Here is a 144,179-nt window from a genome sequence, read left to right on the forward strand (position 1 = left end):
AATTTTAAATTCAAAATTCATTTATTTCGAGTCGATCAACTTGCCATAACTTTTGAAACGTCAAACCCTCTGTTGTATTAGATTCTCCCTACGTGTCAATAATAACGACTTTTTGTTCACATGAAGCTATAATTTGTATTGTACGCAGTAATTAGCACGTATCGTTAATGAATGGACACACATTTACGTTGCTGTTCAGGTGTGAAACTATAGTTTTTGTAAAGTAGCTAATTGCTCTCGTCACGAGTTTTGGAAATACATATACTAAATGCTACTCGTATATTATGTCTGGCAGCGGCATGCATACATACGGGAAGGATGATATAAAATGAAATAAATCTTCAGTACGAGTTATTAAAAACTTAGGGATAGGTATTGAAAGAGTCTACCTTTTTCTTTTATAGCTCTTACTGATGATTTTCTCCATTTTATATAATCTGCATACTCTGTGCATACCCTCTATGCACGCCACAGATGTCAGGTGGGAAGCTTCGGCAGCTTCGTTGCTAGTTTTCACCGTACCAACCAACCAACCAACCAACTTGCCGCTAATCAATTCCGCTCCGGTACGATGTCGCCTAGAAACCGATTGCGAGTAAAGATTAAAATAACTGCCAGACCCCTAACAGACTAGCCCGTTGCCTTCTCAGACTGAATCATTAGGTATCGTCAATTACCATCAGGTGGGATTGCAGTCAAGTAGTGACCTGTAGTGGAATGGCGACCAAATCGTCGTAAACGCAGCCGATTAACGTCCAACCGCTCGGCAGAGGCGTCCTCTTTCATCTTAGATTTTAGAGCCGCCCACCACGCTGCTCCTATGCGGGTTGGCAGGCTTAAATCTGTCTGTTTATTTTTTATCTTATTTTTCTGATTACCGGGGCCATTTGGGAATTTATTATTTCCGAATTTTCTCTAGTATGGTCTAGTGGAGGGCTCTGGCCGTGGCTAGTTACCACCCTACCGACAAAGACGTGCCGCTAAGCGATTTAGCGTTCCGGTATGATGTTGCGCAGAAACCGATTAAGTTAGTAAAGATTAAGTGTACCTATGGGTTAAATAACTGCCATACTTCCTACAGGTTACTAGTTAGCCCACTACCAACTTAGACTGCAGTGTCACTTACCACCAGGTGAGATAGCAGTCGAGGGCTAACTTGTATTGTAATAAAAAAATAATATACCCACGGACGCTGTAGCAAGCCTTATGGTGATTATCAAACATAAATAGTCCAAAAAAAACCTAAGATACAGCTTGACCTGAATGCACTATTCAATTATAAAAAAAACGTTCTACACCCATTAAAAATAACTAGTCAATAAACAAAGTTAATCCAGGTAGATTTCAAGTAGTTTTCACAATCCCAGGCAAGAGTTAAAATGTCGAGTTTGTTTCTATAACGCAACATGTATTAAAAGTTTATGACGAAACTGTAATAGTAGGAATATAGCACCTTTGGTATAAAGACCTCGAAATCTTGGGAAATACGTGAAATGAAGTAAATTAGTGGGCACCTACCTTGTTTATCATTAAGTTGATCAACGGTTGAAAGTTAAAAAAAAGGAAATTAAACTCTATTTAACAGTACTAAGGTTGTATTTGAAATGGAAAGGTGTGAAGGCAAGCAGGCTTTAGTCGCAGACGCTTCGCAAGACCCCAAGTTCAGTGTTAGCGTGCGACGTGCGCGCGCAAGTCGGTCATATTTGTTACGTTCGATTTTTAAATTTCGCGCTGTGCAGTGTTCGTGTTTGTTTCGATTAAAATAAAACAGAAAAAAAATTGTTTATGGTTTAAAAAGAAATTTAGTGTACTTTTTTAACTGCCGACTTATATAAGGTAATTGTTTTTTTTTTTGTTAAACGAAGGTTTTTAATATGTCGTATTTGGAGTCATAATTAATTTTTGTAGGTTCCTATTAGATATGTCTGCTTGTTTTTCTAGATTTATTCAAGGTGAATTTGAGAATTTAAGTAAGAAGTTGTTATTAGAGCGTTGATTCATGTAATTTTTATTGTGAAATGGCTCTGCGTGCAACGTTGAGGCTAGAAAGACCTTCAGCGTCATCGGAAGATTACTTTTTGTTCTATGAAGTTGCATTAAGTTGCTAAAATTACTTAGGAAAAAATGTACCTATGTTTGTAACTAAACCACTTCAAAATCGTAAAAACCGCCACGCTGTTCCAATGTGTGTTTGCGAGCTTTTACGATTATGATAACAAGTAAGTTATAGTAAAAATCTAATATGTAACAATTTAAGATCCGACCCAGTAACCGAACCTTCGTGATTCGTATTCGACCATGCTAACCACTAAACCAACGAGGCAGGTACAAATTAATAAAATATAACTTAATAACGAAATCAACATAATTACCAACCAGTAGGCAGTAACACCCAACTACAGGGCACAGGTCCCCTCTCAGAATGTCTCCTCTTCTCAGTAGTTTAGTCCACCACGCTGGCCAAGTATGGTATGGTGGGCTTCACACTTCCGTGAGAGCATTGTGATAATTAATTTCTAAAATTAAAAACATAAGTTAAGAGATACTTACAGGGGATTGAACTTGCTTCCACCAAAGAAAGGCCTAGGTGCTAATCACAATGTTATCATAGCTCTAAAATAAAAAAAAAAAAAAAAAAAAAATTCGTCACAATAGATCGTAGCCGGTCGACGTGACACCAAGGACCAGGCGAACCTGAGCCGCAAGCAGATGAAGAACATAAAAAAAAAAATAATGTCTCTGATTACTGATTAAGTAAACTGGCTCATATTAAAGCTTCATATACCGACGCCTTATCGACTTGTCAATTTAATTAAGGATTAGTGAGCACCGATCAACAGTACAATTAAATTGGCACAATTAATATTTGCTTCGTCAAACCAAACTTTGATTACGATCAGTCAACTAGAAACCAAGGTATCATTTCACTCGATTATCGATTGGCTGATTGAAGAAACTAATAAATTGTGTTTATATTCTCAAAGGCCTTTGTAGTATATCAATCCGCAATTAGCCTGTGTGGTGGATTACGGCTTAAATCTTTGATAGAAGCAGGCGTTATTTCGCGAAATCCCGTGATATATTATGATAATAAAGCTTTATTTGCTATATTCCGCGAAAAGCTGTTATTTATAATTTCTTCAATCTTTATACCCCTCGCGAAACAGATCGTCAGCATGGACTAATTGTTAAATGATAAACCATTGTGAAGTAAACATCTCCTGAGGATAACGTGCGTAAAGAGTACATTCCGAACATCTGTTTGGTGATGAGTATAAAGATTGAAGAAATTATAAATTACACCATACAGATTCCCCTGCTTTTCGCGGAGTATAGCAAATTTAGCTTAATTTTCATAATACGTTTTAAAACCTTTTTAAGAGGAGACCTTTGCCTTCTTTTGGGCCTTTATTTTGGGAGAAGACCATTGTCTTGTCTCTGGCCGGCAGTGATAATGATTGTCTTTGCATATTCAGCTTTAGTCACGGAGTGTACAACGCCAATTTTCTATTCTAATATTGACGATCTCAAGTTTGTATTAAACATTAGCTTATAAAACGCCTATTTTTTTTTACGTCAATACACACATCGCCTTCTAGCTCCAAAGTAAGTGTAGCTTGTGTCATGGGTACTAAGGTGACTGATGAATATTTTCATGAAAAATATACATAAATACTTATAGTATACATATAAACACGACAGACACTGAAAAACATACATGTTAATTACACAAACGTTTTCCAGGCTCGTTGCCCACGTAGTGTTTTATGAAAAATACCGCAAGGAGTATGTAATCTAGGCTTTTTATCATAACTGGTAAAGAATAAACCGATTTTGACCAAACTTCTCATTTACGTACTCGTATCTAAGTCAAGTTTTTCAAGTAGCATAGTTTTTTATATTGTGTAAATGGGGATTATTAAGTATAAATAAAGCAGCGGTGTATACAGAGTTTTATCTTTTTTTCTGAAAGACTTAAAAAAACAACTTATTGAATTTTTTTTGGTATTTAGGTGTGTGAACGATTTATTAAATAACGCAGGCATCTTCCTTCCTTGTCCACCGTTGGACATTGATCTTTTGTAGGCAGTTAAAAGTCTACGGTCTTATGCTGCTTGCGACTACCGCTCTGCTTTGTTGTCGACTGCCCATCTAGTCGGGGATCGACTGCTCTGAATTTACCTCTCGCTAGCTTAGAGTCATATGAACAAAAACCTTTATCTGTTATTCAATATACCCTGACTCACCGCGTCGCATCACCCGCCCGCGTGTGACTTCGTTTGCTCGGGTCGGCTCGGCTCTTAAGGGGTCAGCGTAATGTTAAATAAACTATAACCTTCCTCAACAATTAATCCTTCATATCCAACAATCTTTTTCAAAGACGTCCAGATGTTACGCGTTCGAGATTTTTTTTTTAATAAAGTTTTTTGGCTTTAAAAGAAAAAAAACTAAGCCAAAAAAAATCAATTCTTCTATTTGGCTTTATTAGTAGTAGGTATGTAGACGAATATAAATAGATTGTTATTTTTTAAATCGATGTAAATAGCGTAAAAAGGATTTTGCGAATACGCTAGGTTACTTTAAAACCGGTAAACGGAAATTCTCGGTACAAAGTCTCGGTTAATAATGTAATACGATTCACGCTTTAGCAACCTGCGATGTTGTTATGAAATATCTTTGAGTCGGCCGATGTCGGCCTTGCCCGAATTAACGCAGAACTTTGGTTAACCAAAACATGTACCTATCTGTCCACTCGCTCACAGGTCAGTCACGCATGCGTGATGATAGTAATAAAGATACGTTTTATGTCGTCTGTCAGTATCGTTGGTGGTCGACCAACGCTGCGTTTACCTGGCGGGGTCGCCATTACAACGCCTTGGGGACTCCCACGTCCATCGGTTCTCAGAGCTATATGCCCTGCCCATTGCCACTTCAGCTTTGCGACTCGTTGAGCCCTGTTGGTAACTCTAGTTCTTCTATATATCTCCTTTGCACAGAGCTAGCACGGGCAGGAGATAAAAATTATATCCCCCGATTATATCTCCTGACAAGGGATAAAACTAACGTGTCAACCTCCAAGCACGGGAATAGAGAATAGGAGAAATTTACCCCCGTTTATTATTACACATACATTATTTGGATATTATTTCCACTTGTGCGCCAGTGCTCTCAGAGTTGATAAAACTGTGGGAGAAGATAAGTTTTTATTCTTTCCCCGGGGATATAATTGTCTACTGCCTATGCTAGACGTGCATATTGGATTACGTAGAGATAATCCAAACATAGCTCTTTCTATCGCCCGCTGAGTGACTCAGAGCCATAGTAACTATGGGCCTCATAAGTAGATTGTATTAATACATAATTAAATATACCAATATTCCGATATTGATGTTAATGATTGATAATGACGGAGTTAATATTAAATAATTATCCGATTTGATCACCTTCTGCTTTTTGAAGGAAGTCGGTTAAACAGATAAACTCTTCTGAACCGTCATATTTTTTGTGATATTATAAGCTATTAAAGTCTCACTGATGAATGGACAACTAAAATAAACGGCCTGTGGAATGTATATAAATATTCAAAACCTCTTAAAACCGGCAAACATGCATGCGAACGAAGAATTAAAAAAGCTTGTTTCAAATTAGAATCACTTTAACAGCAAAAATGCTGTTTTGGTTCGCACAAAGTCCCTTTTACCGGATTCGTGTATAAAATATGTGATTTTAAAATCACGCGTTGTTTGTCGGGATATTCCCAACAAACAAACAGTTATATTTTTTTTGGAAACGTATGTTTTCGTTTCGTTTATTTTATTATTAACGGATTCGAAATTCGAAATCGATTATATCTTTTTTTGTTTCAGGCAGTTATATTGTCTAATGTGTATTATGTTTGCTTCTTATTTATTTATTTATTTAAATCCTTAGTATACTTCCAGCTAGCCAAAACATATACTAAGTCTGTTACAGATGTACATTACAGAAAATATTAGCTAATTTTTATGAATATAATATTTTATGAACTTAGCTAAACTTTTATTAAATATGCCAATTTGTTGGTGCTGAGAAATCAATTTTTTAAAAAACGAGAGTGCGCGAAATATTGGAGTATTTCGAGCATAATGCGTACGTAATGAATCGAGTGAAAATAGTGGTAATCTTCCCCTGCCAGTTGGGTTAAGTAGATAAAGTTGTATAGGTTTAATCCGCTCGTTGATTTACCTTTGCCTTTTCCCTACCGGAAAGAATAAAGAAAAAATAATAGAAAGGTACCCCACTCTTTGACAATTGTTGTTGTTCTCATTTACAGGTTCAGTTAAATTGAAACGTCTGGTTAAATCAAATTAATTGCAAATGGATTATATCATAATAGATAAAATGGGTTCCCGGAAACAGACTATTTAATTATTATGACTGTTAAGAAATAAATTTGGACTAATCGTTCACTTCATTAATTAATTACACAAGGCAATATAACCTGTACCTGTAACCATGTACTCGTATACTTAGGCCACCACTAATAAAAAAAAAACCTTTGTTTTACTTAATATTTGACGTCGAGCGATTTATTCCAATAGGAGTGTAATAAAAGGGTTGAAATTTCACAGCGAGGTAACTGGATCAAGTCGAGAAACTGTTTTAAATCTTAGACACCGCATTGGGCACCTCGGGCTTCCCGGGTAAGAATCCCGGGTCGGGGAAAAAAATCTTTAGGTATTGTGAGTTTTATGTTAAAGTACGAGTATTTACAGCACCAGGCCGAAGTTAGGAAATTGGCGGTGCTAACCCCCGTGCCTTAGAGAGCAAGTTAAGCCATCGGTCCCGGTTTATAATAGTCGTTGAAGCCCACCAAGCCACATTGGAGCAGCGCGGTAGGTCTATGCTTTAAAAATGTCTCTTCTATGAGAGCGAGGCCTGAGCCCAGCCGTATGATGTTACTAGGTTAAAAATATTTTCCTTCGTCCGTAGACGGGTTACAGTTTTTTTTATCTGTCTCTTATTTATATTTTTTTATATTTCCCAGTGCATAATGTTGCGACTCGCGAGACGTAATCAGTATTTTATTGCTACATGTTGGTCTGTACTTTGTTGTAACAATTTTTCCACTGATGATCAATTGTGTATGTATGCGAACGTCATTCTTTATATTATGTATCTACCTACGCTTTTAGGGTTCTGTAACCAGAAGCAAACCAACACACAGTTACTAATGCCCGTTTTCACTAAACCTAGGAAACGCTTAAATCTAATGATTTAGGTGATGCGTAGTGAATCAATCGTTTCACCAATTTTTTTTAAAAAGGAATTTTTATTTTTATCCTCTTTCAAATGTCAGTTTACGAGTCCCTAAACTTTACGAGCCGCCGAAACTGTGTCATAACTGTAGACGGCGCCTAACGTTGGACATCACATGAGAGTTCATGTGATGTCCAACGAGAGGTATCCGATTAAGGCGATTCCTAGTTTTAGTGGAAACGGGAATCAATCTCGTAAGGTTACTGTGGGAGAGATTTGTTTGTGTTTTCACAGAGCAAACCATCATCATGTTTTTGCCCGTTTATAATTTCCACGCGTACGTAGTTGCGGGAAAGAACTAGTAATAAGTACATAAACGTATCAACAGCAGGCCTTCGAATTTTTAGTCTCCTTGAGGCTAATCTTCACATTTATTTTGTAAGTCTCGTAACAAAGAGCAAAAGAAGTGAAAATTTTCCGTTCCTTTTAATATTCCCTTGAACATAATTGATACCGATAAAGGCGGGGAAATCCTCATAAAAGCTTTCTTTGTTTTATTCCGCGTTAAATTACGTCCATTTGGACGTCATCGAACCAGTTACGACCTCTTGTGGACTTCGTAGATCACTATAGAACCTTTTATTACGAGCAAGTTAATTTAAACTATTATTACTAGACATCAAGTTTATTGTAGCTTACATAACAACTACAGTAATATTCCATTTTCAAAACAGGTTTTTTTTTTTGTATTTATCGTTGTAGTATCAGAATAAGCTGTCAAAACTCAAACAGTATTTTTTATTTTAACTTCGTTGAGTTCTTTTTATGTAGTTTTTTTACGTACAATTTATTGCATATTTTTTCGTCGACTAAATCTGAATGGTTATTTATAGTTTTTCCTTTAAATAGTGTATTAAAAATAAATGTTATATTATTAAATACATCGTTGGTCTAGTGGTTTGGATGTTTTACAACGGATCGATTTTAAACATCTGATTAAGGATAGTGCGGGCTTGACCGTGTAACATGAAAGATGTGTCGGGAGCCTGGATTCTAATAACCTGACAAGATCCCGTGGCCACCAGTCAGTTTTATTCACTCTGCCAGAAGAGTCTGTACTTCGCAAGTTGAGAGATCTCAGGTGTCGGGCTTCAAGACTTCATTCAAATAACCTGACTTGAACCGGTTATCATCAGACAGTTTTATTAACTCTTCCAGGAGAATGTAGACTTAAAATGTAGAAGCACTGGCATTCCTGATCACCTGAGTTAGTTTTAATCGCTCGTCCAGAAATGTATGCAACTGACTTAACTTCTTTAAAACTTGGTTAGACCTTTAAAGTACTTTTTTTTTCATTGCAAATAATACAATAGGTAGGCAGGTATCATCATCATCATATCAACCCATTGCCGGCCCACTACAGGGCACGGGTCTCCCCCCCACAATAGGAAGGCCGTAGTCCACCACCCTGGCCCAGTGCGTGTCTGTGGACTCTACACACCTTTGAGCACATTATGTAGAACTCTCAGGCATGCAGGTTTCCTCACGATGTTTTCCTTCACCGTTGAAGCAAGTGATATTTTAATAACCTAAGGCAGGTATATTGGTAGCATAATCAGGACGGTTCGGAAATTTGGCGGGCATTGACCGTATGCTAATAATAAAAGATCGTCGGCCATCTTTGACCTTTAGTTTAGAGTTAATATTCATAAGTTGGGTAGTTATAGTAGAGGTTTTTGTTATAGAGCACGTCCGGGTAAGTACTATCGCCATGCTTATTTCTGCCGCTTAGCGGCAGTGATAAAGGCACTTGAGGCTTAACACCTATGGCTCAAATTGATGGACAGAGGGCGGCGTGTTGCACACCCTGTGAAGTGTTGCTTTTTGTATAGACGATGGTTTGCACTCATCTGCTTGGTCCTTCGCTTGTTTCCATAAAACATGACGTCAGTGTATAAAACCCAAGCATTAAGCATGCCAGTTTTCACAAAACTCGTAGAGTTGTCAATGGATTGACTTGAAATTTTTATTGCACTGCATTTAAAATTTGTTTTATGGGTCAAATTTAGCTCCCATATACTTAACAATTTTTTTTTATCTTATTTATGTTTACAGACGAGCGCTTGACTGCAATCACATCTAATGGTAAGCGATGATGCAGCCTAAGGTGGAGCGCGCTTGCCTAGAAGATGCCTATTCACTCTTGATTTGAAGGTACACATATTGTAGGTACTGGTCATAATGGAAGCTGGTAGGGCATTCCAGATCCTAGCGGTGTCAATCGATCAAGTATTAACAGCTTGTAATGTCATAAATCAAGCGGTGATAGCGCATTGGTTGGAGAAGGAGAGGTAGGAGCTCGACTTCATTTTCGGGGTTCGAATCTCCTGACTTTTAAGTTATGCGCGTTCTAAGTAATTAGAATATCACTTGTTTCAACGGTGAAGAAAAACATCGTGAGGAAACCTGCATGCCTGAGAGTTCTACATAATGTTCTCAAAGGTGTGTGGAGACCAACAATCCGCACTGGGCCAGCGTGGTGGACTACGGCCTTAACCACTTCTCATCGTAGGAGGAGACCCGCGCTCTGTAGTGATGATTGTAATAAAAAAAAAAAGCCTGTGATCAAAATTATAAAATCCCAAATCGCCGCTGCCGTTGATCGAACTACGAGTAAGTCCCAAGGACCTAACTATGCATACAATTTGTAATCATTTATAATGGTTTCCACAGTTTTTGCTCAGCTTCGTCAGCGATCCGTGCGTCGTGATAATATGTAAGTTATGTGACGTCACGAAATTAAGTATATTGACATTTAACTCAGTCCGACGCGGACATGAGCGGCAAAAATATGCAAAGAAAAATTTCCGTAGAGACTAATCATTCGAACGAAATGTACAGTGAAAGGCTATTTAAATTAGTATTCATTATACACTTTAATTTAAAAGTCGTTTATAGGTTTCCGTTATCAAAATGGGGAGGGTTTTCCCGTCTATCACAACATCACGTTTCGGTAATACCGATTCACATGGATCGATTTTAATTGATCAACCTCTAAATCGCTTAAGATTTGAACCGTATGAACAGTCTTTAAATCAAATTGTGGCAACAAGAATCGATTCAATTAAAGTTCAACCTTTCAAATGTTGTTAATTCGAGTCGCCAGTTAGTCTACAATTTACTGCTTTTAAGGTGAATTAAAGCGTAGCAGCTGCCCAAAGTTATGAAAAAAAAAACCAATTTAACATTTCTTGGTAGCAGCCATCTTGGATTAGAATACAGAATTCTTATAGTCAAGAGGTTTCATTTGATATCCATATTGAGGGAGTTGTGAACAAATATGTAAACCGCCATTTTGTGATGGCGGTAATCTTGGACCGATTTTCATCAAACATAGCTACGAACACGCCTAATTTACCTATCAAACAAAAGAAACTAAATCAAAATCGGTTTACCTATGCGGGAAATACGATGAAAAATCGACACGTCAAACTTATAACATCCATCGTTTTTGCGGGGGATGAAAGGGATAATACGTAGTAATTAGAAACATTTTTTTTTGCTTTTTGTGTTTAGTAATTTTTTTTATAAAGTAATTTTTAATTCGTAAAATAAACGGTTCTCGCAGGATTTTAAGAACACCGAAACAATTTTTACGCTGTGCAAAAGCTAGTTTTCAGATAAGTATTTGAGATGATATTAGACCCCGGATAGTACTTAGTGGTAACTTACAATCACGATTACTTTATATTTGTAAAACTCATCTACTGCTATTATGTAAGGCTCAACTCGTTATACTGTTTAGTGAGCGTAGTGTACCAAATTCACGAAGTAAGCAATTCATTTTCCTGCTTTGTGGGGAAATATTATTCGTCTAGTCATAAAGGTTGGGAAACGCATCTTCTGCGGAAATAGACACTATTGGCACAGATATTTCCATTCACGGTCTCCATTCACAGGCAATCAGTTGCAGCGATAGATTGCACGAGGATAGCAGCGATCCATCTTTTTAGCCTTCGACATAGTCGGAGACTGTGAGGTCGGTACGATGACTTGGTATTGCAAATCCTTACTTAATATTATAAATGCGAAAGTGTGTTTGTTTGTCCTTCCTTCACGCCCTAACTGAACGCAACCAATGAAATTGATTTTTAGCAAGTTAATTGAAAAGACGCAAAGTAGCTTAAGCTACTTCTTATGTCAAAAAAGGAAACGGTTCCCACAGGTTCTGTAAGAACGTAATAAACACGGACGAAGACAACAGGCAACAGTTAGTAGTAATATATATTCTACCCTCACAGAAATGACCATTCAAGTTCCCCATTCACATGTCGTTGCAGCGATCAATTGCACGCAGACTGCAGCAATCCATCGCCTCAATTTTTTTTTTGTGTTCCTTCCTTTTTCCCTCCGACATGGTCGGACGCTGTTTTAGGTCGGCACTATGATTGGCTTGTTTGCCTTTTTATTGCAAATATTCAAAACACTAGCTGTTGTCCTGTTCTCCGTTATATTCCCTTAGTCGCCTCGTACGACACCCGCGGGAACAGGAGGGGTGGTGAGAACTGCATTCTGATCTGCTTTCACCATACGGCACTCGGTTTAAGATACCGCGCTCATAATACGTGAAAACTTCAATAGCGCGATGTAGATTTTTGTGACGCTATCTAGTTTTTTTTAACGTGGAGACATACTCGAGGTATATGCAGTGGGATGCATAGAGGGTATGCACAGGATATGCAGATGATACCAAATAAAGAAAATCTCCAGTACGAGTTATAAAAACTTAAGGGTAGGCTTTTTATAACTCTTACAATGCCTATCTTTAAGTTTTTTTTTACTCTTACTACAGATTTATTTAATTCACTTAACCGTCAGAGAACTCAACACACCTTTGTAAAGTTTCCTTTGTTAACGTGCACTATATATTATCTCGATGATTGAATCAATGTTTGGGAAAACACTGGTCCCTAAGATACGGGATTTCCTAGTTTAGGGATCAGGATTCCAAAGATGTTTCAGGATTCCAGGATTTCTATTTTATATCATGTGCATACCCTGTGCATACCCTCTATGCACACTACTGGTTATATGAACATACACAATATGCAATCCGTCGATGTAGCACGCGACGGGTTGCCGAGCGACAGATTGCCTCACGCGATTGTATCATGCAATTCACCTTTTTATTTTCGCGTTTAATTCTTTTGTATTTGTGCTTGTTTTTGCAACCATTTTTTTTTACTTCATATGGTATGTTATAACAGTTTCTTGTTAGAGTATGTACTACTACTACTACAGTACTACTGTAATTACTATCTATCTTATGAATAGTTATTACTTATCGTATTCACGTAATAAAGCGTTGATTACCTGCGCTATTTAATTATGATAACTTCATGTCCTACGGCTGGCCAAAGACATTTTGCAACATGGGTGAGATATAGAGATGTTGTGCTAACACCCACCACGATGCCCCAATAGGGTATAACGATTACACGTGATTTAGTATAATAATTTTATTTAATGGAATAAAACATCATAATAGGTAATTAATAATGTACAATTAATAATGTACAACTGCTGGACCGTAGTCCAACTCCCTAGTAAGAGCAATTATTATCACATAGTTTTTGATAATACAACTTTGGAGTGCGGTTGAAATGTCGCTATTTTTCTATTTCCTGGTAGAAAATCCCAATTTGTAACAATTTTTGATTCAGCAGTAAATACAAAAACTCGTGACTCCATAGTTTACTAACTTGACGTCTGATGTCCATTGCTGGACTGTGTCGCACTGGTTTACTGTCAATAATTTACTTTTAAATGCAAAAAAACAAAGTGTGTGGAATTTATGTTCCTAGGCTCCGCTTTCATCTCTCACAAGATAGAAAAATGAATTTTAAAATGTAAAATGTAAATTGTTGATATTGGAAAAGAGCAACTGCTGAGTTTCTTGCCGGGTTCTTCTCGGTAGAGACTGCATTCACTACACACAGACAGACTTGACGTTTCAAAAGTGCTTATATTAGGCCTACTTGAAATAAATGAATTTTTTGAATTTTGAACTTTGGACTAAAAGCGTCTCCTATCGGGAGGGTTTTCCAATAATCGCCACGCTGGCCAATTTGCAGTGCATGGTAGTAGTAGCATAGAGGACGCTGCTACCCGATCTCCGTTGTATTCCCTATTTTTTCTTATACTTGGTATGTTTGCGCTTGACAAATATCATGCCTGATGTAAACCAATGATGCGGTCTAAGTTGGGTTTGGTCACTCTTGCTTTGAATGCATTCAAGTTTTATGAATAAGGAAACACCGAAGCCGGAAGAGCGTTCCAAACCTTAGTCACCCCGTACGACACCGGCGCGAAGTTTAATAAATAAATAATAATAAATAAATATACTACGACAATACATAAACCGCCAGATAGTCCCCAAAGTAAGCGTAGCTTGTGCTATGGGTACTAAGATAACTGATGAATAATTTTATGAACAATATACAAAAATAATTATAATATACAAACACCAAGACACTGAAAAACATTCATGTTCATCTCAAAAACATTTTCCAGTTATGGGAATCGAACCCACGGGCTTGGACAAAGAAAGCAGGGTCGCTGCCCACTGCGCCAATCGGCCGTCTAAAAGAGTATCGATGGTGACAACTGTATTCTGAGATGCCGTCATTGCACAGCATGATATTCTAATATACATTACTAATTGATGACAGTCGTGTCATGAAGTTCCGATTTATATTACTGTCACGTGCGAAATAAACGTAGAGAGGTCAAATCTGAGGGCACATACGGATCGTTAGTACTATATCATGTATTGTGCGTTGTGTATGCCGCACAAAAAGATTCGCTGAAGGTTAATTTATACGTCTGCAATTACATGTGAAGGTGTGCGTTTTAAATAATTTATTTATCGCAATGAATTTATCTCTTGAGCACATGTAATAAAGGAATCCTCTTCGCAATAATATTAATATTATAAATGCGAAAGTGTATTTTTTCTAACTAAGCGAACAATAAACTTGGCATATGTTAGTTGAAAGGACGGAGAGTTACATAAGCTAGGTAACTTTTAGTCCCGGAATAACATCAACGACGTTATAATTTACGCACGAAATATGAAACTCCTTTACTTCGTCTCTGAAATGATAAATAATGCTCGTAATAAATGGTTATCCCAAGAAAACACACGTTCCCCACGGGATTTGTAGAAAAACCTTAATAAACGCAGACAAAGAACGTGGGCAACCGTTAGTTCTTAATTATTAAAAGCGGTGATAGATAGTGGGTAAGGAATCGATTTTTGGAGGACAGAGTTCGGCAAGTACCTCTTACTTTTCGAAGCAGTTAAAATATCAATTGCTTTAACTTTGATGGAAAACATCGTGAGGAATCCTACACGCCTGAGTCTTCTCCATAATGTTCTCAAGAGCATGTGATCTACCCATTGGCGTGCATAGGGTTTTTGAGCAGGGTATGCATAAAGCAGGTACATGGCATAAAATTGAAAAATTCCCCTCCAATACGAGTGATATAAAATAATTTGGGTATGCATTGCTTTTGTGCATGTATGAAGTGCACGCCACTGGATCTACCAATCTTCTACCAATTCGCACTGAGCCAGCGTGCGTCATTCTGAGAACCATAGGGCATGAGTCTCCTCCCACAACGAGAAGGGGCTAAAGCCACACTCTGGCCCATTGGACCAAATCCAATGTTAAAATAAAATATGTCATATAGGTATCTTATTTACCCACGTGGCGTATTATCAGTGGAAACTGGCATTCGCAACTAAAATGAATAGTCTGCGAACCGACATAAAACTTGTTACTTTGCAATGCAAATTATCGAAGGACTATTTGCTTAACACAAAGCGGAAGTAACTATGAACAAACAATTTATTAAAATTAGAATTAATAGTTGTTTTATTTTTCCTCCAATGCAACATTATGCAACTTATTTCCTAGAGCATGCGATCTGAATATGCGCATTGGTAGAGGTACAGATTAGTAGAATTACAGATAAGTAGAAGAGATAACTTTATTTTTAGTAATTTGATGGAATCATAGGCTTAAAAATGATATATTAAACATTATTTTGTATGGTTAATAAAATAGATAATTTAATAGTTATTTATGCAACTTTTGTGCAATAAGGGTTATTAAAACACGAATGTATTAAAATTCAAATTAAAAAATTCTGTATTCATGTTGGTCACACTATCACAGTCACTTATGAAGCGTTCATACATACCTGTATGTTTACATAATTGTAAGGGGTGATAACTTCGTTCGCCAACTTAAACCTAAAGCTACGAGGTTCCAAACGCGCCCGGTGCCCACAACTTACTTAGCCGGGTTTTTTTTTTGTTTTCACCATCTTAGAGTAAACTTAGAGTAAACTAATATTAAGCTAATTATTAAGTATATGTTAGAGCAATTCACAAGCTTTTTTGTCATTTAAGGTAATCCTTAACATTAAAATAGGAGTTTTCTGTAAGCTTACGTTTTAATTAAACTTTGAACTTATTGAGAGACAATTTAAGGATTTAATGTGGTATTTTTTGTTTACTATAAAATAAATAACTAGTTTTATGCAGCCTAGTAAACCGCAATACAAGTTGTGTATTATACATTCTTTATTCGAATAACATAAAATTAATTATGATTCATTTATTTATTTGGAACGTGTATACAACCTATCTTAATATATGGATACATTTAACAATTGTTTTATTATGTTGTACACTCCACTTAAAACAAAAGACACTCTTTGTTTACAACAAAATTTGTGATATTTAGCCGCTAAACAAAAGAAAAAAAAATTAAAAAAAAATTTAATACATAACAAAGAAAAAGAAAATAAGTAAAAAAAAATTTTTTTAAAGCACGGGGCGATGATGTCTTTAATAAAGTATAATAACCGTAATAATTCATACAATAATGGAAGTTTTTGCAGCGACGAGATCTGTCAGGCGTCAGCGACCGTATGTGCTAGCCATTTATGTCGCAATTCGAAAACGGATTTCCACTATTTTTAAGCAATACCTACACAATTATTATCTCGTTACAACATGCAGTCGTTAAACGAGCGTCAAGAAACATTGGTCAGTCATTATGAGTCAGCATGTCTGCCGATCGTCTTGAGATCATGGAGTTGTTTTAATACGCGATAGAACAGTATCGTTTTATCATCATTGTTGACGACCTCCGTGGCGCAGCGGTGAGAGCTGGGCTTTTGAGTTGGAGGTCCCAGGTTCAATCCCCGCAAGTGCAATTTGAATTTTCTCTGATCTGGTCTGGTGGCTCAGTCCATGGCTAGTTACCATTTACCACGAAGACGCACCGCTAAGCGATTAAGCGTTAATTATTTACTATTCTACTACAAGTTAGCCCTTGACTGCAATCTCACCTGGTAGTATGTGAACTCGAACCAGAACACTAGATCGTTGCTAGTGGCAACCTTTCAATACCTGACTATACCAATAATAAAAGGTACGTATTCTCGGTAATAAACAATAACTTGTTTGTAAATACTTTAAAGCCTCTTAAAGGTTAGGGTCGAGACAGAACTTTTTTCATCGAGAATTTCACTAAACCTTGATCGATGTGCGACGTCCTTTAACTTCCTTATTGGATAAAAATAAATGCTTTATTCTTAGGCACACAAAACTTAAAATATTATTTACGAATAAGTACATGTTCGTATATTTTTCTTTCCGATTTATTTATTATTAAATTCTTTACCTAAAAATGTTAGTATACAGCAATAACAACAGTTCATTTTTACACGCTTATTGTTAGTATACAGCAATAATAAATATGTTCATTTTTATTAGCTTCACCTGTATGTTTGTAACAGACTCCTTTGGTCTTGATTTTGACCCTCTTCGAACAGTCTGATTTCGTTTAAACTTTGAACAATATACTAATTTGATTCCATTTTACAATTTTCAAAATTAGATTTTTGTTAATTTATAAAATTTTCATCTATAGTCCATAAGACAGGAATAATGATTTCGCTAATATGAAGAAATTTGATGGTGAATGGGTTACCGATTAATTTTGAACTAATAAATAAAATAGTTTAATAAAACACGCTTTTATAAATAATCTATAAAATAATGTATAGAAACTATGGTTTTTTATACGAAGCGTGATTTTTAGTTATTTTGAACTATTCGTTTATTTTTTTATTAATACTATGAACACCTTGGAAGAAATATCAAATAAAATGTGTAGGTATATAAATTTCGGATCTGACAGGAGTTGAAACCGTATTTCTCCGGCAAATGCTTTGCTAGCCAAACCACTTCTCATTACTCATACCACCGATGCCGAAACTATCAAATTATGCATTTTCATAAGTCGAGTCGGTTTAAGGCTGCTAAAAATTTTAGTAATAAACCAGTCTCATATCTCCAACATTCAGTGTAAAATAAAGTGCCAAAGTTTTTAACCAAATTCGTAAATGTCTTACACAATATGAAACTCTTCGCAAACTTTGTCTGTAAGAGGAAGTGGGCATGGGCGTACCCAGCTATAGGCCTAGGGGGGGTCAAGTCAGATTTTTTTTTAGTTTAGTTCGTCCGCGGCAGTTTTTTCATGCACACTACACCTCTGTGATAAAAATTATATATAGTGAAGTGTGTAGTGCAAACAGCCGCAAATGTTCCTGCTTTATAGGTAAGGTAGATGAATAAATAAAAGTAAATTTGATTTGACCATCGTGGCCACGGCGGCGGCTGGTGACTTTAGCGCTTGCTCACTGCGTGTTTTATATTATGACAATAGCTCCGTGCATTTTGCCAGTGTCAACTGAATGGTTTATTCGAAAGTTAGCACATAAGGCCCCTTTAAAACTTCGATTAGTGATTAGGCGAGTTTGTACTTTTGATGTGAAACATCTATAGGCGGAGGGTAAACCTGATTTTTGGCGTGGCGACATAGGCCGCTGTATGATAGAATATATGTACTATACGTTGATGAAAATACTTGAGTTGTCACCTTTTTAAAGGAATTTTTGAATGAAAACATTTTGTATAAGAAGAAAATAAATGTATATTAAACATACAGTCATCATTTTCTGCAGAAAATTCGTAATATTGTATTTTTTTATCATGTCATATTTAATTCCTGTCATAATCTGTACTTTTGTGCGTATTACTTGTACAAAATAATTTCGATGTTTCGCATCTGCCAGGCTCACAATTTTTGTTCTTCGAGATTTTCAGGGGGGGCTGCTGCCCACCCCTTCCCCCGCCTGGGTGGAAGTAGGTATACTTAATTCGGATTTCTCAAGTTCTCAACCTAATTAGGATTTACCCTTGCTTCATGCCCTTGGCTCGTAGTTTACCTAAGCTGTGACCACAGCCTAGCATCGTAAAACATAATTCCGGGTAAACTTAGTCATTTGTGTTAAGGGCATCGAGTTTTTCCACATTTGTTTTGTATGACTCCGATGTTTGGAGTTTGCTTAGCTAATGCACTTTGAAAGATTTATTTATACGTCTATACTTAGTTTTTATATTTCTTACTAAAGTTTTTTTACCTACTACACTTGGAGGAAATAATTTTTTTTATAAATTTCAAAATGAATAGGTATATAAATTTGCTGTCGGTTACGAAATTTTCATATGTACAATTTATAAAATTAAAATTTATAAAAACTCTATACGTAAGTACAATACCGTTTTTTTTTATTCAGCTACAAGTTAACTTCACATCACTGCAATCTTATGGTATGTGATTATGCAGTCTAAGATTTCAGAAGATCAGTGTTTGTGGTGTAGTACCCCAATCGGTTGCTACGCAGCATCGTACTAGAACGCTAAATCACTTAGCGGCAGGTTGTTCTATGTAGGGTGGTAGATAGCAACGGCCATAGCCTCCCACCGGACCAGACCAGATAAATGACGACAATCAAGCCCGTTAGAAAGAAATGATGAGGTCCAGGTTGGAACACGCTTGCCTAGAAAAAGCCTATTCACTCTAGCCTTGAAGGTACTCAAATTATACGTGGCAGGAAACACAGTTGCCGGGAGGGCATTCCACATCTTAGCACGTATCAGAAACGTGGATAAAAACATTTCGTGCATGTTCATGGAATATCAACCACATAAGGATGCCACCGTTCACGGTGTCTCGCTGTTCTGTTGTAGAACGTGGAAGGAGGAATAAGATTGTGAAGTTCCTGAGCACACTCACCGAAGTATATCCGGTAAAAAACCATTGAATCGGTGCTGTAGACGATGTAGTTTCGCCTGTGTTATCGATTTGTCACATATAATTCTCCTGGCGCGACCATCCACCGATTCTAACATACCTTTTCTCTATCCCTTTATGACTAGTTAATATAGTTTTAGCTGTCGCTCGAAGAAAAGCGGGACGTAAGATAATCCGTCTTCCGGGTAACATAAAATAATTTATACAAAAGAAACGTGTCTCATAACGACAAAAAAGGCCTCGCATGCATATAATATTATGTAAATTACCACGCATTCGATCACGACTGAGTGTAATTCGCGTAATGCCATGATACCGGTTGTTTACAAAGACGAATCAGGTTGTTTGTTGGTCTTTTGTCACGTTTTAATAGAACAAGAATCACCTACAGAATCACTATGAAATAAACACTGTATTCCATCACTATAAACCTCTTACCAGCCCACTACGGGGCACGGGATCCTTAGTTTGGTCCTTGCAGAATGAGAGTGTTGATAATGGACATTGTTTAAGACTTCATTATAATAAGAAATTTATCAGGTTGTTTTTTCTGAGCCACACCGACCCACACACTAAATAAAAAGAAAAAAATACGGTTTTTTACACGCTTTATATGAGCTTCTTAGCTTCACTTGTATGTTTGTTTGTAACCGACTTCTTTGGGCGCGATTTTGACCCACTTTAAACGGTCAGATTTCTTTCAAACTTTGTAGACATATCGAGGACCGATGACAATACACTAATCTGAAAAGATTATTCCAATTTTCACTATAAAAAATAAGATTTTTTACTAATTACTACAGCGCCATCTAGACCCAAATGTAAAAAACCTATGGCGTTCGCGTACCTAACAAATTCCACAGAAAACATTAAGCTACTAGATGGTAGAGGGCGTTAGCTATTACTTTTTAATGGCCTGTTTTAAATAATAATTAGAACTTGCATTTAGAGAGACGGGCACACTGAATAAAAAAAATATATTTTATCTCTTTAATGGTGGATGGGTTACCGATTAATCTTGCTCTAATAAAAATAATAGATCAAGAAAAACTAAAAAAAATCGCTATTGTGAATAAACTAAAAGAAAGAAATTAGTTTAGTTTTTTATAACAAGCGTGTTTTTTTAGTTTGTTTGAACTATTTGATTATTATTATAAGCAATTGACGAACCAAGTAGATGGCACACGTTTTAGACTTTATATTAATAAATTTATCAAGTTGTTTTTTCTGACACACATAAATTACCCCCACAACATAAATCTATATATCTTAATATATATAAATCTCCTGTCACGATGTTTGTCCGCGATGGACTCCTAAACTACTTAACCGATTTTGAATTAAATGGGCACACCGTGAGCAGTCAGGTCCAACTTAAGAGATAGGATAGCTTAGATCTTTAATTATAGGCGCAATTTTATTTTATTGCAAATTATTTGTCTATAATTAATTGACAGTCACGTGTTATATATATATAGATATATATACTACTATACTCATTTAAGGCTTAGCGATACTGAATACTTTAAAAACAAAATCAAACGCAGACGAAGTCGCGGGCAACAGCTAGTATATATATAAGGCAATGGATCAACGCACAGCTCTAACCACTAGAGGGATCGGGCTGAAATTTTGCACACAGGTAGTTATTACAACGTAGGCATCCGCTAAGAGGATATTTGAAAATTCTAACCCTAAGAGGGTTAAATGGGGGATGAAAGTTTGTACAAAATCCTTCATTTATCAATTTATTTTTCAAGTTGCATCCATTTGATTTTAGGTTTTCGATTTAAAATAAAGAAATACGTGTTTCACAAATTTTAAAAATTCCCACTCCAAAGGCTTCAAATTGGGAATGAAAACCTATATGAAAGATTCTGATTTTTTAATTAATTTACGTTCATATTTTTCTGTTAGCAGCAAGACGTTTTTTAAACCTTTTTAGTTAAAATTTACCAAATCCAAAATTAAACTAAACGTGAGCGAAGTCGCGGGCAAAAGCTACAAGGGCAATAAAGGTTTTTTATAAGTAATTGACGAACTACGCAGATGACTAACTGCCTGTTCTGTTATGAAAAATGCTTAATTTGCTATACTCCACGAAAAGCAAGAGAATCTTTACGGTGTAATTTATAATTTCTTTAATAGTTATACTCCACACCAAACAGATTTTCGGCAATGTACCTTCCCTCTAAGCACGTTTCGCCCCGAAACCGGAGCATCCTCAGGATATTTTGACTTTACAATTGTTTATAATTGTTAAGTCAACATCTCCAAGATCTGTTTGGTGTGGAGTATAAGGATTGAAGAAATTATAAATTACACCATACAGATTCTCCTACTTTTCGCTTTTATAGCAAATTAAGCTATTTGTCATAATATATCATGGATTTCCGCAAAGTAACGCATGCTTCTATCCAACCGCCTGTTCGTTTAACATTACTTAAGTGGAATGGTTTTTGATGCTTCAATATTATTCGTGTACACGATTTCTGTATGCTCTTAATTCTGAGCTTGTCACATTTAAAAAATTATGCACTTAACGAGAAATGACCAAACCTGTACCTGTAATAATCTTTAATAAAGAATCGATTTGGCAATGAATCGATGGTCGACCTTGGCACACTCTGGGAGCCACTCGACAAGGTGTACACCCAAAACTGCATGCTAAAGATGTGCAGAAATTATAATCGTACTTCCTTAATGGATGGTTATAAAATATTATGGTAGCACAAGGTCACTTATTTTAAGGTCTTTCCAGATATTTCAGTTTCACACGACAGGTCAGTTTTTCATCAGACCTTGACAAACTTATTGAAGCGGTCATAGGCCAATAGGTAGGACTTCGAGATCGCTTTCCGGAGGCCAGGTTCGAGTTCAACTCAGTTTTCTAAGTTTTGTGCGTTTTAAAATATGTCACTTGCTTCAAAGGTGAAGGAAAACATTATGAGGTAACCTGCCTGCTGAGAGATCTACATAATATTCTCTAAGATGTGTGGAATCCATGAATTCGCACTATGCCAGCGTGGAGGACTACGGGTCTCCTACCACAACGAGAAGGGGTTATCGTTTTGGTGGGAGACCCGTGCGTAGTGGGCCGGTAATGCGCTTATATGATGGTGATGATTAAAAAAATATATCAAGGTAATAAACCAAATTTTCTGAGTTTTTCTGACTAAAGTGTATCTGACAAAATTTTATGAAGTTGTACAAATATTGACCTGCAAACTTCTAGTTCAACGCTAATTTGTCCATGATGTCACTTTAGTAAGAAAAATTGTATTAGAATATTATGGGTGTGAATAGTGAGACCTGTGAGCTGTTTTTAGACCTCTTGTAGCTTTAGTTTTGTAGTTATCGCATAAACTTTATTTAGAAACACTGCACGAATTTTCTGATTTCAAAATGGCGCCGTACTGACGTCATAATGATGTATTTATTTTTATAATCCTTGATACTTACGATCATAAAGATTCAAACGATAACCAATAAATAAGTCCTCATCACTTAACTAGGAATCGTTATTAGAAAAAACATCTCCAAGAACAGCTGTTTTATTATTGACGGCCAATTGGCACAGTGGGCAGCGACCCTGCTTTCTGAGCCAAGGCCGTGGGTTCGATTCCCACAACTGGACAATGTTTGGGTGTTTATCTATATATTATAATTATTTATGTATATTATTCATATAATTATTCATCAGTCATCTTAGTACCCATAACACAAGCTATGCTTACTTTGGGGCTAGATGGCGATGTGTGTATTGTCGTAGTATTTTATTTATTTATTTATTTATATCATCAAAGTCAAAGTCAAATATTTCTTTATTTTGAATTTATTCAAATAGGCACATAGATGGCACTTTTGATGCGTACATTACATGTAAATTATGACATAGATGTGAGTTGATGGCGATAACTAAATTCGTCAACTTAAAACTAAAGCTACGAGGGTTTCAAATGCGCCCTGGTCTAAGAAGAAGCCCACAACAAACTTAGCCGGTTGTTATATTTTTTTTGTTATCAGCATCTCACTTTGACATTTAAATCATATACCTGTCTATAGTGTTAAAAATCAAAATAATTTTTTTTCTGTTACTGAAGACATGGGTTGGGTTTCATTCCTCTAGTAGTTTTAAATAACTAATATGGTAAGAGAGTCTTTTTTGTGCCTCTTAAAAACTCTGGTAATTTAACTTGCTCTGCATTGTTGGGTAGGGCATAAAGACATACACACAAACACACAGGTACATTACCCAGAAAATATAACAATTTTTTGGCAGTTCAGTAAAACATTGATTTCATAGATTTGGATTGGCGTTGATTACTTAACTACTTAACGCAAGAGCGACTTTTGCTAGACCGGTTAACTAATTCGATCAGTTATCAGAGTCTTAGAAACCGGCACAGCAATACACCATACTTAAGCCGGTGAGAAATAACACGTTTGGAAACAAATCAGGATTTTTTGGCGGCTATATTTATGAGCTGACGTCATTTGGAAGGAAATCAAGTATATTTAGCAAAGCACCACATTTGATTTCGTATCAGTTTGTCTTATATTCATTTAAACCTGTAACGTTAACCCTGAGTTATGAAAATTGCCAATTCCAAATGACGAGTTTCGGAGAGAAAGCGAACATGTGATGGAAGAATTTATAATTTATAAATCATCTCTAGTTTAGTCTGGCTTTAGCCATGGCTAATTCTCAAATTTCTCTAGCCGGGTATTGAACCTAGGACCTCCCACTCAGTGGCGTGCACTAAAAACATGCGCAAAAGCACTGCATACTTTAAAATTTATATATAGCCTGTGTAATGTTGCTTGGAAGCATCCGGCTCCGCTTTCAGCTCTCACAAGATAGAAAAATGAATGTTAAAATGTAAAATGTAAATTGTTGATGTTGGAAAAGAGCAATTGCTGAGTTTCTTGCCGGCTTTTTCTCGGTAGAATCTGCCTTCCGAACCGGTGGTAGAGTCACTACAAACGGACAGACTTGACGTTTCAAAAGTGCTTATATTGGGCCTACTTGAAATAAATGAATTTTGAATTAAAGAGGAGGATTTTTGCCATTTTATGCATGTTTTCCGCTATATGCATACCCTGATAAGAAGCATAGTGAACGCCACTGCTCCCTTATGAAACCTCAGTTAACTCACCTCAAATAAATGTGAAAATTTTCTGTTTTATAGTTTTAATACTTAGTTTCTTGGTAAAATTAAAACTAAGTACATATAACACGATCATAAATTAGATAGACAAACAATCGTACTAACATTATAAATGTGAAGGTGTGGATGTCTGTTACTCAATCACGCAAGAACAGCTGAACGGATTTGGATGAAATTTGGCATGCACGTAGCCCTTTTACATGGAAAAGAACATAGACTTCCTTTTATCCAGATTCCTTAAGTAGTTCCCGAGAGAAGATTGGAATTTTTTACGAGCTAAGCCTCGGTGTGCATGTGTTACAGTTATTTTATAAAGCGGGTTAATAAATAACCAATGTTCATGACATGGAATTGGTGGGTATTTTGATATAAAAACGACTGCATTATCGATATACTTACTCCAGTCCTACATAGACTCGAACGATGCAAAGATGTCATGAATAACCTATGCTATGGAAAAGGACGTTTCCATAGCATAGGTGACCCGTGATTTACTTTCTATACATATATAGGTATCTCAAATAGTTCCAGTGGTAAGAATAAAAAATGTTGACGGGCAAAGTTTTAGACCCAATTCTGACGTCCACGCAGACGACGTCCTGGGCTCTGCCCAGGACGTCGTATAGCTTCTGAGCTAGTAATATATAATATATTCAATACATATAAAGATACAGAAATGTGGAGATTCGTAGAAGAACCAGAGTTACCGACATAGCTCAACGAGTCGCGAAGCTGAAGTGGCAATGGGCCGGGCACATAGTTCGGAAAAAGGATGGACGTTGGGGTCCCAAGGTGCTGGAATGGCAGCCCCGAACTGGTAAGCGCAGCGTTGGTCGACCTCCAACGAGGACAGACGACATTAAGCACGTCGCAGGTAGCCGCTGGATCCAAGCGGCTCGGAACCGTGGAATTTGGAACTCCCTACAAAAGACCTATGTCCAGCAGTGGAAGTCTATCGGATGATGTGATTATGATGATGATGATAAAGATACAAATCATCATCATATCAAACCATCACCGGCCCACTACGGTCTCCTTCCGCAATGAGAAGGGGTTAGGCCGTAATCCACCACGGCCCAGTGCGGATTGACCCTTTTGAGAACATTATAGAGAACTCTCAGGCATGCAGGTATCCTAACAATATATTTTTTCACCATTGAAGCAAGCGACATTTTAATTGCTTAAAACGCACATAACTTAGAAAAGTTAGAGGTGCGTTCTGGGTTTCGGATTTCGCCGCCTGAAAGTGAAGTCGAAGTCCTACCCACTGAGCTATCACCACTCAGATACAAATACAATACTATAAAAATAAAAATCTATGAAATTTACAATAGCATTACATACTTACAATTATTGCGAATACAATAAAATAAGGGGGGGAGTAGGTAGGTATATCAAATTATGAATACTAAAATCTTTATTGTGTAACATGGAATTCCGCAAAGTATCATCTGCTTCTATCCAAAGACTGCAATATTTATTTCGTAAACATAAACTTAGGTATTTATTTTCAACAACTCTGATTGCGTCCGTAATTAGCACTTCTATTTTTTTGTCGTCGAGGTTTTACTGCCACGTACATAACTCATCTTATATTGCTAACACGAAATAAAATTATAATTATGACTATCCATTTTCAAGGGCGTAATTATTTGCAAAAAGCGGATTTTTCCAATCACGGTATTATCTACAGATAATCTCGGGATCCCGGGATAGTCCCGCGATAGTATTGGTAATAGAGAGTGGTAACAAAAATAAGTTAAACATATCGTGTGTCACAATACCGTGAATTTTGTACACACTTACGCATAATTAGGTACGTTGGTCGTTAGCAAAAACAAATGAAATCAGCATCACCAGTAGGTATACCTAAACAAGATGGCTGTAAAAACGTAAAACTTTTTACGTTAGTGATAATAGCTTTTTATGGAGGCATCAATTGAATGGCAAAGAGGATTTTAAATTTTTTTTATTGCAAATATAGATAATTATAATCTGTTTCCACCTGTTCTCACTAGAAAATATATATTATGAGACGAACCATTGGTTTGCCATCCCTGCCGCAGTACTAAATAGAAAACACACAAAACATGGCAAGTTTTAGTGGTTTTTTATTGGAAATCAATTAAATGTCAAAAATTAGGATTTGTTTCTTACTGCAAATATGAAAGAAATTATAATATTTGTTTCCACTATTATCACGAGCAGAGATGATGAGAGTCGTTGGAATGTTGCAAGATCGTTTTTTTTTTAAATATGCTTGATTCCCAGACACTTATAACTTGTGTATATTCGTGATTTTCTATGGCAGGCGTACCAATGGTTGGCCATCCCTGCCGCAGTACAAAATAGGAAACCAACAAAACATGGCAATTTGCGTACTCATCACAAAAAGGTTCAAGTGTCAAGTACAAACGGCAGCGGAAGAAAAATATTCCCATTGTCATTGTTGTCGGCCTGAGATCACAAAAACTCGTGGTGTCTTATTATTACGACACTTTTATGAAGGCATTGTGTGAAGATGACTTTGTTGCTTGATTGAGTAATAGTTATTATCAGCTGTGCTTATGTGATGGTTATAAAAAAAGTATACCTACTTCATTTCTAATTAGGGAATAAAATCCATTGTTATTAAAGTTTAATTATTTGCAAAGAAAACCGTACCTTCCTCAAACTTTCATTAGAGGTAACTTTGTATTTTTTTCTATCGTCAACATTTTAGTGAATCGTTTAAAGCGGTCAGCCATATTTACTCAGAAATATGACCAAAAAACATATATTTTTTTTGTTTCGAAGAACTAAAAAGTTTATTAATAGTTTAAGTGTTTCCATAGACATTTAACAGCAATAAGAACCTTTAGTTGCATATAGTTTAACGTTATAAATTAAGAAATTAACTTTGTTAGTAATAATAATAAGTTGGTTAAAAAAAAGTACTAAGGCACCATGAGTGATGAGATAAGCTTGCATCGTTTGAGAATCATAGAAGACTGAACTTTATCGAAAATGCACCTGTATTTATATCAAAATACCCACCGGCACAATGTTATGAGCATTATTTATTTATATATTTATATTTATTATTTCATAAATTATCTATTAAGTAAGTAAACTATTGCCATAGTTTTTACTGAAAGAAATCAGTTACAGACCTATAACTTCACATGCAAAAGTAAATTCAAGTGGCTCCTGTCACTTTATTTGGTATGTCTCATGTAGCGTATGTACTATGCACGTGTCGGTCTTTTATCTTTAATAGAGTTGTCATAAGTAAACACTTATGTTTTGAATTAGTTTGCCTGGAAAAATAAATATGCTGCATTTGATTTAATATTTTTACAGGGTGATGACTTCTTATACACATTTTAACAGAATTTCGTAATACCGTTACACGTTGCGTATAATAATCCAAAGTTTATATTATAATTTTAAATTCTATTTACCCACTTAATTACTATAAGCTTTGAAGAACTCTATAAATTATTATAAAGGTTTTAGCTAATTCTACCAGATTAAGCAGTACATATAAGATACTTACTTGTTAATTTCTTATTGTTGCAGTAAAACAAAATGCCGGCGTACGACAATGAAGGTGCGACCATATCGATGGAAGACGTCCGGGACCCGGACGACAGTACACTACGAATAGGTACAATAGAAGAAGAGCTAGCTGCTAGAAGGAACCGGATGTTCAAGACACAACAGTCCACAGTAGCTTCTAGAAGGCAGCAAGCCGTATGTGTCAGAAGGGCCCATAAGAAATACGGGACAACCAAAAATCCTAACGTAATTTTGGACGGATTAAATATGACAGTTCCTAAGGGTGCCATGTGAGTAATCATTCATTTATTTGAAACAGTACGGTTCCGTTTGTCGATGAGACCCTGGGGTCCGTTTGCCGTGGATACATTCGGGTCCGTTTGGAGACCCTGGGGCCACGGAGTCTAAGTCCAACAAAATTCTTGCGAGACATTACATCGCGGATGATTGCCTCATCTGTTGACATAAAAGCTGGCCCTTTTTTTGCGCATAGAATTAGCCTGGCTGTGAAACATAAGTCGTATTAAGTACTTCTGATTAGTATTTATCTATACTTTTTATAAAACTGTAACTGGAAGTTTTTGAAAATTTTGACCGGGAGATGCTATATAATCGATACTGAGTTCAAAACATATTTTTTTTAAATTTTTGTCTGTCTCTCTGTCTGTCAGTCTGTCTGCCTGTCTGTCCGCCCATCACGTGAAAACTACTGAACGGATTTAAATAAAATTTGGAATAGTGGTGGTTGATATTCCGGGTCAACATATAGGCTACTTTTTGTACTGAAAAAACTGAACCCCTTAGGTGGTGCTGCGATTAGGTTTAAGATATTAAAACCGATAACAACCATTTAGATGCAGACGAAGTTGCGCAGTTCAGCTATAATTAAATAAATATACTACGACAATACACGCATCGCCATCTAATCCCAAAGTAAGCGTAGCTTGTGTTATGGTTACTAAGATAACTGATGAATATTTTTACGAATATAATACACATAAATACTTATAATATACAGATAAACACCCAGACACTGATAAACATTCATGCTCATCGAACAAACATTTTTCCAGTTTTGGGAGTCGAACCCACGGCTTTGGACTCAGAAAACAGGGTCGCTGCACACTGCGCAAACCGGCTGTCTAGTATTTATTCCAATACACACTTTTATTAAATATTCGACACAATATACCCCGACCCGCCGCCTCACGTCGTCGAGTTATTCCTTTGTCCCTTGGCACATACATCTTCAGAATAAACGGCATCTGGCTATATAGAAAAGTTATTAACCTCCCTTAAGAGTTGGGTTATCAAATGCAAGAAAGATTTTTCGATAGCATATTGTTCAACTACGATTTATAGGGATTAATTTTCCATTTCAAGAGAAATACTAGTAGTTTGAATTTCGCTTAAAATTTCAATGAAAGAGTTTACTCATCAGTTTTATTTCCTTGCAATCGAAATGAATAGAGGAGTTAAAGATCTGGCCATAAACCAAAATCATAATTGATTTGACTTAAATATCTGTCTCATATTTAGGCACTTATGAAGCGCTCATACATGTAATATGTCACCATTAATATTGGGTGAGCGTGATAAGGATATACGGTAACTTAAAACTAAAGCCAAACGCGCGCTGGTCTAAGAAGAGACCACAAAAACTTAGCTGGTTTTTTTTTGTTATCACCATCTCACAGTCGAATTAATATTTAGCTATGAAGTTAGAGTAATTCATACCGAAGCATTTTTATCATTAGTGTAATCGTTAATATTATACGCTGGCACGTTGGAGAATAACCTGCGTAATATTTTGTGACTGTATTTTTTTTCATTTATTTCTTCGTCTCGGGTGAATAATTGTTTTGGATATAATAACTGGTGTTATGCACTTGTTACACAATCTTTATTATTATGATAAGCCTAGTGAGACCCCTTTTAAAATTTCAGGCAAATACCTCTGTGCCATAAACGGTCTGCATGCTCTACAATATCGTCTCTTCATCTACACCTTGGTCTTACGCTCTTCTTGTAACCTTCCCCTTTTGTCCCTTCTTCCTCTTCTATAACGTGTCAAGCCCATTCCATTTTTATTTAAAACTATTAAAAAACTAAAATTTAAACCTCCCGACACAAACTCTAAAATATACTTCCAAAATAATTGGAGAAACACGATACCAAAATTTGAATCGATATGACACCCGAAAGGTAGTCAGATGCTGATAGTTTAATGAAACATGGCTAAGAACACTCTGAATAAAATTGTCTATGACACAAAAAAAAACTAAACGAAAACCGTTTTGGAGCTACTATTCCACACAGCAGACACGTTAAACTTATAAAACACCTCTCTTTCGTAGGGAGTCAAAAGGATTTTTATAATAATATATTTTAAAGTGTGCAGAAGTAAAATCATTTCGACATAAACCCTCGTTCAATCGCAAACAGGAACTCATCAAAGTTATGTCTTAATCGTTTAAAAGTTAAAGGAAAAACCATTATAGTTTTTTGATTTAAGTATACTTCTTTACAACGGTGATAGCCTAGTAGTCTGAAGGCCTCAACTTATCGAACCTAAACCCTTCTCATTCTGAGAGGAGACTATGATGATGACGTGAAACTTCTTTACAGATACGGGCTTCTTGGAGCATCAGGATGTGGTAAAACAACACTTCTTTCCTGCATAGTTGGAAGGCGTAGACTGAACTCTGGTGAAATATGGGTGCTTGGTGGCAGGCCTGGTGGACCTGGTAGCGGAGTTCCAGGACCCAGGATAGGATATATGCCACAGGTAGGAAAACGTGTCTGACTCTGTGGGCCTTATGGTATAACGTTGGATAAGCTAATCAGTGTTTTTTAACGCTCCGTCATTTGTAAAGTGTCGGTTTATGAGTGTCACTGCGTTACTATTCCTTAGTTCTGTCACGTGTATAATTAAGACATTGATTGTTCATTGTTTCTTACTCGTCTTATAAAATGTATTTCGATATAAGAACTCTCAGGTGCAATGTTGTGTGCTGTGGTCTTATAAGTGAATGGTACCGGATACAGGTCAATTTGGGAATAGACAATTTCTGATTTTTTTTTACTAACCAATTGAGGCATAGATAAAGGTACAGACCGATAGACAATAATTATGTAGAGGCTTGTAATCGATATTTTGAAATATTATACGATGCACTGAAGCGTATTTCATTACATAACCTTAACCTTGAAGTATTGATTGCCGTTAATCTAAATTAAATAAATTGTTTAACCGATTGCTGAAAAGGAAGAGATTGAGTTTGTCAGATTTTTCTTATTATTTATGCTTATGTAATTATCGATATATATATCGCGTTTTGTTGTGGAAGTCTAGTGGCGTGTTTAGGCCTTGCATCTTGGATATTGCCGTGGTAGGCACAAAATAATATGTAAATAAATGAAAATTAAAATTTTAAGGTAGTGTTTGTAGTGTAGTAAATGGGAAAATACACGGAAGACTTAATAAAAGTAAAAGAAAGTGACGAAAGAGAGGGAAGGTAAAAAGACACCGAAGTTAGTGGTTGGCTAAAAGGCAGGTACACTTACGTGTAGAAGGCAGTAGGGGTTTTAACTTTTTAGTCGACACTATCCGTGGGGATGTCCATAAGGATTTTCCCCTCCTAATTACAAAAAAGAAATAGGAAGTGTTGTTAATAATATTACCTAACGAAAGTTATATTTCTGATTGATTCACTACTATGCTATACTTATTTAATAATTTAGTGTCAAAGATGTACACCAATCAGCATTTAGCAGCTCTTTAGTTAACTGATGATTTGAATAATTATTTCGGGATCTTGGTGTGCCATGTGAACATTTTACCATGTGTCTGCTGATACAAAAATCACTTAAAGTATGTCCAAAGCACACTTAAAGTATGTCTCTTATTTAACTCTTATTTAAAGTTATAAGGATAAGGATTAAATGTCTCTTGTTTTAAGTTATAAGGATAGGAATCAAAGCTGTCACTATTGTAACTACTTTTTCCAGGCGCATTATACCGACGAGTGGGAAGAAGACAGCGGCAATTTGCTGCTCGTCAGCTTCTCTTAGGAAGGTAGCTATTGGGCTAGCTACCCGTCACTACACTAGCCTCTCTACGGTCTGAGGGGGGGTTCAAGCTGTCCCGAAGCCCTCCTCGTTAGCGCAGGAGCCCCAACAATCGGTTGGGGTGGTTCGTAGAAACCCTGGAGGTATACACCGGGTTCCCTGGGCGTCTAACAAAGCCAGCAAGAGGGACATGACTTGGTGGGTTTTAGTTTGGGTATACCCCTTTAAAGAGGGAGTCCCACATAACCTCCGTCCTGCCCAAGGGTCGGAGGTAGCAACAAAGATTTTCCACCACGCCAAAAAAAAAATGGCGCATTTTACAGAGATTTTAAAATGAATTGATAAAATGAATGAATTAATAAAGTTTGTATTAACCTTAACACATTAAACAAATAGTAAATAAACAAACTCTTAAAAGTTACAAAATTTTACTGTATTTGGGTGAGTTTGGGTAAACAAAAATGGCGATTTATTCGGAACGAGATTGAAAATATTGAAATCAAAATCAATCGAAATATGTCTTTAATTTTTTTGTAAGTGCACGAAAAATACTATATTTTGTTACGTGAAGAATAAATAAAAACAATGATACTTCATCAGTTTCCAATGACAACTAGGTAAACTAAAATGAATGTGTGCAGAGGCCCTTATTACTCATTGTCCTAACAATCCATGCTTTGAAGAAAATGCATAATGTGTGTACTTACATATTTTATTGCCAATACTTACGAGTAGCTTCCATTATAACTTATTGTAGGTAATCATATAATCACCATCGATTTTACGGTCCACTGCTTCGCCTAAGTTGAGTTGAGGTCGAACTTTGAGTATATGAATGAATGAATGTATAAACTTTTATTGTATACCCAAGAGAAAATTTACAGAGATACATATACAATAGAAAAAGAAACTGTTTGCTTTGTTTTAATAGAGGTAATGGCCAGCTACGTCAGGTGTATTATTCACTTGAACTTAAATTAACTTGAAAAAAATTGTCTGCGCCTGTCACTGACAGTGTCTGGGCCACAAAACAAGTTGACTCTTTTCTTAGTGAGGGCGTAAAGTAACGACAAACACAATTTCGCATTTATAATATTAAAATTATGGATTATTTCTTGAAAACAATTCAATAAATCACACAAGTTTCTAATAATTTTAAATGACAATGTGAGATGGTGATAAAAAAAAAACACCCGGCTAAGATTGTTGTGGGCTTCTTCTTAGACCAGGACGGTAGCTTTAGTTTTAAGTTTACGAATAAAGTTATCGCCATCATCAGTGAGATGATGGCGATAACTTTATTCGTAAACTTAAAACCATGTAATTCTCATGTTATGTGCGCATCAAAAGTGCCACCTATGGGCCTACTTGAATAAAGATATTTTGACTTTGACTTTGATTAAAATGCTAATCAATTTAATGAAATATCTGAAGCAAAAGAAGAAGAAGGAATATCTGACACATCAGTGCAAGATTTTTTATTGAATATTTAGCTATAAAAAAGTTAATTATTTACCCACTTTACAAAACCACTGTAACATACATTATAATATCGCTTAGCAACAAAATAATCATCAGAAGCATGCCAATCAACGTACATTTTTTACATACTCAATTTACGTCACAAAACTGCCATATCTACTCGTAAGATCTTTTATATGAGCAAAAAAAAATAATGGCGTCAAATGTGCGGTACAAGCGCTAATAATGTTGACTCTTGGGTTATTATCATTAAACCCAGATAAAAATATGGGGCTTAATGTATTTTTTATGTGCTCGTGGCCCCATGCCGGATATAGAGTATTAAATTAATGTTTAAATTTCTCTTATATGTCCTGAATTTAAGGGTAATTGAAAAGAAAAAAAAGATTTTTTATTTTTCTGTTTTTTCATGAGGGTTATAAAGTTAAAATCAAATCAAATATTTTATTTCAAAGTAGATACCTAACTGTAGACTTTTTGAATGTCATACAAATCTGTCATATATATTTTTTTTATTATTACGTGAATTCAACCATTTGTAAGTTAAGTTTAAAAAAAAAAAAACTTTACGATGTTACAAAAATAATACATCACTAAAGTTTATAATTATTAAAATAAATTACCGAGTAAATTATACACAAATACCTAATAATAATTATAATTTAAATGTAGCAATTAAAACATTTTTAGAAATACCAACTATATAGGTACTTTAATTTAGAAATGTGTTTTAGAAATAATAACCATCCAAGCGTTCCTGTCACAACGGCAGTGGCGTGCACTCCATACATGCTTAAAAGCACTGCTTACCCTGGTCAGAAACTCAGTGCACGCCACTGCACATCCTCTACGGTTTAGTAACCTTTTTTACATAAACCCTCCTTTACATATGATTTGAACCTCGCCTCTGGTAAATTTTGAGTTTCTGGTGGAATGTTATACAAACATACGCCATTGCCCATAAATGACTCGCTAAAATACGGTTACTATCCCCGCGGGTGTCGTACGATGCGACTGAAGGGATATGTATAACGGAGAAGAAGCAGATTGCGATCACCAATCCGTCTGTCCATAGTGATGATTAAATTCAAATATTTATTCATGTAGGCCTATCTCTTAGGCACTTATGGAGCTTTCATACATACATGTTTACATAAATTGTGAGGTAATTGTGGTAATTAAGTGTGCCAACTTAAACCTAAAGACGGCCGATTGGCTCAGTTTGCAGCGACCCTGCTTTCTAAGTCCAAGGCCGTGGGTTTGATTCCCACAACTGGAAAATGTTTGTGTGATGAGCATGAATGTTTTTCAGTGTCTGGGTGTTTATATGTTTATTATAAGTATTTATATATTATATTCATAACAATATTCAACAGCTATCTTTGTACCCATAACACAAGCTACGTTTAGTTTGGGGCTAGGTGGCGATGTGTGTATTGTCGTAGTATGTTTATTTAAAGCTACGAGGGTTACAACCGAGCCCTGGTCTGTAAAGAGCCCACAACAAACTTCGTCGACTTTTTTTATTATCATTACCTACCCACTACAAACGGGTCTACTCCCACAATGAGAAGGGGACAAAGCCGAATTCTACCACGCTGGCCCAGCTTGAATTTGTGGATTCCTCAAAATTTTGAGAACATTATCGAAAACTCTTTAGATTTACTAACGATGTTTTCTTTACCGTTGTAGCAAGTGATTTTTAAATTGCTTAAAACCCACATAACTTAGAAACGTTGGCGGTGCGTGCTGGGATTCGAACTCGTCGTCGAAAGTCGAGCTCCTATGCCTATTTGTAGTAAATCGATTGTATAAATCCACTTTCTGTTTATCGTCATTTTTTACGTAATTGGTGGTTACTAAAGTTTTTATCGATTGTTTTTTAGGAGACAGCGCTATTCGGGGAGTTTTCGATTCGGGAGACGATGATCTACTTCGGCTGGATAGCTGGAATGACAACAAAGGAAGTCGATGAAAGAATAGATTTCCTAGTAACGTTGCTTCAGTTACCAAATCCTACGAGGTGTGTATCGAATATGTTTTGTTTTATCCAATTCAAAATTCATTTATTTCAAGTAGGCCTAATATAAGCACTTTTAAAACGTCAAGTCTGTCTGTTTGTAGTGACTCTACCACCGGTTCGGAAGGCAGATTCTACCGAGAAGAAGCCGGCAAGAAACTCACTACATTTTACATTTTAGCATTCTTTTTTCTATCTTGTGAGAGCTGAAACTGGAGCCGGATGCTTCCAAGCAACCTTGTCATTAAGAAATTCATCAATTGTATAGTAACCTCGCTGTAATAAATGTGTTTTAACAAATTCTTTAAACTTATGCATTGGCCAAAATAACTTTAGGAATCATATTATAAAAGCGTATACTCAATCCCACAAATGACTTCTGTACCTTTCGCAGACGATATGCAGATGACACTAATTAATTGTTAAATCTGTGCTGGAAAGAAGGTGCCTAAATAAATTTTTTTTCAGCTATTTTTATTATGAAACATTTGAAGGTCTGACATGCTTTTAGTGTGGCATGACATACTCCAGTGGTCGTTAAATCGAGTTTTTCTTGCGATCTTATCCAGGAAAGGACATTTTTCTGGTGGGAGGACTACCTTACCGACAAAGAGGTGCCAACAAGTGATTCAGCCTTTCGGGTGTTATAACTCTAACCCGGGATTAATATAACTGCAATATCTCGCAAAAAATTCGATGAATTCATAATTCATTTATTTCGAGTCTGCTTAGTTTATAAGCACTTTTGATACGTCAAGTCAGTCTGTTTGAAGTGACTCTACCACCGGTGGATACTACCAAGAATAGGCGGCAAGAAACTCAGCAGATTGCTCTTTCTAACATCGTTTTACAGGGTACGATCTTTAGAACTTTCTGTCTTGTTAGAGATGGGAGCGTACCGGCCGGATTCCGAGCAGCCTTGTTGTTAGAATGATCATCAATTGTATAGTATCATCGACTTACTAAATGTGTTTTTTTAAGCTTATGCCCAAAGCATCAACCTGCTAGCATCTTAGACTACATACCTTACTACCAGGTGAGATTGCAGTCTCTTGCTAACCTGTAGTTGTATTAAAAAAAAAGGTAATTAGCGCACATTGTTTCCGCCAAGGCTTTTGAGTTGATATTTGTGCACAGACCAACCGTGCTTGTCATAAAAAGGTGACTGACGTATGCATGACATCCTAGGGATCTACGTATCTTAAGTGGAAACAACTAGTATTACTTATACTATTTGTTCCTACGTAAGATACTCTCCGTTTGCAGACAAACACATAAAGATATTGCGACTATAAACACATCGCCATCAAGCCCCAAAGTAAACGTAGCTTGTCTTATGTGTACTGCGACAAGTGATGAATATTTTTAAGATTAATAAAAATAAATGATAATAAAATAAAAAAAAGCCTTTTATTATTCCTTGATAGAGAATATAAACAAAAAAAAACTTAATAAATATAAAAATAGATAAGAAACTAATAAGCATTTGCAAATTTGTTACGTTAAATAAAAAAAAATTTTTTTCTTGACAAATTGAGTTATGAAACCAAGGACCCCTTGTGGGTAAAGGCCTCCTCTATTTTCTGCCACTCAGTTCTGTTTAGAGCTCTTTCAAGCCAGTTCTCGCCAGCCACACTCTCTAATTCATCTGCCCATCGTACCTTTGGTTGACCCCGTTTTCTAATGCCCTTTGGACCTTTGGAATTTTTAAGATTAATATACATAAATACTTATTTTATAGACTTTGACTTTAACAGAATGTCAAAAGGCAAGGCAGATCTATCCGAGGTATACATTAACTCATTAACCATTACTGTTGCAGACAAGTCAAAGTGCTTTCCGGAGGGCAGCAGCGTCGAGTGTCTCTGGCAGCAGCACTTCTTCATGACCCGGAACTGCTCATCCTGGATGAACCTACTGTGGGAGTAGACCCCGTTTTGAGGCAAAGGTGAGGTTCTTTTATTTAGGATTAATTTTTAATTTGTTACAGCCTGTTACCGAGAAAGACTTGACACCAAGCTATTTAGCTTACGGTACGATGTCATGTAGAAATCAATTAAGGGTTTTAATATAACTGCTGTACCCCTAAAAGGTTAGGCCTCTATGATTTACGTCCTCCCTGCTGCGACGGTTAGCGCTGTGAAATTAAGGAGGATTTGTTAAGTCGGTCCCGGGTTCGAATCCAAGCAGGGGCAATTAGAGAATTATATTTTCTGACTTTTGTCTGGTCTGGTCTGATGAGAGGCTTTGGCCGTAGATAACGACAAGCGCTAACGCTAAGCGATTTAGTGTTCCTGTGCGATGTCGCGTAGTAACCGATTAGGGGTATGACTGCGATACGCCTGGACTGTTTAGCCCGCTTCCATCTTAGACTGCATCATTACTAACCAACAGGTGAGTTTGCAGTCAAGGGCTACTTGTAGTGGAATAAAAAAATACACTTTTAATGTTGAAGACCCAGTTACCCAGTGTTTTGTGGCGCTCTTTTATTTGAGAGGTGATCTCAGCCGAAGTGTGACAAAACACTGCGTAAAAATGCCAATGGTACACCACGTTTATTAATAAGTTATTGAAAAATCCATATAGAAGTAGGAGAGCCGTAGTTTTGTGGTCAAAGCGCCCAGGCCGCGATAGCTAGAGAGTTGTAGATTCAAATCCTGTCGGCTCCGAGAATCGTCGGTGCCGTCTCTTTACGAAGGTCGGCAATCATTAGGGCTATCTCTATTTGGACACCGCTGCTGTAAATAAGGATTTGGTGCTCATTCCAAACCATTGTCGTAGGTTTTTGAGCCATGATATTCTTCTCCGGCCAGGCCTTCTTCTGCCTGCCTATTTACCTTGTATGATAAGTTGAAGAAGTTCATACTTTTTAGTGTTCCGTACATATAACCAAAATTTTCTAGTTTCCTTCTTTTAATTGTTATGAGTATCTCTGGAACCTTACCCATACTTACAACCTTACACATTGACGGCCGATTGGCGCAGTTTGCAGCGACCCTGCTTTCTGAGTCCAAGGCTGTGGGTTCGATTCCCACAACTGGATAATGTTTGTGTGATGAGCACAATTGTTTTTCAGTGTCTGGGTGTTTATATATATATTCTAAAGTATTTATGTATATTATTCATAAAAATATTCATCAGTCGTCTAACACAAACTACGCTTACTTTGGGGCTAGGTGGCGATATGTGTATTGTCGTAGTATATTTATTTATTTATTCATTTTAAATTTATAAAAATCCAATACCTTTCTTACATGTAGCCCGACCCGGAAATCGAACCTAATCCCTCTTGGTCTATTAATCCATCACGCTAACTACATAACCAGTTAGTTAAAAATTCAATTATAACTAACGCAACACAAAAACAAATTGTAAATAGCAGTTGATCTGTCAAATGATTTTAGCCAGGAAATGGAAGTCAGGTATTATTTTTATGTAACCATTACTTTTGACTTTTAACTACTTATTCATACAAAGAGGTCAAGGTGTTGAACCTAACACCTTTGCCATCTATTATTGTGCCTTTTTGCCGTGACTTCATCCGCCTTGGTGCTTAGTTTTTATACAGACTTTAAAAAAGGAAGTCTTTGACCTCCCTGGCTTTATTGCGAGTGCATATTTTTAGTGATGTTTGAATTGAAGTGTTTTTATTGCATTCACGAAATCTTCTATCTATATATATAAAAGAGCAAGTGTGTGGGTATGTTCGTATAGGCTCCGAAACGGCTGGACCGATTCCAATGAAACTTTCAGGGGATCTCCGGATTGACCTGACGAGTAATCCTGTAAAGTTTGGTGACGATCGGAGCACTCCTATTTTTGAACTGTCAAACTGTCAAATACAGCTTCTATTTACTATGATGATATCCTATTGTTGGGTGTACATGGGTGTAGATAGTGATCTTCACCCGCTCGAGAAGAGAATAGAAGAGAATGAATACGGAGAGAAATTAATGATTTAATATATTATGAGACTTAAATTAAAAATTCAATGAGGTAAGTTTATTGTTTAAATAAAATAAAGCGAAATCTAGCCCGGCGAAGCGGGCTGGGTACGCTAGTATAAGATAAATAGAAGAGATACTATAACAAATAAATAGAAAATTCTTCTTGAGGCCATCCTCAACTGGTGGAGTTTTAATAAGGTAACGTGCCGGGGCTCGAACTCGATCTCCAGGAAACCAAATCCGATGCCGTACCCACTTGGCTATCACCGCTTCATTCGGAAATACATGCCATATAAATAAATAACAAATAAATAAATATACCAAGACAATACACACATCGCCATCTAGCCCCAAAGTAAGCGAAGCTTGTGTTATAAGTACTAAGATAGCTGATAAATATTTATATGAATATAATACACATAAATACTTATAATATACAGATAAACATCCAGGCACTGAAAAACATCCATTTTCATCATACAACCACTTTCCAGTTGTGGGAATCGAACCCACGGCCTTGGACTCAGAAAGTAGGGTCGCTGCCCACGGCGCCAACCGGCTGTCTAAATAAAATTTGTATATAGTAGTATATATTAAAATTAGTATAATATTTTTAAGAGCTTTAAGTCTTTCTTATAAGTGTACTGTTTGATCTTTTGGAGAACAGGGTATTTAACCCTGCATGTAATCTATCTTTTTTATTTATTTCAGCATATGGGACCATTTAGTGGAAATCACCAAGGGTGGTAGAACGACTGTCATCATCACCACGCACTACATCGATGAAACTAAACAAGCCAATATTGTAAGTAATACGTGACTACCCCAAAAAAGGGGGTAATTCTTACAAGGTTTGTTAAATTTAACTTGGCGGCACGTCTTTGTCGGTAGCCTCCCACGAGCCCAAACCAGAGGAAGTTCGAGACCTCTAACTTAAAATTACAGCGCTCACCGCTGCGCCAAGGAGTTCGTCAAACAACGGAATATAACGGAGAACGGGCAAAAGCGTTCTCTATGATACTACTACCATATACTTGGTTGCATGGTACAGATTGTTTGCAGCGATAAGGCCACCTTTGCATGTTTATATTGTTTACTGCATACTCCTTACTATTTCTTTCCTGTATGTTTTACGTGCAACAAAGAGTTTCTTCTTCTCCTTCTACTGCCATCAACAACCTATCTGCCCAGCGTGCTGAATAAATGAATGACTGAAACACAAATACAATAGAGCATTAAGGTAGAAGGTCCAATTAGGCGGCCTTATCGCTATATGAATACAGAAAGAGGTTATTTAGCCTAGTGGGTAAGGCTTCGGTTTTCCATTCGTGGCGACCAAGTTCGAGCCCCGGTACGCTCCACTGACTTTTCGGATTTACGTGCTTTTTTAATTGAAACAATTTAAATATCATTTGTTTTAACGGTGAAGGAAAACATTGTGAGGAAACCTGTATGCCTGAGAGTTCTCCAGAATATATATTCTCATTTAGGAAGTCGTTTATTTTATAATAAGCTTTCTCCAGCAAATAATGTTTTAAGGATTTTGAAAAAGAAAGTATAAACTTATTTACAAAATCCTTAAAACATTACTTGCTGGAGAAAGCTTATTATAAAATAAACGACTTCCTAAATGAGAATATTTAATATTGACAATAATAAGTCCGCCTCTCAATCTGGTTACAGCGCCCACACAGGGTTCCATTTCAAATGTAAACATTAGAATGACATTCTTTTTGAAAAATATAATGATTATTTAATCTATATGACATTGTAATGGACTTGTAATTGAATAAATAAATAAATATTCTCAACGACGTGGGTAGTCCACTAATCCGCACTGGGCCAGCGTGGCCCAGCTACTGCCTAAGCTCTTCTCATTCTGAGACCCGGGCCCTGGAGCGGTGATCGCTATATAAATGCGATCATTTATTATGGCTTAACCCTTTTTTTTTTTAAACGATAGTCCAACGCTTGACGACAATCATTCCCGTTAGAAAGAAAAGATGAGGTCTAGGTAGGAGCACGCTTGCCTAGAAAAAGTCTATTCACTCTAGCCTTGAAGGTACTCAAATTAAAAGTGGCAGAAACACAGTTGTGGGCGTTCCACATCTTAGCGGTACGTATCAGAAACGCGGATAAGAAACGTTTCGTGCGTGTTGATGGAATATCAACCACATAAGGATGCCACCGCTCACGGTGTCTCGCTGTTCTGTGGTAGAACGAACCCTCCTATCAGAGGAGGCCTTCAGTTCATTCAATTCAGAAGTGGACCAAAGTCCTCTAATAGGCTTTTGATGATGTCTATTTATTTATTTATTTATTTAATGGACAATCAACAGGTTACAAAAACTCTTAAAACACTAAACAAAAAATGAAAAAAACATATAAATGTAATATCGTAGACTTACTGAGAGATTGCCACAACTTGCGAATAAAAATAAAAAATAAAAAACTAGATTGTCAGTTAGAAGGAGAAAAAACAATTAAGAGAGACATGAGAGTATAAGCTGTAAGATCCATCAGGCTGTAACATTAACTTGACGAATCTAGCGCCACGAAAAATATTCATTTTAGAATAAATAAAAAAAAAAACAAATACTTAAATTATATATAAAATAATAATAAAAATGTTGCCAATATATACTATTCCCACTTTTCCACTACACCATTACAACACACTACAACACTTTGTCTATTACCACTTTTCCTATACCTGTACATACATTTATCGTAAGGAAATCGGAGTGTTCATTATTTCTAGCTGAAAAGTCCTCGATGGGTTAATGTGTTCGTAATCCATTCATATCGTTTTCAGATCGGTCTTATGCGTGGAGGCAGATTCCTAGCTGAAGAGTCCCCGATGGAACTAATAAGGCGGTACAATGGGGAGAGCCTGGAAGACGTGTTCCTCAAGTTATCAGTTCTGCAGAACAGGGGCAAGAGACGACGTTCGAGCATTCTCGCAGATGTGGTAGAACGAGTTGAGATCCCAGCTATACCTGTAAGTGTAAATGCTTATTTCTGCCGCTAAGCAGCATAGCAAGGCTGTGTTACAGTCTGAAGGGCGTGGTTGCTAGTGTATATTTTTGACGTGACAACGTCTTATAATTCGATGGAGCCGGCTGCACGCACGAAAAAACGCCTCAGAGCGAGGTAACGGTATGCGGCGTTACCTCGCTCTGAGGCGTTCCATTCAAGGCTTGTAGTGCAAGCGAGAGCGCGGAACGAGCGACAAAGAGGCACAGTCGGACTCCGTGTTTGGCATCTGTCTCTCTCCTACTTGAGTGAGCGATGCGTCCGCGTGGACAGCTTCTATACAATAATACACCTTAACTTGACTTAATTGACCTTGAGAGAAAGGTGCTTGACATTGCGGAAGTATTGTAGGCAAATACTTTATGACGTTTTATTGTACGGAAGTAATGTAGCCCTCAAGGCGCGACGCTTTCTCCAAACTCCTCGATACTGTATCATCACTTTTCCGGTCTTTATGTCAGTAATTCTTAGTCATACCTAGTCTTTCTTTACCATAAAAATTATCTTAAAGACTCAATTTGTTATTCACTTTGATATTTATATTTATTATTAGATATAGTTCAATTAATTAAAATACAATAAATTTTAAACTTAAAGGTACTAAATTGCTTAAAACGCACATAACTTATTAAAGTTAGAGATACTGGGATTCGAACCCTGTCCCCCGAAAGTTAAGTCGAAGTCCTACCCACTGGTCTACTCGCTTAGGCAATATATAAACTAAAATTGGAACGATAGTGGTATATAGAAATTTAATTAATTTAATAGCCATTATTTCAATATAACGGTTAGCATTTCTTCTTACCTTAAATTTTACAAGTGTATTTAAACAAAGTTTACAACAGCAATAAATATTCAAATTCTACGATGGCAAGAGATTTACAATTAAAACAAGTCTTATAAGGATTATTCAAATTCTTAAGAGCATTGTTTCAGAAATATGATAATTCTATTTTAATTATGGATGCGTTCATTTTACTTAGAATTTCACGGATAGCTAGATTTACTTTGCAAATTCTGACCAGTGGTTTTTTATGCCACTATAAGGTAGCCCCTGATTGCAAATTGCAATCTTACACGGTAGCGGGCTTGTCCATTTAATAAGGAAGTTATACCATGAAAATCAAGCTTAATTTGCTATACTCCGCGTAAAGCAGGAGGATCTGTATGGTGGAATTTATAATTTCTTCAATCCTTATACAAAACAGATCTACGGCAATGTACCCTCTACGTTTCGCTCCGAAACCGGAGCATCCTCAGGATGATGACTTTACATTGAATAATTTTTAAGTCCAATATTTAAAAAGTATCATAATATGCCTATTTCCAAGATATACATCATAGATTTTTTCCAAAATTATTTTGTATTTAATTACCTTCATTCTAGTGTACAGTGGCTATTCTGGCTAAAACCTTGTACGGGCCTTTTACAAACGTCTCGCGCCCTTTTAATTCACACACTTTCATCCTAGTGTACTTTTTGAGTATAGAAAAACTGTAATCTGACATCTTTGTCGGTTGGATGGTATTTGTTATTTATCACAGTCATCATCATCATCATGTCAATCAATCGACGTCCACTGCTGGACATAGGTCTTTTGTAGGGAGTTCCACAATACACGGTCCTGGGCCGCTTGCCTCCAGCGGCTCCCAGCGACTCGCCTGATGTCATCTGTCCACCTCGTTGGGGGCGGACAGGGGGGGGGGTAAATTTTTCACACTATGAATCATTTAATGTCTTTATAAATTATTCTGAATTTGATCAGATCTGCATTCCAAACCAAAGGTACAATCAGACAAAATTGGTTTGACTTTTTGACTATGTTTTGGCGCAGCGATCAGCGTTATTGTTTTAACAAGGATGTCCTTGGTTCGATTACCGGTAGAGAAGATTTGTGTATTTATAATTTCTAATTTTTAGTTGTCTGCTCTGGTGTGAAATCCGGGCGTGGCTAGCTACTACCCTACCGACAAAGGCGTGCCGCGCCGAGACCGATTTGGGGTATTGGTTTAATATAGCTGACATACCCCTAACAGGTTATCCTGCTAACATCTTAGGCTGCATCATCACTTGTAGTGGAATAAAAAAAAAACGTTATAAGAGTGCTTTTATAAAGAAGGCCTTGATTTCGAATTCTTATCATTTTAAATTCAGTAAAATTTGCAATGACTAAAAATAATGTGCAATTTATTTCTCTACAGGACCCTACAGTCGATACCGAAGATCCTGAAGTGGGAGAGATCTCGGGAGAGTTTGGAGACAACGTCTCCATGTCCAGTAAAGGGAGGGGTGTAGTCGCTGAACCGACTGTGGTAGAAGCTCTACCCCCAGAAGAGAAACATCCGAGGGGTATACTTGAGAGGATACAGCCTATGAAGATGCATCACATGCAGGCGCTAGTTTGGAAGAACTTTTGGAGTCTGTTCAGGAATTTTGGGTAAATCTGGTTTAGAATCTGTAGTGCGGTTGAGATGATGATAAAGAAATAAAACTCCACCAAGCTCATCAGACACGAACTAAATATTACTAAAGTCACTAAAGTAATTTTTTTTATTTTTTTTCGACAATACACTCACCGCCATCTAGTCCCAAAGTAAGCGTTGCTTGTGTTATGGGTACTAAGATAACTGATGAATATTTTTACGAGTAATATACATAAATACTTATAATATACATATAAACACCCAGACACTGAAAAACATTAATGTGCATCACACAAACGTTTTCCAGTTGTGGGAATCGAACCCACGGCCTCGGACTCAGAAAGCGGGGTCGCTGCCCGCTGATCGGCCGTCAAGGATGATGACGATATGTTTTGTATATATATTTATAGAAGGTAGTAGTGGAGTTTTTTGTGACAGAGCTCGTCCGTGACGTGACAGGTCGGCTCGTTGCAGGACGTGTTCCTGGCATGCCGTGCGAAGTGTTTCTCTGTTTAAAGCCGAAGGTTTTCCACTATCCATCAGGGCCATCTTGTTTAGCCTCTCTACGGTCCGAGGGGGGGGTTTCAAGAGCTGTCCTGGTCCCCTCATCGTTAGCGTGGGGGCTCCAGCAATCGGTTGGTAGAAGTCCGGGTGTCTAAAAATGCCAACAAGAGGGACATTGTTCAATTTGGGTAGACCCACATAACCTTCGTCCTGCTCAAGAGTCGGAGGTAGCAAAAAAGCTTTTGCATAACCCTATAAAAAAGGGCCATCTTGTTTGTTTTTTTAGGTATTAATTTATGGCCTAAGCAGATAGCACACGTGGTAAGTGGAAACCATCGCCTACAAATACTTCGCAGGATATCTGCTTCAATTATTAGGTAGGCTTTATTTAAATAAATAAACTCAAACGCTCTTTCTTTCATAGTTTACTGGCGTTCATCATTGGCCTGCCGATATCACAAATGTTCCTGTTCTGCCTTGCCATTGGCCACTACCCGGTTGGCCTGCCAATAGCAGTGGTCAACTACGAAGCTGGTGCCAACAACACAGACGTGCTATGCCAGTACAACAAAAACGAATGCCCTCAAGACCCGGACACGTGGGAGTGGAATTTGACAAGATTCAGCTGTCGATATTTGGACTTTTTGTCGCAAAGACAGAATAATTTGGTAAGGGTTTTTTATATTATTTATTACTTTATTTTATTACTTTTTTCAGGTTCTTGGCTTTTATAAATCTGTTTCACCCATTATCTCAGCATACTGTGTAGCAAGCGAGGCATTTTTTACATGTTTCTTTTGATTTTTACCAGAAGCAACAATATTTGAATGTTGTACATGTTTCATGCAACCATATCCGACACATCTTACATTAAATCCAATCTGATTTTGATTTAGTTAAATTTTATCAATTAAAACTTTGTTAGTTGTATTTACTATTTAATTAGCATATTATACTTTTAATATCATCTTTCGAGTGTCTCTTATAGATTACTCGTCTTTTGAATTAAAAAATTTTCTTCATTTCCACTACTGTTAGAACTGTCAGAACTGTAAATTTATAATATCCACTATCTAAGTTAGCCCTTGACTGCTATTTCACCTGCTGATTAGTGATGATGCACTCTCAGACATTAGCGGGCTAACCTGTTAGGGGTAATGTAGTTTATGTTGAATCCTTAACCCTAATCGGTTTCTACGTGACATCGTACAAGAACGCTAAATAACTTGGCGAAAAGTGATCGTCGGTAGGGTTTCAAATAGCCATTGCCAAAACTCCCACCGGAGCACACCGGGAAGTAAATTCAGAATAAATAAAATCAGGATTTCCCTCTGCCGGGAATCGAACCCAGTACCTACAGCTTAAATCGCTCACCACTGCGCCAGGGAGTTCGTCAAAAATGATTTTGAACACAAGTAATACGGTAGAATTGATCGAGGTATTCGCCAGATTCAATACTAAATTAGTTTCGCAGAAATTACTGAATTTACGTTAAGTTCAGTACAAACAGATGGCTTCCACTAATAAAATTCGCCATAACATTCAGTCTTATGCTGCCGAAATGCTTTTCTTACAGACAAATAAAAATAACATTTAGAATAGCGAGCTGTATATTAAATGGGAATGCCCGACCAACATATCTATAACTAAAATGTTTACCAGTATCTAAATACTAGTTGTGATAGCATAGTTGATGGCCTAGTGGCGCAGTGGGCAGCGACCCTGCCTTACGAGTCCAAGGCCGTGGGTTTGATTCCCACCAGTGGAAAATGTTTGTGTGGTGAACATGAATGTTTTTAAGTGTCTAGGTGTGGGTATCTGTATATTATAAGTATTTATGTATATTATTCATTAAAATATTCAACAATCTTAGAACCCATAACACGCTGCGCTTACTTTGGGGCTAGATGGCGATGTGTGCTTTGTCGCAGTATAATTATTTATTTATTTTATTTATCGTGTGCGGCCGAGTTTAAAACCCGGCACGCACTTCTAACTTTTCTTAGTAATGTGCGTTTTAAGAATTGCTTGCTTTAACGGTGATACAGAACATCGTAAGGAAACCTGCGTGACTGAGAGTTGTCCATAACTTTCAGAGACATGCGAAGTCCACCGATCCGCACTTAAACTGCGTGGCTACTACGGCCTAAACTCTTGTCATTTTAAGAGAAGACCCCTAACCTGTAGTGGGACAGTAACGGGTTAATGATGCCGATGATACCAGTATTTCATAACAACAACGTTAAAACAGGTCGCTGGCATTTTAATTGAAGGGCCACGGTTCTCAGCGAATGATACAAGAGGGAAATATGAATAGGGGTACAAAATTAAATTAAGTTTAACCTCCTATAACTGTCGCTATTTATTACTCGAAATGAATTCGTATCTTAATTTACGACGCGGCAGTGAATTAAATTATGGAATAAACGTTGTTGTTTACTTATAAGGATGTAACAACTGATCGGTATAATTTATAAACCACCATTTTTTATTTCAAACTTCTCGTAACCTATTTATTATGTTTTCATATCAGTTACTACAAAGCCTTTTTTCTGACTGACCGACAGACAACCAACATCGCAAACGGCTGATTTTAAATTTTTGGAGAGTTTTCTTTGAGCACACAAAGGAATAGTTTATAGATTTAGTAAAAAAAAATTTATATTATATAAATATTTATTATATTATTTTTATGTATTTTGTATGTATAGTATATTCAACTTTTAATGTATTAGTACGTAGAATTTTGTTATTATTTAGATATATAAAATATACTTAGTAGTTATGAAGTATATTGTACCTTTATTTGACTTATACCACAATTAAATCTTCTTACTCACATCCTGGGGTAGCTGGAAGAGATCTCTTATAGAGATAAGCTTTCCTTTGTACACTTCATGTATCTTATGTTCACAATCACAATTTATGGTACATAAATAATAAATAAATAAATAAATAAATAAAAATGTCTTACAATTTTTGCTAGGTATGTTCAGCGGATTTGTTATTGTAACTTTATCTGGCATCTCTTTCTTTTTTATCTGTGCATAAAATTTACAAAGGCATCAGCTAGTATACTTTCAGAAATGAATTTTAAATATCCAATAAACAGGAAACGTCGGTTCTGTAAAGTTCAGTTAAAAATGGAGCACGTTATTTATTACTTTATTTTTGACAAGTTTCTTAACAAGATTGCTTGCAAGCAGCCGGCTCCGCTCTCGTCTCTCACAGGAAAGTATAATGAATTTTGAGCTGCATATATATATATATTTATATAAATGACGAACATCGCCATCTAGGCTCAATGTTTTTATGGATAATATAAATAGATAAATACTCATAATATACAGATAAACACCCAGACACTGAAAACCATACATCACAAAATATTTTCCAATTGTGGGAAACGAACCAACGGCCTTGGACTCGGAAAGCAGGGTCGCTGGCCACTGCAACTATAGGCCGTTTACAATAATTCAAGTTCGAGTAGCGTGACGAAGATAAAGAAGCATCTGACTACCAAAGCCAGTGGTAGAGTCAACTGTTATAAAATCTATATACGTTTATATATACATTATGGTTTGGACGCCGATTGGCGCAGTGGACAGCTACCTTGCTTTCTGAGTCCAAGGCGGTGTGCTCGATTCCTACAACTGGAAAATGTTTGTGCGTCGAACATGAATGTCTTTCAGTGTCTGGGTGTTTACCTGTATATTATAAGTATTTATGAATTTTATTCATATAAAAATAAAATATTCATCGGTTAAGATAACCGATGAATATTTTATTTGGGTACTAACCCATAACACAAGCTACGCTTACTTTAGGGCTAGATGTGTGTATTGTCGTAGTATAATTATTTCTCACCTATTTATGTACTAGTTTCAGCGCTCAGGTCGCGATTGGCTGAAAGTCGCAGATTGAAATCCTGTTGTTTTCGAAATTTGAATTGATAAAAATCATAATTGTCTTTGTAAGAATGATTTTAGAGTTAGCCTATTTGGAATATATGAATTTTTATAGAAAGAAAGAAAGGAAAAAAATACTTTTATTATGATATACACACACTAGAATTAAAATAAAACTTATAGTCTACACCAATATAGGAACGGTGAGATCCCAAAATGGTCTTCACTCAGCATGTTTGCAGTGGCTGTTAAGGACACAGCGCTGATCTTCCGTGAAGCCAGACGTGATGTTTGGACGGTAGGCACTGACAAATCGACGCTTGAAAACTATGGATATGCTATAAAATACTATAATTTAAAAGTATTATATAATTAAAAAAAAGAAAGAAATGTGCAATAATAAATAAAAATAATATAAAAGATTTGCATACATATATAATAAGTTGTTACAGCGACCAAACCGATAAAATAAAATAACAAAAAAATAAAGAAAAATTTGAATGTTGGATACCTTAACTGTTACTTGACTGTTATAAGTATATTTTATTTTGGATATGTTAGTTAAATCCATATCCAAAATAAAATATATTTGTCGTAGTCTTATGAGCACTTATATCTATAGTACGAGTTTTTACTCAGTTTAGGTATCAGTGATTCAACAAAACATGGTACTAAGCTGTGATTTCTGTCACTATTTAATAATCGTGTGAATAAATGATTTTTATTGTTGTTGTTGTTGTTATTGTCACAGATCGCTTATCCATCTGAAAGCATTGCGATGGCAGAAGCAGAAAGAGGGAGAGCGCGAGTGGTGCTGGTGTTTCCTTCGAACTTCTCAGCGAGTCTGCAGGACAGGCTCCGGGATCCAAGACACGCTGATGTTTACACCATAATGAGCTCGGATATACAAGCACATATGGATGATACTGGTAGGTTATATTGGATAGAAGCAGGTGTTACTTTGCGGAAATCAATGATATGTTATGAAAATTAACCTTAATTTGCTATACTCCGCGAAAAGCAGGAGAATCTACCAAGTTGGTGTCCACCACGCTGGCCCAGTGCGGATTTATGGACTCCACACACCTTTGTGAACATTACAGAGAACTCAGGCATGCAGGTTTCCTCAAAATGTTTTCATAATTTAGAAAAGTTAGAGGTGCACTCGGATTGGAAATCGGACCCCGAAAGTAAAGTCAAAGTCCTAACCACTGGGCTATCAGCGCTTCTCGTATTAAAATAAACTAAACATTATACTAAGAAAGTATTTATGCACAAATACGGTACCTTAATCTAAACTCAGTCAAGTCAGGATGTTGCTAATCGAATATCCGTCAGTTCATCCGTTAATTTAAACTTCGCGATATAGATTTTGCTATGTCTAGGTTAGTTTAGCCTAGATTATAACTGTAGGTACTACATAATAAGTGGCGATATCCTAGTGGTTAAAACCTCGGTTTCCCTTACGGGGAAACCAAATTCAATCCAGCATGTTCTTTAACAACGTAATGTGGTTTTTCAACAGTTGAATATTTGACGGCCGACTGGCGCAGTGGGCAGCGCCCATTATTACCCATTATTAATATTCATCAGTCATCTTAGTACCCATAACACAAGCTACGCTTACTTTGGGGCTAGATGGCGATGTGTGTATTGTCGTAGTATAATTATTTATTTATTTATGTGACTTATTCTAACGGCGAAGGAAAACATCGTTACGAAACCTTTTTATATTAATTATTGACGGACCATGCGTATGCCCACACGTGGGCCCACAATCTGACGCCTGCATACAGAGCCCGGCAGTGGCGTGCACAAAGTTCTAGACCCTGGTCTAGGCATAATTCAGAAACTTACTAAAATGCATGAACGTATATCACCGTCATCAATAGCCTATAATCCACTGGCCACTGCTGGACTAAAGGCAACCCTACGGGAGAGTTTATCCAGAATCACCACGCTGAGAAGACGGGATGGTGATCGCAGAAGCTCGTAAAATTAGCACATAGGAAGTTTTTTCTTCTTTTATTCCTCTACGATGCACGAAAAAAATTCACTATCCCGTTTCCATCATTTTCTTCTTTCATTAAGGGTTGTCTGGAGATCGCTTAAAGCGGTAAGACCGCCTTTGCGCACTTTTATTTTTTCTTGTATTTCTGTTTTCAATATTATATTATCTTTATCCCTTAATTGCGTGCAATAAAGAACTTATCTATCTATCTACGATGATGTCTAAGATGGTAGCGGGCTAACCTGTTAGGGAGTACGGTAGTAATACCCCTAATCGGTTTCTTCGATACATCGCACATGAACACTAAATCGCTTAGCGGCACGTCTTTGTCGGTAGGATGGTAACTAGCTACGGCCAAATCCTCCCGCTAGATGAGACCTGAGAAAATTCAGACATTATAAATTTTCGAATTGCCCCTGTCGGGAATCTAACCCGGGACGTCCTACTCCTACTACTAAATTCACAACACTCACCGTTGTCACAGGGGGGAAACAAAAGTTGTTTCCCATTCTCCGACACGTCCGCAAAGTTCGAATAAAAATATAGATAAATTTTAAATGTAAAAGTTAGTCTTTTTTTTAAGAACAGCTACTACATTCCAATATTGAAATGAAACGAAATAATTTATTGAAAGGCTTAAGATCTTTTGAACTCTCAAATAATCAAAAAATAGACACACAATCTTCACAATAAGATCACATCCAAATCCCTTATTGAATCAACAAATAGAACCCCACAGCAAAATGTATTCGGAACAGCAGATTTAGCAATTTATGCACATACCAGATACGCCAACATTAGGATTTTAAGCCGAAATCCAAATTTTTCGTAAGACCAAAACGCAGAAAATACTATTCTGTAAATCTATTGTAGTCGTCGATAAACCCAATTGTACATCCCTGAAGTTGATGACATAGTAATGAGGAATACGGTTGCAGATAAAGACGTCAATGTACGCATCAAAAGTGCCAGGGGTCTACTTGAATAAAGATATTTTTGGCTTTGACTTTTGAAATTTAGCGGAAGCGCTATAGTATACGCTCTGTATTTTCCACTCGAAGGGTTCCCAGGAAATGTGTGCATTGAGGCAACAAGCGGTAACTGACCCTTTACTAAACAGCTTTGATAATAACATACTGCGACTTACTGGAACCTTGTATTAGAAGTTACTAAAGGCTTCACATTCGGGGGTACCAAGCGAATCCTAATAATCCCGAAGTTTCCGAGGTTATGTACGTTTTAAGTTTTACGCATCGCCTGGTAAAGGAAAGCATCGTGAGAAAAACCTTGGAGCTTTCTAAATTGTTCTCAAAGATGTGTCGAAGTCAACCAGTTCGCACTAAGTCAGTGGCGTGATGGACTAGGACTTTGACCTTTCTTATTTTGGGAGGAGACCCGTGTCCTGGGTTGTTAATGATGATGATGATAGCGATATGCTAGATCAGTTTTTGTTTGATTAAGGAGCTCTCGGATATAGCCCGCTACACCTAACAGACCTTGTTTGAGTAGATTTTAGCCTTCAACTAAAGTTGACGGGCGACTGGTGCAGTGGGCAGCGACCCTGCGTTCTGAGTCCAAGGCCGTGGGTTCGATTCCCACAACTGGAAAATGTTTGTGTGATGAACATAAGTAAATGATGAACATAACATTAATTGTAACAACACTCATAAAAAAAATATTATGTGTTAGAATTACAAATTCTGTCTAGTGCCATTATAATAATCAATTATAGGTTCAACTATTTAGAGCCCAAAGTTTGCAAACTAATTTTTAGTTGGGCATAGCTAGCAATAGTATAAATTTGGATATAATCACGTTTCATCATTAAGCATGCATTACGATATCAAATGAAAGTTATCACATGACTAGGTAAATTTCTGTCACTAAGCTTATTTTATGCTACACAATACATAAATCCAATTTACAAGTTCTATTTTTATTATGCTAAGGGTCAGAACCCACAAAAATATACTTTCTGTTATATATTTTATTTCATCGTTGCATTGGCGTTGAAAGTGGGATTTATCTTATACAATAACACCCGACTCTGGGGAAGATGAAAAAATATCCCTTTTAATTTGCATACAAATGAGATTGTCGGAAAATGCCCAACAGCTTCATGGATATTATTATTTTGGGATAATAAGGTACATTTTTTACTAGCTGCCGCCTGCGTTTTGTCATTTGTCCAAGTTCTTTTTTCAAGCACTTAACAATATGTTCTTTGGCAAATATACCATAGAAGAAACATATAATTTGTTTGTTCATAAAATTACTTGATTGATTTTTCTCAGTCACTTGCGGTTATGATAAGTACATTTCTTCTACGACCCACCGCGTCGCATCGCCTGTCCATGCTTTTGGTTTCGCTAAGGGTTCTACGACACTTGGTTTTCGTATTTTTTCTGATATGACTGACTGACTGTTATCGTGACTGACATCAAAATCATCAAAAGCCTATTAAATGACATGACAGACATAAAAGCATTGACACAATTCCGGTATCCATATTGAAATAAGTCCGAGAAGAAGCTATGTACGAGTATATATGATTTAATAAGTTACTATAGAAATTATTCTTCATTAATTTTTTGGTTTAAAAAAAATCAGTAAATAGTTGTTATCGATATTGCACCAATATCGATATCGATAACTTAATACCCAATGTAATGAACATCACTTGAAACTGTACGAAAATTTCGGAAGGAAATCTCTTATTCATTGCTGTAAGCCTAGTACCTACAAACAAAACGGAATGCTTTTTTCCGTGTTTTTAAATCGAACGAAGTAAAAATAGTATTTGCAGGACGGATTGGACTTTCATCCACTAAACTACGACCCACCGCGACGCGTCAGCCGCCCGAGCTATTTGGCTTCTTTCTGACTTTTTTTTTTGCTCGAATACTAAGAATCTCCTTGACCGTAAACCGCCTTTTAAATAAAGCTAGCTAAATAAACACGTTGGTACCTATTTACCTACCGGATGACTCGTACCGCTGCGCAATGAACTGTTCCGGTATGATACGTAGAAACCGATTAAAATTGTTTATTAATCAGCTATTTCCCTTATAACTACGCATGCTTCTAACTACAGTTTACATTGCCATCAATTATTTCTTAGCTGTGGCCCATTGGTTACGTTAGAAGTTATATACGTTTAAAGCAATTATATATTTACGTTTATATACCGTCGATTCCATTTTTTGTATTTCAATTCCAATTCAATTGTTTTGAGTTTTCGCTTCTGCCGGCCGGTCTTATGACTGTGTTTTTTTTTCAGGGAACACCTGCCAGGCCCGCTAGTCTTTATACAAAAATTATAGTCCAAAAAATTCAAAAACACTCTTCGTATAAAAAAACCAAACGAATTCTACCTTTTAGTTTAGTTTATTAATAATAGCGTATTTTTAGTTTATCTGTAACAATTTTTTTTATCAGAGCCAAATTAATCGGTAACCAATTCACCATCAAATTTGATCATATTACAAAACCGGCCAAAGATAATGTTTGTAAATTTAAATTAACATCATTCCTGCCTTATCAACTGTAGATAAACATTATATATCTAAATATCTTATTTGCAAATTGAAAAATGGAATAATCTTATCAAATTAGTGGATTGTCATCGGTCCTCGATATATCTACAAAGTTTGAACGAATCAGACCGTTTCAAGACGTTTCACATCAAGTCCAAAGTCAGTACAAACAAAATTCAAAATTCAAAAATGTTTTTTCATGTAGACCTTATCACATGCACTCATGAAGCGAATGTGATGGTGATAACTGCATTCGTTAACTTAAAACTAAAGCTAGGAGGGTTCCAAACGCGCTTTGGTCTAAGAAGAGCCCACAACTAACTCAGGCTTTTTTTGTCATCACCTCACTCACAGTCAAGTTAATGTTTAGCCATGACGTTAGATAAATTCATACCCAAGTTTTTTTATCTTTCATGTAATCCTTAATATTATAATAGGATATTTCTAAGAGCTTACGCTTAAGTTCAAAGTTTATATAAACCGTAAGCTTCTTTTTTCTAAACGTAACATCTCAAGGATTTTATCTTTTATCTTTTACACAATTTCCCAAAGGGAAGAGCCCTCAACAAACTTAACCAGTTTTTTTTGTTATCACCATCTGGCAGTCGTGTTAATGTTTAGCTATGACGTTAGAGCAATTCAAACCCAAGCTTTTTTATCATACTTTTTTTGTAATCACAAACAAACATCAGGTAAAGCTAATAAAAAACGTGTGAAGATACTCGCCTTTCAATTATGCACGGTGAAATAAATTGCTTGTTACCCTTCATGGCCGTGGCCGCAATACTACACCGATATTACCTTAAGGTTTCATGGAAGCGATAAAAGGCTCAACCGGCACCCTTAGCGCCCCGAAATTGCCTTTTAGTAATCTTATAAAGCCCTCCTTTGAAGATTTTTTGAGAGGTTTATTTGCGGGTATCATGGTTGTTCCAGTGAATCGCGTCCGCGATAATAAACTCCTTTTCTCCCTTGAGTTGTATTTTAGTGTTTTCTACCAAATTGGTAAAATGAAGCCTGTAAGCAATTCTACGTGACGGGGCAAGGATCGGGGGTACGGAATTATAAGACACGTGTGAAGAACAAACTTAAATAAATAATAATAAATAAATATACTACGACAATACACACATCGCCATCTAGCTCCAAAGTAAGCGTAGCTTGTGTTATGGGTACCAAGATAACTGATGAAGTGAACTCTAAACTTATGTTTAAAGTTCACTTAGAATTACGTGACAGTCAAGAATCTCTGGCTATCGCCCCACACAGTGGAAGCACTTTAGGTTTCACTAGTAAGGTTCCTAACTACAGCGTCCAGCAAGTGTCTCCGAGAAGAACGCGTTTGCTGGAAAAACTGCAGGCAGGTACCGCTAGGGAATAACAGTGGTTGGCCGCGGCACCGTCTCGTCACGAGTGGGAAAAAATCTCTGTAGCGCGATTCACATTTCGCGCAAATACCACTAACGCCATCTATTGTTAGCGCGGGTCAATATCGCGTTTTATTGTGTTAATATTTTTTATTATGCAACCTTGTCCATTCGTTCACCTGTCGAAGCCGTTGTAATATGTAACATTTAAAAAAAAGATTTTTTTTTGTGTGTCAGAGTTTCTATGAAATAGGCGAGCGTTGATAGACTAGATGGTTAGGATTTCGGCTTCACTTCCGGGGCATCGAGCTTTAATCCCAGCACGCACCTCCAACTTTCTAAGTTGTGTGCGTTTGAAAAATACCACTAGCATTAAAGGTGATAGAAAACATCGTGTGGAAATCTGCATGCCTGAGGGCTTCATAACGTTCTCGAAGGCGTTTGAAGTCTCCTCCCACAATGACAAGGGATTAAGGCCGTAGTCCACCACGCTGACCCAGTGCGGTGGACAAATTGGAAGGAAGAAAAATGATGGTGATAACAAATATTAACCTTCTCTTTTAGATAAGCAAGTCGAATGGATGCTGAATCGAGACCTCCTGCTGGCGTTCATGGAGGCGACGGAACATCTGTCGGTAGTATGTAACCTGCCAGGTAGACTTCTCGCCACACCTGTCTATGTAAGTAAAAGTTTTAATACGCAAGTACAAGATTTATTTTGTACTTGCGTAATTAACTCCGGCTGCATGCACGAAAAAGTATGACTCATTGTCACGTTCCGTCTAAGTCGAGCGTGCAAGCGAGAGCGCGAATCAAGTGTTACAGAAGTTTTATAAAGTGGGTGAATAATGAAACTTTTGATAACTAAAATTTCGTATTTGCCAGATAAATTATTAAATTGATTAGGTAGACTGGAGTCTCATACCAGACTAAAGTGTATTGAAAATGATTCAAAATAAAGTACTTATTTCAAAATTCAATTTATGAACATTGGTTGTTGATCAAATATAATTTTTATTGTTTCTCGAAAACTATTTCATCATCGGCAAGAGTCGCATCCCACATTAAGAAGAAGTTAAGGCCGTAGTCCACCACGCTGGCCCAGTGCAGATTAGTGGACTCCACACGCCTTTGTGATCGTAATGGAGAATTCTCAGGCATGCATCATCCTCACGTAATTGTCCTTCACCAGTAAAGCAAGTGAAGGTATAATTGCTTAAAACGCACATAACTTAGAAAAGTTAGAGTTGCGTGGGATTGGAACTCGGCTCCCTAAAAGTAAAGCCAAAGTCCTAACTACTAGGCTATTACAGCTTAGCTAATTCTTAGAAAATTTTAAACACAGCTTTAATATTTAGGTCTAAACCAACAATTTTCTTTCAGATTCACAAACCAATTTTCGGGTTGGAGGTCCCCAATTTCACCGATTTCGCTGGTCCAGGAGTTATTTTAACGTGAGTCAGCATAATTATTTTGTAATTACTTTTAGGAAATATTGTTGTCATTAAAATTTGTAAAACATATCGTGAATGTTTGTATCGATTTATTTTATTATATCATTAATGTTGAGCTAGCTGCGCCCCGTGGTGTCGCCCGCGGCGTATAAGCCGGTTGGTTACTAAGGTAGGACGTTAAGGAAGAACAAATAAACAAACGTATTTACGCATTTAGAAACTTATGCCCGCAGCTTCTTACATCAACGTAGATGTCAATCGATTTGGGTTGTCTTTTTAAATAAGTTTCTAAATTCAGTTATATCAAGTTAAGGTTATTACAATATTTAATTATTGTTAGCTTTTCCAGGGAAGCAAACAGTACATTTTCACTAGAGAATAATATAGTTTTTTTAATTATATAAATAAGAAAAAATCATAAAGTAGTTTAACATAAACATTTACCTTAAATTAACCAAAAAAATGCTTAGAGATAAACAATCAAATGTCAAGTTTATGTCGCAGCCTGATGGATCTTACAGCTAATAAGTACTCTCATGTCTCTCTTAATCGTTTTTTCTCCTTCTAACTGACTTCTGTTTTGTATTCGCAAGTTGTGGCAGTCTTTAAGTGGGTCTACAATATTACATTTATATGTTTTTTCATTTTTTGGTTAGTTTTAAAGAGTTGTTGTTGTAACCTGTTGATTGTCCCTTAAATAAATAAATAAATGAATGATGCAGTCTAAAATGGTAACGGGCTAAACTAGGAGTATGGCAGTTATATATTAAGCAGATTGGTAGACTTTACACGCCCTTGGGAACGTTACGGAGAACTATTTATGGTACAAGTTAGGAGTTTTATCATACTCATACATATCATACTCCCGACTCTGGTTTTTTAAATAGGAGAGTGGAGAGTGAGTGACTGATTGGTAGACTTCCCAATCGTATTGGGAACGTTATGAAGAACAGTTTATAATATTAGTTGAGGTTAATCATGCATCAAATTATGTAAAGAGGAGAGTGGAGAGTAAGTTCGAGATAATAGACATGATCATAGGTAGGCCTTAGGTTCAAAGGCATTTTTGCTTAAAAGAGCCAGTTTTACTACGCGATTAATTAAAAATTTACATAAAGAAGTGGTATTATATACAAAATAGCAGCGTAAACTAATAACAGCTTTAAGTAGTAAAATAAAATGTGCTTTTTTAGCATCTCTTTAAATGATTTAAACGAATTCTTGCTAAAATCTCTTTAGGTATAATACTGTATAGAAGTGCTCTCTTAACCTGTATAGTTATCTTAATTTACGCCTATTTCGTGTAAGTATATATATGTAATTTAGTTCGCCTATTTCGTATCTTTAGATGTGTTTTAGTTTTAATTTTAAAAGTAATATGTGTATGTATGACTTATTTAGGTATTCTCCTAACGAGTACGCATGTTTTATATTTATACAATTGGCTAAGGGAAAGTGTGTTAATTTTTTTATAAAGTTATTTAGTTGGATAACGATAATCTAGTTGGAACAAGGTTTTCAAAAAATACTGTTATTTTGAGTAATTTTTATAATTTTGAGGCTTGTATCATATGCACTTCTCCATATTTCTATGAGGTATCCTAATAAGGGGCTTACTTATGATCTGTTAATAATGGTGCGGACTTAAACATCGGGTAGATCTAACTTAACTAGCAAAATACTAACTTCATTATAACAACAGTAAAGTAAACACTTATCTGCCTACACAACTTTTGAAACTATGATATGATAAATAACCAATTTATATTGTTGCTGAAACTTAGGAATATCAGAATTGTTTATACTTTAACTTAATCGGCAGGTTTCTCAAAATTATTGTTGTTGAGCTGGGATTTTATTCGCATGAATGAAGTAATTCTAACTATAGGAAAAAAAAAAAAAAAAAAAATATAGACACATCGCCAAGTAGCCCCAAGTAAGCGTAGCTTGTGCTATGAGTACCATAGTTGAATATTTTTACGAATATAATACACTTATAATATACAGATAAACACCCAGACACTGGTGAACATTCATGTTTATCCGCACTGGGCCAGCGTAGTACACTACGCTGGCCCAGTGCGGATATGACTATGGCATAAAATCTTCAAAGTCAAAGTCAAAACATCTATAATTAAGTAGACTTATAAATGATACTTACGAGTATGATGAGTAGGAACATAAAAAAATGGGTACATATTATTCCACTATTTGTTGGTGATGATGGACGGCGCAGTGAGCAGCGACCCTGCTTTCTGAGTCCAAGGCCGTGGGTTCGATTCCCAATACTGGAAAATGTGTGATGAACATGAATGTTTTTCAGTGTCTGGGTGTTTATCTGTATATTATAAGTATTTATGTGTATTATATTCATAAAAATATTCTTCAGGCATCTTAGTACCCATAACACAAGTTACGCTTACTTTGGGGCTAGATGGCGAAGTGTGTATTGTCGTAGTATATATATATATTCGTAAACTTGAAGCTAAAGCTACCGAGGGTTCCAAACGTACCCTGGTCTAAGAAAAAGTCCACAACAAAATTAGCCGGGTGTTCTTTTTCGTTGTCACCATCTTACATTGTAATTTAAAATTATTAGAAGACCAACCTGTTTAAGGAAATAAATCACACCCAACATTTTTTATCTTATTCTGATAAGAAACCCTTGCCCGTAGTCAGTGGCGTGCACTTCATACATGCAAAAAAGCACAGCCTACCTTAAAATTGATATATAACTCGTATAGGAGGAGGATTTTGGCCGTTCTATGCCATTTTCCTGCTGCATCCATGGTAAGAAACCCGGTGCACGCCACTGCCCGTAGTGGGTCGGTAATGAGTTGATGGTGATGATACGGTAGTATAAAAATTTTCGTATTTTTTGTAAATGGTTGATCACTGACAGACAATTGTATTAGGAGACATGGTGCTCAGAAAGGAAATGCTTCACGAAAATTTTAATAAACACCCGTCTCCTCAGAACTTTATGTTTCGAGGATCACAGTGAACCGTTCACTCGTCATTGTCATCGAATAAAAAAAGCAATCAAGACATCTCATAGTTTTATTTTCTTCCGAGAAATGTTATTTTTCCGGATTGTAATATTTGCGGGACGTTTTCAGGATCATCTTTTTCCTGGCGGTCGCTTTGACGTCGGGATCGATGTTGGCGGAGCGGAATGAAGGGATTCTGGAGCGGTCCTTAGTTTCGGGAATTACGGGTAAGACCTTTTTCACCCCATATAATGTATATAAGATTTCTAAATGGTTTGCTTTAACCATACAAGGTGACGTATATATTATTGTCCTACAGCTGGAAGTTAGGGTATTAAAATACCTTTTACACAACAAGTGGTGCAAGCCGGTAGTGTCAAGGGTCAAAAACTGTAATAAATTATCTCTTATCAAAATCAATATCCAACCGAAATCTTCAGATGGCAGTTTGAAATCAATATGGCTATCTTTAAACGTGGTCGCTAACTATGGTTCTCATAAAGAGAATGAGACGGGTCAGGGTCACTCAGCGATGGAGAGAGCTATGCTCGGAGTGTCTTTTAGCGATCATATAAGGAATGTGGAGATCCGTAGAAGAACCGGAGTTATCGACAACGCTCAACGAGTCGCTGAAGCTGAAAAAACAATGGCTAGGGCACACCTATGGTGCTGGAATGGCGGTCTGAAACCGGAGTATCCTCAGGTTCACTCATGACTTTACAATGAATAATTGTTAAGACTTCACTATCTGGTTTCGGAGGGAAACGTGCGTAGAGGGTACATTGCCGAGGAACTGTTTGGTGTGGAGTATACGGATTGAAGAAATTATAAATTACACCTTACAGATTCTCCTGCTGTTCGCGGAGTATAGCAAATTAAGCTTAATTTTCATAAAAGTGTCAAAAAAAGCAAAAAAAAAAAAGTTATTCTTCGGTAAATAGAATAAGGAAATCATGTTATGAAGTTTACGGAATTAACGATGATTAATTATTTATTATGCTACGGTTAGACCTTACTTAGATAAGATTATCCCCGGTTAATCCGTCCCATTTACCTAAATGCCCCATAGGTATAATGTCATTAGCTGACACTATGAGTAAGGTTGTCTGTGATCTGTAAAGTATGGATTTAAGGCTTCAGAGGGAACATATCCAAAGCGAAATATATTCTAAGCGTAATAGATGGCTTTATAAGCTATCCTTCATATTTCGCTTAATATTAGGTCTATATCAATTATGTTTGGTTGTTATCATCATCATCAACCCATTGCCGGCTTTACAGGGTACGGGTCTCTTACCACCACGATAAGTGGCTAAGGTCCACCACGATGGCCTTGTGGACGGATTGGTGGACTTCACACACCTTTTGAGAACATTATGTAGAACTCTCAGGCATGCAGGTTCCCTCACGATGTTTTCCTTCAACATTGAAGCAAGTGATATTATTTTTTGTCTGTTTATATATATAATACAATATTTAAAATAATTCTAATTATATAATGTAACGTGCAACCAGTTTGGGCGCAAACATCTCTTTAAAAATAAATAATTTTATGAATTTTAAAAACATTCAGTAAGACATCGTATAGGAGGGAAACCGATTTAGGGAGTTAGTTAGGGTTTCGAACTCTGCCCTCCGAAAGTGGAGTCGTAGTCTTACCCTCTGGGATGACATAGCTCAGAAAAGTTAGATGTGCTTGCCGGGGAAAGAACTAGTTCCCCTTGAAAGTTAGGCCGAACCAGCAACTATCACGTACGTCTTTACACTAAAACTACGTTAATAAAAATAATTTTCATTATTTTCTTTTATTGGATAGAAGCAGGCGTTACTTTGCGGAATTACAGGATATATTATGAAAATTAAGCTTAGTTTGCTCCACAAAAAGTTATTATATAACTACAATAGTTTTAGTAACTGTTACTTAACAATTATTCTATTCATTGTAAAGTCAACATCTCCTGAGGATGCTCCGGTTTAGGTGCGTAGAGGGTTCTTTGCCGAAGATCTGTTTGGTGTGGAGTATAAGGATTGAAGAAATTATAAATTACGCCAAATAGATTCTCCTGCTTTTCGCGAAGTATAGCAAATTAAGATTAATTTTAATTTCAAAGTCAAATTCAAAGTAAAAAATATTTCTTATTCAAGTAGGCCCATTGGTGGCACTTTTGATGCGTACATGAGAATGTACGCATGAGAGGTACACGGTAGTGAGATGATGGTCGATAACCATATTCGTAAACTGTAAAACTAAATCTACGAGGGTTCTTAACGCGTTCCGATCTAAGATGAAGCCCAGAACAAACTTAGCCGGGTGTTTTTTTTGTTATCACCATCTCACATTGTAATTTAGTATTATTTATTTATTTCCATCTTCCTCATCAGGTACGGAGATACTCTTCGCACACGTCATAGTGCAGATGCTGGTCATGATTGTGCAGACTGTGACGGTTCTGATCATCGGTTTCCTGTTCTTCGGGCTGACCATCAGGGGCCCGGTGGTATGGGTGGTAGTCCTCACACTCATGAACGGACTGTGTGGAATGACTTTCGGTAAGTTCTCTTTGTTCGAGCTGGATACACTAACTGGTCTTAAATCATCATCAACAACCGATTTTGACATTAGAAGTAGAGAAAAGGGAATTTGGTATACAACTATTTAATAACAGCCTACTCATTTTCCTTGGTTTGCTTTTATAAGATCAAGTAGAAAATGTATAGGTTTAGCTCATAGGTTGCGTTCTGGACATTATCCATCTAATGAGTTCGCATTTCTAATGAAGAAAGCTAATTATGCCAACTGCGATATTTGCGGTACGATGGATGATGTCTAGCATGTACTGGTGGAATGTAGCAGATACAATTTGGAGCGACTAGAGGTTATGCGGCGGTACAACTTCAACAGATTTGACGTGGCTCTAACGAGCCTTCTCTCTCAACCGACCACAGAAGGTTCCAGGTCTATTGTTTAGATATTTTTGCAGCAATAACAGATTGTTACTGTTACATTTCTCTTATAGTTGGTATTAATATAATAATTAAGTATTTTTTTACTAGTTACTTAAGGAATGATGGGGCTGTCATATCCGTGTTGGATAAAAGTCCCAAATTAATAAAGATTAAAAAAAAAAAATCGTCAACCCATTACCGGCCCATTACATGGCCACGGGGTAACCCCCAGAATGAGGTGTTAAGAACGTAGTCCACCACGCTGGCCCAGTGCAGATTGGTGGACTCCACACATCTTTGAGAACATTTTGGAAAACTCTGAGTCATGCGGTTTCCTCACGATGTTTTCCTTCACCGTTGAAGCGAGTGATATTTTATTTGCTTTAAACGCACATATTTTAGAAAAGTTATTGGTTCTAGCTGGGATTCGAACTCGGCCCCCCGAAGGTGAAGTTGAAGTCCTAACCACTGGGCTATCACCGCTTAGAGGGACATAGGATACTCTCAGTTATATTAAACCCATACAAACCAGTAATTGACATCTACGCGGCATACCAGAACACTGCATAACGTCTTGTCTTTGTCGGTTGTACAGTAAATAAGTTTACACGACGCTTTGTCAATGCTATGTGCACTTGTAATTGACGTGCATATCAGTCCACGTTTGTGTGTGTTATATTTAAAAACGTGTATAATGTCTTGATAAATAAATAAATATGAATATTTATTTAAATAGCCACCGGCGAAGCCTCCGGCTAGAGTAGACAATTTAGTAATTATATATTCCTGAGTTGCCACTGCTGAGGATCGAATCCGCAAAATTCCGGATAAGACCACTGTGCCATGGAGTTCCTAATAATGTACCCACTTTATTTATTAAGTTCAGCGGTATATGAGTAGCTTCGTTAGTCTTGCAACAAGGGCAGAGTTTTTTGGTATAGTTATAAACTTTTAATGATGCCAGACAGCATGCGTAGTTTAATAACAAACATTTTCATCATACTATTTACAAAATATATATATTCATGTACGCCTATCGCAGTAATTTATGAAGCGTTCATAAAGAGATAGATAAATAGATTGGTGAATTCTTTATTGCACACAATTGAAAAATTAAAACAATGAATAATGGTATTAAAATAATAATTAAATAATTAAAATAAAAAATATATATATTAAAAATGCGCTAAGGCGGTCTTATCGCTTTCATCGATATCTCCAGACAACCCTTAATGTTAGTAGCAAATAACTACAGATTTTATTATAATTGCGAGGTGATGGTGAAAACTACATTCCAAAGCCAGGAGAGTTCCTAAATCTAACAATAAAATTAGTCGAGGTTTTTTTGTTATTACCATCTCACAGCCAATTAATACTTACCTATGAAGTAATCGATACCCAAAGTTTTGTTGCAATTGTTCGTTTACGTAAACCATTATCTTTGTATTAGCTTCCGTTTCATCATCATCTCAACCAATTGACGTCCACTGCTGGACATAGGTCTTTTGTAGGGAGTTCCACAATGCACGGTCCTGGGCCGCTTGCCTCCAACGGCTCCCAGCTACTCTCCTGATGTCATCTGTCCACCTCGTTTGGGGCCGACCTACGCTGCGTTTACCGGTGCGGGGTCGCCATTCCAGCACCTTAAGACCCCAACGTCCATCGGTTCTCCGAGCTATGTGCCCCGCCCATTGCCACTTCAGCTTCGCAACTCGCTGAGCTATGTCGGTAACTCTAGTTCTTCTACGGAGCTTCCGTTTAATACGATACAATTGAAAATTATTGAGAGAAATCTCAAAAGTTTAAATTGCTGCACCAACCCGTTCCTTCGTTTTTTTCCTAACGTCAAAGGTTGTCTGGAAGAGATCGCTTTAGTGATAAGACCGCCTTTGCACGATCTATTTTTTTTTCTAAGTATCTTCTGTATTTGTGTTTAATTTGTATAAAATGTGTGTGTGCAATAAAGACCTCTTATAAGAACCTCTTAAGAGATCTCTTATAGAGATAAGCTTTCCTTTGTACACTTCATGTATCTTATGTTCACAATCACAATTTATAGTACATCAATAATAAATAAATAAATAAATAAATAAATAAATAGACTTGAAGCAAACAAAACAAACAAGTTTCATCTGATAATCTGTTATTGAATTATCGGATAATTCTGTTATTTACGGATAGATAACCTGGCCAGCCACGCTTTGCTGTATCCCAGTCTTGATCTGCAAAACGATATAGAAATTCTCTTATAAAATGCTACTTAGTAAAGGAGGTAAACCACCTATATAAAATAGGACTAGTAATACTAGTTAGATGTATCTGTATTGTTTATTTTGTTCTAGGTTTCGTCGTGTCCTGCTTATGTGATAAGGAAAGAACTGCCACGTACTTAGCGCTTGGCTCATTCTTGCCCATGATGCTGTTGTGTGGAATCATATGGCCGATTGAAGGTATTTTTTTTTGGATGATCTCCTTATTTAAAAAAATATATATACATTTCAAGTGCTTAAGGCCACAGTGAATTTTTAATCGTCGAACGTCTTCTGCTATTTGAATCTATTCTTACAGTGTCTGTAAGCAATATTCAAAATCTTTTGTTTTTTTTTTTATTTATTGATGATAGACTCGCGCTTGACCAAAATCTCACTCAATTTATATCCCCTGATTATATCCTCTGACAAGGGATATAATGAACGTGCCCACCTGCTAAATTCCTGGAACATGGAATAGGAGAAGTTTACCCCCGTTTATTAATACACATATGTTATATTTATATTATTTCCACTTGTGCTCTGAGAGTTGATAAAGAGGTGGCAGAAGATCAATTTATATCCTTTCCCCGGGATATAATTGTCTCCTGCCCATGCTAGCCGTGCAGATGGAAAGTGTAGATGTGGCCTTAGAAGGGACGCGCTTGCCTAGAAGATGCCTTTTCACTCTTGTTTTTAAGATACCCAGGTTGTAAGAATCAGGAAACACAGAACTTAGAAGCGACCCTGCTTTCTGAGTCCAAGGCCGTGGGCTCGATTGTCAAAACTGGAAAATGTTTGTGTGAATGAGCATGAATGTTTTTCCGTGTCTGGGTGTTTATCTGTATATTCTTAGTATTTGTGTATTATTTGTACCCATAACACAAGCTACGCTTACTTTGGGGCTAGATGGCGACGTGTGTATTGTCGTCATATATTTTATTTATTTTAACCGACAGATGTCCACTGCTGGACGTAGGTTTTTTGTAGGGAGTTCCATATTCCACGGTTTTGTGCCGCTTGGATGCCAGCGGCTACCTGCGACTCGCTTAATGTCGCCTGTGCACCTCGGTGGGGGTCGACAAATGCTGCGCTTACCAGTTCGGGGCTGCCATTCCAGCACCTTGGTTCCCCAACTGCCATCCTTTCTCCGAACTATGTGCCCAGCCCATTGCCACTGACAATGCCTATTCACTATTGTTTTAAAGATACCCAGGTTGTAAGAATTAGTAAACAGAACTCGGAAGGGCGTTGCATATCCCAGCCAAGCGTATAAGAAAAGGATATGCAAATCGCTTTGTGGGAGTTTTTGGGATATTGAAAACATAAGGATGACGTTACCCCAAAAATGACTGACGTGCCTTTTGAGTAGGTGTACTATGTACTAAAATAGTAACTCAAAGAAGCAATGTTTAAACAGTTAATTCAAATATGTTTTATTCATGTAGACCTATCACAGGCACTTATGAAGCAATCATACATATATGTTACTATTATTGTGAAGTGAGGATGGTAACTTCATTCGTTTACTTAAAACTAAAGCTAGGAGGGTTCTTAGGAGATCCTACCGCAAACTTGGCCGGTTTTCTTTTGTTATCACCATCTCCCATTCCGTTAATATTAAGATGTGAAGTTAGAACAAATCAAACCTATTTTAGCAACAACATTAAACAGCTATTTATAACCCCCGACGCATAAACGACGGGTTGTTATAAGTTTGACGTGTCCTATTTTGATTATGTTAGTTTTTTTTGAAAGGTGAATAAATCTGGAGTGTTCTTAGCAATGTTTGATGAAAATCGGTCCAAGATGGCCGCCGCCACAAAATTGCGAATTAATTATTATATCACCACTCCCTCAATATGGGTATCAAATGAAAGGGCTTGACTAGTAGAATAATGTACACTATATATTATTTCATTTCAATTTGCAGGTATGCACATCATTCTTCAATACATCAGCTACGTTCTACCGTTAACGAAGTCTACTGAGTCTTTAAGGTCCATGCTTCAAAGAGGCTGGTCGATTGGAGTACCCACTGTCTATTCAGGGTTCATCTCCACCACAATATGGATAATCGTCTACCTCACGCTTAGCATCTTGCTCATCAAGTTTAAAAAGGGCTGAAGGACTATTAGAAAATTCTAGAATTTAAGATTAACATGTTTAGCACACCTGCCCGGCCGATTCTGTATCTCAGTTGACACCAAGTTTAGCTAGCAACTGTGGACGGGTCACCCAATAACCTGTTAAATTCTGAGTCCTTAGTTTCCAACTGAGTTCATTTCAATTTGGTTGTCAGATACAATTACGTCATTACCCACTACAGGGAACGGGTCTCCTCCCACAATGAGAAGGCGTTAAGGCCGTAGTCCACGCTGGCTCAGCGCGGGTTGGTGGACTCCACACTCCTTTGAGAACATTAAAGAGAACTCTCAGGCATGCAGATTTCTCACGATGTTTCCTTGACCGTCGAAGGAAGTGATATTTTATTTACTTAAAATGCTTACAATTATGTTATCTATAATAATGGTTTGGGTGTTATTTCATGGCAACTTTCCACAGTGATTAAGATTTGATATACAGAATCGCCATGCTGAAATACGATTGAGGATTTTATTATAAAAAACAGTTGTAAAAAAAATCTTTTAATACATTCCATTGTTATAGTCGCAGAATAAGATTAAACAAAACTGTAACAAAACCTTTTACAATACATTCATAGTTGGTTTTAAAATTTCTCTTAGCGCTTTGTAGGTCTACGTATTTATAAAAATTAAGCTTAATTTGCTATACGCGAAAAGCAGTTGTCAAGTCAGCATCTGCTGAGGATGCTCCGGTTTCTAAGCGAAACGTGCGTAGAGGGTACATTGCCGAAGATATGTTTGGTGTGGAGTATGATGATTGAAGAAATTATAAAACACACCATACAGATTTTCCTGCTTTTTGCGGAGTATAGTTAATTAAGCTTCCTTTTCGTAATATATCATGGAATTCCGCAAAGTAACGCCTGCTTCTATCCAAGGTTACTGTTACTGTGTAGGTTACTGTTGATTTACAGTTCTTGTAATTTCGATTGATTATTACAAATTAACTTAAGTCGCTTACAAAATTTGTAAGAATACAACTCATAAACAAACCAAAAGGCCTATTCCTATTTATCCTTTTTGTTGCAAAAGTTAAAAAGGTTTACCATCCCTGCTTTATTTTATTATTTGTTTGCGTGGGTCTCCCGATTTAAAATCACCTACCTAGGTTTTAGCAGGTGAACATAAAATTACATAATATTTATGATGTTTTGATAAATTCTGTATATTCAAGGCTTCGCAATGTTTGTTTAAGAATACGATACTAATTTGTAGCTTCGTAATTTTTTGTTTTACAAAAAAAATTGCGAAATTTCCTTTTCGTCAAATGTATGCAGTTTTGAAAATACAGCTATACTAGGTAGCTAGTTACTGTTACTATTGGTGATAAATACTTAAATATAATATATTTACTCTAATTATATATATTATATATATATTTAGAATTGGCGATTTTGACTACATTTAAAAAAAAGAAGAAGTTGCTATCGTACTTATGATTTTATTCCAAGCTGTTTTACAGTTTTTCTCTAGTAAATAAAATATCTTATTTGCTAAATAGCATTTTTATTTATCGATATTATTATTTGTCAAAAGTTTTTGTATGACTTTCTTTTATAGGCAGGTATACCTAAGAGTTTTAATTAAACACGAATAGTAACGTAAACGTAAGGATATATGTATATATATATATATATATATATATATACATATACTACTATATACTTTAGCGCCAGCTATAGAATCACCAGATGCGTGGATCAGTTTTTGTGACACGGCGTTCATAGAATGTTTTGTCAATGACTGTAGACCGATCGTTTAAAGCTATTAAACTAGATAGCCTTAGTTTTCTAATTTAATACTTTAGTTTAAAAAAGTTTGAAGTTCTTACTAATAAAATATTTTTTAAAATTAATATTTTTTTTGGGTTATGTTAAAAATAGTTACCGTACTTGTGATGACATATATGTTAATGGTGAATTTAAATGTGATAGTTATGTAGTTATATTTTAATTAATTTGAAAATAAACTGTTTTGATTTTGATTATTGACACCGTGTAAAGTTTTAGCGCACAGCTCTATTAGTTGGCATCTGCTATGAATAATACAGTGAAATCGCATTGATTTTTAGCACGAGACATTTAATTTTGAGTTTACCAAAATATAACGTCGCGTGTAAATGTGAGGTGAACGCTAGATTTAATTTCGAGAAAATAAATTACCTAACGTTAGTATTACAAAGTGAAAACAAAACAATTCATATGCGATTGAGACACACATTGAGATTAGAATAAATATTGTTATTTATGCTTGTTTCATTTACCATGTCTGACTGCGCTAAGACTTTGAATCGGTAGTCAGTTTGGATGCTGTTAAGATAATAGCAAACTGTAGTTTGCAGCTTGGTTGGAATTAAAATGCAGCCATATATATATACAGATATATACATATATATATATATTATATATATATATATATATATATATATATATATATATATATATATATATATCTATATTTTCGTTTCTATTGTGATGATATAAAGTTCAAATATTATTGTAAATAGTACTTAGATAACTATCGTTAAATAAGTGATTTCTTGGGAAAGTTATTATTATTAGAAATATTAATTATAATAGTCGTGGTTTGCTCAAATATAACATGGTCATCATGTGATAGTAATTTTAGTATGGACGAATAAAATGTTATTGAATTATCTGGATTTTTTTGTGTTTTCCTGGTTCTTATTTTAACAGATATACTCCTCAGTAGAGTGGAGTAAGCATGAATAGACATAGCATGTTTATTTCTTATATAGCACAACGTTGTAGCTTCGAAATCGGTATGTGTGGAAAAACGTCGTATGAAATATGGTTGCATTGATTTTATAATACTTTGGCACTTTATTTTATAGGAATTTAATTTTTTAAATTAATTTATTTAATTTAATTTTTAAATTGTTGAAGTAAAACTTCTTTAGGCGGGTCTAGGGAGTAACTCGGATTTTTTTCGACGGAAGTAGCGCTTACGTCAGACGTCTGTGTAGTTTTCGATATTTAAAAACAATAATTTGGATTGGTCGTAAGTATATGTCATATACTCCACGCTTCTTGACTTTTACGCCGGCTAGTGGCAATTATTATAATCAAAAAGAATTATTTGTTTCCAATATTTTCAAGCGGATCCATTGTGAATAGCAAAGTGACTAAAAATTCAACATTTAAAAAAAAAAAATATTCGCAAAAGCTGGCACAAAGAAAAATGTATTCTTGTTTATTTATTACTTTTTAATAAAAAAATTATCGTCAGAAAATTTATTAATAATTTATTTATTACAAAAGTAATAAATAAATTATTAATAAATTTTCTGACGATTGCGACATTCTATAATATTGAATGACAAGGTTATATTGACATGTGCTGATCTAACTTTCAATTTTCTACTCTCAATTATTCTATTTGACAAATGAAAATATTTATAAAATGTGAAAGTGATATTAATGAATTTTAAATAGAATATAAAATGAAATAGTAGTAGAGGAACACTCGTTCATCAATAAATAATATTAAAGTTTTACTTCAATCGCGCGTAAAGTTTACACGCACACACTTTTTTTTTATTGATGTACAGTGTTCAATGTATAAGGGTAAAGCCTGAAATTAATTATTTTTGTTGTGTCACGTACCAAAATTTTCGCAAATCAATGCAATGGTCAGTAACCATTGCCGAGATTTGCGAAAAGTTTGATTGCTTAGAGCCTCGACCAATATAGCATACTATGTACATCATGTACTATTGGACAAATGCTTTAGTAGAAGTAGAGCTTTTTGTGACAGAACTCGTCCGCGGAAGTATTCCGCAGTGCTTATTCCAGCCGCGAAACAGCATCGTTTCAATGCTGTGTCCCGGTCTGAAGAACATGGTTGCTGGTGTAATCACAGTCACATCGGGCTTAACACATTCGCCGTGGGTTGATGGGCACAGGGCGGCATGTTGCAGGAGGAGTTCCTTGCATGTCCTGCGAAGTGTTGAGGGAGGGCTGGCAAATGATTGTGAGTCGAGTAACAACTGCCACAAATGTGTCCTAACTTGATGCCCGTAGCCACTCTGGCAATAGTGCTTCGACAAAGAAGAAGAACAAGCATTTACCTCATGGCGACTAAGCTATTGCGTTGATAGCAAGTTAAGTTGCTGGTATTAAAACATTTGTTGCCTTGTTTATAAGTCATGGTTTTTCCATCAGGTGAGCAATGTCCTTGGTTCGTAAAATATCACTGCAAAAAAAACGTGTGTGGACTTATGTATGCGTTAGAAGTTCTACTTCTCTGGCGTAACAAGATAAAAATCTTTACAAAAAAATATTTATTTATTTATTTATTTATTAGTAATCCAACAGCGTTACAAATTATTTTGGTTAAGGGTTTATCTTAAAATAAAGCCAAATCTAGATTAAAAATATAAACTGTGACAATCTGTCGCCTTATTCTACGTTTGTAGAAAAAACAATGATAACAATAAAAAAAAGGTATTTAATACATTGAGAATTGCGTTAAGACGCACTATCTAGTCAAATAAAGTATATTATTTAAATATCGCAAAAAAATTCGACATAATTAAAGAAATGGACATAATAAACATAATTAAATTTGGAATACTAATAGACTATATATCGGACAACCAAGTTTCACTCAACAAAGAAAATTTGAGATTATTTTACAACTGAATCAATAAAATTACCGGAATAAGCCCGCAGACTTTGACAATTGAAAGTGTACACTGGCAATCCTCATAGCTAGCTCAGGGTGTCGGTTCATGGTGACGGTGTGCGCGCGCATCGTAAAAACATCTTACTTCACTTCGTCTTCGTACGTACGTACGTACTTCACTTCACATCTTACAACTCTTATAATTTTTCCCTAATGCGCCAATAGAATAATTTCAATAAAAAAAAATTTATGCTTTCAGCATCCGTCCACAATGCCAACAATTTTAAAACAACAAAATTAACATCATCTGAAATATAAATTGACGGCTGACTGGTGCAGTGGGCAGCGACTCTGCTTTCTAAGTCGAAGGCTTTTCGAAGTCGAACGCCAGCAATTTCAAACCTTACAATTATAAATATCCCGTAAATTTTTTTAGATATTTATATGGTTTTTTAAGTGCACGCTGTCAGACTTTAGGTGTTTTTAACACGTACTTTATTATAAGGGCCTCAAAAATAAACGTGGAATAACGTAGGAAACGTTATTCAGTGTTTTAGCACGCCCTGCCATTTGCAAGGTGCTCTAAGTTGAAGTGTGACAAAATACTGCATAACTATTCCGACATTATTCTCACCGCGTTATACCCCATTTATTTGTAAGACATTAAAAGTTTAAAAATAGAACAAAAGCGCTCTCGGGTAAATTGGCGCGAATGAAAACGATTTAGTGTGAAAATTTTAACTTTGTTAAGTCTGTTAAAATGTACCTAATTAGAAATCCCTATCCCTACTAATATTATAAATGTCAATGTAAGTTTGTTTGTTATGCTTTCACGCAAAAACTGCTTAACCGATCCTCATGAAATTTTGTACACATATTCTTGGAAGTGTTAGAAGTAATATAAAATACTTTTTATCCCGACATGAAGCTTGGTTCCTTTGGGATAGGGGATGAAAATGTTTGACGATTTTACACCATAACTCCGACAAATTATAACCGATTTAAAAAAATATTTTTGTACTATAGAGGTTATAATATTTGTTTAATTATGCCCAAACTTTGTGGCGATCTGATGAATGTGGTTGGAGATAGAAGGCAGAACTCCTCAGCGGGCAGCAGCAAAACCCTCATTTAAGGCTTAGCGATACTGAATACTACAAATTTTTTTAGAACTAGAACTAAATTGAATGCCACATCAAAAACAAAATCAAACGCAGACGAAGTCGCGGGCAACAGCTAGTTAAATATAAAAGTATAAATGTTTTTCGGTGACCTCCGCGGCGCAGTTGTGCGCAGTTGTGACCACTGTGGTTCTACACATAACATAACATTTTTAACATACGAGTATGTGGGACGTCCTGGGTTGATTTCCGACAAGGGCAATTTCTGAATTTTCTCCAGTCTACCGATAAAGATTTACCGCAAAGCGATTTAGCGTTCTGGTACGATGGTGTAGAAACAGATTTGAGGTGCGTGTGTAAAATTGCTATAGCCCTTACAGATCAGCCCTTTACCATCTTAGACTGCATCATCAGGAGTTTACGGTCAAAGGCTAACTTGTAGGGGAATAATAAAAAAAAAAAATCCGTTGGTTCACCAGAAAAGCGCATATGAGTGTGTATGTGTGTGCCTATTCAAGTTTTGTTTGCTTTTCGCTCGGTGAGACTAACTTTTTTCACGATGTATTTATTCAAGTGAAAAATGTCCTATTCAAAAAAAAAACTTTTACTATTTGCTGCACATACTCGTATAACGGAACACGTTAGCCCGTGACTGCAATCTCACTTGATGATAAGTGATGATGCAGTCTAAGTTGGTAGCGGGCTTACCTATTAGGGATATGGTAGATACCCCTTATCGGATTCCCCGCGACATAGACTGGAACACTAAATACCGAACACTCAGGGGATATAACAGAGAACGGGTATCAACGTCCTCTATGGTACTACTACCATAAACTGCGATCACCAAGCTGTATGTCAAGCGTGGTGACTACCATACCATTTTTATTGTTTCAATTTTGTTTAATTATTAATAATCTTATACTTATATATATTTTGTCACTGATTTTTTATTGTGGTTATACTAAGATTGTTTTTTTTTAATTTTATACTTATTTAATAATATAATTGTACGCCCGGCTGTGGGTATACTGTTTTGAATACTTTTCTAGGCCTTGTCAACTGCCTTTCTATGTGTAAACAGTAAACAATAAAATTATATTCTATTCTATTCTATACCCTACGTTAGGGTATGTCATATATCTATGTTATGAATGACTCGATTATTATTATGGGTCTGTATTGTGTAACATTCTGTGGTCATTGATTAAACCAAGCTAGAAATGGTTACCAGTGTTTTATTATAAAGTTAAGAATATAACACATGGCGCAGTCGTCAATCATGGCTACAGGTTATAATTTACCAGCAAAATTATCTTTAGTAGGTAATTTAAGTGAAAACTTTAAAAAATTTAAACAGTCTCTGGACATATATTTGGAGGCGGGCGGTTTATCGGAAGTTGCTGAGGGGAGGAAGATAGCAATATTTCTGAATCTTATCGGTGAGGATGCATTAAATATATATAATACGTTAGAAACAGAGGGGTTAAGAACTCTTAAAGATGTTCAACAAGTATTAGAAAGTTATTGTAATCCTAAAAAAAATGTGCTACACTCACGCTACTTATTTTATAATCGGAGTCAAAAAGCAGGAGAAAGATTTGATAGTTTTATGACTGACCTGAAACGTCTCTGTAGTGACTGCGAGTTTATAAAAAACAAAGATGAGGCACTGCGAGACAGACTAGTATTTGGGTCAAGTGACCTTGAAACTCAAAAAAAAATAATAAAAAAGGGGATCCTTCATTGGAAGATGTTATAGAGGCCTTTAGAGTAGCTGAGTTAACAAACATTCAAATAAAAGAAATTCAAACTAATGAGGTGGACTCTTTGGCCTATAATAGAGAAAAAACCAATAAAAGGAAGTGTTTGCACTGTGGGAGCACTCATCCATACGGTCAGTGCCCTGCTTGGTCTAAAACATGTGCAAAGTGCAATAAAAAAAACCATTTTGCTAGAATGTGCCGAACTATTAAAACTGCTAATGAAGTGACAATCGAACCTGAGGTAGATTACTACATTGAAACGGTTACCTGCAAGTTGTCAGTCGATTCATTAGCCTGGTATCAAGATGTAATACTACCAGGAAACAATAAAATAAGTTTCAAATTAGATCCTGGAGCTGATGTTAATATTTTGCCAGTGCACCTTTTTGAAAAAATAAATTCAACTAATCCTATAATATTGTCCGACACATGTGCAAGACTGGAAAGTTGGAATGGTTTTAAGACACCAGTTAAAGGATTAGCTAAAATGAGTATTGGAGTAAATAACAAAACATATTTAGAGACATTTTGCATAGCAGGAAATGAGAATTCAATGCCAATATTGTGTCGTGATGCATGTGTGCGGCTGAACTTGGTAAAAAGAGTACTCTCTGTGTTAAAAGAAAATAAATGGAACAAAGAGGACTTAATCAAAGTTAATAGTGATTTATTTACAGGTATTGGTAAGTTTAATAAAACTTATGATATTAAGTTAAAGAAAGAGACAATTCCAACTTCCAAGCCACCATTTAGAGTACCACTTAAACTAAGACCCAAATTGGAAGCTGAACTGATTAGACTGGAGGGTCTTAGCATTATTAGTAAAGTAAGAGAGCCATCTGAATGGGTAAATAGATTAGTAATAATTGAAAAACCCGATAAAACCATTAGAATATGCCTCGACCCAAAGGATCTAAACAATGCAATTGTTAAAGATTATTGTTACATACCAACTATTGCAGACTTATCTACTAAGTTAAATAAATCTAAATTCTTTTCAGTATTAGACCTCAAAGATTCATTTTGGCATATTGCATTGTCTGAAAACAGCTCTAATTATTGTACTTTTGCTACTATGTTTGGTATGTACAAATTTAATCGTATGCCTTTTGGTGTATCTATTGCCTCAGAAGTTTTTCAAAAATTTTTATCAGAAATATTTAGCTCTATAACAGGAGTTGTAAATTACATAGATGATATACTTTGTTTTGCTGAAACGGAGGAGCAAATGAATTCAATTTTGTCCCAGGTGTTTAAAAGAGCGAGAGAGTATAACATAAGATTCAATAAAAAAAAGTTTCAATATATGTTGACAAAAGTAAAATACTTGGGACAGGTTTTTGAAAACGGCACTGTGCGTCCAGATCCAGATTCAATTAAAGCTATAAATGAATATGATATCCCAAAAAATAAAACTGATTTACAAAGATTACTTGGTCTTATAAACTATTTACGTTCCTACATTCCCAATATGGCTACTGTAACTAGTCCCCTGAGAGATTTATTAAGAAAAGACACTATATTTGTTTGGCAAAAAGTACACACTGACACCTTTTTAAAAATTAAAACTATTTTGTCTACTCACCCTGTTTTGTGTACTTTTGACCCATACAAAGACATTACTATTCAGACTGACTCAAGTAAAACAGGAATAGGATGTGTGCTTTTACAGGAGAACAAGCCAGTATATTATGCTTCAAAATCTTTAACAGAGACTGAAATAAATTATGGACAAATAGAAAAAGAATTTTTAGCAGTGTTGTTCTCTTGTAAAAAATTTCATACATTCATATATGGGAAAAATATTGTCATACAAACAGATCACCTACCCCTAATTTCCATAATGAAAAAATCACTATGTGACATTCCCTCAACTAGATTACAACGAATAAAATTAAAACTAAGCATATACAATATTACTTTAAAACATGTACCAGGCACTAGAATGCACATTGCAGATGCATTAAGCAGAGCTTGTTCTACTGCTAGTGTACAACAAGACTGTGATACCGATCTTAAGGAAATAGTGCACAATGTAAATGTGTCAGATGACTTACTATGTCAAATAAGACGTGAAACATTTTTGGATCCTATAGCATCAAAATTAATACATTTTTATAAAAATGGGTGGCCAAATTCACTCACTAAAGTTCCTACAGAGTTCAAATACTTATATAAATTGAATAAATTAATCTCCTATGAAGACAATTTAATTTTTATTGATAATAGACTGTACATTCCTGTGTCGCTACAAACCTTAATGATAAGCAAGCTTCACGAATGTCACTTTGGAATTACCAAATCAAAAGCAAGAGCAAAAATGTTATTCTATTGGCACAACATGAACTCTGAAATTGAAAGATATATTGAAAACTGCAAAATTTGCCTAAAATTTTCTAATAATAACATAAAAGAGCCCATGGTCATTAGAGAGCAACCAGAACTACCATTTCAATATGTTTCAATAGATATATTGCAGTTTGGTAATAATGACTATATCACTCTAGTAGATCATTATTCAAAATGGATTGAGTTGCATAAATTAAACAATAAAACAGCTGAAGCTACTATTACCATCCTTAAGACCATATTTTCAACACATGGTATACCAGAAATAATATATTCAGACAATATGCCATTTAATTCACTAGCTTTTATAGAATTTAGTAAAGAATGGAAATTTGAACCAATTTTTTCAAGTCCTCATTACCATCAAAGTAATGGTGCTGCTGAACGAGCTGTAGCAATTTGCAAAAGTTTTTTAAAAAAATGTAATGAAACTAAGACAGATATTGAGCAATTTTTATTGGAATATAGAAATACCCCTGTACTTGGTATGAACATATCACCAGCTCAATTATTGTATAATAGATTATGTCGCACAAAACTTCCTATTAAGAATACATTATTAAGACCTCAATTACATCCAGAAATAAAAAATATACTAAGAGATACTGCATTAAAAAACAAAACATATTATGACCAACATACAAGACCCAGAACTGACATATTTAAGGAAGGACAAAAGGTAGTATTTAAAGAAAATGAGCATAGTAATATATGGAAACCAGCCAAGGTTATAAAAATAAATGAAAATCCCCGATCAATAACACTACAAGATGAAATGGGAAATGTTAAAACCAGAAATACATGGTTTGTTAAAGCAGATGGATCTCAGGATAGAACTAGTGACAAAATCTGTACACAGTCAGCATGGTCTCAAGTTGCTGTGCCTACAGAGCAGCCCGTGGCCATCACTCATCCATCATCTAAGGAAGTAACTACTCAACCAGTTCTGTTAAGAAGGTCTAATAGAGATGTTAGACCTCCTTCACATCTCATGGATTATGTAACAGACAAAAATTAATAATATTTTAATGTAAGGTCATAGTTTGTAAAAATAATTAAAACAATGTTAACATAAATAAACAAACTTGAATTGTATAATTTGCTATATAAAAAGGGAGATGTCATACATCTATGTTATGAATGACTCGATTATTATTATGGGTCTGTATTGTGTAACATTCTGTGGTCATTGATTAAACCAAGCTAGAAATGGTTACCAGTGTTTTATTATAAAGTTAAGAATATAACACAGGGTAGATACTACTATTAAAGATTAAAATTTACACGCTTCCTTAGTTCCTATAGTTCTAACACCTAAGGTAAACGTTGCAGATGGGCACCGAGGACAAACCTATGCGGTTTTTTCGGTACTTTTATCCTAACCATTTTCATGTGATTGTTTTATTTGATAAATATAAAAAACGCAACTTAAACACTTTGGGATTCGGAAGTAAAACAACAGTGTATATATAAACTTATTCGTTTAATTCATATCCGATTACAGCAATCTGATGATAAAGATTTCTACTAGGGCCTCAGAAGTTTACAGTCGTAAACCAAAGCGTATGTCTCCGTAAGGCGGAGTATACATGACGCGGCGTTGTTGTGGTAGGTCTGCTCGGCGATACGTGCGTGTGGATTCACTGCCACCTGTAGAGGAAACCAAATAAACAAAAAAAAATGGAAGTTCAATAATTTTTGACAAAAGAAACTAAACAATAATTTCAATAGAAAACGGCGTAAAAAGTTTAATGGCGATCGAATATGACCCTGAAGTGTCCTTGAAATTACCTTGAATGTATAGTCTCCAGGTTCGACATCAGTCACATCTACCCACTGGCAGTCGACGTTGTACTGGTATATATCTGAACAGTTCACTGATACACCTGAGAACAATGTACTTTTTATGTTATATGTGAGATACATAATAAAGCACAGAATTATTAACATACAGAACCCTCATTCAGTCATTATTGCACGCAGTGCATTGTGTCCAATAACAGTCTAAACACCCTGCGCACGTTTCACTGTTCACCCGCGGAATGTGGCTAGCTCAAAAACTTTTCAATTTTCCCATTTTATTATATATTTGGAGGTAAAATAATAACTGTCAATTGCTAAATAGTATGAAGCATGATCCGCCTGTTCGAGAAACACTTCTAAAGTGGAGTGGTTTTTGATGCTTCAATATTAATCGTGTCCATAGTTTCTGTTCTTAAATCTGTGCTCAAAAGCATCAACTCTAAAGTATCTATCATTACAGACCAAAAGAACTGTCATTTAATCTTTACCTGCCCTATTTTAATAACACTAATATAGGCAATATTGGGTCTTCGTGAACTAAATTGCCAACTCCTAAAATAGTGCCTCTTCTAACTACACGTAACCACCCTGCTGGGCAGACCGGTTACTGATCGCAGAAGATAGTAGTATGAGCACAGTGGACGGTTCCCTTTCTCAGTTATTCTCCTCTAGTCACCTCGTACGACACCCGCCGGAATACGAGAGATGGCGACAAGTGTTCTGAGCTGATCGACCAGAATTTCCGTTTTCCTGTTTCTCGTGTTATAAAGTAACTAGAACAGTTATTGCCCATTGCTCTTCCTACCCAAATATTAAAGTTTCATTGTTCTAGAATCCAGCGTTATGCATACTGATAAAATATTCACTATACCGGCTTGGAGTTAGTAAATTGAAAAGGGCTGTGGACATAACATAACTTTCGGTTGATTCGGCAGCATCCAGGCTGCGGACGACGGTGGAAAACACCACACATTGGTTGGTCAAAACCTTGGCGAGAGTACGGTGATTACGCAAGTGCATCCCGTTCACTCGACTACAGATTTGTCGAGGGGCACACAGAGTTCAAGTGGGTGCAAACCATATATAACCACTCTGTTCTCAACGGAGTTTCGCGCGTCAGGCATTCTCTCGGTATTGAAAAGAACAGATGTTAATAGATTGGGTCAGAACCATGAGTTACCTTGATCTCCATAGTTCTTGCAGGAGTATTTCTTCTCCACGCCCGGCATGCATGTGTTGTCCTCCAAGCAGAAAGAGGCCTTATGGCCCTCGGCTACCCTTCGGCCACTACCGTTCAGTATATCAAACGTAGCGAAAACTTCCATACTGTGGTAATGCCTGAAAAAATAGTATTACGCTCATAATTGACCAAACCCATGCGATGGACCTATCAAATCAAATCTGCATGGGTGGTCCGTTGCATGAGTGTCCCAGACTGCCTGCGAATTAGTAGCAGCAGAGATTTTTGTGACAGAGCTCTTCCAAGGAAGTACCACCATGTCTATTTCTGATGCTAAATAGCATTGTTGCAATGCTGTGCTCCGGTTTGATGGGCTTGATTACAGGAACAGGATTTATAACCCTTACGCCTCAGGTTGATGACCACAGGATGGCACGTTGAAGGACGTGTTCCTGTAATCTGTCTGTTCCAATGTCCTGCGAAGTGTTGAGGCTGGGCTGGCGAATGATTGTGAGTCGATTAACAACTGCCACAAATAGTGTTAACTTGATGACCGTAGCCACTCTGGCAAGAGTGTTTCGACAAAGAAGAAGAATAAGCATTTACCTAATAGCGACTAAGCTATTGCGTTGATAGGAAGTTAGGTTGCTGGTATTAAAACATGTTATGGTGTCATTATTATCAGTCCGTTGCCGGGCCAGAATATCAAACTTCTCTCAGAATGAGAAGGATTTAGGCTGTAATCTAACACGCTTACAAAGTGCAGATTGGTAGACTTAAAATTTCGTTGAGAACGTTACGGAGAGCTCCCAGGCATGCAGGTTTCCTCGCGACATTTTTCTTTACTGTTATAGCAAGTGATATTTAATTGCTTAAACTGATAACTTACATATGACAAAGATGCCATTGCCACAGATGCTTCGGTAGGTAGGGCCTAAATTCCGCATTGCCAATGTTCAATGAAGAAGCCGTAAATCGCAGCAGGCGACGAGTTTCAAACTGCCAGTTGGGATTTATTTTCTGTATCTGTTGAGTTTTAATAATACTTTTAAGAAATCTAATAAAATTACCGGTCGATATCTTGAAGATGTCTCTTAAAAAAGCTTATAGAAAAGTTCTATTATAGCTTGGGTCTGAAGTATCACTCTAAACAGATTGCTTCTTAAATAATTAGAGTGATTATGTGAGACGGTGACAGCCAAAAAGAACACCCGGCTCAGTTTGTTTTACTTTTGTTTGTTTGTTTGTTAGACCAGGGCGCGTTAAGAGCCCTTGTAGCTTTAGTTTTACGTTTACCTACTCGTATGTAGTTACCGCCATCACTACTAACTACTATGTAATTTTTTATGTAATTATCGAATTAAAAGTGGCATCTATGCTATTTGAATAAAGAAATATTTCACTTTGAGTTTAAACCGTTTACTTTTTTTACTTGATATAAGAGCCCACGCTTTTTCAGTTTTCAACGATTTATTGTTTGGTGACATAGATATTTGCTTCCATTGTCCGTCCATGTCAGTGATCAGAGTCCAAGGTATTGTTTAAATTCGTTTGTCATTTTACTGTGTTGTAAAATCGTGGCGGGAAAGAGTAAAAAAGGTTCAAACACATCAGTACTTAGTTACAATACTATTGTTAGTAAGTAAAAGGTCTAATAGTGATTTACCAAAGGTCTAATAGTTATTTACACCAATTGAATAATTGTAAAGTCATATTTTAACAGTATGACAATCTGAAGTGGAAATGCTCGAAGAACCGATGGACGTTGGGGTTCCAAGGTGCTGGAATGGCGACCAGTAAACCCAGCGTTAGTCGGCCCCCAACGAGGTGGACACGAGTCACAAACACAAATGAGTCGCTGGATACAAGCGGCCCAGGACCGTGGGTTTTGGAAGTCACTATAAAAAACCAGAACGTATTGAAAGTCCAGCAGTGGACTTCTATCCGTTGGAGTGATAATGATGATTATTGTAACAGTCTGCTTGATGGAACCTAAACTATGCGTTCTAATACATTATACTCTGTGATAATATAACGGCTGAAGCTAAACATTGCGTTCGAAAACACTGTGATATAAATTGGTAATGATTTGAATACGGATGTAAGTCTTCTACACCCTTTTTAATAAACTTGGTGTACCGTTGAAGTAGATTTTGACAACCTCCTTGGCGGAGTAGTGAGTGCAATGATCTTCAGCGCAGTAAGGATTCCGGGTTCGATGCCCGGGAGGCAAAATTTTCGTATTTTCGGGGAATTTCTGGTTTTTCTCTGGTCTGGCCTAGTAGGAGGCTTCAGCGATGGCTAGTTACCACCCTCCCGTCAAAGCCGTGCCGCCAAGGTATTCAGCGTTCCGGTACGATGTTGCGTAAACATCGATTGAGGTAGTATGGGTTTAGTATAACCTTGAGATTGTATTCAAAGGCTAACTAGTAATGGAATAAAAAAAAGTTTACACCAATCAACATTCGCGCAAATATATGAATACTGAAATTTTTATTTACTTTTAGAACAGTCCTACAAAAAAAACTGTAAAGCATATTTCATTTTGTACTAATCCGCATGTCAGACATATTTTATGAATTGTACATGATATTTAGCTTCAGTAGGTAAGTATATACCGATATGATCGACTTTGTTACAACGTGAACCCCGTGCTTTTGTTATACCTAATTACCTACTCATAATATATTAGGCCTTTGTTCGGAATGATGAATGGCGAAATGATGTTAGAAAGATGTACGACTTTTATATTTAATAAAGTCAAAGTCAAAGTCAAAAATAACTTTACTAGGTCCATAGACTATTCAATTAGGTCCATAGATCTTATGATGCGTACATTACATGAAAAATGTGTACATGGTAGAGAAATATAGACATTAAAACATAACACAAGCTTCGTTTGCTTTAGGGCTAGATGGCGATGTGTGTATTGTCGTAATATATATATTTATTTATTAATTAAGAGCTAATTTTGTTTTTGATTAGGTATTTCAGCTCCCTACAGTTAAGATTATCTGTTATAGTGTAACTTGTAGCTACATCGTATAGCCCTACTCCTCCTTGCAATTTTATTTGGATAGTGTTTTGAATTACATATTTGATATATTAGAGAGAGCTAATGTTATAATATGTAATTGTTTTCATAATTTATCATATTTATTAAAGTTCAACAATTTTGAAAATAATTTATCATAATTCAACTAATTCTCCTACTGCGAAGGGGTTGTAGTCCACCATACTGGCTCAGTGCGGATTGGTGGACTCCACACACCTTGTAGAACATTATGTAGAACTCTCAGGCATACCGGTTTCCTATCGATGTTTTCCTTCACCGTTGAAGCAAGTGATATTTTATATATATTACTTATAACGCACATAACTTAAAAAGTTAGAGTTGCGAGTTGGGATTCGAACTTGGCTCCCTGAAAGTGAAGTCGAGCACCTACCCAATGCGCTTCCCCTAACAGCTTGGCCAAGTGCCATGTATGCATAACTTAACGTTTTTTATTTTTCGGATTGTGTGTAGCTGATTAACCCTAATGATTTTAAAGGCGTATCGCGGGCTTGTTGGCGTGCCCGGAATGGGGCAACTTACCTTGTGGAGCAAGTACTAAACTATTGATAAACGACTAAGACAATTGGAGTTATCTTTGCATCGTTCGAGTCCATGTAGGACTGAAGTGACAATGCAGTTGCATCTATATCAAAATACCTACCAATTCCATGTCATGAACATTAAATAAATAAATTATCAAATATAATTTTAATTGTTTCTTGAAAACTAACTATGAACTTATAAATAATTATTTGCGTAATTTTAAAACCGTAATCAATTTAATAAAATATCTGGATATACTTATCAAATGGTTAATTATTCATAAAATTTTACCCACTTTATAAAATTACTGTGTTACAGTAATTTTATAAAGTATATAGTAGATTAAAAAAGTAGAAATTATCCTTTTTGCGGATTGAAATATGAGAGTAGATACCTCGTAAGCAGACTTGCTAAGACAATTTTCTTCCATAGCGCATTGAAGCTGAAACATCGGTACATCTTGTAGATGGGCAGACCTTTGAATGGCCGTTGTGTCCAGAAGCAAATCGGCTAACTGTCTGGTGCAGACCACAGCGGCTACGTGACCTGCGCAAAAACATTAAGTTTTTATCATCTTTAAAAGTATTTTTAAATATGTATAAAAGCCGATAACCTGATGCCGGATGCGTAAGTACTAAGCCCCATGTAATTACTCCGGCAAACACGCCCTTTAGATCCTCCCTAGCGCAACGGTGAGCGTTGTGAATTTAAGTAGGAGGTTCCGAGTTCGATTCCCGGTAAGCGCAATTTGGGATTTTTTTAATTTCTGAATTTTCTCTGGTCTGGTCTGGTGGGAGGCTTTAGCCGTGGCTAGTTATCACCCTACTGACAAAGACGTTCAGCTAAGCGATTTATTATTCCGCTACCATCACCGACTGCATCATCTTACCACCAGGTAACAGTGCAGTCAAGGGCTAACTTGTTTTTTTATTATTATTATTAATAATAATAATAAAAAATAATAACAACAATAACAATTATCTTATTTACTATATAATAAACTAAAATTGGCCAAACATATAAATAATAAATAATTAGGAATCTCATAACTAAGGTAAATACCCTCTTGAGCACCTGGTGTGTGAGTGTGCACCAACCCAGTGCTCCATAAAGGGATTTTCCCATTTATTGGTTAATATTTTCTAAATATTGTTGGAGCTTCCTCGCATTCTGCTCATCATTGATGCAGATCTTTTTCTCATGATTGCGTAGAAGTCATCAACATTTATTATAATTAAATTCTTTATGGCACACACAAAAACAAAGAGAAACACTACAGGTAAAAATAAAAAAAAATAGTTTAGGTGTGCAAAGGTGGTCTTATCGCTGAAGCGATCTCTCCTAGACAACCTTTGTAGTGGTATAAAAAGAAAAATCGAGAACACAGCATTGCAACGATGCTGCTTTGCGGCAGAATGCATGCGGTAGTAGTTCCCCGGACGAGCTCTGTCACAAAAAGCTCTTCTGCTACTGATGATCTTACCAACTTCACCAGGACATGCCACATCACCAATAGCCTGATGCTTGCACATGAAGAGGTTAGTTTCATTCCCCTGGCAATGTATCCCGCTGAGGATAATCTTGGAGCTGCCGAAGTAATCAGTTTGGTGGGCTTGCTCAGCGTAACCAAGAGCCAGGTGACGGCAAACAGCCGAAGCCTCGTATAATGTCCAGCCATCAGGGCAAATGCTACCCCAACGACTGTTGTGGTATATCTACGAAACATTAAAATTATTATAATTTCAATTTCAAATTCAATTTCTTTTATGCAGATTGAGTGACATTGCTGGTGCGTAGATTAGTTTAATAGTGCTACAATCGCCATCGATTGGCATGCAAATTTGATTTCTTAAAAATTACGTCTTTATTTTTTATGCTCATTAAATTAAATTCTTATCAAGTTTTAAATCAAATGGCAATATGTAACATATCTTTTAATAAATTTATGACAAAGTTCAATAAAATTTCACTTAAATATTCTTTAATGGCATAATATCGCTTTATATTTAACATTTTTTACTTTCGTTATTCTGTAAGATGAGATGAGTTCACCAATCCGCACTGGGCCAGCGTCGTGGACTTCGGCCTGAACCCCTTCGCGGGTTGCGGGAGGCTACTAAGCTAATATAAGAGATAATGGGCAGTAGCGTTCTCTCCATCTATTGCGATCACCAACCCGTCTGCCCAACCCTCCCTTTGGCAGAGACAGCCCAGCAGTGGACTGTTATAGACGATTGATTAATGGATTTTTCTCAGCTAAAATGCTTTAAGAACTTTACTTTTGGTAGAGTCACTAAGAACAGATATACTTAATGTTTCAAAAGTTCTTGTATTAGGCCTACTTGAAATAAATAATTCTGAATTTTGAAATTTTGAATTTTGAATTTTTGTATTTATGAATTTTGACTTACCTCAACTCTACCTTCAGCACTACTTTTGCCACCTACTAGTCTTATACTGGTCCCAATATCCAGCACTTCGTGTAAACGCTTCGTCGGTTTCTTCTTTAGATTACTGGGAATAGCATTGGCAGTTACTTCAGCACATATGACTCCTGCTGCTTCATTTTCATCACAATCCGATGAACCCCAACCGGAGAAGATACAGTGTGACAGAGATCTTTCATCACCTTCGCAAACAACATCGTCCATCCAATACTTTTCTGAAAAAGAGACCATAATTTTTTTTAAGCCATTTGATGGAAAGAGAAAAATCCGCGCCTATGTACAGAGAAACACTTCACCGGGCTTGCCAGGAACACGTTCTACAAAATATTGCCATGTGCCTATCAATCTTAGACGTAGCTTTTAGCTTAATGTGCCTGTAATTACACCGGCTGTCACGCCCTTCAGCACGGCTAGCATTTTTACAAATCATCTCCCCGGGGAAAGGATAAAAATGTATCTTCTCCCACAGCTTTATCAACTGTCAGAGCACTGACGCAAAAGTGTAAATGATGTCCAAATAATATATGTGTGATAAAAAACGTAGGTAAACGTCTCTTATTCCATGTTCTCGTGCTTTAGCAGGTCGACACGTTAATGATGTGCCTTGTCGGGGGATATAATTAGAGGATACAATTTTTATCTTCTGCTGGCTCTGCTGTCTGTGAGGGTATGCCAAGACCTATTTCAGATTATTGGCTGTGTTCATCGAGTCTGGAACAGAAAATAAACTAAGATCCTATGACATCTGAAATAAGTTTATTAACTATTTCAGTTAGATGCAAGTTTTAATGTATACTTTTAACTATAAATTTATGTATATAAGCTGATATATGGGTCGGTTATGACATGGATTACAATATCGATTACGACATCGATTATGATATCGATTACGATATCGATCACAATATCGATTATGATATCGATTATAATATCGATTATAAAATCGATTACAATAATATATAATAACAAAAAAATAACAAAAAAAAAAAACACCCGGCTAAGTTCGTTGTGGGCTTCTTCTTAGACCAGGACGCGTTTGGAACCCTCGTAGCTTTAGTTTTAAGTTTACGAATGTGGTTATCGCCATCATCTCATGATTGATTTAGTTGTATTACGATTACGCTAAAGGTAAAAACTTAAGCATATACAATCGGGATTAAACGGACCAAAATAGTATAATTTTTTTTGTTTCAATCAGGAAAAAAATTGCGTGATATTTGCCGGGACCCACTTTTAAAATAAGATTAGATGAGATTTGACTAAACCCCCTCTCCCCCTTTAAACATCTCACGTATTTTATGAACGCACCCTAAGACACCCATTGGAAGAGGAATGTATATGAACAGTGCCTTTATCGTCTTTTTTAGAACTCAGTAAATCCTCAAAAAAAAAATAAGAAAATATATAGAGAGTATGAGTAAAAACTTTATAATTTTTAAGGCAATTTTCAGCCAATTATAAGGTCCCACAGCTAGCCAGAATAAACTATTAAATGTTATATAATATTTCGCTCGAACAGAATTAGGTACACAGGAAAAATGGCAAATTAAGCTTTGAGCAGAAGCTACTTGGAAATAAAACCGCCCTAATATAATATTTTATATCAGTTGTAAAAACGAGTAGCTTTGCAGAGCTTTTAGGCTTATTAAACTTTAAGGTTTGCCTTTCTTGAAGTATATTCTAACACCTAAGGTCGGGTCAGTCATGATTTTTTTTTTAAATGTTTATAGACGAGTGTTTGACTGCAATCACAGCTGATGGTAAGCGATGATGCAGCCTAAGGTGGAGCGCACTTGGCTAGAAGATGCCTATTCACTCTTTATTTGAAGGTACTCATATTATATTCAAATTCAAATTCAAATTCATTTATATCAAGCAGGCCTATTTTATAAGCACTTTTGAAACTTCAAGTATGTATGTTTGTGTGACTCTACCACCGGTTCGGAAAGCAGATTCTACCGAGAAGAGCCGGCAAGAAACTAACTATATGCTGGAAGATTAGCGATTTTTTTAACCGATGAATATGTAAAACAGACCATATTGTCTCTCAGTTGTATCACCTTGGGACCCAACAGATTATCAGCGTTGCAGAAATCCTAAAATGGATACTTACTGGCCATTGAGTTAAGAACATACAGAATCCGCATACAGCCATTATTGTGTGCAGTACATTGTGTCCAAAAACAGTAAAAACGCCCCGCGCATGTCATTCTTCACGCCCGATGAATGTTGCTAGCTCACAAACTTCTTCCCATTTTTACCCATTTTATGGTTAACGTTTACATCATTATAGGTAAAATAATGACTGTCAATTGCTAAATAGAAAGAAGTAACCGCTTGTTCGAGTGGTGGTTTTAAGTCTACTAAATCTATGACTCACATAGTTATTGGTTCCCACGAGACTCTAAGCGCAGAAGAGGCCGACCATTAAGAAGGTGGTCTGATGATATAACACAGATAGCAGGAAAAACATGGGCAAGAGCAGCTATGGACAGACAGTCTTGGCTATTCGTAGAGGAGGCTTTCACCGCCAAAGGCGGTCCTTAAAACAAATATTAAATCTAACATAGTTTTAAGTAAAATTACTAACCTAAACATTTGTTGTATTTAGAATTTAATTATTTAAATTTAGAATCCTTTTAAAATAGTATGTAAACCGTTGTAAGGAACAATAAAGCTATTATTATTATTATTATAACTCTGTGACTCGACTTCCAGATGCTAGTACACCAGTTTGAAAAAGGTATACCTTTTATTCGAGCTATGTTTACAGTACTAGAGGTAATTTTTACTTGTTTGTTTAATTCCTCAACGAGCTAGCCCATGACCGCAATCCCACTTTATGTAAAGAGGGCCTACGAAATTTTGCTACAACAGTCAGTGGGACTGTTCCCACAGTGGCGGGACTATCCTCTCCAACGGCAAGGAGCGGGTTTAGTAGTAGCAAAGGGGAAGCTGTTGTTATATTAGCTTAAACACTCGTTGGGAGAGGAGAAACGGTGCCTTTGATACAATAAAAAAAGTCGTTTTAGAACGGTTACCCAGTAAATCTGTCCAATGTATCCAATTAAGGAAATGAAATTAATAGCTTTGTTTAAAAGAAACATCCTATATCGAGAGTAAAGGGCGCGGTGCGGTGGCGGTATCTATTTAACCAATTATAACCAATAAACCAATAATAACCAATTATAGTGGTCGTTTCATGCTAAAGAAAAAATCGATCCAGGAAACTGTGTGTGAATTTTGGGGAGATAGCAATATTTTGATTAACCTACCAACAGCTGTTCCGAACTGGCCACCATGAGTGGCAATACCAGTCATATTAAGCCCACCGCATACCACGTGTGCAGCCGCGTCGTCCCAAGAGTCATCGCATACTGCTCCCCAGCGACCAGCGTGATAAATGTAGACGTTACCTAGAAAAAAGAAATCAAGTGAATATACAAAAAAACAGTGAAACCTTAATTTTGCGACTTCCTCGATTATACAAATTCTTCGTAATCCCCTTAAATTGTCCATGAGAATCAATGTAAATATACTTTTACACTATATCTAAGTATATAATGTAAGTAAGTGTCTAATGTATTTAAGTATATAATGTAAATAAGTAAATAATGTCGTTAAGTATATAATGTACATAAGAAAATTATGTACTTCAGTATATAATGTAAATAAGTATATAATGTACTTAAGTATATAATGTACTTAAGTAAATAATGTTCTTAAGTATATAATGTACATAAGTAAATCATGTCCTTCAGTATATCATGTAAATAAGTAAATAACGTACTTAAGTATATAATATATCTAAGTATATAATGTATTTAAGTATATAATGTAAATAAGTATATAATGTACTTAAGTATATAATGTAAATAAGTATATAATGTACTTAAGTATATATTGTACTAAAGTAAATAATGTACTTAAGTATATAATGTACTTAAGTATATAATATACTAATATAATACTTAAGTATATAATATAATGTACTAAAGTAAATAATGTACTTAAGTAAATAATGTTTTTAAGTAAATAATGTACTTAAGTAAATAATGTACTTAAGTATATAATGTACTTAAGTATATAATGTACTTAATTAAAAAATGTACTTAAGTATATAATGTAAATAAGTAAATAATGTCCTTAAGTATATAATGTACTTAAGTAAATAATGTATTTAAGTATATAATGTACATAAGTAAATAATGTATTTAATTATATAATGTACATAAGTAAATAATGTATTTAAATAAATAATGTACTTAAGTATATAATGTATCTAAGTATATAATGAACTTAAGTATATAATGTAAGTAAGGATCTAATGTATCTAAGTATATAATGTAAATGTATCTAAGTATATAATGTACATAAGTAAATGATGTATTTAATTAAATAATGTATTTAAGTGTATAATGTATTTAAGTCTTTAATGTAAACTAGTAAATAATGTACTTAAGTATATAAAACATTTAAGTATATAATGTAAATAAGTAAATAATGTCCTTAAGTATATAATGTACTTAAGTAAATAAATAACTTGAGTGGTTAAATAAATAACTTTAACTAGTGGCTCCGCCGCGGGACTTGATGGTTTGTCTCCACAACATTTTAAAGATTTAGTTTGTGGTACAAACGTGGATACGGATGGAGCCCTCCTGAAATCCATCACTAATCTGGTGAATCTGATGCTATCTGGACGAGTACCTGAAGAGATAACCTCTACACTTTATGGCGCAAATTTATGTGCCTTAAGGAAAAAAGATGGTGGTATCCGTCCCATAGCAGTAGGTTCAACAATCCGTCGCATCGTTTCCAAAATTTGCTGTAAAAAAATTCTACCTTCTATTTCATCAACTTTTGACCCAATACAGTTAGGTTTCGGAGTTAAGGGGGGGTGTGAAGCAGCTGTACATGCTACTCGTACATTTCTCCTTAACTCCCAGGAGGAAGTGCTTCTGAAAATTGACGTTAAAAATGCTTTCAACTCGGTGGATCGCGGAGTCCTCCTCTCAGAAGTTGTAAATAAATTGCCACAGTTGTTCCCATATTTAGCACAGTGTTACCAGAATCCTTCGAGGCTAGTTTATAAAAACAACGTTTTGAGCTCCGCCGTCGGCTGCCAGCAGGGTGATCCCCTTGGTCCCGCTATTTTTAGTCTAGCTATACATCCTATAATTTCAACTATAAATTCAAAATTTAATATCTGGTATTTAGATGATGGGACCTTAGGTGGCAAAGTGAACACAGTTTTGGACGATCTTAAGAGTATCATATCAAAATTTGAACTGATTGGCTTACAGCTTAACTTTGATAAATGTGAAATATTTATTCCAAATTCATTTTCGGATGAATCGAAACAGCACATTTTAGAACAATTTAATAACTTGGCTCCCGGCATCAAAGTTTTAAATGATAAATCACTTCGTCTCCTAGGGGCACCTATACTGGAAACGTCAGTCCCACAGTTTATTGACGATTTAATTTCCCAATTTAGCAACACTTCCGATCGTCTTTTCGAAATTAATCCACATATGGCTCTAACTATTATTCGCTTTTGTTTATTTGTTCCAAAATTTACGTATTTTCTTAGATGCTCACCTCTTTGGAGATTTAATTTTTTAATGGAAAAATTGGATACTTTTATAAAAGATATTCTTGTTAATATTTTAAATTGTCCCATAAGTAATCAGGCATGGACCCAGGCCTCACTTCCGATAGGGTATGGCGGTCTTGGAATTCGCAAAATTTCAAGTGTTTCGCTGCCAGCTTTTCTTTCCTCTGTGTACAGTACACACACTCTTTTTCAAAAAATTATATTCAATTCTTTGGGTTCCATAGAAGTGTCATACTTGGCAGAGGCAAGAAATAGTTGGTCTGCTCTTAGTCCCAGTATTTTGCCGGTTTCTTTTTCTTCACAGAGACAGTGGGACGACATTATTTGCAAAAAAACTTTTGACACACTTTTAGACCAAATGCCATCTAAAAGAGACCGTGCTCGTCTTCTCGCTCTCTCTGCTAAGGAGTCCGGCTACTGGCTACATGCTCTCCCTTCAGCTAACTTGGGCACTATGTTAGACCACACCACTCTATCGGTGGTGATTGGTCTTAGGCTTGGCGCCTCTATAATTCAGCCTCATCGATGCCACTGCGGTGACAGCGTTGACACCTACGGTCACCATGGACTCTCCTGTTCAAGAAGCGCTGGTCGCTTCTCTCGCCATAGCACCATCAACGACATCATCCGACGTTCTCTAGCTACCGCTCACGTACCAGCTGTATTAGAACCTATTGGTTTGGCGCGGAGCGATGGCAAGAGACCTGATGGTATGACGCTCATACCTTGGAGGCTTGGAAGGTCACTTCTGTGGGATGCAACTTGTGTTCATACCCTAGCTGCATCACACATCCAGGCCACTTCGTCAATGGTAGGTGCGGCTGCTTCCAGTGCCGAGCAGGCCAAGAGGCGTAAATATGAAAACCTGGATAGCAGCTTCATTTTTGTGCCTTTTGGTGTAGAGACTTTGGGACCGTGGGGTCCGGAGGCAAGAGCCCTTTTCAAAGAATTATCGAAAAGGGTTATCGAGTCTACCGGTGATCCTAGAGCGGGCAGTTACCTTGGCCAACGAATTAGTTTGGCCATCCAGAGGGGAAATGCTGCCAGCATCTTAGGAACTGTGCCTCGCTGCGGTGGTTTCGAGGACGTTTTAGATTTTATTTAGTTTTTAAATAGTTTATTTTAGGTTATAGTTATGTATTAATAAAAATTATATTTTAGAGATAATCAAATAAATTCTTAATACTTGAGTAAATAATTTACTTAAATATATAATATACTGAAGTATATAATGTACTTAAGTAAATAATGTCCTTGAGTATATAATGTAAAAAAGTATATAATGTACTAAAGTATATAATGTGCTTAAGTAAATAATGTACTTTAGTATATAATGTTCTTAAGTAAATAATATACTTAAGTAAATAATGTACTTCAGTATATAATGTATTTAATTAAATAATGGTCTTAGTATATAATGTAAATAAGTAAATAACGTACTTAAGTATATAAAATATCTAAGTATATGATGTATTTAAGTATATAATGTATTAAAGTAAATAATGTACTTAATTATATAATGTATTAAAGTATATAATGTACTTAAGTACTTAAGTATATGTTCTTAAGTAAATAATGTACTTAAGTATATAATGTATTTAAGTAAATAATGTACTTAAGTATATAATGTACTTTAGTAAATAATGCTCTTAAGTATATAATGTACTAAAGTAAATAATGTACTTAATTATATAATGTATTTAAGTATATAATGTACTTAAGTACTTAAGTATATGTTCTTAAGTAAATAATGTACTTAAGTATATAATGTATTTAAGTATATAATGTACTAAAGTATATTATGTTCTTAAGTAAATAATGTATTTAAGTATATAATGTACATAAGTAAATAATGTATTTAACTATATAATGTAAATAAGTAAATAATGTATTTAATTAAATAATGTACTTAAGTATATAATGTATCTAAGTATATAATGAACTTAAGTATATAATGTAAGTAAGGATCTAATGTATCTAAGTATATAATGGACATAAGTAAATGATGTATTCATTTAAATAATGTATTTAAGTATATTAAATATTTAAGTTTATAATGTACGTAAGTAAATAATGTATTAAATTAAATAATGTACTTAAGAATATAATGTAAATGTATCTAAGTATATAATGTACATAAGTAAATGATGTATTTAATTATATTGACATCGATTTTAATATCGATATTGATATTGATATCGATTTTAATATCGATATTGATATAGATATCGATCATAATATCGATATTTATATCAATTTTAATATCGTTATCGATATTGATATCGATCATAAAAATCAATATCAATATCGATATCGTTATGACATCGATTTTAATATCGATATTGATATTGATATCGATATTGATATTGATATCGATCATAATATCATATTATATCGATATTAAAATTGATAACGATATCAATACCGATGTCAATATCGATACATCTATATCGATATTTACATCGATTTTAATATCGATATCAATTTTAATATCGATATCAATATCAATATCGATATCGATATTGACATCGATTTAAATATCGATATTGATATTGATATCGATATTGACAGAGATTTTAATATCGATATTGACAGCGATTTTAATATCGATATCGATATCGATATTAAAATCGATGTAAATATCGATATAGATGTATCGATATTGACATCGGTATTGATAACGATATCAATATCAATATCGATATCGATCATAATATCGATATTTATATCAATTAAAATATCAATATTTATATCGATATCGATATAATATAATATTATGATCGATATCAATATCGATAACGATATTAAAATTGATATAAATATCGATATAGATATCGATCATAATATCGATATTCATATTGATATTGATATTTACATTGATTTTAATATCTTTATCGATATCGATATAGATATCGATAATAATATCGATATTTATATCGATATCGATACAGACATCAATTTTAATATCAATATTTATATCGATATCGATATAATATAATATTATGATCGACATCAATATCGATAACGATATTAAAATTGATATAAATATCGATATAGATGTATCGATATTGAAATCGGTATTGATATCGATATCAATTTTAATATCGATATCAATATCAATATCGATATCGATATTGACATCGATTTAAATATCGATATTTATATCAATTTTAATATCGTTATCGATATTGATGTCGATCATAATATTATATTATATCGATATCGATATAAATATTGATATTAAAATTGCTATAAATATCGATATTGACAGCGATTTTAATATCGATATTGATATTGATATCGATATCGAAATAATATAATATTATGATCGATATCAATATCGATAACGATATTAAAATTGATATAAATATCGATATAGATTTCGTTCATAATATCGATATTCATATTGGTATTGATATTTACATCGATTTTAATATCTTTATCAATATCGATATAGATATCGATAATAATATCGATATTAATATCGATATCGATACAGACATCAATTTTAATATCAATATTTATATCGATATCGATATAATATAATATTATGATCGACATCAATATCGATAACGATAATAAAATTGATATAAATATCGATATAGATGTATCGATATTGACATCGGTATTGATATCGATATAAATTTTAATATCGATATCAACATGAATATCGATATCGATATTGACATCGATGTAAATATCAATATCATTATCGGTATCGATATTTATATCGATATCTATACTGATATCAATTTTAATATCAATATCGTTATCGATATCGATCATAATATCGATATTCATATCGATATCGATACTGACATCAATTTTAATATCAATATCGATATCGATATTGATATAATATGATATTATGATCGATATCAATATCGATAACGATATTAAAATTGATATAAATATCGATATTTAAATCGATGTCAATATCGATATCGATATTGATATTGATATCGATATTAAAATTGATATCGATATCAATACCGATGTCAATATCGATACATCTATATCGATATTTATATCAATTTTAATATCGTTATCGATATTGATGTCAATCATAATATTATATTATATCGATATCGATATAAACATTGATATTAAAATTGATGTCTGTATCGATATCGATATAAATATCGATATCTATATCGATATCGATAAAGATATTAAAATCGATGTAAATATCAATATCAATATGAATATCGATATTATGATCGAAATATCGATATTAAAATCGCTGTCAATATCGATATTTATATCAATTTTAATATCAATATTTATATCGATATCGATATAATATAATATTATGATATCAATATCAATATTTATATCGATATCGATATAATATAATATTATGATCGACATCAATATCGATAACGATATTAAAATTGATATAAATATCGATATTTAAATCGATGTCAATATCGATATCGATATTGATATTGATATTAAAATTGATGTCAGTATCGATATTGATATTAAAATAGATGTCAGTATCGATATCGATATAAATATCGATATTATTATCGATATCTATACCGATATCGATAAAAATATCGATATTATGATCGAAATATCGATATTAAAATCACTGTCAATATCGATATTTATATCAATTTTAATATCAATATTTATATCGATATCGATATAATATAATATTATGATCTACATCAATATCGATAACGATATTAAAATTGATATAAATATCGATATAGATTTCGATCATTATATCGATATTCATATTGGTATTGATATTTACATCGATTTTAATATCTTTATCGATATCGATATAGATATCGATAATAATATCGATATTTATATCGATATCGATACAGACATCAATTTTAATATCAATATTTATATCGATATCGATATAATATAATATTATGATCGACATCAATATCGATAACGATATTAAAATTGATATAAATATCGATATAGATGTATCGATATTGACATCGGTATTGATATCGATATAATTTTTAATATCGATATCAACATCAATATCGATATCGATATTGACATCGATGTAAATATCAATATCATTATCGGTATCGATATTTATATCGATATCGATACTGATATCAATTTTAATATCAATATCGTTATCGATATCGATCATAATATCGATATTCATATCGATATCGATACTGACATCAATTTTAATATCAATATCGATATCGATATTGATATAATATGATATTATGATCGATATCAATATCGATAACGATATTAAAATTGATATAAATATCGATATTTAAATCGATGTCAATATCGATATCGATATTGATATTGATATCGATATTAAAATTGATATCGATATTAATACCGATGTCAATATCGATACATCTATATCGATATTTATATCAATTTTAATATCGTTATCGATATTGATGTCGATTATAATATTATATTATATCGATATCGATATAAACATTGATATTAAAATTGATGTCTGTATCGATATCGATATAAATATCGATATTATTATCGATATCTATATCGATATCGATAAAGATATTAAAATCGATGTAAATATCAATATCAATATGAATATCGATATTATGATCGAAATATCGATATTAAAATCGCTGTCAATATCGATATTTATATCAATTTTAATATCAATATTTATATCGATATCGATATAATATAATATTATGATCGACATCAATATCGATAACGATATTAAAATTGATATAAATATCGATATTTAAATCGATGTCAATATCGATATCGATATTGATATTGATATTAAAATTGAAGTCAGTATCGATATTGATATTAAAATAGATGTCAGTATCGATATCGATATAAATATCGATATTATTATCGATATCTATACCGATATCGATAAAAATATCGATATTATTATAGATATCGATATAAATATTGTTATTAAAATTGATGTCTGTATCGATATCGATATAAATATCGATATTATTATCGATATCTATATCGATATCGATAAAGATATTAAAATCGATGTAAATATCAATATCAATATGAATATGAATATTATGATCGATATCTATATCGATATTTATATCAATTTAAATATCGATATAGATGTATCGATATTGACATCGGTATTTATATCGATATCAATTTAAATATCGATATCAATATCAATATCGATATTAAAATCGATGTCAATATCGATATCGAATTAAAATTGATATAAATATCGATATTATTATGGATATCTATACCGATATCGATATCGATATTAAAATCGATGTAAATATCGATATAGATGTATCGATATTGACATCGGTATTTATATCGATATCAATATCAATATCGATATCGATATTGACATCGATTTTAATATCGATATTGATATTGATATCGATATTTAAATTTATATCGATATAAATACCGATGTCAGTATCGATACATCTTTATCGATATTTAAATCGATTTAAATATCGATATCGATATCGGTATAGATATCGATAATTATATCGATATTTATATCGATATCGATACTGACATCTATTTTAATATCAAAATCGATACTGACATCAATTTTAATATCAATATCGATATCGATATCGATCATAATATCGATATAATTATCGATATCTATACCGATATCGATATCGATATTGATATAATATGATATTATGATCGATATCAATATCGATATCGATATCGATATTTTTATCGATATCGGTATAGATATCGATAATAAAATCGATATTTATATCGATATCGATACTGACATCTATTTTAATATCAAAATCGATACTGACATCAATTTAATTATCAATATCGATATCGATATCGATCATAATATCGATATTAAAATCGATGTAAATATCAATATCATTATCGGTATCGATATTTATATCGATATCGATACTGATATCAATTTTAATATCAATGTCGTTATCGATATCGATCATAATATCGATATTCATATCGATATCGATACTGACATCAATTTTAATATCAATATCGATATCTATATCGATATTTACATCGATTTTAATATCGATATCGATATCGATATTTACATCGATTTTAATATCGATATCGATATCGGTATAGATATCGATCATAATATCATATTATATCAATATCGAAATCGATATCGATATTGACATCGATTTAAATATCGATATTTATATCAATTTTAATATCGTTATCGATATTGATGTCGATCATAATATTATATAATATCGATATCGATATAAATATCGATATTAAAATCGCTGTCAATATCGATACAGACATCAATTTTAATATCAATATTTATATCGATATCGATATAATATAATATTATGATCGACATAAATATCGATAACGATATTAAAATTGATATAAATATCGATATAGATGTATCGATATTGACATCGGTATTGATATCGATATCAATTTTAATATCGATATCAGTATCAATATCGATATCGATATTAAAATTGATATAAATATCGATATTGACAGCGATTTTAATATTGATATTATTATCGATATCTATACCGATATCGATATCGATATTAAAATCGATGTAAATATCGATATAGATGTATCGATATTGACATCGGTATTGATATCGATATCAATTTTAATATCGATATCAATATCGATAACGATATTAACATCGATTTTACATCGATATCGATATCGATATCGATATCGGTATAGATATCGATAATAATGTCAATATTAAAATCGCTGTCAATATCGATATTTATATCAATTTTAATATCAATATTTATATCGATATCGATATAATATAATATTATGATCGACATCAATATCGATAACGATATTAAAATTGATATAAATATCGATATTTAAATCGATGTCAATATCGATATCGATATTGATACTGATATCGATATTAAAATTGATATCGATATCAATACCGATGTCAATATCGATACATCTATATCGATATTTATATTAATTTTAATATCGTTATCGATATTGATGTCGATCATAATATTATATGATATTAAAATTGATGTCTGTATCGATATTGACAGCGATTTTAATATCGAATTAAAATTGATATAAATATCGATATAGATGTATCGATACTGACATCGGTATTTATATCGATATCAATTTTAATATCGATATCAATATCAATATCGATATCAATATTAACATCGATTTTAATATCGATATTGATATTGATATCGATATTGACATTAATTTTAATATCAATATCGATACTGACATGTCATTTTATCGATATCGTATTTACATTTATATCGAATTCGATACTAATATTATGATTTTAATTTATATCGATATCGATATTGATATCAATTTTAATATCAATATCGATATAAATATTGATATTAAAATTGATATAAATATCGATATTATCAATATCTATATCGATATCGATATTAAAATTGATGTAAATATCGATATAGATGTATCGATATTGACATCGGTATTGATATCGATATAAATTTTAATATCGATATCAACATCAATATCGATATCGATATTGACATCGATGTAAATATCAATATCATTATCGGTATCGATATTTATATCGATATCGATACTGATATCAATTTTAATATCAATATCGTTATCGATATCGATCATAATATCGATATTCATATCGATATCGATACTGACATCAATTTTAATATCAATATCTATATCGATATCTACATCGATTTTAATATCGATATCGATATCGATAATAATATCGATATACCGATAATAATATCGATATTTATATTGATATTTATATGATATAATATGATATTATGATCGATATCAATATCGATAACGATATTTACATCGATTTTACATCGATATCGATATCGATATAGATACCGATAATAATATCGATATTTATATTGATATCGATATTGACATCAATTTTAATATCGAATGAAAATTGATATAAATATCGATATTATTATGGATATCTATACCGATATCGATATCGATATTAAAATCGATGTAAATATCGATATAGATGTATCGATATTGACATCGGTATTTATATCGATATCAATTTTAATATCGATATCAATATCATTATCGATATCGATATTGACATCGATCATAATATCATATTATATCAATATCGATATCGATATCGGTATATATATCGATAATTATATCGATATTATGATCGATATCGATATCGATATTGATATTAAAATTGATGTCAGTATCGATTTTGATATTAAAATAGATGTCAGTATCGATATCGATATAAATATCGATATAATTATCGATATCTATACCGATATCGATATCGATATTGATATAATATGATATTATGATCGATATCAATATCGATATCGAAATCGATATTTTTATCGATATCGGTATAGATATCGATAATAATATCGATATTTATATCGATATCGATACTGACATCTATTTTAATATCAAAATCGATACTGACATCAATTTAATTATCAATATCGATATCGATATCGATCATAATATCGATATAATTATCGATATCTATACCGATATCGATATCGATATTGATATAATATGATTTTATGAGCGATATCAATATCGATATCGATATCGATATTTTTATCGATATCGATATAGATATCGATAATAATATCGATATTTATATTTATATCGATATCGATACAGACATCAATTTTAATATCAATATTTATATCGATATCGATATAATATAATATTATGATCGACATCAATATCGATAACGATATTAAAATTGATATTAATATCGATATAGATGTATCGATATTGACATCGGTATTGATATCGATATAAATTTTAATATCGATATCAACATCAATATCGATATCGATATTGACATCGATGTAAATATCAATATCATTATCGGTATCGATATTTATATCGATATCGATACTGATATCAATTTTAATATCAATATCGTTATCGATATCGATCATAATATCGATATTCATATCGATATCGATACTGACATCAATTTTAATATCAATATCGATATCTATATCGATATTTACATCGATTTTAATATCGATATCGATATCGATATTTACATCGATTTTAATATCGATATCGATATCGGTATAGATATCGATCATAATATCATATTATATCAATATCGAAATCGATATCGATATTGACATCGATTTAAATATCGATATTTATATCAATTTTAATATCGTTATCGATATTGATGTCGATCATAATATTATATAATATCGATATCGATATAAATATTGATATTAAAATTGAAGTCTGTATCGATATCGATATAAATATCGATATTATTATCGATATCTATATCGATATCGATAAAGATATTAAAATCGATGTAAATATCAATATCAATATGAATATCGAAATTATGATCGAAATCTATATCGATATTTATATCAATTTTAATATCGTTATCGATATTGATATCGATCATAATATTATATTATATCGATATCGATATCAAAATCAATATCGATATTTAAATCGATGTCAATATCGATATCGATATCGGTATAGATATTGAGAATAATATCGATATTAAAATCGCTGTCAATATCGATATTTATATCAATTTTAATATCAATATTTATATCGATATCGATATCGATATTGATATTAAAATTGATGTCAATATAAATATCGATATCTATATCGATATTTATATCAGTTTTAATATCGTTATCGATATTGATATCGATCATAATATTATATTATATCGATATCGATATAAATATTGATATTTTAATTGATTTAAATATCGATATTATGATGGATATCGATATCGATATTGATATTAAAATTGATGTCAGTATCGATCTTAATATCAATATCGATATTAAAATCGATGTCATAACGATATCGATATAAATATTGATATCGATATTAAAATTGATATCGATATCAATACCGATGTCAATATCGATACATCTATATCGATATTTACATTGATTTTAATATCGATATCTATACCGATATGGTATAGATATCGATAATAATATCGATATTAAAATTGCTGTCAATATCGATACAGACATCAATTTTAATATCAATATTTATATCGATATCGATATAATATAATATTATGATCGACATAAATATCGATAACGATATTAAAATTGATATAAATATCGATATAGATGTATCGATATTGACATCGGTATTGATATCGATATCAATTTTAATATCGATATCAGTATCAATATCGATATCGATATTAAAATTGATATAAATATCGATATTGACAGCGATTTTAATATTGATATTATTATCGATATCTATACCGATATCGATATCGATATTAAAATCGATGTAAATATCGGTATAGATATCGATATTTTTATCGATATCAGTATAGATATCGATAATAATATCGATATCGATATTGACATCAATTTTAATATCGAATTAAAATTGATGTAAATATCGATATTATTATAGATATCTATACCGATATCTTTTTCGATATAAAAATCGATGTAAATATCGATATAGATGTATCGATATTGACATCGGTAAAATAAAATTAAAATTGATGTCAGTATCGATATCGATACTGACATCAATTTTAATATCAATATCGATATCGATATCGATCATAATATCGATATTTATATCAATTTTAATATCGATATCGATATCGATATTGATATTTACATCGATTTTACATCGATATCGATATCGATATAAAAATTGATATAAATATCGATATTATGATCGATATCGATATCGATATTGATATTAAAATTGATGTCAGTATCGATATTGATATTAAAATAGATGTCAGTATCGATATCGATATCGATATTTAAATCGATTTAAATCGATATTAATATCGATATATATATAGATGTATCGATATTGACATCGGTATTTATATCGATATCAATTTAAATATCGATATCAATATCAATAACGATATTAAAATCGATGTCAATCGATGTCAAATATCGATATAGATGTATCGATATTGACATCGGTAAAATAAAATTAAAATTGATATCGATCATAATATCATATTATATCAATATCGATATCGATATCGATATTAAAATTGATATAAATATCGATATTATGATCGATATCGATATCGATATTGATATTAAAATTGATATCGATATAAATACCGATGTCAATATCGATACATCTATATCGATATTTAAATCGATTTAAATATCAATATCGATATCGGTATAGATATCGATAATTATATCGACATTTAAATCGATGTCAATATCAATATCGATATTGATATTGATATCGATATTAAAATTGATATCGATATCAATACCGATGTCAATATCGATACATCTATATCGATATTTATATCAATTTTAATATCGTTATCGATATTGATGTCGATCATAATATTATATTATATCGATATCGATATCGGTATAGATATCCATATTTTATCGCGATTTATATCAATTTTAATTCGATATTAAAATTGATGTCAATATCGATATCACTATAAATATCGATATTATTATCGATATCGATCATAATATCATATTATATCAATATCGATATCGATATCGATATTAAAATTGATATAAATATCGATATTATGATCGATATCGATATCGATATTGATATTAAAATTGATGTCAGTATCGATATTGATATTAAAATAGATGTCAGTATCGATATCGATATCGATATAAATATCGATATAATTATCGATATCTATACCGATATCGATATCGATATTTAAATCGATTTAAATATCGATATCGATATCGGTATATATTTATATCGATATCGATATAATATGATATTATGATCGATATCAATATCGGTAACGATATTAAAATTGATATAAATATCGATATTAAAATCAATGTCAATATCGATATCGATATTTACATTTATATCGATAAAATGACATGTCAGTATCGATATTGATATTAAAATTGATGTCAATATAAATACCGATGTCAATATCGATACATCTATATCGATATTTACATCGATTTTAATATCGATATTTATATCAATTTTAATTCGATATTAAAATTGATGTCAATATCGATATTATCAATATCTATATCGATATCGATATTAAAATTGATGTAAATATCGATATAGATGTATCGATATTGACAACGATATTAAAATTGATATAAATATCGATATTATGATCGATATCGATATAGATATTTACATCGATTTTAATATCGATATCGATATATTAAAATTGATATCGATATAAATACCGATGTCAATATCGATACATCTATATCGATATTTACATCGATTTTAATATCGATATTTATATCAATTTTAATTCGATATTAAAGTTGATGTCAATATAGATATCAATATAAATATCGATATTATTATCGATATCTATATCGATATCGATATCGATGTAAAATCGATGTTAATATCGTTATCGATATTGATATCGATCATAATATCATATTATATCAATATCGATATCAATTTCAATATCAATATATATATCGATATTATTATCGATATTTATACCGATATCGATATTAAAATCGATGTAAATATCAATATCAATATGAATATGGATATTATGATCGATATCTTTATCGATATTTATACCAATTTTAGTATCGTTATCGATATTGATATCGATCATAATATTATATTATATCGATATCGATATCGATATTAAATTTGAATTGTAAAAATATTAAAATTGAAGTCAGTATCGATATTGATATTAAAATTGATATCAATTTTAATATCAATATCAATATCGATACTGACTTCAATTTTAATATCAATATCGATACTGACATCAATTTTGATATCAATATCGATATCGATATTAAAATTGATAAAGTCAAAGTCAAAGTCAAAGTCAAATAATCCTTTATTCAAATAGGCACATAGATGGCACTTTTGATGCGTTATTGTATACAAAATGTGTACATAGCAGTGAGTAGTGATGGCGATAACTACAATCGTAAACTTAAAACTAAAGCTACGAGCTACTAATAGACTAGCCTAGCAGTTTCTATGTCTGTCAGGTGGCGTATCTTCTTTACTGCATAGGCAGCAGAACTAAGCCTGTTCGATAAATTATTTACATGAGGGCCCCATTGAAGTTTAGCATCTAACGTTATTCCTAGAAATACTGTTGTATCCACCGGATTCAATTCCTCATTATTAAGTAGTATAGTGGTTTTTACATGTTTAACATTTGGTAATGTGAATTTTATGCACTTAGTTTTATTTTCATTTAAAACCAAATTATTAGCTTCAAACCATTGTACTACTTTAGCGAGATAGTTGTTTACATCGTCTAAAGCTAATTCACGTCTCTTAATTTTGAACATAAGTGATGTATCATCAGCAAACAATACTATCCCGTGATTGTCCTTAACAAGGTAAGGCAGGTCATTAATGTAAATAAGGAATAGAAATGGTCCTAATATAGAACCCTGTGGAACACCAATTTTCACAAATGACCCATTAGACCGCTTTCCATTAACGTCTACCATTTGCACCCTATCACGCAAGTAGTAACTAATCAAGTCGAGAGCTATACCCTGAATTCCATAGTGGTGTAGTTTTCTGACTAACGTTTCATGTACAACACAATCAAACGCCTTAGACAAATCACAGAACACACCAAGTGCATCATGTGACTCCTCCCAAGCTTCAAATATATTATGTATTAGCTCAACACCAGCGTCGATAGTTGAGCGACCCCGTGTAAAACCAAATTGTTTAACGTGGAGTAAATCATACTTATGAAAATAGGAAAGTAACTGATTTAAAATAAGTTTTTCAAAAATTTTACTGAAACTTTTACTGATATAAATATCGATATTATGATCGATATCGATATCGATATTGATATTAAAATTGATTTCAATATCGATATCGATAAAGATATTAAAATCGATGTAAATATCAATATCAATATGAATATCGATTTTATGATCGATATCTATATCGATATTTATATCAATTTTAATATCGTTATCGATATTGATATCGATCATAATATTATATTATATCGATATCGATATAAATATTGTTATTTTAATTGATATAAATATCGATATTATGATCGATACCTATACCGATATCGATATCGATATTAAAATCGATGTAAATATCGTTCAATTATAATTCGATATTAAAATTGATGTCAATATCGATATCGATATTATTATCGATATCTAAACCGATATCGATATCGATATAAATATCGATATAATTATCGATATCTATACCGATATCGATATCGATATTTAAATCGATGTAAATATCGATATAGATGTATCGATATTGACATCGGTATTGATATCGATATAAATTTTAATATCGATATCAACATCAATATCGATATCGATATTGACATTGATATTATTATCGATATCTATATCGATAGCGATAAAGATATTAAAATCGATGTAAATATCAATATCAATATGAATATGGATATTATGATCGATATCTATATCGATATTTATATCAATTTTAATATCAATATTTATATCGATATCGATATAATATGATATTATGATCGATATCAATAACGATAACGATATTAAAATTGATATAAATATCGATATTATGATCGATATCTATATCGATATCGATATTATTATCGATATCTAAACCGATATCGATATCGATATAAATATCGATATAATTATCGATATCTATAGCGATATCGATATCGATATTTAAATCGATGTAAATATCGATATAGATGTATCGATATTGACATCGGTATTGATATCGATATAAATTTTAATATCGATATCAACATCAATATCGATATCGATATTGACATAGATATTATTATCGATATCTATATCGATATCGATAAAGATATTAAAATCGATGTAAATATCAATATCAATATGAATATGGATATTATGATCGATATCTTTATCGATATTAATATCAATTTTAGTATCGTTATCGATATTGATATCGATCATAATATTATATTATATCGATATCGATATCGATATTAAATTTGAATTGTAAAAATATTAAAATTGAAGTCAGTATCGATATTGATATTAAGATCGATACTGACATCAATTTTAATATCAATATCGATACTGACTTCAATTTTAATATCAATATCGATACTGACATCAATTTTGATATCAATATCGATATCGATATTAAAATTGATATAAATATCGATATTATGATCGATATCGATATCGATATTGATATTAAAATTGATGTCAATATCGATATCGATAAAGATATTAAAATCGATGTAAATATCAATATCAATATGAATATCGATTTTATGATCGATATCTATATCGATATTTATATCAATTTTAATATCGTTATCGATATTGATATCGATCATAATATTATATTATATCGATATCGATATAAATATTGTTATTTTAATTGATATTAATATCGATATTATGATCGATATTGATATAAAAATTGATGTCTGTATCGATATCGATATAAATATCGATATTTTATCGATATCTATATCGATATCGATAAAGATATTAAAATCGATGTAAATATCAATATCAATATGAATATCGATATTATGATCGATATCTATATCGATATTTATATCAATTTTAATATCAATATCGATATTTTTACAATTCAAATTTAATATCGATATCGATATCGATATAATATAATATTATGATCGATATCAATATCGATAACGATACTAAAATTGATATAAATATCGATATAGATATCGATCATAATATCCATATTCATATTGATATTGATATTTACATCGATTTTAATATCTTTATCGATATCGATATAGATATCGATAATAATATCGATGCCAATATCGATATCGATATTGATGTTGATATCGATATTAAAATTTATATCGATATCAATACCGATGTCAATATCGATACATCTATATCGATATTTACATCGATTTAAATATCGATATTGATATCGGTATAGATATCGATAATTATATCGATATTTATATCGATATCGATAAAGATATTAAAATCGATGTAAATATCAATATCAATATGAATATGGATATTATGATCGATATCTATATCGATAACGATACTAAAATTGATATAAATATCGATATAGATATCGATCATAATATCCATATTCATATTGATATTGATATTTACATCGATTTTAATATCTTTATCGATATCGATATAGATATCGATAATAATATCGATGTCAATATCGATATTAAAATCGATGTAAATATCGTTATCGATATTGATATCGATCATAATATCATATTATATCTATATCGATATCGATATCGATATTAAAATTGATGTCAGTATCGATATTGATATTAAAATTGATGTCAGTATCGATATTGATATTAAAATTGACGTCAGTATCGATATCGATATAAATATCGATATTATTATCGATATCTATACCGATATCGATATTGATATTTAAATCGATGTAAATATCGATAAAGATGTATCGATATTGACAATGGTATTGATATCGATGTAAATTTTAATATCGATATCAATATAAATATCGATATCGATATTGACATCGATTTTAATATCGATATTGATATTGATATCGATATTGACATTGATTTTAATATCGATATCGAAATAGATATTGATATCAATATTAAAATTGATATCGATATCGTTGTGAACTTGTGACATCGATTTACAATTCACGGTGTACAAATAAAGAGTATAAAAAAATAGGGAAGGATTTTTCAATTAAATAAATAATAAATAAATAAATATACTACGACAATACACACATCGCCATCTAGCCCCAAAGTAAGCGTAGCTTGTGTTATGGGTACTAAGATGCCTGATGAGAAATATACCTGAATACTTAGAATATAAATATGCCATCTTCCTCGTTTATGCATACCCTGGTCAAAAACCCTGTGCACGCTACTGCATGTAGTTACATCGGCAAGTGGCAACCGTGCCCTTCAGACCGGAAACAGCATTGCAACTATGGTGCTGCATGCTGTAACACTTCTTCTAGCTCTGTCACAAAAAGCTTAGCTTCTAAAAAAACCTTGTATGCTCTACCTATCGTTTTCACAACCGAGAGTAAGAACTCTTTAAAATTTAGTACATTATCGATTGCAAAGAAAAAAAATCCTCTTTTTAACACCAGTATATCCAACGTGTAAAAGAATTACGAAATAATATAGAAGGATACCTAAGTATATTTCATAAGGAGCACCATGTAACAATATTAAATCAAAAAAAGCATATTCATTCTTTCGTACAAACGAATTCAACACAACCTAAATGTTTACTTATAACAACCATCCCTACTAATATTATAAATGTCAATGTAAGTTTGTTTGTTACGCTTTCACGCCAAAACTACTTAACTGATCCTCATGAAACTTTGTACACATATTCTTGGAAGTGTTAGAAGTAATATAGGATACTTTTTATCCCGACATTATGCTCTGGTTTCTTTGGGAGATGGGATGAAAGTGTTTGACGATTTAACAGCATAAATCCGAAAAATTATAACCTATTTAAATAATTATTTTTGTACTATTTATTTATTGTTATAATATGTGTTTAATTTTGCCCAAACTGTGAGTTGGAGATAGAGGACAGAACTCCTCAGCGGACAGCGGACAACAAATCCCTCATTAAGGCGTAGCGATACTGAACTAAATTTAATGCTACATCAAAAAAACAAAATCAAACGCAGACGAAGTCGCGGGCAACAGCTAGTATTGAATATAAAAGACCGACACACGCATAGTAGGGCTGTAACTGACTTCTCTCAGTAAAAACTATGGCAGTGGTTAACTCAAAATTTATTAGGTTTTCGGTTTCACAGATAAGTTTCACAGAGTACATAATGTAAGTATCTCTAAAGCCTATGAAGTCTTATTTCGTTATTCATTTACACGTGGTATAAATTGTTATTTAATACATTTGAATGGATTTTACTCATAAATTACTATAATAGGTGAAGTTCACACTTAGATGATTAAATTCTCGTCGCTGAAGTCAAAATTAATTAATTTTGCATACACAGCGTTTGAAACGTTTAAAACGTGGGGAATAAAACAAAGTCAGAAATGACAAAGTGTTTGCGTTACACTATACTGGCAACAAACTAAATTTTTGCTCTCGCAACCAGTCCATCATTATGATCCAAAGTCCACTAATGTCCGACAAAGGGAATGTCAATCTTTTGTTTTATCAAATAGGTAACCAGTAGATAAGGTAACCGGTGGCAGACCAGTGGGTAGGACTTCGACTTCACTTTCGGGGGGCAGAGTTCGAACCAATTTAATATCACTTGCTTCAAGGGTGAAGGAATCTGTCGCAAGGAAACCTGCATGCCTGAGAGTTCTCCATAATGTTCTCAAGTACGTTGGTGGAGTACGGCCTTAACCTCCCATAATCACTTGGCGACCTGGGCGGTTTGCTAAGCTTCTGGAGTGAGCTCGGCTGGCTGGAGTGACCCAGCGGGGAACCCTACCAGTGGCACTACGTACAACGGAAGGTTGCGGAGACAAGCCCAGAGAAAGAAGTAGAAGAACCTCCCATAATGTGTGCCGGTAATGGGTTGATTTGATGATGATGATGATGTCATTTTGTATGTGGCAGTGAGATGATGGAAGCTATGAGGGTTCCAAATTGGCTTTGAAACTGGGTGATCTTTTCTTGTCCATCTCACAATATCACTTAAACTATTTAAATAGCAACTAAGTTGGAGCAATAAATTATTCATACCGTTACGTTTTAACGTTTACGTAGCTCTTTTTATGAGACGTGTATAATTGTATGAATTTCCTTTAACGTGTTACTTATTTTATAAAGAATCCTAGTATCCTACACTGCGAGTTTATTTTTCTCGCGTATATTTAATGCTCAAATTATTGCAGTTATATGTTTTGTTAAATATAAAGAATTAAATCATAAGTAAATAAATATACTACGACAATACACACATCGCCATCTAGCCCCAAACTAAGCGTAGCTTGTGTTATGGGTACTAAGATGACTGATGAATATTTTTATGAATAATATACATGAATACTTATAATATACAAATAAACACCCCGAAACTGAAAAACATTCACGTTCATCACACAAATATTTTCCAGTTGTGGGAATCGACTTGACTCAGAAAGTAGGGTTGCTGCCTACCAAATATAAAAACCATTGATAAATAAAATCATTTCTGTTATATGTTTAGTCAAATTACCTTCAAACTTGTTTGATCCTCCGAGAAGTTTTACTCTTCCTTCTAAAGACTTTCGCTTATTCAGCAACCTCTGTATAAACGCTGCTCTGGTCGCCCTATCAGTTTCATTTAAATCTTTACAGGTTATCACAACTATTCCTAGGAGTATAACTAATATTTTAGAATACATTTTGGAAAAAGTCTAGAAATCCACTACAACAATAAACAATTTTAGTTATAATAAAGTTTCTGTGTTCTTCGTAATATAAATATTTAAGATATTCCAATGTCTATAAAATTTAAATAATCTATGTATTTAAAAAAAATGACAGTTATTTATGTTATTAAAAAAAATTAAAATCGATCCCTAAATTACCCCGTAGCACTCCAAAAGTTAGCACTTTAAATTACAAATGGAACTTAATTGTTTATTGATGCTTCTAATTTTTCACTTGAAACATCTTTGAAAGTACAAAGATACGGCCCCAAAATAAACTTTGCGTCACTCCAATGTTAAATCACTTTTAAATTGAAACAAATTTTCAATATTTAATTACGTTCCCGCACAAGCATTCGAATGAGAACAACAGGAACACTGACTTGTGACAATTATTTTAAGAGTTAGAGACATTTCTAGATCAATGTCAGTGTATGCTGATGCGATCATCACATTACGTTCTACTTGAGAGGAAACCAAGAGTTGATTGCGTACTCTCAAATTATAACACACTAGCAGGCCCACGCGACTTCGTCCGTCAACCTTAAAAAATGGACATAATAAAATCTCCGATTTTGAAACATTCTTCATTTGTGCTATGCTCCTATTGGTGTTAGTGTAATAATATACAAATAATTCTTGAAATCGTACTACTAGTTCCTAAGATCATCGCGTTCAATTAAGCAAACAGACAAATTATGGGGGAAATTATGGGGGAATTATTAGTTATGGGGGAATTAGGGTCCAACATTTGGACCAAGTCACTTTTAACACCTACACGAGTGCTTTGGAAAATTAATACGTCATTTATGTATGTTGGTAGTAAAACTCTTCTTCTATTAATTTTAGAAATGAGAAAACACAGAAACATTTATCTAGGAGAGGTAGGTTTCAATCAAAAATAAAATTAAAATTTATGGTTGAAACCGACTTTAACAGTAGGAGGATAAATTTTACTTGTGAAACAATAAATATGACCTCCTTCAATTCATTATGAAGAAGAACATCGTGGCTGAAAAATTTACGCCAATGGTTCGGAAAGAGTACCCGATCGTTGTTCCGTGCAGCTGCGTCCAAAGCCTAGATAGTCTTAATTATTGCCGACCTCTGATAGTAGGCGGCAGTGCAAGAAGAAGAAATTTCATATGTAGATATTTATGTGCACCGCACCTCTTTTTGAGATAGAATCATCATATCTATAGGTAAATTATCGTGGACGTTGATTAGCGCTGATAACATACCTCACCATTCAACCATCGCACTCGGCACACAAGATACCGGGCGGGTTTTGAACCCTTTGTTGTTAATATTCCAAAAAATCGCACAAAGCATTGCATCTTCTTTTCTTTTACGCATGACTGGGGTTTGGAATACCCTTCCAAGTCCTGTGTTTCCTAATTCTTACAACCTGGGTATCTTTAAAACAAAAGTGAATAGCCTTCTAGGCAAGCGCGTCCCATCTACATTTAGGTACACTTCTAAAATTTCCATCAGATGAGGTTGTGGTCAAGCGCTAGTCTATTACAGGTAAAAAAAAAAAGAAAAACTATATTTATATGCACTTGTGTTCAAAGATGCCTCAGAAAAAAAAATATAGCCGTGGCTTTTTGTATGTTTAGAGTCACCGTTCTTGTTGTAGGGGGCTCTCAAGAAATACGTAGAATCTTACCAAGGAGTTTTTAATCACGTTGAGTAAGAGAGTGCAAATAACCTTCAAGAACAAAAACTGTGCAGCCCAGTTCCTCTTTTCAATTGAAAAAAGACTGCCTAGCGGCTTGCATTTCGAAGAAAGAACACAACTCTCGAACGATTTGAAAATATTGCATTCTGAATAGACGTTTGGTACTTTCATTAGTGTTGACGAAGGTATGTAGATCTCTGTCGTCGATTTTCTATATTAAATCTATCCATAATTTATAGATATAATACATAGCAACGTTGTTATGGTCGAAAAAATATTAACAAATAAAAACTTTTCACCAACTTGTCCACAGATTACACATAGATTGAATATGGAAAACGATCGTAAATTGGTTAAGAGCTATCTAAACCTACTTAATATAGACCAATATTTTTGCTTATATTTCCGTGCGCTTTATTCAGCGCACGAATGTAATGTAACTTGGTAGTATTTTTTCTTCTGGTTTGTTCGACATATTTTTGGGTTTATACATTACATTAAAATTTGGCAATGGTTTTAAAATTATTTCCACCAGGTGAGCCAAACGCTGGCCAAGAGTTGATTGAAAGATTAACATTATTGAGTAGCATTTGTGAAGTCTCAGGCATGCTGGTTTTCTCACGTAATTTTGCTTTCCCGTTAAACAAAATAACATTTGAATATTTGCTTGAAAATGCTTATAATTTTAAAAAGTTAGAGGTGCGTGCCGGGGTTCAAACTCGGTAGCCCGAAAGGGAAATCGAAATATTACCTGCTAGGTTAACCCCGTTTTTAATGGAACAGCACAATTGAATAGAAAAATGTGATTTTATAATTATTTATTGAAGTTATACTTTTTTTGGCGCGTTAGGGATAAATTGTAAGAGTAAATTTTTTCGATGCGCGCGCCATCACAACAAACCGACACCATTTTAGTTTTTCTAAAATAGTTTTGTCAGTTAACTTTCAATAATTCAAACAATACTTTTTTTGTATTGTTAGTGTCGTTTTTTCTACAAACGTAGAATAAGGCGAAAGATAAAATTTTTGATGAGATTTTTGTCTTGTTAAGCCTAAGAAGTTTAACTTCTAACTGTGTACATAAGTACACACACGTTTTTTTTGCTGTTACAATGATGTTGAAGCTGTTTGAAGTCGACATCTTGAGTACAGAATATTTAAAAGTATTTTTCAGCACAAAATTGTATGATTACTTTCGTTAGTGAGATAGAAGGATAGAGTTGCCCTGAGTACTTTTGTAAAGTGAGTAATTAATTAAATTAAAACTATAATTTGATTTAGGTTATCAGATATTTTATTAGCATTTTAACAAATGTGTGTGCTGACAATTCATGAATAGTTAAAATTATATTTGATTAATAGCCAATGTTAATGACATTATGCCGGTGGGTACTTTGATATAAATACGGATGCATTTATGCCAAAGTAACCTCACGGGTCTCCTCGCACAGTGGAGAAGGGGTTAAGGCCGTAGTCCACCACGCTAGCCCAGTGTGGATTGGTGGACTCCACACACCTTTGAGAACATTATGGGAACTCGAAGGGATATGCAGGTTTCCTCACGATGTTTTCCTTCACCGTTGAAGCAAGTGGCATGTTGATTACTTAAAACGCACAAAACTTTGAAAAATTAGAGGTGCGTGTTGGGACTCGAACTCGGTCCCGCGAAAGTGAAGTCGTCTCCTACCCACTGGGCTATCACAGCTTCTGTTAAAGCATGACACTAGATTAAACTGTGGGAGAAAAAAAAAAATTGTCAGTGGAGAAAATATCTCCAAAAGATATGGGCGTATCTTCTAGCCGTACTGAACAGAAATAGCTCCAGCGTCACTTAGATCGCGTATATATTTGGTATACTCATTGTAGTTATTACTTGTATTCAAAAAGATTCTTCAAATTATTTTTGTGACGGTAAAATAATATTGTTCGTATGGAACTTTATACTGGTACTGTGAGGTTTATTTTCTTGGAATTGTCGCAAATATTTGACGAACTAAAGGTTTGTGCACATCACAATGGTTGAGAATTAAGAAAAACTTCCTTACAGTATACACAGTGGCGTGCACAGGGTTTTTGACCAGGGTATGCATAAAGAAGGAAAATGGCATAAAATGGAAAAATCCTTCCCATTTAGGAGTAATACAAATTTTTTAGGGTGCAGCTTCATATATGCACAAAAGCAGTGCTTTTGTGCATATATGAAGTGCACGCCACTGAGTATACATAGGAAGTTTTGTTGAATCGAATTAAAGAATTACACTTTTTTTGCAAACCAAACAAAGAAACTATTTGTACGACCCCTCCTGGAGTAACGGTGAGCGCTGTGAATTTAAGCAGGAGATCCCGGGTTCGGTTCCCGGTAGTGGTAATTTGGGAATTTAATATTTCTGAATTTTCTCTGGTGTGATCTGGATCTGGCTTTGGCCGTATTTGCCAACCTACCGACAAAGACGTGCCGCTAAGCGATTTAGTGTTCCGATGCGATTTCGTGTAGAATCGATTAGGGAGTGTAACTACCTTACTCCCTAACAGTTAAGCCCGCTCTCATCTTAGACTGCATCATCACTTACCACCAGGTGAGATTGCAGTCAAGAGCATACTCGTTGGCAGCCTTGCGATCGGTTCCAGGCGTAGAAAACATAAGTACAGAAAAGATTAATGTAATTTTTTTTGTTATCACCATCTCTCAGTAAATTTATATAAGTAAAAAAGTAATTATTAAGCTATGAAGTTAGAGCAATTCACGCCTAAGCTTTTTTAACGTTTAAGTAATCCTTAACTCTGTAATAGGATTTTTCTGTAAGCTTACGTTTTATATAAATGAAAAAATCTCTTGTATGTCTCTTGTATCCATGCCAGAACGTATGTTACAATCAGATGTGGACTGGTCTTTAAGCACCTAGTATGTACATCGTAGAAACATTTGACCTAATTATACCTCATACAATAGACGCTTCTAAATTGAATCGTGCGTCACACAATATCAGACGAAGAAGCAGTTTTTGTCGCATTCATTATTATTAGGTACACCATTACTAAACAACTATTATTAAAGAATGTACAAAACATTTCTATTACATCAATTATTTTGGCATGGTAGGTCGTTTAAAGTTTCTTAAATATAGTTCAACGGGTACATACCACGATAATATTTTTGGATTCGTCGATAATTCGTTTAAAGTTTTTCTATTAAGTGATAAAAAGACATATTGGCATACACCTTAATATAAATTTCCACCAACCGCAATTGAAGCAGTATGGTGGGTTGGTGTCCTAAACCGTCTCTCCTCTGAGAGACGAGGCCTGGGCTCAGCAGTGGGACGTTAATAAACTGCGGATGATGATGATGATGATGATTCGGCATCGGTGGTATGGAAACTGAAGCTTGGTTGCAGTGGCGTGCACTTCATATAAGCACATAAGCACTGCATACCCTAAAATTTTTGAATAACTCAAAAAGAGGAAGGATTTTTCAATTTTATGCCGTCTTCCTTCTTTATGCATACCCTGGTCAAAAACCCTGTGCACGCCACTGCTTAGTTGGTAAAGCGCTCAGGCCACGTTTGCTGAAGAGTAACAGGTTCAAATCCTACCAGCGCCGAAGTTTATGCATTTTAAATTTATGCAATAAAAAAAAAATGAGGTGGTGATAGTGTAGTGGATATGACTTCCGCGACATATTCAGGGGGCTGAGTTCATATCCCAGCACGATATTTGAGTAATTAAAACAGTACCTATAAACGGTGAAGGAAAAACATCGTGAGGAAACCAGCACACTTCAGAGTCCTCCATAATGTTTTCAAAAGCGTGTGAAGTCCACCGATCCGCACTCAACCAGCTTGGTGGACTACGGTTTAAACTCCTTCTCTTGTGGGAGGAGCTCCTTAACCTGCATTGAGTCAGTAATGGGATCATATGATGATGAGCCGTGCTCTATGTACAATTGTTTTTAATTCCACTGAAAGTTACATCTTAGTGGAGTCTTAATTCTTGTTCCTCCTTCCCCGTTCTACCACAGAACAGCGAGACACCGTGAGCAGTGGCATCCTTATGTGGTTGATATTCCATAAACACGCACCAAACGTTTATTATCCACGTTTCTGATACGCACCGCTAAGTTTTGGAACGCCCTCCTGGCAACTGTGTTTCCTGCCACACATAATTTGGGTACCTTGAAGGCTAGAGTGAATTCTAGGCAAGCGGGCTCCAACCTAGACCTCATCATTGCTTTCTTACGGGCATGATTGTCGTCAAGCGCTGGTCTATCCTTAATAAAAAAATAAAAATAAAATCTCACCTGGTGGCGGGCTAACGTAAGGTTGTGGCAGTTATATTAACTTTTAAAATTTTCTACTATTGTAAATTTACTGTACTTTTTCGGCAATGTTTAGTCTATGTTATAAGATTGTTATTATATATGTATTTAGTTACTTCCTTGTAATGACTGTTTTTGCCAAAAAAAAAAAAAACCCATAGGCGTTGCTTCGCCATATGGTACCGTAACACTAGTCGGAGGCACGTCTTTGGTAGGGTGGTCTCTGTCCAAGCTACCCGTCACTATATGAGTCATATGTCAAGCTGTCCTGATCCCCTCGTCCTAAGACGGGTTGCTCTGGCAGTCTGGTCTGGGTGACAATATATCTATATGGCGTGGGTTAACACAGCTCAACAAACGAACACGTTCGACGTCCCTTGTTAACATGTAATTGGGTCAGCGAAAGTTTTAACACCGTCTGTTGTTATTTTGGGTTTATGTTCGGATTTCCATTTACGTAGGGCTTTGATCTCGCATAAGCGACAGCTTGCAGGGCTACAAGAGACACCACCCATTAATAGCGTCACTATAGCCTTTATATTATATTAACAGTTATGTTTGTTTGAAAGCTTACACACATTATATACAAAGTGAACACACATACAGAATTAACTTAGAAAAGAAAATAGAGTGTGCAAAGGCGGTCTTATCACTAAAGCGATCTCTTCCAGATAACCTTTGACGTTAGGAAAGACGAAATGATTATTAGTACCTATTAGTAAAGCGTGTATTAGTAAGAAGCGGTGAAAGCCCAGTGGTTAGGACTTCACTTTCGGGGGGCGAGTTCGAATCCCAGCACGCACCTCTAATTGTTCTATGTTGTATGCATTTTAAGCAATTAAAATATTACTTGGTTCAACGGTGAAGGAAAACATCGTGAGGAAATCTGCCTACATGAGAGTTCTCTGTAATGTACTCAAAGGTGTGCGAAGTCCACCAATCCGCAATGGGCCAGCGTGGTGGTGCCTTAACCCCTTCTCATTGAGGAAGGAGACCTGTGCCCTGTAGTGGACCGGTAATGTGTTGATATGATGATGAAAATGATGATTAGTAAAGCATTTTGTGACACAGCTCATCCGGGATAGTACTAACACCATGCATATTTCTGTCTCCTGTGATCCTATTTAAAAGGACGTGGTTGCCGAAGTAATTATAGGCATATGTGATTTAACACATCGCACATAGATGGATATTAAGGCTTACTTGAAATAAATGATTATAAATTTTTAATTTAGAACTTTATACATTAAATTAAAAAAAGAACAATTCCAGTTTTTTTGCCACTTCAAAGGTAAAATTCGAATTTATGAAATAATAAATTTAATAAATTATGAAAATTAAGCTTAATTTTCTCCGCGCATTGTTAACAATTATTCATTGTAAAGTTAACATCTCCTGAGGATGCTCCGGTTTCGGAGCGAAACGTGCGTAGAGGGTACATTGCCGAAGATCTGTTTGGCGTGGAGTATAAGGATTGAAGAAGTTATAAATTACACCATACAGATTCTCGTGCTTTTCGCGGGGTATAGCAAATTATGCTTAATTTTCATAATATATCATGGATTTCCGTTATGCGTACTAAGATGACTGTTGAATATTTTTATGAAAAATATACATAAATACTTATAATATACATATAAACACCCAGACACTCATGACATTCATGTTCATCACACAAACATTTTCCAGTTGTGGGCATCGAACCCACAGCCTTGGACTGAGAAAGCAGAGTCGCTGCCCGATGAGCTAATTGGCCGTCGTATTATGCATGCATTGGTATCACGATGTCTTTGGTGTGATCATCCGTGGTCAGTATTGGGTTATTTATCAAGAAATTCTTAGTACCAAGCCGGAATTTGGAAATTGGCGGTTATTCGTTGCCGCGAACAGCCTGTTAAGCTATCGTTCATGCACCTTATCTTAGGATCCATTAGCTTAGCATCGTCCAATCGCACTCTGAAGGTGAGGGAATCGAGAGCATATGCATATAATGGATTTGAATATTTCATGTTATGCATTAGCATATTAAGCTGTTTCTCATCGTTTATTGCATATTTCACCTAAAATCATGTTATTATGCAAATTACCGACGGAAATGATTAATATTACGTATTATAAACGGTTAAAATTTTGATTGAAATTATAAGCACTAACACATTCACAAAAAACTTATTACTACGCATTTCTACAACCTCCTAATAAAATTTTCATAATGATTTTAATCATTTTTCAAATATAAAAAACTACTTTTCCGTTACTTCAATATTTTTTGTAGGCATTATCAAGCTATACAACTTTTCTAAAGAACTCAATCCCTCATATATCTCTCATCGTTAAGGCAGCGTTGGTAAGTAACGATATCATTCGACCGTGCTCGGCTTTATATTGGTCAAAGAATTTTCAAAATCGGTTCAGTAGATCCAGAGATTACCCTGGACAGTGTGACAAATTCACAAACTGACAAACTTTACACCTTTATAGTATTAGTACAGATATAGATGACCCGATTAAGTTTAGTTTGTACCTCACTGCAAGTTATATATAGTCGGCCTTTTCATAAATGAAGAAATACTTTACCTTCTCAGTTATTATGATAAATAAACGTATAATTTTATCAAATTTGTCATAATTCACTATTAGTTTTAAATACGAAAATATTCCCATTATTTTTAATAAAGGCTGTAGTGAACGATGCTGCCTGTATATCGGCTTACCTTGGCGCGCGAAAAAAAAGCCGTTGCGCCATTTTCCGTGATAATATATATTTTGGATTCTTCTAATCGCGAGTGAAGACTATTTCGACCGAAATGGTCAGCTAATAATGGTCAGTTATTGTCGTACAATTTTCGTAAATCAGAACGTATTTAAAAGTTTATCCTGTTTTTTTCCTGAAAAGTGTCAACAAATTTGTGTCTTAGCCGGCATCATCAATTACCAGGGTCCCATAACAGTCTCGAGCTAGTTCTCAGTGGTATAAAACTAAATGATCAAAAGCTATTATCTTAACAATACACCTGAGAACAGTAACTGGGCACATAATACCGGTTAGTACCGGAGTATCCGATCTGAACCAGATTAATCCGGATTAAACTAGAACTACCCGTCTCTTACAATTTATACTCTCTCTACCTGCTCGCAGACTTTATAAGCTCCTTAAAATCTAGCTCCTGTGTTCTAAGTCTAATAAGAAATATTATTAAAAATAATTTTCAGACTAACGGACAAAATTGTCTTAACTAAGTATCTTGATAATGGAGCCCTAAAACAAACTTCAAAAGCAACTAACATCTCAGTTAATTTATTTAGAAGACATACATCTGTAAGACATGACAAAATGAAATTATAAAAAGGACTTTTGACTTCCAAATCAGTATCTAGATGGCGCTCTTACGATTCCATACAAATCGTCGTAAACTTTTACGCGATCGAATAGGTATTAGAAAATCTAACATAAGACACTCTGTACGACTTAAGTTTACCGAGAGTAAACTAACTGTTGAAATAATTTTCTATACGAACAAGCCGTACTTGGATACTATTTTCTCTCAACAAACTCTGTTATTCGATAATAGTTACAAAGTAGTTGGACCGCTTTAACCATAATTAGTTTAATTTAAACAGTTAGCTACGTTAAGCTTGTAAAGTTTGAAATACTTTCCTTATTACAAGAACTATACCAAGCAAAAGTTTGCTTTTACAATATTTATGAAAAAGTTTTTACCTACACTTGAAAATGGAAATATCAATTTGCAAAAGCGTTTTGCAGATTTTTAAGTTGCAGAATTAAAAAGGCATAAATATTAATATCCCCTACCGTAGCTTAGTTGGTAAAGTGCTCAGGCTGCGATTGCCAGAAAGTCCCAGATTCAAACCTGTCATTCCGGAAATTTCTATAGGTATGCATTTTATATGTATAAATTATTTGCAAATGTATTTTGTCGATGCCCTTATTAAACGCAGCAATGGAGCAAAGGAATAACGTTATGTATATTGTATGTACAACCGCTTACTACTACTACTGTATCAAATATTTAATAATAGTTACGGAGATGAGAAAACTTTAAAGACTTATTATTTTATTTTATTGATATATAGAAAACCAACAGTTTTTTTTTGTTATATTGTGTTCCTTCCTTCTTTCCTTCGACATTGGGATCGAAGACTGTTCTAGGTCGGTACTTAAATATGCTACGTGGATTGCATTCTGCTTGTTCTTTTTCTTTTTTTTTTGTATGCAACTTCTATTTTCTATTTTATTTTAGTTAAGGATGTTTTCCCTTGTTTCAATAATGCTCATCAAATCATTAAATCGATCTGGTTTAATGGTTTTTCCAATTTCAATTTAAGTGTCATATCTCTGTTTTCCAAATCTTGGGCATTCGGATATGATTTGAATAATATCCTCTGCTGGAAAACCAACAGTTGTAAATACTAAATAATGAACAAATTTGCTGACTTAAAACTAATAACAGGTCTCCGCAGATAAGTTTTATATAAACAAGTGTACCTGGTAGAACCTCGCAAAGATGCAGCAAACTATAATAAAAATTAAGTTTACCTAGCATGCAACAGTTTATCTAATAATTTGCGACGTACACTATTCATATTACCATATTCTTATTATTACCATATTATTATTATTACCCTAAAATAAATCAATATTCAGTATAAATCAATACACAGAGACACGTATTACAAAGTAATTATCCGACATCTTATTATTTTTATTTTAACTTTAAAATTATAACTACCTTCAACTTTTTGAAGTCATTTCTAAGTTATTTTACAACGTGAATTCTGTAATTCTTCTTACAAGGAACTTAGTAACTAGTCCTTACTATTTTCAAAGCAATATCTCAATTCTTAATACATACTGCAAATCTTATTTCCGACGTTGCTATAATATACTGTACTCATCGCTTGCATGAGTCTTTTAAGTCTGAGTGGAGTTGTTAACCGATTATTTTCAAATCGCCATAGATACTAATTAATCTAGGTACTAATGCTGGAGGCTCAGAGTCTCTAAACCCGTGATGGAGAGAGCTATTTGTTTTTTGGAGTATCTGTAGCTGATCAAAACAGAAATAAGGAGTAGAAGAACTGAAGTTACCGAGCTCTCTTAATTGCCCACTCTCTGCATCTAAAGTGGTTAAGCCCCCAAACAAAATTTTGCATTTGTTATCGTTATATTACTGCGATTTTGTAGTGCTTCAAATATGTTCGCCTTTTGCAAGACTGTCTGACTTCTTTGGATTAAAATGTTCCAGAATCGCTTGCTTTTGGGAACCATTACGATTTTTGACGACCTCCGGAATTTATTGTTTCCGAGGTTTCTCTGGTATAGTCTGTTAAGAGGTTCTGTGGCTAGTTACGCCCCTACCGAAAAAACGTGCCCCTAAGCGACTTAGCGGTCCGGTATAATGTCGCGTAGAAACCGATTAGGGATATAGGTTAACTATAACTGCCATGCTCGCCATTAGCCCGCTAACATCTTAGAGTGCATTATCACTTACCCTGGTGGATTTAAGTCAAGGGCTAACTTGTAGTAAAACAAAAAAAACGTCGCTCTAATAAAGAGATTCTTCGGGCGATGTACGAGCACTTACATGTTGCCTTTTTTCCGACATTTGTGGAAACAGCATCGAAATAGACGTTGTTAGAATTGTTCATTATAGATTATTGTTTATTATTAAAAATTAGTTAGTTTAACTAGATATTTTATTTCTAAATCTTCATTTCTGTTTTTAATTCATTGCAATTTAATTTGATATTTTTTATTTAATTGTAGTTTATATTTTCTTTATATATTTTTTATTTAATCTTTATTTTATTTCTGTTTTAATGTTTGATTATTGGTTATTTTTGATATTTATTATATTAAATTATCCTTTACTAACTACCCTATTTTTTTTATTTAACTACCCTATTGTGGTATTTTGTTGTCGCTATTTGGAAAATATTTGTTAAGAGCCAGATTCGTGAAATCGAATCCGACTCTTAGTAAATTGATCATTGCGATTCGCACTATAGTGCGAATTACGTGGCCGCTTCGTGCATCATTTTTTGGTTTTCTCAAACAATATCAGTGATAGTCTAGTGGTAAGGAATTCCGCCTCACTTTCAGGGAGACTGAGTTTGACCCCCGGCACGCACCTTTAACTTTTAGAGATTTTATGTGTTTTTTAATTTAAACCATTAAAAAATTACTTGCATGCCAGAGAACTCTGCTAGATAATAAATACTTTTAATTCAGGCCAAATACCCATATGACAAAAATGACAAAAATTAAAACAAAAATACTGTAAAAAATAACACAAAAAAAAATTAAAAACAATAGTAAAATTTAAAATTTAAATAAATATCCAACTCCAATTACAAATTTCAAAAGCTAAAAAATAAAATAATTAAAACTAACCTTAATGTTCTCAAAAGCGTGTGAATTCCACCAATCCGCATTGGACAGCGTGGTGGACCTCATCTTAAACTCTTCTCATTCGGAGACCCGTGCCATGTAGTGGGCCGCTATTAATAAAGATGATGATGATGAAAGTATTTTTGTTTCATCACTTGTTTTGTAATAAAAAGAAACCCATCTGCAATTTTTTTTTGTTTGAAGCTCATTTAGAAATACTGAGAGTCTTAACAGAAAATAAAGAATCAAAGTACTGTATTAAAACTTGATAATACACATAGCTATTGTGAACAGAAGCCTATAACTTTTTATAAGAAACTTTTCCAATTTCGTTATAAGTTTCAATTTCTACGTGAATTCATGAGGTATGCTCAAACAGTAACGCCATTTACGAAAAGGTTTTTTTGCAAAAGAATCGGCCCATCCGGTCAAGTCAAGACTTTCTTTACTCTCTTAACGTTTTATGAATAGTCCTGTAAAAACCACTTGCCGTTTGTACCTAAAAATTATTGCACTATAGTGAGGTGATCGTGATAATTATATTATAATTAAAGCTACGAGTACTTGAGGCTTCTGATTCCACCATAGTCTTAGAAGAAAGATAAAATAAAAATCTGGTTTATAATAAATAACAAATATACTACGACAATACACTCATCGCCATCTAGCTTAAAGCGTAGCTTGTGTTTTGGGTACTAGGATAGCTGATGAATACTTTTATGAATACAATACACTTAAATACTTATTATATACTTTTCCAGTTGTGGGAATCGAACCCACGGCCTTGGACGTGAAAACCAGGGTCGCTGCCCAGTGCGCCAACCGGCTGTCACACCACAAAGTTACAGTGAGAACAATTATAATAGTATTTTAATTGTTGTTACTCTAACTTTGGGGTATATTTTAAACAGGATAAATAAGAAACCCTTCATATTATGAACCCGCATTTTCTGGCTATCGAAGCGAAAGTCCTCAATATAGTTTTCGTAGATTTTTAGAACTATTTTTCTACTATTTACACGATTACAGAATTGTCGAGTTGTACGATTAAATGTCTGTTACATATTTCTTCTGTTTAAGATACTTGTATGTCATATAACAAAACAAAAACGTTGTTATTAAAATGGTAAATTTTACTGAACAATAATGACAAGTTTCGCCAATAACTTATAATAATTGTTATTGTAGATTATTTTTATCTGAATTAACATAATTCTAGAAAGTAAACCTAGAAAAAAGTACTTCAGTGGTAATAACTGTTACATTTTTTAAATTTACTTAATTGAATATAACAATTCATCATCATCATATCAACCCAATACAGGCACGGATCTTCTACCACAATGAGAAGGGGGTAAGGCTATAGTCCACCACGCTGGCCCAGTGCGGATTGGTGGACTCCACACACCCTTTGAGAACACTATGGAGAACTCTCAGGCATGACGGTTTCCTCACGATGTTGTCCTTCAAGCTAGTAACAATTTAATTGCTTAAAACGCACATTACTTACAAAAGTTAGAGGTGCGTGCTGGGATTTGAACTCGGCCCCCTGAAATTGAAGTCCAAGTCCTACACACTGGGCTATCACCACTTCATATATAACAATTAGGCAATATTATTTATGTGTAATGACGTTAAGGAATCAAAATGTATTTATGTCGTAGCAACAGAATAATTCCACTACTGGAAAATTTTTGTGCAATGAGCATGAACGTTTTTTAGTGTCTGGGTGTTTATATGTATTTTCTAAGTATTTATGTATATAATTCATAAAAATATTCAACAGGCATCTTAGTGCCCATAACACAAGCTACGCTTACTTTGGGGCTAGATGGCGATGTGTGTATTGTCGTGGTATATTTATTTATTATTTATTTTATTTTATTAAATCTTTTACCTAATTAGAACATTGTGTCATCTCTCAAACGTATTACTTTCTGACCTTGCCTACCGATATTATGAGGTTTGTGAAACATAAATGGAGGTGGTTATATGAAGGCAAACAAACTTTATTGAAGAAAAGAAGTAGGTTGAAGATAAAAAGTTTACGGGCCTAGCTTTTATTGGCTCGCTCCTGCGCCCGAATAGAGTTCAACGGCCTATTAAATACTTCCTAGAATAACAGAAGTTATAGATATGTGATTTAAAAACCAATATACAAAATCATGACCTTTCAATATAGTTTATATTTTTCCACTAGTCAAGACCTTTTATTTCGTACCCATGTTGAGAGATTTATGACAAAAAATGGTGGCGGCCATCTTGGATGTTAGATTTAACATATTCTACTAGAACTAACTTCAAAACTAAAAATTCACATATACAAACTTTTTTTTACTTCTATATTATAAATAATTCTAATTCATGCTTTTAACCTCTGTGCTATAAATTTGATGTGTAGATATGTGTGTGTGCCTCTCTGTGACATCGTAGCTCCCAAAAGGCTGATCCGATTTTGATTTTGTTTTTTGTTCGGGAGTGTTCTTAGCTATGTTAGATTAAAATCGGTTCAAGATGGCTGGCAACATAAAATGGCGGATTACATAGTTTTCCACAACTCCCTCAATATGAGTATCTAATGAAGGGTCTTGACCAGTAAAATACTCTATGACGAATATACTATGACAAATTTCAAATCCAAGACGGCCGCCACCACAGAATTTACCGAACAAACAAGTTATAAAAACATATCATTGTTTAAAATACATAATCAAGTGAGTTCCTTACTAAAAGTGTTCTTTTAATATCATGAATCATTCTGCAAAAAGCGGCGATGTCTACAAAAGTACTACATCTCAATGACGTATAGTATAATAAATTATTATAAGGCCTCAATACATCGGGCAATCCGTCCACCGACAACTTTTTATTTATTTAAACATCTATTTTGCGTAGTAAAGGAGAAATTAAAAATATAAATAATAAAATTAAAAACCAAAGGCGACCTTATCACTAAAAGTAATCTCAGCCAGGTAACCTAAACCCTAGTACACAATAGTCAATAATACATGAGAGACGGGAAATCGCAATTACAATACATAAATTTACACACTAAAGTACATACTACTAATAACTAATATAATAAATTATTAAAAGAGAAAAATAAAATAAGATACATATATATAAATATAATAATAAATATTTAAATGAATGAATGAATGAACACACTTTTATCGTACACCACATAAACATATAGTAAAATTATAAATAAAAAATTAACAAAAAGTATACAATTTGGCGGCCTCATCGCTACATAGCGATCTCTTCCAGGTAACCAAAGGCACTAAACACATACTTATAACACATATTTATATATATTTACTATAGATATATGGGTACACATATACGAACAACAAAATTATAATGAAAAAAAATGATGCCCAACACGGCTCTTGAAAGGGACTTTCGACTAGGGATTTAGTCAGGGAGTGCATTCCACAGCGTTGCTGCTTTTATTGTGAAGGATTCCGAGTAACTTTGAGACTTACATTTCATCATTCTGAGAATATTCTCCCTAGCAGATCGCTGAGATCCTTGAGACAGACACGGGCCAAGGAAATTAAAGCGTTGTTTAAGGTAGAGTGGATAAGGGGTTTTTTTTGGTTGTTCTTTTTTTTTTTTTTTTGTATGCAACTTCTACATTGTGCAGTCTACTACCGGGTGTCTACTACAATATCTTAACTATTAAGACCTTAGATAACAATTTTTTATTTATGAAACACGTTAACTTTTTTTTTCTCTATTATTATGCCTATTTTTTTTATTTTTTTTTCCCTTCATTTTCGAGCCCCCCCAAAGCATTTGGATGGTTCTCGTTCTTTCTCTGGCCAATGTCGTGCGTCGAATTTGCCGCTCTATACTCCAGCCATCCAAGTTCGTTGCAGAAGCCTGGCCTGCCGCCCTGTTTGCTGAGTGTTAAGCCTCATCCTCATATCAACCCATTACCGGTCCACTTCAGGGCATGGCCAATCAATCCACACTGGGCCAATCATCCACGCTGGCCAAGTGTGGATTGGCGGACTTCACACCAGTGGCGTGCATACAGGGTATGCACAGGGTATGCACTAAGCGGACAGATGATATAAAAAGAAAAATCTCCAGTCCGAGTTGTAAAAAATTGATAGATAGGCTTTGTAAGAGTTATAAGAATCCTACTTATTATTTATTTATCATCATCATCCTTCATCGACCCATTACCGGCACACTACAGGGAACTGGTCTCCTCCTACAATAAGAATGGGTTAAGCCTCATGTGTTTGTAATTACTACCCTTCAGACCTAAAAAAAAAAAAGTACTATAAAAGAAAAAAAGAAGTAAGCTACTGGCCAAGAGCTACTGGTGCAAGCTACAAGCTCGTGTAAGTTACAGGCGCAATGCTTTTTGAATACGTTATTGGATGTAATTTGCTCATAACCCATATCTGCAATGGGGCGTTTAGACTTTTTTTAACACCATGCTCTACACGCAATAATGGCTGAACGACGGTTCTGTGTGTTAACGGTTGACGGTTCGGTGTAATTATGTGCAAAAAAAATTTGTCGACCAATAAGCGACTTAAGAAACTTCGCAGAGTAAAGAAGAAGAAGAACATGCATTTTGATGAAGAAGCTGTGAATAACTTCATAGAGTTAATAATAGTACGACATGTTGTTTGGATCTCATTTTGGAACGTATAGCATCTAAGCAGTACAGCCCAATACCCATGCGTTCTCGCCGATCGTTCTCGCTCAAGTCTAATGTACATGTAGCCTTAATCCGCCAGAGACAAGCATTGAATTATTATCCTATTTTTATAGACGACAGAATGACAATCAATTTATTACAGGTTCGACCTAGATTTTATCAGACAAATTCATATCTAGTTCGTCTGGATCTAAGATCTCACGTTGTTTGGTATTTTCACTGTATGGTATTTTTTTTGACGCTTGGCGCGTTGGGCAGCGACCCTGCTTTCTGAATCCAAGGCCCACAGCTGGAAAATGTTCGTGTCATGAACATGAATGTTTTTAGTGACTTTGTTTATCTGTAAATTATAAGTTTCTATGTATATTATTCAAAAAATATTTATCAGTTATCTCAGTACCCGTAACACAAGCTACGCTTACCTTGGGGCTAGATGGCGATGTTTGTATTGTCGTAGTATATTATCGATGTTTGTATTTTATCATCGTCATCGTCATATCAAAGCATTACCGTTCTACTACAGGGCACGAGTTCCTCCCAAAATGAGAAGGGGTTAAGGCCGTAGTCCATCACGCTTTTCCTTCACCGTTGCAGCACGTGATATTTTAATTACTTAAAACGCACATAACTTGGAAAAGTGATAGGTGCGTGCTGAAATTCAAACTCGGCCCCCCGAAAGTGAAGTCGAGCACCACCTCATTTATATATTTATATTTATTTGTTTTATATTGTTGCGAGCTAGATTTCGATTGTTTGGAAGAAACTTGTGACTCTATATAAGTGGTGGTAGCTGATTGGTTAGAACTTCAGCGTCACCTTCGGGAGAACGTGACGCTGAAATCCTAACACTTCCCATCAACAATAGTGGCGGTGGTAGCTGACTTACGTCCGTTTTCTATATTCAATCTATATATTGTAATCTTTTGATATGTTGCTAAGCAACGTTGTTATTTTTAAAAAAAAATATGGATTTTTTTGTCCATAGCAACGTTGCTAAGTAAGAAGTCAGTAGATTACTCATAGATTCTATATCTATAGATTCTAAGGTTGTCTGGCAGAGATCGCTACTAAGCGATAAGGCCGCCTGTTGTATTCTGCTTCTATTTTTATGTTTCATTTTTCTTGTATAATTGTTTTACTTCATGTTGTGTACAAATAAAGAGTAATAATAATAATGATAGATCGAATATAGAAAATTGTCGTTAGGCGACAAGTCAGGATAAGTTTTACACTTCATCACTTGTTTCATTTAGAACTTGCTTGAGCTCGCTTTCAAAGCAGTCTGCTTTGATTCTACTTATCCGAAGATCTATAAACTTCTTTACTTCGAAATTGTTAACAAAAGGAATGATTCAGAAACATTTCGGCTTATAACTCGAAATTACTTTTTTTAATCTGCTCTGTTGCACTGAATGTTTTTTCATTAAATCGCTTTCTTTCTCTTTATGTCCGTCCTATCGGAAGAACTTCCGATGAACTGAATTCGCGATGAATCTTTAAAATTCGAATATTTCATACCGAAGTAGATAATATTTAAAATGTTCCAATTATGAATTTGACTGTAGGTAGTATTGAAATGGCCAAACCGATTATCCATAAACAATATAAACTACATTAGTATCGAAATGACCAAACCGCAAACGAATAGTCCCAAACAAAGTTCAACTGCCTTTATCTTCCCTCTTCAAATACGAATCAGAAGGTCCCTTGTTTGATTGACGACCTCCCTGGCGTAACGGTGAGCGCTGTGAATTTAAGTAGGGGGTCCCGGGTTCTATTCCCGGCAGGGCCATTTGGGAATTTAGAATTTCTGAATTTTCTCTGGTCTGGTCTGGTAGGAGGCATTGGCCATGGCTAGTTACCAGCCTACCGACAAAGACGTGCCGCTAAGCGATATAGTGTTCCGGTGCGATGTCGTGTAGAAACCGATGAGGGGTAAGACTACCATAACAGGTTAGCCCGCTGCCATCTTAGACTGCATAATCGCTTACTACCAGGTATGATTGCAGTCAAGGTCTAACTTGTAGTTGAATGAAAAAAAAAGATATCCAGCGCCAGTATTTGTTAAGTATTGGTTTTTTTTTTTCAAGCTTCTGGATTCCAGCTGCAGTAAGGCAATTGGTCGGATCGCCCGTGTCTCGGATATCAAGTTAACTGGACGGTCCTTATCACTAGCAGATAGATAGAAAGATAGAAAGTCTTTATTGCACAAACAGAAAAAAAAACAAATTAAACAAAGCAAAAGATAAATAAATATACTTGGGCAAAGGCGGCCTTATCGCTTGAAGCGATCTCCTCCAGACAACCTTAGGTCGATGAGGTTTTCCGTACTAAAAATTTGTACGGAAAACCGGATAGTGCAACATTCAAATTAAAAATAAATAATTTATATACATTTCATTTACTTTACATACTAATACTACATAAAATCTAGATAAAACATCTATATGAGCAAGTGATAACGTATTTTTTTATAGATTTCCGGAAGAGATAATAAAAGTAAAGAAAATGGCAAGGAGTTTTTAGTCGGTAGAAGTCCGACACTATCCATAGGGATCCATGAGGATTTTCCCCTCCTAATCACAAAAAAAGGTGATAATAATCGTTAAAGCCCACCAACCTGCATTGGAGCAGCGTGGTGGGTCTATCATCTAAAGCTCTCTCCTATAAAAGAGGAGATTTGTATCCAGCAGATGATAAAATAAACTACTATTGGGTAGTAGAACTACCCTTTCACTAGTACCTAGCACAAGGGTAGGTACTTATTAACTTTATTAGTCAAAACAAATTTGGCCTGAGAGTAAGCTAATAGGAATTTCTCATCCAAGGGCCGATGCTCTTTGGTAATTAAAAGCTTTCGACAACTAATATGCTAAACAATTTGTTATCTATATTAAGTTAGTAGACGGCCGATTGACGCAGTGGGCAACGACACTGCTTTCTGAGTGAGCTGCAGGTTCGATTCCCACAACTGGAAAAATGTTCGTGGGAACATGAATGTTTTTCAGTATCTGGGTGTTTATTTGTATATTATGAGTAGGTATTTAACTTCATAAAATGTATTCACTAAAATTCAAGTCTAAATTAAATGTCCCGTTCAGTATTTCTGTATATTTGTATGAAACAAATATTCATCAGTAATCGAAGTACCCATAACGCAAGCTACGCTTTATTTTGTGGCTGGATGTGGCAATGTGTGTATTATCGCTGTATATTTATTATTTACTATATGTGCCCTGCGGCTTCGCCCGCGTAATTTTGGGAGGCAGCGTACTGCTACATAGTCTACACCTATAGTCATATATGAGATTCTGAGATTTTTTCACAAACATTTTTCTTACGTAATTTTTTTTTCAAAGAAAAGTATACTATATTATTTCGAAGAATATGTATAAAAAGTTTCATGAAAGCGTAACAAACAAACTTACATTCACATTTATAATTTTAGTAGGAAAGTAGGGATCATATTAATAGTGAAGCGGTGATTGCGCATTGGGTAGGAGCTCGATTTCACTTTTGGGGGTCCGAGTTTGATTACCAGCACGCACCTCTAACGTTTCTAAGTTATGTGCGTTTTAAGTAATTAAAATATAACTTGTTTCAACGGTGAAGGAAAAAATCGTGAGGAAAAATGCATGCCTAAATTTATATTCCCCCTAAGTGTAGGGGGAATATCAATTTAAACACAAAAAATATATATATAAAAAAGCAACGTGTCATGTCTTGTTACAAAATATATCTCATTGTTAGATGGACCTTTAAAAAGTAGGTTGAAACTGAAATGTTTTCAACTAAATGGTGCTAAAGTCGCTTTAAGAGAGATATAAAAGGTATACACACACGCACATTCACACCCACACGGGGGCCACAAACACCCGTCGTTTTTGTGCCGGGGGTTAAAATAGGCTGGCGTTCGGAATTGCCTCCCAAAAATCATCGGTAGTTGTTTATCGCGCCAAAAGAGATTTCAAATATTGGAAAAAGGCGCTTCGTTATAATATCTGGTAGGGTGAAAATTTGTGCGCACGGCTCGTGCGATAATAGGAAAAATTGCCACCTTTATGTAACAAGCTGCTGGTTGAAATTTGTATTCATATGTTTTTATTTAGTAGCGGTGATAGATTAGTTATAATGGCTGCAGGTTTCCTTTCGGGGGGACCGAGTTCGTCGCCGGCATGCGCCTCTAACTTTCGAATTTCTGTGCGTTTTTAATATAAGTAACTAAAATATCACTTGTTTTAACGGTGAAGGAAAACAGCGCGAGGTAACTCGAATACCTGAGAGCCTCTAACGTAACGTAATGGAGAGCCATTCGTTCGAGCCACACGTTCTCAATGCATGTGAAGTCTACTGGTGTGGCTGTAGGAATGACTGTGGGTGTGGCTGTGGGAATGCCTATGGGTGTAACTGTGGCTGTGGGTAGTGCTGGGAGTGTGGAAATAAGAGTGGGTGTGGCAGTTGTTGTGGTTGTGGCTATGGCTGTGGTTAAGGCTGTGGGTGTGGCTGTAGGTATGGCTTTGGGTGTGGCTGTGGAAGTGTCTGTGGGTGTGGCAGTGAGTGTGACAGTGAGTGGGTGTTATATGATGATGAAGGCTTGGACAAAAGCTCTTAAGTTCCGTAGTACGAACCTTTTAACCGCTAAGCTAACATAGCATTTCCCCACTAATTTGCACTATCGAACGTTTCTAGCTGTAATATCCGCTTCGCCATATTGCGGTTAAAAAACCAATAAAATAGAAAAAGTAAAAACAATCCTAGTAAAACAAATGCCACAAAGCAATTTTCAGCTGCTAGATATATTACTGTCTCAAAACCAAGTAGTACTTTCCTTGTTTCTATATAAAAAGGAATACAAAGTATATGATCTATACATAGTAACAGTATACTTTAAAATCAGAAAAAAAAAGAACCACCGGAATTCATAATAACATTTGTTTCTCGAACCAATTGTGCGTGTGTAGCAGCTACGACTACGATACGGCTACACACTACGCTACACACAGATTAGCCGCGAGAACGGCTAGAACTTCCTTTCTTTTTGTACCGTCATCATCAGCTACAACTTCAGTGTTCATCACCCATCCAGTTTGCGACTTGGCTAAACGTTTACTTCAGTAGTACCATCACCTTCACGACTTAAAATTAATTATCAACATCATCATTTCAACCGATTAACGTCTTCTGGAAATAGGTCTTTTGTACAGAGTTCCGTTTGATGTCGTCTGTCCACCTTGTTGGGGGCCTGCCCAACGCTGCGTTTACCGTTTCGGGACCCCAACGTCCATCGGTTCTCCGAGCTATGCTGCCCGCCCATTGCCTCTTAAGGTTCGTGACTCGTTGAGCTATGACGGTAACTCTAGTTCTTCTACGGATGTCCTCATTTCTGAATTGATCACGCAGTGGGACTCCTAACATAGTTCTCTGCATCACCCACTGAGTGACTCTGAGCCTTCTTATGAGGCTTATATATATATATATATAAAAGGCAAAGGTGACTGACTGACAGACTGATCTATCAACGCACAGCTTTAACCAATTGACCACCCGCACCCGCACCCGCTAAGAAAGGATTTTTGAAAATTCCAACCCTCAGAGGGTTAAATGGGGGATGAAAGTTTCTGACTTTTTAAGTAATTTACGTTCATATTTTTCTACTAAAGGACCCGCGCGACTTCGTCCGCAAATGGTCTGTGAAGAGTTATGTCCTTAATCTTCGACAATGTTTATCAGATCTTCATTAATATTAGACTTTAATGCTTAATAGTATTAACTTTCAAATAAAAAAAGATTTATTAAAATCGATTCTTATTTAACGGAGGTATGAAGGTAAAATTGTAAAAAAAAGATATCCTATTCCCCGGAGGAAACTAACTGTTTATCGGGATAAAAAATATCCTATATGTTGACCCGGAATATCAGCTACAACTATAACAAATTTTATTTAAATCCGTTCAGTAGTTTTCACGTGATGCCCGGACAGACAGACAGACAGACAGACAAAAACTCATTAAAGACTCAGTATCGATTATAAAGCATCCCCCATTAAAAATTTTCAAAATATATTTAACGTACAGAAATCTTCCAGTTACAGATTTATTATAAGTATAGATTAGCAGCAAGACTTTCTTTAAACCATTGTAGTTAAAATTTACCAAATCAAAAATTTTACTTAACGTGAGCGCAGCCGCGGGCAAAAGCTAGTTATTAATATAATCAATCCATTTTTCCAAAAATTAATATAACGAAGCAATTATAGCGCAGTGGGTAGGTCTTCAGCTTTATGGGGGCCGAATTCGAATCCCAGCACGCACCTCTAACTTTTCTTAGTTATGTTTGTTATAATCAAAATATCACTTGCTTCAACGGTAAAGGAAACATCGTGAGGAAATCTGCATGCCTGAATGTGCTATAATTCGTGTTCCCCGTGTAAAGTGTGTGGTTTCCACCAATCCGCACTGAGCCAGTGTGATGGACTACTGCCTGAACCCCTTCTAATGAGAAGGGGTTCAGGTGGGGGGGGAGGAAACTCGTGCCCTGTAGTGGGCCGGTAATGGGTTGATATGAGATCAATATAATCAATCTAATTGAAAGCATTGGCAAATGGCATATTTTCTATCCTTCTAGAGAGCAGAGATTCAAGCAGAGATTCTATTCTTTCCCTATTATTTCCTTCCGATAAAGATAAGATAAGATAATAAATTAAATCTGCAACTGAAGATCGGGTTAGACTGATTAATAACTGCGAAATTAAGATATACAACACATTTGTAGTCAGCATTGCAGTTTGAGGATCAAAGTTAAAGTCAAAGTTAAAAATATTTTCATTCATAGGTGGCACTTTCGATGCGTACATAATATATGAGAACTACACAAACGTAGTGAGATATTGGCGATTACCATATTCATAAACTTGAAACTAAAACTACGAGTTGCAAATGGGTCCTGGTCTAAGCCCACAACAAATATAGCCGGGTGTTGTTTTGTTATCACCATCTCACATTTTCATTTAGAATCATTAGAAAAGCAACATGGTTGGAGCATAAAAACAATGAACAGAAATGCTCATCATGTCTGTATAAACCAAAAGCGCAAAAGATAATGTCAGCTATATTAAGTTTTTGTAAAGAAACCGTTGCGTTGTAACAAAAAGGCCCCTTTGGCCGCTTAAATCAAATAAATACGAAAGCTTTTGTTCGCATACGGCCTAATAATGCTGGTATAGTAGGTGCGGTTTATACCTATATACATAGAGGCGGCAGTGAGCAGGAAAACAGAGTGTAATATGTAGCCTGCACACAGAGACATGCTTCATAAGTTTCTAGGAAATCAGTGTGGTTGGTTTTAATGATCGAAAAGAGGATTCTTGTATTCAAAAATCCTTAATAAATAAAGTTGAAGGACGCTACTTAATATTGTTATGTGTTACGAAGATTTGAAAGATCTCTCAATAAGTTCAAACTTTATATAACACGTAAGCTTATAGAAAAATCCCATTTTAATGTTAAGAAAAAGCTAGGTTATGAATTGCTCTAACTTCATAGCTAGAAATTAATTGACTGTATGATGGTGATAACAAAAAAAACCCTGGCTAAGTTTGTTGTGGGCTCTTCTGAAACCAGCGCCTCGAACCTTTGGTTTTAAGTTGACGAAAGTAGTTATCACCATAGTGATAACATAATATATTTATGAACACTTCATAAGTGCCTGTAGGTCTACATAAATGAAAAACATTTTGAATTTGGATTTGACGACTCTTGTAATGTTTAATGAGCTCTTGAATAAAAGATTCCAGAACACACTTCAAATCGCTTATCAATCGTAATCTAGAATGGTACCAGAGGTCAGTAGCTTTCCCAATCTCAGAGCAGAATGACACTCGTTTTAGTGCGCCGGCTATTTAAACATTTATTAAAGGCCATGAACCTTCTTTACTCGGAAATTGTAAACTTGGCATATGGAAGGAATATAATATCTGTAAACCACACCTTAGTTACATTCAAAATGGTCTTCGGTAATAACTTTATGACTATTTTCTTAACGGAGAAGATACGAACATTACGTAGATTACGTTCCATTATTCTATATTTGTGGAACTTTGGGGTTGCTACATTTTATTATCACATAGTCGGAGACCTTTGATGTCCATGACCCCAATCGTAGCTATTATTTTGCTGAATATACGGATGGTGCGGTCAATGAGTATACAGAACAATGGAAGGGGTGTGGTAATTTTTGTGACAGAAAATGTGGCAAATTAAAACCTAAGCACGTCCTTTATGCTCGGAACTCATATGAAAATGTATGACCTAAAATGGACCTAATTTTCAGTGAGGTTTTTTTTTATTCCTCTACAAGTTAGCCCTTGACTGCAATCTCAACCGGTAAGTGATGATGCAGTCCAAGATGGTAGCGGGCTAACCTGTTAGGGAGTATGGTAGTCATAACCCTAATCGGTTTCTACGCGACATCGCACCGGAACACAAAATCGCTTAGCGGCACGTCTTTGTCGGTAGAGTGGTAACTAGCCACGGCCAAAGTCTCCAACCACACCAAAATTGCACCTGCCGGGAACCGAACCCCGGACCTCCTGCTTAAATTCACAGCGCTCACCGTTGCGCCAGGGAGTTGAGTATCGCTTGCGTGAAAGCGAATTTAGATAACAAACATCTATTAGAGGTAGGTACATCCTTAAAAACTTTTACATTGGTATAATAGTAGGATATATGTATTGTGAGTTAAACACAATATTTTCACACAAGTCACAAGTTACTATAATTAATTCAGGAAGGATTCATGTTAAATTAATCACCCTTAACCTAACCCGAAACTTTCAGGCCTCACGTCGTATCCTTTGTAGATACACAATGTTATGAATTTGTTTGTCTAAGCGTTTGTATATTTAGCTTCCTTTACTAAATGTACAAGTTTGTTTGTTTATTGCACAAGCATATAATTCTACAGAAAAAAACTTAATATAAACATTTTGCGTGCAATGGCGTTTGCGTGAATGAATGAATGAATGAATACACTTTTATTGTACACCACAGAGAAAATTTACAGAGATACAAATACAACAGCACAATAAGGTAGAACGTACAATTTGGCGGCCTTGTCGCTAAATAGCGATCTCTTCCAGGCAACCAAAAGCATACAAGAAAATGCTATAAGAAATAAGTAGGTGGTACAACAAACATTAGTAAATATTAGGATTTTAAACTAAATTAACATAAAATAAACATAAAAAATAGTACATAAAAATACACATAACATATTAAAGATATGTACAAAAATATAAAATATATACCATACATATATATACAAACATATAAACATACAAATACGCTACTATAAATACATAATTAAAAAATAAATAAAAAAATAAAATAAAAGAACCCTCAAAAATATGTAGAATACAAAATAAACAAAATAGAATACAGTGATCATTCCCATCAATGCCCATGCGTGCATGTAGGCCCCTGAAGTTTTCATAATCCTAAGGTTGCCTGGCAAAGATCGCTACTTGATAAGGCCGCCTTTTGTATTCTGCATCAATAAAGAGTATAAATAGATACAAATAAAGTTAACCCTTGACTGCAATCTCACCTAAGAAAGTTATGATAAATAAATATAAATATATAATAATGACAATACACACATCGCCATCTAGCCCCAAAGTAAGCTGTGGGTACTAAGATATGAATAATATACGTAAATACTTATAATATATAGCTAAAAACCCAGACACTGGAAAACATTCATGTTCGTCACACAAACATTGTCTAGTTGTGGGAATCGAACCCACGGCCTTGGCTCAGAAAGCAGGGTCGCTGACCACTGTGCCAATCGGCCGTCTCTTGATACAGTCTATCAGTCAGTTTATCGCTTAAGCTATCTCTCCCTTTGGCGAGAGGAAATCCGATAGAATTCACGTCTGTTGACCTTGACTAGATAAAAGTTATTAAGACTCCTATCCGACTAGATAAAAGTTATTAAGGCCGTTTTCACTAAACCTACGAAACGTTTAAATCGGATGCCTAATGATTTGGGTGATGCGAAAAAAAGGCTTCACCAACTCTTAGATGATGACTACGACATTAGGCGCCATCTAAAATAACAATTCGGCAAAATCAAACATCGCCGAATTGTAATTTTAGATGATTTTAGATTTACCTATAGGTAAACTGGTAAACTGACACTTGACAGATGAAAGATATGTAAATTAAGTTCTTTTTTAATAATTTTAAATCTATACTAATAATAAGAAAATATGATAATACAAACACAAAACTCCACATCTGTGGCAAGAACCATAGATAAGTTTGGTTATATGAGTAGCCTAGTGCCATTCCATTGGTGAAAGATAAATGTATGCCTGGGAATCTTCTTCAATAAGGCGTTACTTACTTACATTGCCTTGTTCGTCTTAGTGAAAACTGACATCACAGCGACAAGAAGGCGAGAAGACACTCAGCGGACGATGGAGCGAGCTATGCTAGAAGAACGTGTACGTGACTACGTGATCAAATCAGAAATGAGGATATCCGTAGAAGGCTAGAGCTACCGTCGTAGCTTAACGACTCGCGAAGCAGAATTATCTATTGCACACATTGGGCAGCTAGGAGAACCGATGGACGTTGGGGTGCTGTAACCAACGACGTGGGCAGACGACATTAAGCGAGTCGCAGGGAGTCAATAAATCTGAGTGAACAACACACAATTTTATTAATCGTGTTATAGTATATTTATTTAGAATAGAATAGAAAACTACATTGCAATAAAACATAAAAAAACAATTCAAGGAAAATGAAACAAACCATGCACGTACCCAGGGGAGGTCAGCTGCCTCTCGCATCTCGCAGAAAATGTATGAACTCTCTTAAAAAATGTACGGCGGCCAAGATACAGATAGAAGGACAGATGGACAGACGGACAAAAATGAATAAAATACAGTTTTGACTTAAGTATCGATTAAAGAGAGCCTTCTAAACATGTTTGAGGGTAAAATTAAGAAAGTTGAGTCACCTCAATGACGACCTCCGAGGCGCAACGGTGAGCGCTATGAATTTAAGTAAGAGGTCCAGGGTTCGATTCTGGGAACTGCAATTTGGGAATTTATTATTTCTGAATTTTCTCTGGTCTAGTTGGCTTGGAGGCTTTGTGGCTAGTTACCACAACACCGACAAAGACGTACCGCTATCACATTCCACCAGTTGAGATTGCAGTCAAGGGCTAACTTGTAACACTAATGCTAAAGTAAATAACTTTAGTTTACCCAGGTGTACCTAAATACTTGTAGGAGAAAGTAGGAGGTGAAAGGAAGTTTAATAAATAAATATACTACGACAATACACACATCGCCATCTAGTCTCAAAGTATCTAAGCGTAGCTTGTGTTATGGGTACTAAGATAACTGATGAATAATTTTATAAATAATATACATAAATACTTATATTACAGATAAACACCCAGATACTGAAAAACATTCATGTTCATCACAAAAACATTGTCCAATAAATAGATATAAATGAATATACTACAATAGACGTATCGCCATTTAGTCCCAAAGTATCTAGGCGTAGCTTGTGCTATGGGCACTAAGATAACTGATGAATAATTTTATGAATAATATACATAAATACTTATATTGCAGATAAATACCCAGATACTGAAAAACATTCATGTTCATCACAAAAACATTGTCTATTTCTGGGATTCGAACCCACGGCCTTGGCCTCAGAAAGTAGGGTCGCGCCAATCGGCTGCCAAGTTGCCAATACGTGTGTTGGTTTATGACATTTTTGTTTGTTACTTTCCGAGTGCTGCGTCCGAGAGGGCGTGTTAAATTTTGAGGGGGTGTTTGATAAAAGCTTTTAGTCTGTGTAATAAATAGTCCCTGAATATGAAAAACGTTATTGCGGAAAACGCTGCGGTTGGTCCGTTAGTAAATTAAAAATTTTGTTTATAACACAGATTACACACACAATGTAAGAACATCGTGTAACGTAATTTCACTCTTATTTATGCTCTTAAATAGGTTCTCAAAAATTAACACTGTAAAAACACGTAAAGCCTGTCCAGCACGGCTAGCATGGGCAGGAAACAATTATATCCCCGGGGATATAATTGTATCTTCTCCCACAGCTTTATCAACTCTCAGAGCTCTGGTGCACAAGTGGAAATAATATCCAAATAATATATGTGTATTAATGAACGGGGGTAAACTTCTCCTATTCCATAGGTATTCCAGTGATTTAGCAGGTGGGCACATTATTATATCCCTTGTCAGGGGATATAATCGGGGATATTATTTTTATCTTCCGACCGTGCTAGCCCTTCTGGAGAAAAACGAAAAGAGTTAAAACCCGTGGCGAGGTCGTGGATATTGCGGATTAAAATGGTTTCTACGCGACATAGTACCGGAACGACTTTGTCCACCGACAAAGACGTGCCGCTGTTGTTACTAGCAGTTCCCCGGACGTCTACTAAAGCCAACGATGTGGGTGGGCCACCATGCCGTGGTGGGTTTTAGTTTGGGTAAACGAGTCCCACATAACTTCTGCCTTGCCCAAAAGGACAGAGGTAGCCAAGCCTCAAACGAGACTAGACCAGAGAAATGTCAGAAATTATGAATTCCTGCCCGGAATCGAACCTAGGTAGGTATATTTATAACACAAACTTTTTATTAAACACCCCCGCAAAATTATTAACGGCTTCCCGGAATATGAAACTGACTTTATTGGAATTTTTAATATTTCAAAGTTCAAGGTATCAACTTTAAAGCTTTTATGAAATTCGATTCAATAATCCATCGTTTTGCGGAATAGATAAAAATGAATGAAAAGTTTTGTACTAGGGAATCATGAAGATTTGGAGATTCCAATTTCGCTTTATTTTTATCTTTTCTACGTAAACAACAAAAGAGTTTTCATTCCTTAAACAGTACATACTTGAATTGCTAACTTGAAATAAGCGTGTCTAACTGCACTAATGTTTTGAACACTGTAACGCCATGCAAGCATGGTTATTATCGTTTCATTTAAATTCAAGTAGCTACTTACGTTATTTATATATATTTACATTTATATATATATATATATATATATATATATATATATAATAAAGAAAGTAAATAGATATAAAGACAGAGGAGAGAGAAACACAAAAGATAAGCAACAAAGAAAATTACAATGCCTAAAGAGGTATACGCAAAATACATACAAATTGACAAAGCTGAAGAATGCAAATGATCTATATTATGTGACCTTTTGTATAAATACATACTTTAATTCATTCATTCATGGAATGAGCGGGAATGACGGAAAGTCGGTCGACTAATACTCTCGGTTAAACTGCTCGGTAAAAATGAGGTTACGTAAACCCTCATGAATCTTCTTGTTGGGAAATAATATGCCATACGAGTGCATGAATTTCACCCCTAAGTATATAATTTATAACTGCCTCGTTGGTATAGCATGTTTAATGGGCCACGAGGTCCTGGATTCGAATCCCGGGTCGACCCAAAACTTGTTGGATATGAGGTTTTTCTGTTAAAGAATAGGCCTATTATAATGTTAAGGATTACATAACGATAAAAAAGCTTGGGTGCTAATTGCTTTAACTTCATTGCTTAGTATTAATTTACTGTGAGATGGTGATAACAAAATAAAAATTACCCGGTTAAGGGCTGTTCTTAGACCAGGGCGCGTTTGGCACCCTCGTAGCTTTAGGTTTAAGTTGGCGAACCAAGTTATCACCATCCCAGCACAATTATGCAAACATATATGTACGAACGCTTCATAAGTGCCTGTGATAGGCGTACATGAAAAAAGATATTTTGAATTTTGAATTTTTTTTTTGCTTGATAACAAAAAATCGCTAAAACGCTGTATTTATCTATTTTCAATAAATCAATGCCAAAATCAATAATATGGAGAAAGTTCTTACTAAATCTCTAGTTT

The 144,179-nt window shown here is 34.7% G+C and overlaps 2 protein-coding genes across 2 annotated transcripts; one reads left to right on the forward strand and one right to left on the reverse strand.

Annotated features, from left to right (window-relative positions):
- Nucleotides 1-1,579: 1,579 nt before the first annotated feature.
- On the forward strand, nucleotides 1,580-68,537 carry LOC120634225 (ABC transporter G family member 20). The gene is made up of 16 exons (XM_039904696.1): nucleotides 1,580-1,836; nucleotides 28,211-28,479; nucleotides 30,818-30,977; nucleotides 35,629-35,765; nucleotides 37,585-37,710; nucleotides 40,421-40,514; nucleotides 42,525-42,710; nucleotides 44,948-45,183; nucleotides 46,098-46,341; nucleotides 50,333-50,510; nucleotides 57,060-57,175; nucleotides 57,879-57,949; nucleotides 61,069-61,166; nucleotides 63,322-63,489; nucleotides 66,228-66,335; nucleotides 68,068-68,537. Exons 2-16 carry the CDS (start codon nucleotides 28,220-28,222, stop codon nucleotides 68,259-68,261), a joined length of 2,376 nt encoding a protein of 791 aa, XP_039760630.1. The 5' UTR covers nucleotides 1,580-1,836; nucleotides 28,211-28,219; the 3' UTR covers nucleotides 68,262-68,537.
- Nucleotides 68,538-79,628: 11,091 nt separating this feature from the next.
- Nucleotides 79,629-113,102, reverse strand: LOC120634247 (lysyl oxidase homolog 2). Its single transcript, XM_039904724.1, has 9 exons — nucleotides 112,934-113,102; nucleotides 90,468-90,608; nucleotides 87,157-87,407; nucleotides 86,229-86,460; nucleotides 85,140-85,291; nucleotides 82,037-82,173; nucleotides 81,148-81,305; nucleotides 79,956-80,050; nucleotides 79,629-79,814 (listed from the first exon to the last, which is right to left on the reverse strand). Exons 1-9 carry the CDS (start codon nucleotides 113,100-113,102, stop codon nucleotides 79,692-79,694), a joined length of 1,458 nt encoding a protein of 485 aa, XP_039760658.1. The 3' UTR covers nucleotides 79,629-79,691.
- Between the last annotated feature and the right edge of the window lie 31,077 nt (nucleotides 113,103-144,179).

The sequence above is a fragment of the Pararge aegeria genome, chromosome 23, assembly GCF_905163445.1.
Source record: "Pararge aegeria chromosome 23, ilParAegt1.1, whole genome shotgun sequence".
NCBI classification, from domain to species: Eukaryota; Metazoa; Arthropoda; class Insecta; order Lepidoptera; family Nymphalidae; genus Pararge; species Pararge aegeria.

Excerpts from the sequence above, each read along its gene's own strand:
- LOC120634225 (XM_039904696.1), top strand. The coding sequence starts at position 28,220 with ATGCCGGCGTACGACAATGAAGGTGCGACCATATCGATGGAAGACGTC. Across the intron at positions 35,766-37,584 it reads CAGTTACCAAATCCTACGAG|ACAAGTCAAAGTGCTTTCCG; the intron begins GTGTGTATCGAA and ends TTACTGTTGCAG. Across the intron at positions 61,167-63,321 it reads CTTAGTTTCGGGAATTACGG|GTACGGAGATACTCTTCGCA; the intron begins GTAAGACCTTTT and ends CTTCCTCATCAG.
- LOC120634247 (XM_039904724.1), bottom strand. The coding sequence starts at position 113,102 with ATGTATTCTAAAATATTAGTTATACTCCTAGGAATAGTTGTGATAACC. Across the intron at positions 90,609-112,933 it reads AGGATCAAACAAGTTTGAAG|GTAACGTCTACATTTATCAC; the intron begins GTAATTTGACTA and ends TCTTTTTTCTAG. Across the intron at positions 85,292-86,228 it reads GGCATGTCCTGGTGAAGTTG|GTCACGTAGCCGCTGTGGTC; the intron begins GTAAGATCATCA and ends GTTTTTGCGCAG.